The sequence below is a fragment of the Lepisma saccharinum genome, chromosome 8 (assembly GCF_977018435.1).
Source record: "Lepisma saccharinum chromosome 8, izLepSacc3.1, whole genome shotgun sequence".
NCBI classification, from domain to species: domain Eukaryota; kingdom Metazoa; phylum Arthropoda; class Insecta; order Zygentoma; family Lepismatidae; genus Lepisma; species Lepisma saccharinum.
The window spans coordinates 48,581,760-48,703,655 of record NC_139236.1 but is presented as its reverse complement, the minus strand read 5'-3'; the positions used below and the strand labels follow the sequence as shown (position 1 = coordinate 48,703,655).

The window sequence follows — 121,896 nt, the reverse complement described above, 5'->3', positions numbered from 1 at the left end:
GGTGGAAGGAGGGGCCAAAAGATCGTGGAATGTCTGCGTCCGAGGTTTATCTTGTAAAAATAGTCTCAGCTCTATAGGTTGGAAAGATAAACTGACCGACGGATATGGTTTATTTTTATTATTTAATTTTTACATCAAAGGGTGTACAGAAGTGATTGTTATTAGGAAGTAGGAAAAGCATTGTAGGAAACATGGCAGTACAAATTGGTAAGGAGTTGTTGGGAAAGTTATTAAGGAGTCCAAGTTATAAGCAAGACTAAGAGAAGGAGATAATTAGGGACAAATAATCTTGCATTATCCCACTCCGAACAGCTGAGAGCTAAAGAGGAGGAGAAAATACGGGAAATATTGAAAGAAGTAATTTGGTGATTTTAGTGTTTACAGGGAACCACGACAAGATTTTGCCACATGATTATTTGCATGGGTTGCGAAATTACTAGAATGTTATGGAAATTTCGGATATGTCTTTATTGAGAAAATTCTTGTTGTTTCCTTCAGGCATTCTGCAGGTGGTTGGATTCGATTTTTTTACGTCCGTTTGAAGATTATTTCCAATGTTTTTTTTTATTTCTTTATTTCTTATTTAAGGAGAATACCATTCCTTGGATTGTAATAACGAAATACTGAGACTGATATAGAATAGATTTCAAATGAAGGAAGTTCACTAAGTTCTGTATAATCGTCGTAGAAGGAAACTTTGTTCTATGAGGGGACTCCCGATGGTACAGTGGTAGCATCGTCGCCTTGTAATCAAGGGGTCCCGCGTTCGATACCCGGTGAAGGCACATTGTGATTTGAACCCCACTTTAAACTGTGGGTCCAGTCCCGATTAGCCTTTCTGTAAATCAGATGAAGGAATGTTATAGCTGTTCTTTTTATTCTGTAAATGTATCCTTCAAGTTTATGAGCAAAATACATGTAGTATCTACTGTCTACATTTTCACTCGTTATTAAACACATTTCACAAAGTAGTTTCATCGAACTTCAGAGGGAAGCTGACAGCAATGTCAGGGTGGCGGGAGCTTGTTTACGACCAGGGTGTATTCCGAGACTATTTTTCGCCGTTCCTCACTGACAAAGGTTTCGCTTTGAACAATGGACACCGTTGCTTCAGGAGGCAAACACCAAACATAGGGCGAGGTTGACCTGCAGTAGCGGGTACGTGCCATAAATCCAGGCCTAAAGTAGGAATGAAAGTTGATGCAAGGGAGGGGCAATAAAAATTCTGTAATTTGGTTTGCTTGCTGACAGGAAGTTTTGCAGGAAAAGCTGAAAAGGAAAACGGCAGACTTTGAATGAAAGAGGGACAGTGAACACAAGTTCTTTGTATTATTCGCCGACACACAAGCTTCCATTTCGAAGGTGAGGTTATCAGCAGCGAAGTTATTAGAGGGTTGGAAGCAGTGACGACGCCAGAGGGGGCAGGGGGACGCCCCATGTCAGACACTTCGCCCCCCCCCACGCGGGCCCCCCAACTGAAGTTAATTAAATATCGAATAATAAGAGAGTTCATTTATAAGAGTATGACGATTTTCACCTTCAAAGTGGTGTATTCTGCATGATATCACTTTCCTGCTTATGATACCAACTTGATTAACAAATATTAATTTGTTTCGTCCAAGATTCGAGCGCCGACCTGGGAATAGGCGATTTCTCATTCATTTATGTCCTGTAATACCCGAGATTAACCTAAGTTTTACCCAGTCTTAAGAACTGGGAAAAAGTGTTGAATGTGGATGATTTTAAAACATCACGAATATTTTCAGGACCACAAGACATCATCTGTAGTACGGGCAAATTATTCTAATCGTGGTCGTTAGTGGCAACGCTAATTATTAGAAGACATTCAAAGTTGATTCAAGATTTGGTTGGTTGGTTTATTTGGCGTTTGAAGTCCACTTTATGCACAGAAAGACCAATCGGAATTAGACTTATAGTTTATAGTACCTCCACTGGGTATCGAACCCGGGACCAAAGGTGATCAGAGAAAAACCAACACTACATGTCAGTTGTTGTGGATTCATCGCTGTTTCTTACTATTCAGGGACTTGAATTTCGAGATGATGAGTCTGTGGAAACCTTAACAAAGGGAATTTCTTCGATACTCTTGAAGCTAATGAGGGGATATTATTTGGAAATGTATTGAACGTGAACCTTAAAATGCAAATTACACTTAAAATTCGATTCAAAACATATCGCGGGCAGGTAAAAGAACGCTTATTAGGATTTGCCACTCTTCAATCATTAGATGCAAGTTCGCTCTTTCTCGTACATATCAAAATCGAAGAACTTCTTCCCACGAACTCCATAGGTGCCTATAATTGTGTAGCACAGACATACGTTGGAGTGGTAGAGTAAGAGTAAGTAATGCCAGGGTCAGAATATTTCTTGAATTATGAGATAACTGTAACCTTTGTCTGATTTTTTTATCCTGTGATAACGTTTCCCTGAAAGGTGAAACACAAATTTTGCCCAAAACTCTTCAGCGTTACGAAGATGGTTGTCCTTAAAATCTTTGAAAAGGCTTGCTCGAAACAGGATGCTGGATGCAAACTGCCTCATTTGGCTGTTCTTGCCATTGAGAAGAAATGTCAAGTCCTGGACGTACCAAAGGTGCGCAATGTGTTCTCCAAAGCACATAGAGCAGAATTCTCCTACAGGAGAATTGCACTTCACTAAGTGCCTCACATTGTTTCTAATACTTAAGAAGATTCATTTCTTCCAACGTCACGTTTATTTTGCAAGAAAATTAAACTCTTAGAACCATTATTTTCATCATTTATATTATTATCTTATAACTTAAATATTTATATCAGTAGTTTCATCTCAAGAAAGACGATGAATTATAAAATTATGAATGTCTTTCAATACTGAAATAGGCCACTAGAGACAACGCAAGTTACCAATAAAAAAGAATTAATGTCTTTATTAAAACGAATCATGTGGAGATAAACTCGTAATCAAGAAGTAAATTTAGGCAGTAAACGTCCACTCTAAATAAAAGACACACACAAAACACCATACATGAATATAATAATAATTATTATTATAATTATTATTATATAAGTATATATATGTGTGTAGTGTTTTCGGGCGTTTTAATGTGACTGCCCCCTTACAATATTTTGTTGCCAGCCTTCCCCCCCCCAGTCAAATTTCCCTGGCGCCGTCACTGGTTGGAAGTAAATTTATTAGGACGAGGAAAGTAACATTAGCTGTTGACAGTGTTGCACCAAAGGACGTGATATGCGCTACTGTTTGTATAAATGATAGGAAATTTAAGCAAAAATTTATAATTGTTGAGACTTGAGAGTTGTTTCCTTCATATGATCGTACGAAGAGGTTTTCTGAGACAGAGTGGGATTATTTTACACATACATGGGAAAGGGTGGTTGTTTAAAGATAGAGACGTATTCTGCACATTTTTTAAAAGTTCAGATAAAACGAGAATTTAGCCTTACTGTTATGAAAAGAAATAACGCAGTACGGGGAAATAATAACTTCACATTTTTCGCACCTGGTGGGATGCAACACAAGAATATTGCAGGAAGTCTATGAACGAGGATGAAGAAGGATATGTGAAATTTGACTTACCTGCGGGTGAATTAGTTTATTCTAATATTCTTAAGGTTGATATTGTGTTTTTTTTTAAGTCCACTTGATTCGCAAATAGGCTAAATTGCGAACCGACCTACAGTTTAAAGTGCGATCCGATCCACTTTGTGCCTCCATTGAGTATCGACGCGAGGACCCTTCATTACAAGACATCGACGTTATTACTACGCCATCGGGGAGGCACCCAATTTACACAAATACGTTGATTCCAATAACACGTTATATGCATAATCTGATAATGATGCACTTTGGGTGCATCTAAACATATTTTTTTCAACTATAGCATGTCTAAAAGAATCATTGAAGTTGGGATTTTTATAACTTCAGGAGGCACGGCTCTGTAAATGTGCGATATAAAATTAATGCAGGTTTGCCTTCCATACGTGGTGGTTTTGTCACGTTTCTTCGCTTCGTAAAACATACACTTTTGCAGGAAAGGCTTCTTGCATCCTCCTGGGGCCTTGCTCTAGCTAGACAAAAGATATATTTGTTTAGCATAATCGAGGGTTACATATTCCTTACTAGAAAACAAGGATTCTATTGGGATCATACTGCTTTGAATGACAGTATCAATGAGGTTTTATGTACGCTACTACTTATAATAATGAGCATAAAATATTAATCAGGAACTTTATTTTTCGTCAACTGGATGTAACATATTTTTTTGTTATTCAGCAAATATTCAATTCATCACCTTTTTTGACATTAATTTTCTTGCCAGGACAGCTGTTTTTATGCAGATTTTGACGATCTTAACTACACGTAAGCTAGATATTAGCTAATATTTGTCTGTTATATTACTATTCTTCTACCATCTTTGTAACATGTCATGCAATAACAATAATAGAATTGATTAATTTACATATTCAAGTGAATAGACCTATGAAGTACGTATATTAATGCATTAATTTAAACATTTGCTTAATTGTTGTCATTAATGTTATTATTATCATTTTTTCTGAAACACTTGGCTCAGACACCCTCCCCCGACATATATTTCTAGATGCGTGCTTGCCGAAGGATAAATTAGATCAAGCGGTGGTGGTACCGGACTTAGAGGCTAAAGGGAAAACAAAGAAGTATGTGCGTCATAAGCTGAGCATATGAAACAGCACAATATCACAAAGAAACACTTTTTGAAACTTATGTCATAGAAGATGTTTAACAATATTAAGAACAATAAATGCTTTCTATTTGTAATATACTAAATATTGAAATTTTAAATAGTCTTTGTGTTCGTACTGCACATTTAAAAACTTTTTTGTTGCTCCCCAGCGCCAAGCTTAGAATTTAAAGAAAAAAATGTACATTTTCATAGTGCACGGAAGTTCGACATTCAGAAAGAAAGAAGGTCTATTGGAAAACATTTCAAGACTTCCAAAAGGTATAGCAGTAATGAAAAATAGCACTCACTTATACCGTGTTTGTTACAACCTGTCCGGCTTCCCGCGGTAGCTGATCGCTGGCTTTTCTAGCATAAACCAAGCGGTGTTGCTGCTGAGGACCGCCTGAACTCCGTGCTGGGGAAAGCCAAAGCCAGGCAGCAAATTAAAATACGCAACGTGGCAACAACGTCTACGTAAGCTCCTCTCTTCTGGCTTCCATTCGCTCCTCGCTGCCAGGCAGACGACTTTTTTCTCGTTTCTCATTGGCACCAAAACTGTCGAGCGATCGCTAGCGCGGGAAACGGGACAGGTTCTAACAAACTTGGTATAAATGTACGATGGATAGACAGTTATATGAAGCGAGAAAAACCACAAGGTAGATTTCATAAGATACCTAGCAATCAGTAACCAACAAACTGCATTTTTAATATTAATGTCCTCATGATTAACGAACCTTATTTATTCTCACCACGCAATGGGTAAAATATTTGGAGCTTTATCCCACTTTCCGGAAAAATATTTCGTGTTTCTGCTACTTTTGACTTTTGTTGGCATGATATCCCGGATCACTTTTACGAGACGAGACGGGACAAAACGAGACGGGACGAGACGAGACAGAACCCTTCGAGACGGGACACGAGACGGGACAAAGGAATATTTTCGAGACGAGACAGCATTTTCACGAGACGGGACGGGACAGACCAAAGTCTCGTCTCGTCGGCAACACTAATTACAGACATTAATTTATTCTCAAACTATTTTCATCTTCGCACTTAATCGACTTGCACTTGTTCCAAATTACATACATAATACATTGTTTTCGAAAAAAAATGTTATATTCATAAAGAACAATTTAAAACTTACTTTCATGCTAATAATATCATCTTTCGGAAAATAAAGTGAACAGACTCGTGCATTCTTCATAATTTCCTTGCCGCATTTCAGTTATGCAAATCTTGTCAATCAGTTCTGTTTTCCCTGATTTATTTGCAAATTTCATTTTATTGATTCCATGGAAAACACATGTAAGCTTTTCACTTGTCCGGCCCACAAAACGATTTCGAGCAAAACACTGAATAGTAGACGTTACTTTTCCGCATTCTCCCCATGCTTTGAACGGCTTCAACAGAGCGAAGTGTCCTACATGGAGTGGTTCCTGAAAATCTCACCAGATGGCATATCGGATAATTTTAATCGCGCATATGCAGATGTTAAAAGCCTGAATACAAGAGAAACTGCTGGTTTCATTGAATCACATAGGAAGTGTGCCCAAAGAAAAAAAATGACTTAAGTGAGAATCTATATGTGTGTTCATTACCTTCAAAGTAAACTGAACTCAGTGCCGCACAGTGGCGCAACCACAGGGGAAAATTGCCCCCCCCCCCGCCAACCTTCGACGGAAGTCAAATCTAGGTGGGCAAACATTCACGGCTAACGGCACGGCACCTGCAGAGGGGGCACAGAGGAGAATTGCCCCCTTCTATATCAAATTTTATGCAAATAAAAGTACATTTCGTAAAATTTTCATCCTCGCTTCGCTCGCAAAGCCTCCTTTTTTCAGTTTCGTCAAGTTCAGAGCCATAGCTAGGTGGTGGCTCGAGTCAGCCATGGGCGCCGAATGATCTAAGCGAAAAAACGCTGTGAAAGAGGAAATGCCTTGGCAGCCCTTGATATTATTTGTGCCCTATTAGGGGCAAATAGGGGGGTGCAAACATTGACGGCCAAGGACACCTGCAAGGGGGGCGCAGAGGAGAAATTGCTCCCTTCGATTTCAAATTTTATGCAAATTAAAATACATTTCGTAAAATGTTCTTGCTCACTTCGTTCGCAAAGCGTACATTTCTCGGTTTCGTCAAGTTCAGAGCTAGGGGGCAGCGGGAGTCGGCCATGGATGCCAAGCGATCTAAATGAAAAAAGTTGTATACGAGAGAATGCCATGGCGCCCAGTGAAATTATTTGTGCCCTATTAAATCAATATTGTTTCAAATTGCAAAAATTGGATCTATTTTTTTTTTGCTCGCTTCGCCCGCAATGTCATTGTTTTCTAATGTGATGTATTTCAATAATATGTATTGTATATATGTATTGAATAAACTTTCAATACGTACACGGTTAATGTTAGCATGCTGCATATATATATTTTTATTTTATGTCGCTCCATGTCGCATATGTTATTGATTTGGTTGTTGTTATTGATTTGGTGTTCTAGGTCCACTTTTATGCACAGTAACGCTAATCGGGACTGGACCTACAGTTTAAAGTGGAATCCGAACCACTATGTGGGTCTACCGGGTATCGAACCCGAGACCCCTTGATTATAAGGCTACGACGCTACCACTGCACCATCGGAGAGGCGCATGTTGCATATGTGTAAGATATAAAAGTTATACATGTTATGTACAAAAATTATTATTTAGGGAATGCATTTATCATTCATTTTCTGCCATTCAGAGATACAGTTTGTGTGCTTGCTTATCATTATTAGCTAATGTGAGATTGACGGTGTTGAAAAAATATTTCAAATCGTTTGTTCCAAACAAATGCTTTAGCACCGACTTTGCGTAATTTATGATAATAATAACGTTTTTGATACTAATATTACTACTACTACCACTAGTAATATTAATACTGTCATTATTGATATTATTATTATTGTTGTTGGTACGTTTATCCTAGTACTTGCCCCCCGCCCGACAAAAATTCATGCATGCGCCTCTGGTGTCCCAACAGCCCTTTGGTGGTCGGTTGGGAGGTGGCAGGGCCTGTCGAAGCATTTTTTTTTAATCGAGTGGCGCGTGTCGAGCTTGAGTCCCATTAGTAGAGGAAATATATGGTTTCACCCGGAAATAATTGCAACACAAATGGTGTTTTGTGCCACATTGTGCGGAATGGTATAGTGAATAATATATTAAAAATCTGCCAACCAAATGTTTGGGGAAAATCCACCATCTTGGAAAATGGCGGCCAAAATTCAAGTTAAATATTAAAAAAATAATAATATCTCGAAAATAGTGCATTGTAGACAAAAAGTGAAGATAACCAAAATTAAAGAACAGAAAATTTTCTAAATTATGGTTTTTGTTTGATAGAGCTACCATAAATCTTAATTGAATTAGAAAGATTCAAATATTTTCTTTAATTTTTAGAATTAGCGTAAAAGTTGGTTTCTGACACAAAAAACAGCAAATATGTTAGAATCTATGTAATTTACGTCCTAAAGTCACTGAATCAAACTCATAGCTTATGATTTCCTCTAGAGTTGGTTTTTGTTTCATGCCTTTAGAGTCAGGGGTTGAGGAGATATGGAGTTTAATGCAGAGTCATGTGTTTCCCTAAATTTACGTGTTCCATTTCATATGATATTGATTGATTGATTTGATTTATTTGATTTATTTTACTTCGCTTTTTGTGCCACTTTTGGCTAATTTGCGAAGATGGGAATGAGTGATGATATGATTAAATTGATGAATGGACACTCATAAACATCCATGCCCAAGTCGGGATTCGAATCAGGGACACTTGGCGTTGTAGCGCGATTATGATATTGGTGAGAACGTAACACATTAGTTTCTGTAGTGTTTCGTTCACGTGACGTTTGTTACTTGCATGTTGTTTTTGTTGTTCAAAAATGTATGCACACAGTAGCGGCGATTATGTGTCTTAACTTAACAAGAGGGGAGGGGTGGGGGTGGAGGAGCAAGGATAGTTTACTTTCCACTGATTGCAATAAAAAGAATCGTATTGAAAATGCAATTCGGGCAGATGATTTTGGCTCAAATCTACTGGTAGACAAGGCTTAGAATTAAGAGACCATAGTGCGGGAACAAAAAGTGTGTATAGGGGGGAGGACTGCTTCCCTAATCGCCGCCACTGTCAATACATTGAACTAATATGACACGGTAAAATACGGTTCTTAAGCGGTCACTTTGCCTTAGAGTTCATTTCAGAATTTTTCGTAGATACCTAGTGCTAACATGTTAAATTTCATCATTTCCTCTACATACAGACTTGCAATTATAGTACAAGTGTTGCCCCTGATGCAGCAAAAGGAGAATATATGTGTAACTGATTGAAGATGTAAACCCCACTTCCAAATACGCTCGACTTAATGAAATTCCGACGAATATCGAGCATCCTAATGTATTACAGCCACAGAGCAGCAGTGTCCTGTTATCTTTCAGAGTTGAACCAAATTTACATAAAGATTTTTCAGCACCTCAGAGCTTGAACTTACGTTAGCGTCTACTTATGAATTGAGCAGGCGAACCATTTATTGAACGAATCTCAGAAATATGTTCATTTGCAATGCACTTTGCTTCTTCAAGTAGCGTGAAGAGAGCTGCATAAACTATAAAATGACCCCTTATGCCTCTGTCGATGGCTTTTTCGGATTGATTTGATTTGTTTTATTTTATATTACGTGGTTTTGCTGCCACTTTTGGCTAATCACGAAGATAATTGATTGATTGAGTTGTTGTTATAAGTCCACTTTATGCACAGTAAAACTAATCGGGACTGAACCTACAGTTTAAAGTGGGATACGAACCACTGTGCAATGTACCTTCCAGGTATAGAACCAGGGACCCCATGATTATAAGGCCACAGCACTACCAATGCGTCAATCACGAAGATAACTATGAATGAATGGACAATCACAAACATATATGGACGACACAACACGAGTCCTTCTGTGGCAGATCCTGCGGCAAATAAACGAGAAAGGCGGATTTTTAATATATTATTCACTATACTATTCCGCACAATCTGGCTCAAAAAATATTTGTGTTGCAATTATTTCCGGGTTAGGCCCTTTTTTCCCCGTTTGTTTCCTCTACTACATTGCCAAAGTTCTGCTTTCCAAACAAGTAGCTCTACAATTGCTCTTACGATGCTGTGGCGAGAAGGCTAACCATTCGGCTACGCAACAGCTCGAAACAAGCAATTACCATCAGTGTGGTATGCGATATTGTGTTCAGTTGTTACGTTTATGATATATGGATAGTGCATCATTATTGAACATATTTACTTATCTGCTTTGTTGGATATGTTCATCTTGCTTTTAGATTAATGAATGAAAACAAGGCAGTTAAACCGTTTCCCACCTCTCAAAAAACTTGAAGATAAAAAAAGTAATTTACTTGTCTTCTGACTTGGTGCTGTGTTGAACGCTTTGAAAGTACATTGTTTTCGATATGCTGCATGAGTAGGTCTACTCAACGACGTCATTAATCTATGAGTATCGATCGAATATTACTGTACTTATATTAGATACCAGTAAACAGATCATTAATCTTAATCTGTCAAGAAGGTGTCAACAACAGAGCAAAATGTCTTCCTTTCTACATTTCTACACTTTGTGATAAATGAAGACAATGAACGTTTTATATTCCAATCCTTGTGTAAAGAAAAATACTGAGATTTGGTTTGATGTTGTTTGTGATATTAATAAATTGACAAGCATGCTGCTTTAAGCTTGAAACTAATATAAATCTGTATTTCACTGAAATGTAACTTACTTTCGATACACATCGAAATATTGTTTCTTAATGCGTACAGCTAACAAATCAGCATAATTGGTACAACATTATGAGGTAACGTTTAATTTTTATCCATACCAATAATAATAATAATATCCACTCCCGTGTTCGAGTCCTGGCCTGTTCTTTGTGAGTGTCCCTTCATCAGTGACGGCGCCACTGAAATTAAAATTAGTGGGGGGCTACAGATTTCGGAGTCAAATTCTCGGGGGGCTAACAAATATCGGCTAAAAGGTAATTAAGTCATACTTTATTACGGTATAATTTTACCAGTGACATACAGTCAAATCCAAAGATAAATCACTGAGATGTTATGTTTGTTCCAAAGGCATGAATCTTTTATGTCAATTAAAATGCAATAATTGTATTGTTTTCTTTTCCTAAGCCATTATCGAGAGGAATGGTATCACATACTTACTATTCATATTAACAGTAAACAAAGTACACCATAAAAATAGACTCATTATCAACTCGCTGGATATGTATAAATTCTACACGTAACACTCTTTATAAGTAAAGAATGTGAGTACTTTTTTGTTCAAATAAGAAAATAATCACAGCAAGAAACTACCATAAGGTATGCCTGTTTGTATGAGCAGCTACAACCTTGTTTAAATCTAAAGATTTTGCAAGCTCTTTCTCAAAGAGCAGAATAGATATAGCATTCAACCTCTCATTACCATTCGATTACGAATGCAAAACTTGATTTGCAGTAAGCAGCCGTTGATGGGGGTGTGCACATTTCAATAACACAAACCTTATTAAGTTTGTAAAGGAAATTTTAAACATTTCAACCATTGCAAGGAGCTGCTGAAGGGTCTTTATTTTGAGTTCCTTTCTGACTCAGTGTGCCATAACTCTGAACTGTTCAAATTACAACATTAGGGAGCTTCGAAAGATTGTAGCTTCTCGTGCATCAGAGAAGCGACACTAACTTATTAAAGTAGGCATCAAATAAACAAACCACCCTTGAACAGAAAGTTTCTAAATGGTTAACCACTGAATTTTTCAATTACTCCTACCTTTCTGCCATCAATATTCAGACTAATTTAATAAAGTAGGCATCAAATAAACAAACCACCCTTGAACAGAAAGTTTGTTAATGATGCCATTTTCTCTGCCATGATGAAATACCTTACTTTTTCTTGTTCAACGACTGAAATTCAGAACTTGGGGCTAAAACTGGGGAGGATGCCGAAATGCCGTTCACTTAGGAGGTGCCACTCAACAACGAACAAGAATATGTTTACTACAAATTCACTTCCAGTAACAAATGTCTTTCTAATTAATAACTCAGCTAATCACTTAACGTGATTATTTGTACAACCAATCATGGAAGTACAGCGCCACATTTCAACCTGGTGGCGGAAAATTGAACAATTTTCTTTTTATCGCCATCCTCTTCCCCAAGTCTGCATAGTGGATTCACCAAATTTCAGAGTTCTACGATGCCTCAAACAGGCTACAGAGGGCTCTGAGTTGGGTAACTTTAATTCCGGCCAGGCGGTACTATGGCATAAAATGAGTTTATACTACACTTTGGAAACATTTTACTATTCCTATATATAGTTACTGGTTAAATCTAGTTTGAATTTCAGTTACGCACAGACGCTATTTTCAATCAGCAAACACAATTAAGGATATTTCAAATTCACGACTACTTTAACTACATTAATTAATTAATTGTTGAGTCTCCACGACTGGCGCTACGTTCGTGATGTATCTGACAACTTTAATTCTAAACTCTTTATCAATACACTTTACCAGTTCATTTGAAAAATATATAACCTGAATTAAGTATTCACGTCTTGCTAAATATTATGTTTTGTAACATTTCAGATCAATCTAAAAGAACAAGTGATGGTGCTTCAAGAAGAGGACTAACCATTTGAAATATGATGGCTTCTCTACGTTGGGCCTCAAAGGTGTGGATCATTCTTGTACTTCTGAATGCATACAAGTGTAATTTAAAGCTGCATTACATACATACCATTGATACAACTGAAGGATTGTCACGTTCCCTTGTGACACTATGCAGAAAATATTTCCATGGTAAATTTATTAGTATTTTCCTGACGGCTGAAGATGAAATTCAGCTTTTACTCTCATCTGAAGTTGTTAGGACAACGGATGCATCATTTTCTATTGCAAACCTTGAGTTTACGCCACTACTAATCCATAATGAGTATCAATTGAACAATGTTGTAATGATCATTCTTAACAGTGATAAAGACATTTATCAGCTTGTCAATAAAATGCAACAGTATCCGTATTTCAACAATAGGGGAATGTTTCTTGTATTCTTCGTGTCTTCTCGCAGTAACGTTGAAGAAAATGCAAGGTTTATATTCCAAACATTATGGAAAGAATTCATCCTGAGAGTTGCTTTGATATACATTCCATTTCCTCTGAATGTAGATAATAATGAAAACTCTGCTTTACTGCGTGTGTTATCATATAATCCGTATCTAAATATAACTTATGAGAAGACTGTAACCTGGGAAACATTGGACAAAGCTTCGGAGGTGTTCAAAACAGCATACTCTTCCTGTAAAACAAAGAACCTTCACAAGTACATACTAAAGACAACCAGTATGTACTCTGAAATTCCACCTCACCTTTCGCTTATCAAAACACCCCAAGGAGAGAAGTTTGTAGGTTACTATACAGAAATATTTGATGCTCTTAGCCACTACATGAACTATACACCTAAGAACAAGTTTGCTCACAGTTGGTGGAATGTAGGGCATAAACTTGACAATGGAACTTGGACATATGCAATGGGTGATCTTGTATACAAGAGAGCTGATATGGCCTATTTGTCCTTAGGGTTTCTTAAAGATAGGTATGAAGTAATAGAGTATGCAGAATATATTGAGTTAAATCCTGTTAAGATTTTAGTGCCAAAGGGTCAAGAACTTTCGCATCTCGTAGCTATGATTCGTATATATAGCAAAGGAGTGTACGTAGCTATTATCTCAATGCTTATTCTAAGCATTTTACTCACTAGGGTTTTCCAAATATTTGCGCTGGTGAAGGTGAAAAGTGTTGGCGAGGTGGTCCTGAAGCAGTATAGTGTATTTTTAAGCATGTCAGTTCCTCAACCAAGGGACAACCCAAATCGTTTGAACTTCTTCATATGGGTATACTTCAGCTTGCTCACAAACTCTATTTACGATGGGAGTATTGTGAGCGTGTTGACTGTTCCAAAATATTATCCAGATCTTGACACCGTCAGAGCAGTGGCGGAAACGGGTATACAGATCAAGGGGGTCATGTTGTTTCGTAGCTTCTTGAACATCATGTCAGATCCTAACTTCAGGACACTGTACGACAGGTATGAAACAGTGGATGGAAACTACCCAGCACACTTGAAGAGTATGATGACGTACAGAAACTTTGCTATTGTGAGTGTTACACCCACTCTGGAGTACCATGTGTTGAAACTCGCCGTGAGCAACAGCTGCACCAAACCGTTCCATATGGTGAAGGAAAACCTTGGAACCTTGTTGAGCGGCATTGGCGTTCCCAAGGGATCTCCTTTTGTATCTCGCTTCAATGTGCTCATAAGGAGAATACATGAGGCTGGCCTCTACCTGAAATGGTATCACAATTCTATCATGAATTTAAAGCCCAGTGGTAAGTCTTGCAATGCAAATACGGTAATGTCACTAAGGCACTTGGAGGCTGGTTTCTATGTTTTTGTGTTTGGAAATATCTTTGCGCTAATAGCGTTCATAATTGAACTTCTCTGGAAGATATATAAAATACATCATGTGAAAACAGAGACGTACACAGCAATGAACTGCTTTAATTAGAATATACCTACGATACTGATCAGACTTATTTCAAAATAAGATATTATAATCTTGGATAATGTGACATGGTCGCACTTATAGGCTTTTTACAAGGGTCGTTCAAGGTTGACCGGGACTTTTATTTCTACAGAGGAAATAGGTAGCAGAAGAAACACCAAACTATGTCAGTTTTTCAAAGTATTCTCCGTGCACGCCGAAGCACCATTGCCATCGTTCTGGCAGCTCCCGAATTCCTTTGGCATAGAAAGAACTTGGTTGTTGTCGTAGCCACTGGAGGACATCGATCCGCAGTGCTTCGTCTGTCGTGAATTTCTTCCCTCCCAGATGGTCTTTAAGGGGTGCAAACAAATGATAATCACTGGGGGCTAAATCCAGACTGTAGGGGGAATGGGGCAGAACTTCCCAGCGCATGTCGGCCAGAGTTGTTGTTGTCACATTGGTCGTGTGAGGGCAGGCATTGTCATGGAGAAGAATGACATTTCCAGACAACATCCCAGGTCTTTTCTTGCGAATGGACTTTCGTACAGCACCACTCAACAATGTGGAGTAATACTGGGCATTAATCGTGCTCCCTTTGTCCAGAAAATCCACATGGTTAACGCCCTTCATGTCCCAGAAGACACTTGCCATGATCTTTCCAGTGGACGGCTGCGTTTTGCTTTTCTTGGGGGGCGGGGAACCTTTATGCAGCCACTCCATGCTGCGTGTCCACTTCTGATCGAATGTCAGCTGGCGGGGAACCCACCTTGCACAGATTTTGCGGAAGCGTAAGTGGTCGTGAATGATTGTCTCAACACTCCCGACAGCAATACCCCGAACTGTTACTCGCCGGTTCTCAAGAATTATTTGCTCAACACGTGCGATATTCACTGGTGTGAATGCAGTCGGGCGAATGTGTCCATGCGCTTCATTTGTCACCAGCTCCCGTCCTTCGTGAAACTGCTCACACCATTCGTACACTCTTGTCCGCGACATAGTTTGTTCACCATACTGTGCTTGCAATCGTCTGAAAATCTCAGCTGGTTTCACTTTCTCCTTCATGAGAAATTTGATTACACACTGCTGCTCCACAGCCACAGACACCCTGCTTGCCGCCATGTTCGCTGCAACTGCTGCGCATGCGCGAAATACGTCATGCTGGGCGCTAGTTACTCGCGAAGGAATACATTACGTCACCCGCAAGTTTCATCATGATCCGGCTATTCATCAATTTTTTACGTACGAAAATCCCGGTCAACCTTGAACGACCCTTGTATATTTTAACAACTGTTCTTTAATTCTCAATTTAACGATTTATCAAATAGATAGAGTTATAGCAGACACACACTAATATGATGTCCTGGGAGATATGGAAAGTATTTTTTAAATAATAATAATAATAATAATAATAATTTTGAGCTTATGTATAACCTAATACAGTAAAATTGCTCCTAACAGACACAGCAGATATTTCTTACCTTCTCTGCTGAAAGTGGAAGAGTATATGGATTACTTCTTAATTATTGTTTCTCACATTGTCTGTTGTTCAGAAGTTTTAAATTGGTGCTGGGCAATATTTGTCAGTGTCTGCATCCGCTAATGAGAATGTTCATTATTGATTGATTAATTTGCTGCACAGCATATTCATTTGGTCAGATGATTGAACCAGGGTATCTGCTCAGTCTCCATGTTGGGTTCGAGCCCCTTGGACCATGTTAGGGATTCGGGATCTGGCTGTCGACCGAACTCTTACACTACATTAACTTGTGTGTGTTGTGTTCCACCTCCAAAAATGGAGGTTGACGGAAGGGCATTGTAGTCAATTTTGTTTGCGCAGCAATTTTGAAGTGGAAATACTCTGATTAATTGGAATTTTTCGGTGTCCGAAATGGGACATGGCAATGAAAATCAGCACTTACCAAATTAATTTAATGATACTGCCCAGAGGAAACTAAGATTCCATTAGATCCAGTACATGTTAACTAATTTAAATCAAATTTTATATTTATCAACAAGCCTACACATAATCGAACTAATTACTCTCTATGATTATGCAATAGCTTATTTATTAATATTACATTTCAAGGGTACATATTAATTAATGAATAAATTTTAAAAAAAGATGTGTACGAGTAATGTTGTTGGGATAAAGACATTGACTTTTAAAAACAAATTTATCACGCTGCAGGTTCACGAAGGTTGAAGCCCCCACAGTTGCCCCAGGTACCAATTGATTTGAGGCTGGATGAGCCCCTGAGCCACTTTATGCAGGGACAAGGCCAGAAAAAGATTTTGACCTTAGATCACCCACCCCTGGAATCGAACCCGGGTCTCCCACGTGGCAGACACCCTACTGACTAAATCCAGCGGCTTCACATAACACTACTGAAAATTAGTATGTTGCTGCACTATGGAAATTTGTAACTGTTACAAATGAATGAAGGAAGGAAGCACAACGCACAATATCAACATATTACTAAAAATGGAAACAAAATACTGAGTGAAGGATACTTCCTTCGAATTTGCTGTATTGTTAATTACCCATAAGTACATTTCACAACTTTTTTTTAGAAAAATCAATAAAAAAAAATCTTTGCTCTACTACGCAGCATTGCATTTACATACTTCGAAAGATTTCTTACATACATATGTATAATTGTGTAAATAAAAGATTAAATAATAGCAAATTTTAATTGTAAAGGTGAATTACTGTATTTGTACATTTGACAAAATAAACCTGTTATCTCATTAACTTTCCCTACATTTACAAAACTATATATACAAGCTAGCAATTATGTGATTTCTATTCTTCAATATCTGAACCACCACCTCCATCCGTAACAATTTGGCTGACAATCACTTTCTTCATCATCTGCGGGAAGAGAGATGTACAATCTTTCATAAGTACATACTACAAAGAAAAAAACATTTCTAAAAATCTAAAATGATTTTAATACACTAAAAGTACATCGCCAGTGTCATTTTATCTTTCTTTCTATTAATTTCAGTGGCCATTGCCACCATCCTCTAAGGATTCTATTGCTTGGCAAGTTTTTATTGTGGCATGCCACGAAGTACTCTGCATGTCTGCAGTGTTGTCTACTCTTTTTTGGCATCAGCTATTGCAGTAGGGGAATTAAATGTGGTGTTAGAACCTCTGCGATGGAATAGTGGTAACTTTGTTGCCTTGTAATTAAGGGGTCCTGGACTAGATACCTGGTGGAGGCATATAGTGGTTTGGATCCCACTGTAGGTCCAGTCCTGATTAGCTTTTCTGTACATAAAGTGGACTCAAAAACAAAACCCAAACAAACAAATGCAGTGAATCTGTGGACTGTCAATGTTCAATTCATGTGCGAAGTGCATAATGACATGCGTTTCTTTGATTCTTGTGTCTGTCAGTGTGAGCTGTGTGTCTGGTATATATTTTTTCTGAAGCATGGCTCAAATTCTGGCAGTCACAAAAATCAAACACATGCCTTTTTGCACTTATTATAGTTAGTGAACAGGCACAACATATATCTACGTTAGCAGACAAGCACAACACATCTACTGCAGCCAGGGGGGCACGAGGGGGCAACTCCTATTCAAAATTTATGTTGAAAACATTAATTCTTGCAGTGTCATATGTTGTAGTTACATTGAGTTCGTGAATGTTAGGTATTGTAGTGAGACCACTGCTGTTATTGCATACAACAGGCAAGAATTGAAAGAGAAGCAGCATATATTTTCCTGTACTGTCGGCAATCTATAAAGATCAGAGGCTGTTGTCTTTTCTTTTGTCAGTATTGTTGTGAAGAACTGTTTCTCCTTTTGTTTTAAGTGGACTTTGTGTTTTTGATATATGCACACAGCTCAGTGACTTCTCTTCTGGCATTGTTGTTAAACGGTTTTATTGTCCGCGTACTTGCTGTTCCTCTTTTCTCCAAGTCACACTGGAATAAAAATTTCAGATGCTTTCTAGATATCATCACTCATCAGGTCATGCTCGGGATACTATTTAACGCAAGTTGTATCGTGACGGTTAGTTTACCTGTTAATACGTTCTCTATGTTCCACGTAACATGTTTAGTAAAGTACCATTTCAGACTTTGCCGAGGAGCCCAAAGTTTGCAAAGAAATGTTACAGTTTATTGATGGGGATGGTGCGGCAGAAGGGGATTTTAACAAAGCTGAAGCTTTGTCCCAAACTTGGTCCGAAATCAATTCTATGGGGCACAAGGGGGCAAAAATTGAAGTAAAAAAAAAAAGCAAGGCTAGCAGAATTTAAGAGTAGCATGACAAAATGATGTTCAAAATGGAATGAGTGTTCAACTGTTCATATATTTATTTTTTCTTCCAGAGGGACAAGGACACCTCAAGGCAAGGTGGGGGAGTTCAGAGCCATAGCTAGGGGTGGCAAACAATCTAAATTAAAGTGTTATAAAAGAGAGAATGCGGCGCATATTAAATTAATATTGTTTTCAGTTTGCAATAATATGGATCTAGAAATTTTCTTGCGAGCGAAGCGGACAATATCATCATTCTATTCTGTAATGCATTGTAAATTACCAGAGAGAGAAGTGAGACTAACTATGTACTTCAGACTGTTACTGCTAAGCAGTTTGGTCTTAAATGCATGAACAATTGTTTGGACGAAAAGAAGCATGCACATTTGAGAGATTTACAATCATTTTTGCTGTTGGTTTGTTACGAGGCAGATAAATTGATTATGTAATGCATTTAAATATGTTATATATGTGTATTAAATAAACCTTGAATACAGTGGTAACATGTTGCATATGTGTAAAACATATGTTGTACATGAAAGTTATACATGTCTAATGTACAAAAAGAATTATATTTGTCATGTATTTTCTGTCTTTCACAAATACAGTTTGTGTGCTTGTTTTCAATTATTAGCTAATGTGAAATTGAACGTTTGAAAAAATATTTCAAATCGTTTGTCCAACACAAATGCTTTAGCACCAACTTCCCCCCTTTTTTGCGTGATTTACGAGGATAATAACGTCTTTCATACTACTACTACTACTAGTAATAAGAATAACAATGTCATCATCATTATTATTATTGGCACATTTATCTTGGTACTTGCACCCCACCACCCTCCAGACAAAAATTCATGCATACATCTTTTATGTTTTCTTTATTTTCAACATCGCACCCCCTAAATTCTATTCCGCACCCCCAGATGATTAATCCTGGCGCCGCCACTGACTGCAGCGGCTACTAACAAGGAGTACCAGACTATGCTGTGGATGCACAGGTAAAAAAGTACTTTCTTTCAGTGTATTAACTTGCTACCCTCTTTTTCATTCCTTGAAACATGAATAAAATAATTTTGATATCCTTATAGCAATCAGAGCACTCTTTCCATTATTCATTAGATGAGCGAAATAGCTACTGATGTTTCAGCTTTGACTTTATTCTAAATTCTGAAATCTAATTAGAATTCCAGTTAGACCTAAGGAATTAGTAAAAACCTTCATGCAGATTGTCTCATGTGTACTAGTACTATCATGGTGAAATAGTTACAAATATTTCAACAGTAGGAATGTAATGCAGGATCTGTCCAAGATACATCTTTTAGAATTAAGAATATGAGCAGAGTTCGAATGAAGCTCTACTTAAATTTGTCCAGTTGCTAGCATGTTCTAACCAGGGATAAGTGATATTAGGAACTTGATATACCCTATTTACACATGTATAATGCGCACCCTGGTTTTTGAAGTGGAAAAGCAGCAAACAATTATATCTCATACATAATGCGCAGTTCAATTCAGGTTCAAGAAATGGCTTTCTAAGTTGTAGGTTCTAAATCTGCTGCTATGCTGATCAAGAGCAAATTACATCATAGCTATTCAATGTGGACCAAGAGGAGAATATTGTATTGTGTATACAATGAGTCACCAACCCTCCCCCATTCTCCCTCCACTGTGTTTAGCATCCCAAAACTTTGACTTCTGTAACCACCTTGTTTATTCTGTAGTAGAAAAAAAGCAAGATCAAAATTATGTTATGGATTTGCAGCACTCGGCAAGTTATTTTATATTATTTCGTGCCCAACAAATACTGCTGATACACATCCCATGTGATGGGAGGTGCTTGCTCAAATTCTGCCAGAACGGTGCAGCACTGCTCTTCTCGGTGTCACAAAATGTTCCGCTACAAAATGAAAAATCATGAGAAATGACCATTTCATTTTTATAGTTACTTTTTTAAAAAATTGTTATTACTAAAGAAATCTAAACTAGTAATTTGTATTTGCGCCTGTTGATATATACAAATTATACACAGTGACATAGTGAAAACATGTGGCTTTAATGTTGGCCATCTGAATTTTTCCGTGCATAATCTGCACCACAGTTTTTTGGGGCAAAAATTTTGGAAAAAAGTGTGCATTATACATGAGTAAATACGGAATATCAGTCTAGTCAAGCAATTTTAGCAAACCTGAAAATTTTTGTATTGCGATAGTCAACCATATTTTGATACATAATCTTCAAGAATATCACACATGATGTAGCCAAAATTATTCATGCAATAGGTGTATACATCCACTTGTCAGTGCATTATTTTAGAATCTTTCTGAATATTCATCCATATTTTGGGGAAGGAAGAGGCTTGACTACTAACTGTGTAAAAATGTGCTATTATGGCTTTACCATCATGCAATCCCACTACTAGTAATTTTAGCTTGATGAAGGGATCATTGAGATTTCATTTTTTAAAAAAAAGCCTAATAAATATATGCACAATGGAAAGCACAATTAATTTTTTCCCACATAACACATTACCCTGCAGTCATAATAATACAATAAATTGCAATATTTTAAGTGCTTTAACGTGTTATGAACTTACAATTGATTGAAAGTAATATTAGTCTGACCACTCCAGAGGAAAGAAATGTGGTAGTCAATTACTCTCACAACTGTACATTTCAATTTGTCAACAAACACTCGCACAAGCTTTTTGTTTCCAGATATTGTCAGTTTGAATCTACTAATCTACATATTCTCTCTCTCTCTCTTTGTGGCATTCCTAAAGTGAAGATTTATTGCCATGGCAACATATCTTGCACCTGTCCCTATCCTGGGCAGTATTACACATACTAATAGGTACAGTCACGGACACTGCTGGGTTGTAACAATTCCATTGAAAGTCAATGTATTCATTACAACCCAGAAGTGTCCGTGACTGTACATACAAATTGTCTTTATTATAGACTTGAATAATAAAATAAAATAGCATCACTTCAATAAATGCCTCTACTCATGCATGATTTTTTATTTCTGACACGATGAAATGGCAATGTAAGAAAGTCATTAACAAGTTTCATAAGCTACAATTTTTTTAAAAAACTCTCAATAATTATTACTATGTATTATGACTGTCAACAGAAAACAACATGGGAAGACTTGATTATTATTTGCATGGTATAACTCACCAGATTTCCACTTCCTCACGGAGTTCATTAATAGGGTAGTAATGAGTACCTAAGACCACAGAAAGAAAGATTATTATTACTATCATTGTACAAAATGAAAAATAGCAGGGGTATGCGATTAAAATTTTTAAATTGATGTTGAGGTGCACTGATATGATATGAAATGACAACCATTTTTTGCAAACTCTCAATGACACATAGTGGAACCTCAATTTTACATTTTTCAGGGAACAAAGGTGAAAAAAAATTAAAATGTGGAAACTTTTATAACATTTTACGTTATTGGGACCATGAAGATTGAATGTAAAATGTGAAGAAATGAAAAATCTGGGAATGTAAAACTGAGATTCTACTTAGTCTGGCCATAAATACTGTTTCAAACTTTCGACTTGGACTATACATCCAGTAGTCAGGCTCATGAACCATGCTTGTGCTGAAGTTCACTCCTGACCATTGTGTCTTTAGCTGTGAAACAGCAAGCATGTATCTTCTTGTGCTTAGCATGGAGTGGGGAGAGTAGCCGTAATTGCTCTGCATATGGTTGGGAAGTCACTCACTGAGATTTTCCAGCCCCTAAAAATCTCGAAGATCAGCAAAAGGTTTGTGTATCGGACAATCCAGAGATTCACTGATATTGGTAGCATGAAAGATCGCCCAAGAGTTGGTCGACTTCACACCGTATGAACAGCTGCGGCTGTTAAAGCAGTGCTGGCTCGCATCTGCTGAAATCTCATCCGGAAGCAAGTGATTGATAAAGGCCTGTGCGAGGGCGAAACTGATTGGTGCTATTTGTGTGTAATATATGTAAGTGTAACATACTAAACGAACATTTAAAAATCTGAAACCATATTCAATTTATTCACAAAATAGTGTGCAACAGTATTTATGGCCAGACTAGGTACAGTAATTGTCTCCTAAATCAAATCATGCAATTACTCTGCTCAGTATTATTTCTGAAAATACAGTTGCATTAACTATATAAATTTGTTTTTATATTCTCACGAGCCACCTTTGGTGTGAGAAGTCTTCAGTTCAATCGCCAATATGAGCTTCAAATTTGGGGGTTGAGTAGTAAGGACTACTGCTGCAGGGAGAGGATCTCGCTCAAATGGCAAATAGTTTGCATGGATGATGCTAGATAGCTTACAGAATTGAGATCTTCTTGCTCGAGCGAATAACACTTGAACAGGCAAAAGGAGCAGTATACACTTGAAACCCAGTTGTACACGTTTAACCGTAATTCGTCTGTGGTAGTGGGCTCTCAAATATGAATCGTGAAGTGAAAGACAAAGTGAAATTGAAACTTTTAAGTGAACATAGCCATCATCTCCATATTTAAAATATAGTTTAGTCTATTTTACCAATACACAGCGATGTATGAAAATGAAATAGATGATTATGGGGTGAAACTAAAAAAAGGTAAAAAAAAAAAGGTAAAGTGTTCCCCTGTGCATAGCACCACGCCATGAAGGCGTATAGGGGGTGTGGGGGTAACGCCCCACACTTTCTTGATCCGGTCGTGAGTGGGGGTGATGTGATCAGCATCACGCCCCTGACCGCCTTTACCCCCCAGGGTTTCCCCCAGGTACCCATGTTTTTCGACGCTGGGTAGGCGCCGGGGCCGCTTCCATCGTTAGAAAAGTTCCCGGATTTGAACCGGCCGGGGATCGAACCCGGGACCTTTAGCATGGTAGTCAGACGCGTTACCGACTGAGCCACCGCGGCCAACCGGGGTGAAACTACCAGGGCAGATTTTTACATATATATTTCTACAATTATTGTCACATTGAAATGATATTCCATTGTATACGCCCAAGGGTGGGATACTCGAATGAGTACAAGCGAGCGAAAGTGGTCCCATGTCGTACTCTAGTGTGGACAATTGGGAAGCTACTTCAGAAGATTAGTTGTAGACTCTGGTGTAGAAAGCCAGAAGACAGCTGTAACAAAATAACTGCACCACTGCTAAAAATAAGGGAATATTGAAATATGATTAAATTGCCATTGTAATAATGTGCAAAACAATGGCAAATTGCACCTGGGATTGTTCCTTGGTGCATCTTGATTCTTTTTTGTTATTTTTGCACTGCTGTTTTTCATTCCACTCTCTGCCAACAGGTGTCTCTGCACCTGTGTGCAAATGGCTGCCGCCTGTTCCTGACGTGCAGCCATGTTTACTGGTGGAAATCGTGTGAATAGTGGGTGGAAAATCTGTGTAATGGATTTCACTCTATCGCTAGATTACTAAAGTGTGTTCCAGCTGTGTCTGAGAGGTAGCCTGGACAATTCTCAATTACTAATGTGCAGTAACTGTGACCAGTGTACAGGCAAGGGGGAAATCCTAAGCGATACTTCACCATGCACACAAGGCAAGATTATGGCCCTGAAATCAGCTGGTTTTTCACATCGGCAGGTTGCGGCAGAGGTGGGTGTACATCACAGCACTGTGGTGAGAGTTCTTAGGAAGCAAGCAATTCATGATACTTCGTCCATGAGGAGCCAGTGTGGGAGAAACCCCAAAACAAGTCCACGAGTTGTGCACATAATAACTTCATTAGCATTACGAAATCGATCCTCTACCACAAGAAAAATTGCAGCCACTGTCGCTGATGTTGGTAACACTGTGTCACATATGACCATAGCCAGAACACTTAAGAAAGCGGGAATTTCCAATAAAAGGCCAAGGTAAAAGCCCTGTCTCGCACAAAAGCATATCATTGATAGTAGGAAGTTTTGCGAATGGAAACATGTAATTTTTTCTGACGAGAAGAAATTTATGTTGACTATTAATGATAGTGGTGTTCGCCTCTGGATGAGAAATGGTGAAGAACTGAAGAGTGATTGCAGTTTAGAAACACACAAGTTCAGTGCAAGTGTAATGGTGTGGAGATGTTTCACATCGAGGTGTGTGGGCAGGCTGGAAATTTGTACTGAAACAGTTAATGCTGAAAAATACGTATCAATTTTATCAAAAAGGTTGTTACCAACTGCTAGAGATTACTTCTGAAATGAGAATTTAGATTATTTCATCTTCCAGGATGACAAATGCTCCCTGCCACAGAGCCCGTGCAGTGAATGAGTGGTGTTCTGACATGGGTATTAACCAATTATGGTGGCCACCCAACTTGCCAGATCTGAACCCGATTGAGAATTTGTGGCACCTCATGTCCCGTCGGCTGCAGGGAAAGCCCTTCAAGTCTAAGAGGGAGCTCATGTGGCCACATGGTACCATGGATTGGATGTGGACCTGTGTCAGCAACTTGTCTACAGTATGCCACACAAGTTTTCTGCACTGAACGCAGCTAAGGGGTGGCATACCAAGTTCTGAGTGTCATTTGTGTTGTAATAGTTTTCATGTTTCTCTTAATGTTCAATGGGTTTATTCCTGGTTCATAGTTTGAGCAGATACATTGAGTTTTGCTAGCAAAAATTGTGGTTGAAATACGATTTATTAATAATGTCACTTTATTCAAAATTAACATGTAATGATTATTTTATTGAAAAAAAATGACAAAAGGTCAATATCCAGGCTTTAATTATTAACAGACATATAAAACAAGGCCCAGGATAAATCTAAAGTATAATATGAGCGGTATAATTGTCTACATATCACCTAAAACACAGTTTGCGTTCCATTGTGTTAAGTGGTACAGTTATTTTGTTACAGACTGCTCGCTTCAGGTTTGGGAATAAGGCTATGTGGGCAATTCATTTTTTTTAAAATTTATTTCTTTGATACACAAAACACATCATTAAAAATGTCAATGATTCCTTTATGTGATTATTTAATATATGTTAATGGTTTGAGAAGTAGAAACTGCAGTTTTACATATCGAGAGCACATGAATTGGGCTCTCATGTAACCAAGTGGTTAACACTCTCGCATACTTATTGAATATACATGAAAGTATATTATTTGATTACTTTTCCCTGGTTTAATTAATGGATGATGCTTCAGCCTGATAGGTCCCATGGAATAAACATGTACTTTTTAAAATGATTTTTTTTCCCAATGGCATGTTGGCTGTAACTTAAATCAAGGCTGCAAAATACAAACCTATCCATCCCAAACATCGCCATACTTGTTCTTCTCAGCTCCTGTACTTCGTGCTGGTATGCTGCCACCGATTGCTGGTGGAGAGCCTCCTGTCCTCATTCTTATGGCCTCTTCTTGGCTCAAACTCCTTAAAACAAAAGTGGAATGTAAGTGCAAGTACTCTAAACTTGTGAAAACAAATAAACTTCTTAGCCTCTTCAGCTTCTAAGCCTCTCATGATGCGAGAAGTTTGTGCTTTTCAAATGAGCAGGGCTGCACAAAAAATTCATAGCAGGAAAACTATTTTCTATTACACTTGAGTGGGTGTTTCCCCTGAATGGATAGATCAAACTGTCCTCTGGTAGTGTGGTATCAACAACAGAGCCATATTGTCTAACCTCCGATATCCACACAAGAATATGTTGTGTTATGATGCATCATGTCGATTAAACTGACTACAAAACTCTCGCTGAGTAGCTATTACAGACCTCTATGAATATAAAGCTCCACATGCAGTCACCTACAGCGAAATGCTTTATGAGAAACTAAACTATCAGATGGCAGCTATCATATAGAACCATGTGAGGCAATGTTCCCAACCTTGTCATTTAAGGCTTGGCTGGACCTTTGGCCGACACGAGGGCAGCTATTTTTTAATTTTCCTCTTCTTTCGGAAAACTGCTATGATATTCCAAAATCTGAAAAACTACATCTGCTTAGAATTCATTTTAGAGTATTCACTTGGTTTGCTTTTGCTCTTGTCTAGATGTTATCAATAGTTTAATAGACTTGTGTAGTCAACTTGCTGTTGGCAACAGCAAAAAGCAAACCACACGAAGATTCATGTGAATGATGCAGAACGAATTCAAAGCTTTCCTCAATTATTGAATTTACATTGCATTTCATTGTTATATTAAATTTAATTTACAAACTTCAACATCAAAAGCAGATGGCTACTCTAGGACTATGATAAACTTCAAGTATTAATTCCTGGTTTTCAAGGGAAACGTCCCAAAAATTCAATTGCACAAGCAGTGTTTTCTCTATTTAAACCTTACCTGGACCTCCCTAATGGCGCAGTGGAAGCGTTGTCGCCTTGTAATGAAGGGGTCCCCGGTTCAATACCCAGTGGAGGCACAAAGTGGTTCAGATCCCACTTTAAACTGTAGGTCCAGTCCCGATTAGCTTTTGTGTGCATAAAGTGGACTTAAAACAACAATTCAATCAATCAACCTTACTTACCTATTACAGCCTCTCAACCCATGCCTCCCTAGACCCCCATACACACACCCACACCCAGCCACATCTGAAGAAGACTTTTGTGTACTGCTATCATTTTTACCCTTTTTTTATGTCTATGTTATTTTTAGTTATCCATTTTAGTCCAGTTTTGAAGAACAGTTCAAATGTTGGTAGAGGGTGGATATGTTGCATATAGAATGTCTATGAAGGTTGTTGACAACTTTAAAATTTAAGGGCATGACTGTTAATCTTTAGAGGAAAAGTGACCTAAATTTAGACCACCAAATGTGTTGCCCTACGGATGGGTGATCAACATGCTGACAACCACCATCACCACATGGCAGCAATTAACAAGTCATTTCTTCAAAACTACACACAATACTGTATTTCAGTTCAGTCTTTCTTGTTCATTTATACACATATGAAGGAATGACATATTTCAATCACAAAACAATGTATTTATTATTATGTAGTTTCTTTAAGAAATACGTTTTACTAAAAGAGTAATTTTTTGTCTCCAAAAATTGTTAGTAACTTAAGAATGAGTATTACTCTTCAATCATTGATTTATGCTGATATGTTTTACTTTTCCATGTAATAATAATAAAAAAAGAAACTTGTTTTACAAAGTGTGGTAATTATTGGTCCAGCAAGAGACCCCTAAATTCAAAATTGGGGGACGAGGATTACATGGCCTCAAAGAGTGGTTTTCTTGTGCTCCCTTGTAAATTTGGTCATCCAACGTCCATAGGGCCAATGCTATGAGCGATTTTTCCTGTAAGATGGCAACACTGCTTTCCATATCCATTGCTATTATTTTTTCTCCAAGATGAATCTGGCTATTTTCAACATGACTTTGCATGGTTGTGGGAACATAAAACTAATACAAAATACATTCTGCCTTTGTGACAATTAGTTCCCTTGGTTGGAAGGTTATTCTTATATTTATTTGCTTGCTGTTGTATATCAAAAGGCACAAGCGTTTCAATATGATAGAAATTATTGATATATTGGGAATATGTCATACTTTCTGCGCCGATGTTACTTGCACAGCTTTTTTTTTACATCATATCACATTTTCTTTTGATTAAAATATTAACAAAATGTTTGTAATTTGAAAATAAGGATATTTTTTACATTTTTTTTATCTATGCACACATATGTTGTGTTTATGCAAAGGTCATAAAAATCCGTTATAATCCTTACAAATCATTCACTTCTACCACAACTTAGCTCTATAGCCTGTCAAGTTAAGTCCCAATATGCACAGATCACTGTGGAGCAATTCCTATTACATCATCCTCCCCACAACTCTTCTACGTACTGGTCTGGCCTTGAGAGTACCAGTGGTGCCAACTCAGCAAAATTAAGCTAAAACAAATATGGCAAACGATTTTCACTGTGTAGCGTGACGGTGCCGGCTCATATTATATCAGTGGTTCATTTTATTTAATCCGGCCTTTGAAAATGCGTGCGGTGTGCAGATTGTAAACTGTAGTATGACGCATGCACGTTAAGGTTAATAACGAAGAGAAACTACAGGGCGAATGACTTCATTTTCTGAATGCGACATCGAGCAGCAGCCTGTCTTTTTTTTTTAAAGCTGAGTGGGGTGGGGGTTCTTTTGTTTATCATACAACAATCACTACGAGAAGGCAATCTGATAAGACGCTTGCCTGTGTTATTTTCTAAAGCATTGGAATGTTCTTGCTCTTTACTCTTGGCTGCATATTTTTGAAATGCAAGCTCCTCTTTTATATCTTATCAATATCAATCAGTATGCGAACAATATTTCACCGTTGTTTAACCCAATCTTTCTTTATCTGACGTCACAACTGCAGGCAATATTTTCACCCCCATCTGACCCCATCATTCATGTGGAAGAGGTTCTTGATTTCAGAGGCGTTTCTCTGATGTTGAAGTGGTGTGTGTTTGCGTGTGAGAACAATGGTTTTATTTCATACATTTCTTATGCTGGCAAGAAATATCCCTAATATAACTTAATTCATTTAATGTTTAAAGGGAAAAAAATATCAAAATGTATTTAGAATTTAGCGTAATCAATAGCTAGAGTAGGCGAGGGAATACTAATTTCATACCTTTCACATTCAAATTTTGTTGAAAATCCTCAAATGCTCCCTCCAGGTTGCAACACTGCGAACCAACGTCGCCGTGGAGAAGGGAGTGGGGAAATGTGGTGTGAGGTGGGCAATCAATGGATTGCAGGGCCTTGTTTTTAAACTTGTCAAGTTATAGCAGTACTCTTTAATAGTATCTTATGTGAGAAAGGGGACTATGTTGGGAAATTGACCATATTTGCATTTACAAACCTATACGGGTTCTTTCTTTTTTGATCATAATCCTCTCTATTCTTCCTTCTAAGTTCTTCGTAGCTTGTGTATGACTGTGCTGGTGGCAGAGGTTCCTCTTCTATGATGGGTGCTGGAAAGGAAATTATTCTTAATATGACTTATACAGTGTGTATAATATAACATTTGGAAAACAGACTCATATTTGAAAACAATAATGCAAAAATTTGATATCCTTGAACATCCAGGATAAATCATCTAAGGATGCTGAGGGGATGTGATGCTGAAAATAAGGAAAACATGAAACAGGCATGCAACCTTTCAAAACTGGGGGAGCAAGGTGCCAAAACTGGAGGGAAGAGGTCAGTTTACTTTCCCTTGGTAGATAAGGTTTAGCATAGTGTGGGGGCCAACTGCACCCCTAATAGCTGCCACTAATTAACATAAATTACTGACAAATGAAATTATGTGTGTGAAATATATAAATTTAGATTGACATTCATTTTCCAGGGAGGCTGTGCTCTCCTTGCCCTCCCCCTGGATGCCCATGATGATATGTATTAAGTCTTATACCCTAAGAAAGTGGTCATACACAAGACCACTACACTTCGCGTTGCAACTCGCATGAAATAATTTTCCGAGCACGACCTGGTGATACCTTGGAAGCAGCTGAAATTTTGCTCCAGTGTGAAGAAGAACCAGTAGGCAGAAAATAAAGTTTATCAACAATGCAAAAAAAGAAAAGAAAAACATAACACACATTAAGCTATCGGCAATTATCGAAAACCACAAACAGACCACTTGAAGAAAAAAAAAAATCATAACACTGCTGACGAAAGAAAAAAATGGCCTCTGATCTTTATAAAGGCTGCCACCACTACAGAAAAGTATACATGTTGTCATCTCTTTCAGTGCTTGCCTGTTGCATACAATAATAACGGTCTTACTTCAGTACCTTAACATTCGGCACTCAATATGACGACATGACATAATATGACACTCAAAGTGTGAGTGTTTTCACAGTTGTACATAGGGGGTGCTGAAGAAAATTAAGAGCTGTGCAAGCAGCCCCTGCCCTTGACCCTCTCTCATCGAGAAAGTGAAATCTTTTCCATGGTTTATGAAGATTATGATGTTTATGAATGTTTTCCATTGTCTTTAGCTTGGAGATGTGTGTTGTTGTGGAATTAAGTACGTCTGTTACCTTACCGTGAAGCAGAACAGACCGAAGGTTTCGTGCAAGTGAATATACCACCCAACATGACATTCAGGAAACAGCAGTTATAATTTTACGCCATTTGGTTAGGATTTGGTAGCAATTTCCGATGTGTTCTTTCGCTATTTTAATGAGTAGCGTAATCCAGTCATGGAAACATACAACAACGACTGGGGTTCATTGTGCATCACACGTCACCTTATATGGTTGGATGATCTCCCACCTAAGTGAATGAGTGAGTAGCATCAGGAGGCCAGCAATCGGTAGGTAGGCCCGGGCCTCAATTGGCTGTTGCACCACAGGTTAAATATGATAATGGAAAAACTAGGCATGCAACATAAATTAAGAAAGGGAATATTGTCAACAATATATGTTCAAAAAGGAAAAAAAAAGTAGTATTGTAGAGAAAAAAACAACTTTTCCTGTGAAATGCACTGTGCAATAAAGACATAAATGTGAAGGAAAGGAACCCTACACATTCTCGGTCAGAATGGGTGTGGTGTGATGAGCATCATACTCCAGTTGTCTTGTTGTCTTTTACCTCCTAGCTACCCACTGATTAGAGGCTAAGTGAGCCCCAGAGCCATTTACTGCAGGGACCTAGTCGCAAACACGTAAACCCATCATCACACTACATATTATTCCAGTTCTATGTCGATCTTCATAAATCAAAAATATTTGGATAGTCTTGAATATAAATTCTAAAAAAAGGACCTCTAAAGCTTACTGTCAACAGTTGGCCTAAAGGAATCATCTAGTCCCTCTGCTTGGTATGGCCTTTCGTCAATATCATGCTTGGGGCTGACATCACTGTAGGTCTCGTATGAGCTACCAAATGGAGGAAGAGCCGCTCCAAAAGATGGATCAAGAGATAACCTGAAAAAAAATCATATTAATTTAAATTTACATCTTGAAATATTATTATTATTTTAAAAAAGTGAATATCGCAGTGAGGGGGGACTCAACAGTGAAGAGAAGAAGGGATCACAAACCTGAGCATAGAATCATGTGACATAATTCAGTTTGGTATTTTATTAGTCTAATATTAGGCCACACGTCGGATGAAATATTTGACTCAAGTCACCTTGTGAAGGGTTGTGATAAAAAAAAATGAAAGTCTGTGGAATTTGGTCTCATGTGAAGCAGCTTGTGACAAAATGATCTGCATATGTGCGAAACCATTCCCTTCAGCCAGAGACTTCTAATTACAGACCGGAAAATGGGTTAAAAATTCTCCTTGAATAGCCCCTGTGGCCCTCACAATAAATATTGCTCCATGAAAGAGCAGTAGCAGTATATAATACACATATAGATTATATTCAAAACATGTAAATTGATACATCAATTCTTCATACACACTCATTCTGCTGTAAACTCTTATTATTTCTGTCAGTTGGTGTCCAAGTGACACATATACTGTAGCATGTTTCTTGTTGCTTAGGTCTGAAAGCTCCCTTACAGCAGCATTATTCAACGAACGATCACGGCCTAGTACTGGGCCCTGGCATAAACTATATCTGTTCTCTAGAAATTTATCATTTAGTTTGTGCGGCAATTTTCATTTGAAAAATATTTTGTAGTGGAAATATTCTGATTCAGCACTTACCAATCACCTTTTCAAAAAATAATTTACTGGTCTGTGGTCGCGCAAAGGTTGAGACCCACTGCCTTGGAGACAAGATCTGTCTCCATCTTCAGGGGTAGTAGGTTCAGGGCTCGAAAAATCCCGGTCAGCAGGTCGCCATGGCGACTAAAAATTTCAGCCTGGAGACTGTGATCTTATGCTGTAATATGTACAAAATTTTGATGACTCTAAGTTCAAATTGCAGTACAGCGTAAGTACAGCGCCTTGAATAACGTAGTGTGGAAAACGACCCAAGAAACTGGTTCCCCGAGACGATGACAAGTAGATGGCAGTGCGATCGACCCAGGTGCTAATTTTGTTATGACAGTAATGCGGCTTAGTTAGTTTTTGGAATATATTGTGTAGATTTGTTTCTCTAGAAAGGCGGTAAGTGAATTGATGGAAACAGTTATATTTGTGGAGTGATTTGCAGTCACGAAATGGCATTAATTTGGAAAGAAAAGTAAAATAAAATTAATAAATAAATAGCATGAGTAAGACAAGAAGAAACATCGCAATGTGATTCCGGACGTCAGGTCTTGGACTGGGTATTAGTGTTTGTTTTTCTATGTTATTAGAATATAAATAGTATCCTGAGAGATATTTCATACCGAGGCAACAAACCATAAATGTTGCTTGAAAGCGAGCAGTCTGAAATCAATGCAGCCTTTCGAACCGTAGGGACAAAAGCTCTGACTGCACCGTTCTTAGTTAGTTTTTGGAATATATTGTGTAGATTTGTTTCTCTAGAAAGGCGGTAAGTGAATTGATGGAAACAGTTATATTTGTGGAGTGATTTGCAGTCACGAAATGGCATTAATTTGGAAAGAAAAGTAAAATAAAATTAATAAATAAATAGCATGAGTAAGACAAGAAGAAACATCGCAATGTGATTCCGGACGTCAGGTCTTGGACTGGGTATTAGTGTTTGTTTTTCTATGTTATTAGAATATAAATAGTATCCTGAGAGATATTTCATACCGAGGCAACAAACCATAAATGTTGCTAGAAAGCGAGCAGTCTGAAATCAATGCAGCCTTTCGAACCGTAGGGACAAAAGCTCTGACTGCACCGTTTCCTCAAGGAGATTTTACACCAAAGCGACACGCGACAAACGATATGAGGATTTCACACCAAAGCTACCCGGGTCATTCGGTCCAAGGCAACTTTAATACCGAAGTGACACATGTTGCTTGGAAAGGAGCCAATCAAGAGCCAACATTTCACATCGTGCGGCATGACGGGAAGCACAGGCCAGCATTCGGTTGGTGAAATCCTCAAGCGATAAGTGTCGCTTGTCGCTTTGGTGCGCAATCTCACTAAAGCAAGACACTCATTGCATCGCATATGGGCGAACAACAAACCACGGCAACATGTTGCAAGCTATTGAGGGAATGGCCCAGTTTGAGCGACGCAGAAGCGACAAAGCGACACGTGTGGCTTATCGTGTCGCCTAGATCTGTTGTTGTAATGTGTGGTTTATCGTGTCGCCTATCTGTTGTTCGCAAGCAACGCTTGCTAATAAACTGAAGGCACCATGTCGCTTGTCACTTAGTTGGGAACTCCCCCTGTAGCACGTCGCTTCGGTCTGAGCACCCTTCCTTTAAGGCCGTACTAAAGGCAATTTTGTGGTAATTTTTCGATAACAGATGGCAGCACCGTTTGCCATGGCAACCGAGGGCCATGTTGTCAGATCTCCGCGTAATCAAGGTAGATACATACAGGTTGGTCGATTAGGGTACTCCTTGATGGGATATGACGTCACGTTGGTTAGCAGATTTTATTGAAAAATCTAAGTAGATGTGGAGCAACGTAATTGTTTATCATGAGATTTTAGTTGTATGTTCTTATTGAAAAAAATACAACAATTTATCAGCAATGCAAGATAGTAATAGTCGTAATAGTTATATAAAATCCCTTGTATTGTATTATGTATTTCTTTTAATATTTCGAAAGCAGAAGAGAACATACAAAGATAGCTGTAGTTAATTCAAACACGAAATGCATGAAGTAAGAAGAGTAATTGATATAATTGAAAACCTTTTGCAATTACGTTTGAAGCGAATGCTGTATTGACTGTAGAATTCACTTTATATGACAGTACATGAACATATTTATATCTTTTATCGGTAACGTTAGCAGATTTTCTTCATAAATTTGCAGAATTTCAGTGAACATCTTGTAAATATTTATAAATATTAGCGCTCTCTAACGATCTTTTATCATTCAAGTGAATAAACATGTAATTCTGCACCCTTATGTTTACTGAGTTTTAATATCGCGATTTTGAAAGAAAAATGTCAGAAGAATTCTGGATACACAACAGAAGACATATTTGTTATTTTTATAATAGTTCAATATTAAATACAGTTTTGTAGCGCATCTAATTTATTTGCATGTCATGTCACCACACAATGTCCTGTTTCATAGTTCTTTACGGATTTGGTCTATTCTGGTTTTCAGTTCTGCAGTTGATGTAGAATCTTTGGAAGTATCAGTAACATTTTCAAGTAACAGTAACTGTAAACTACTTACGTTATGAAATTAGTAATTGTAACTCAGTTATTTTTCCACCTAACTAGTAAGTTGTACAATTACTTTACTGCATGGAAAGAAATATTAACTTGAACCAAATGTTCTCCTCAAAGAATGGGTAAATTGACGATTATTAAAGCCGGCCCCCGTGGCGGAGTGGTTAGCACATCGCGCTACGACGCCAGGTGTCCCGGGTTCGAATCCTGGCCTGGGCATGGATGTTCGTGAGTGTCCATTCATCAATTTCATCATATCCACTCATCTCCATCATCGTAAACTAGCCAAAAGTGACACAAAAAACGAAGTAAAATAAAGCAAATCAATCAATTGATGATTATTAAAATCTCGAGATCATGAGGACAATTTTGTATTTTTTCGTCAAGAGCCAGGATGTATACCAAGTTTATTTGTATTAGAACACTTACCATATAAGACTACATACATAATCTTCAACAATCCTCATGGACAGTAATTTTATAGTTCAACATAAATTCTAAAAAATATTTGGTTTGCTCAACAAAATTAAATGAAATGTTAATCGTCATTGCTTTGTAACAGAAGTTTACTGTGAATTTTATTGCCTCAATGTTTGTACATGAAATGTAAGAAATAAGTTATAATTTCATGAAACTTAATGCTTAGCATTTAGTGGTCATCGGTGGTGAAAAGGACATCGCGCTTGCAACTCATGATCCGAACAACGTCTTACGAGATGAAACAAATCTAGAGTAAAGTAACTGTAATAATAACTATGTCAAGTACTTTCTAAAGAACAGTAATTATATGCGAATTACTTTCTCAAGTGATTAACTCGGAGTTACTTTTAAAGAGTAACTATTCAAACACTGCTGATATATCATCGAGTTCAGCAACATATTAGTATGAATTGCGAGGGAAGTTGAGCCTCCCCCTTGGCAAAGTGGTAACGTAATCGCCTTGTAATACAGGAGTCCCAGGTTCGATAGACGGTGAATGTACAGTGATCGTCAAATAAGAATGGGACAACTAGATCCTAAAGTCTCCCTTCTCTGCAATGCGTCTTGTGTGTTGTCTAAATCTACGGCGATGAGTGAATTGTAATAGCAAATTTTCAATGGCAAGTTCTGTCACTGACATTGAGTTAGGCAACACACAACGCATTGCAAAGATGCAGGTATTTCAGAATATAGATGTCCCATTTTTATTGCCGGTGACTGTATATAGTGGTTCGGATCCCACTTTAAACTGTAGGCCCAGTCCCAATTAGCCTTTCTGTGTATAAAGATTCGAGGGAAGATACAATACAGTAATAAATACCATTAGAATAGAAGTTCAATAGCTTACAAAATAATTGTTTACAGGGACTACTAAAACTAGATCATATTTACGTTGTTGTTTCAATGCATATTTATTATTTTTCTTTATCGTACCCTGCAAAACATTATTGTGTTCTCTGAGAGCAGTGTTGGCGATTGGGTTCCAAAACTGGGAGAGGGCAGGGACACTTTAATTTCCATTGGTAGATGAGGTTTTGTATAGTATTGTGGTAAAAGTGGGGGCCATCTGCCCCTCCCCCTAATTGCCGCCACTGTCTGAGAGATATGCTTTTTGCAAATCATCATCGTATTCAGGAAGAAATTTATTTCCTTAGGATTTTTGAAAATACCTCTAAAAATTTAAACTTGAAAGAATATCAATGAATGCGTACCAATGCTTGACAGACAAGACAAGTAAGTCACACCCCTGGCACTGTTTTTTTCTCCTGTTTCCACTAATATACAATTTACAATTGATGACCACTTGCTATCAGATATTATTAAGGCTTGAAACATAATTTCTTGAGCATATTTTGGACTCTTGATTTCTAGTAAATCATCACCATTCAATCAAGTGTCTACGCTAGCAAGCAAAAATGTATGTACTCTTCCATGTAAAGTTCAAACAGTCCACTTTGTTGATTTACAGTATATTCCGTAGAAGTTTATACACCAACTGCCATGGTATGCAACTGCCATTGTCGGTAAAACCTATTGTCCTTTTGTACAAATTTCAATAGTGCTCTTTACTATTGGTAGAAGACACTTCGATTAGTTTCTCAAATGCTCATCTGCAAAAGGAACAAATAAAAATAGTTTTTAACATCGTATATGAGACTATGAACTTACAAAACATGTTTAAAAAATATTGATATTACATTGTTACAACCTTAGACAAGTTGAGTTAATAATGGAACTTACAGATGTTGAGTAAATGGATTTGATAATAATGGATCCAATTGGCACTATAATGCTTAACGATATCGTTCTGTTATTAAAGGGAAGTTTGGTTCACGATATGAGCTCACTTCAATGATCTAACTTTATAATGAATGTTAAATATGATGAACCTAAAACAGAAATTGGCAAAATAATTGTTAGAAATATTTTCATAGTAGAGTGATGATTGCAACGCTATATGGAGTGAGGTTCCTCCAGGTTCGAATCCTGGTTTCATGTATGTATTTAATCATTATCTTTGTTCCAATCATCCATTTTATCAAATCATTATTCATCATCATTGTTCCAAGGAGCAGAAGTTGGAGGTAAAATAACAGAAATACATTATGAAATGGAAATTCAGTTCCTACTATATTTTTATTTGAATGATTATAGTAGACCAGCCAAGAAGCAAAAAAGCTTAAAAAAAACTTTTATCTGCATGGAATGTTAATAATAGGCATCCATGCAAAATCAATCAGTCATAGGTCTGAGAGAAAAACTAGTCAAGCTTCAAACTAACTGGTATTTGAAGTAAACTATTTAGTACAAACGGCTACTGAAATCCAATCTGATATTGAACCAAATATACGTAGAATAATCAGGACAAATTATGATTTCTATGAAGCTCTGTGTCATCCACAATTAAATTATTGCCCTTGTACTTGTAAGTATGGGAACATTTATCTATACCGGTACTCATTTTGAAATTCTCAGTAAACATACAGACTTGTGTTCAATAGACGGTAAGATTTTAGTCTGATAACTGTTAGGGTGTACTTTACATTTTAAATATATACAGCATCAAGTTATTGGACGAAATGCACTCTCATTATGAGCCGTCCTAAATTATAAAAGGACAAGAAAGCAGAAGAGCTTCATACAGTTTACAAAACCGGTTTTCTGACGTGTTTCTGTAAAGGAAGATAATACAGGGTGTCCCAAAAGTCCCTTAACAGCTACCCTAGAGACGTGTAGTGCAGAGATTGACATGATTTGAGTATATAGTAATACTGTAGGGGTAGGGGGAACATGATTGCTGTGGGTGACCATGGCGGCGGCCATTTTGGTATCCACCATTTTGGATGGAGGTCAAATTTTTTAAATGGGAAGGTATATGTGTGGCACATAATTTTAAGCTAGAATTGCACCAGAAACAAGAATATGAAGCCAGTTTTCAGATATCTTTAATCTGTGAAAAGTTATTGCGCTACAAAATGTGCTCAATGTGCTCGCCATGCTCCCGTAAACACATCCGTAAGCAAGTCTCCCATGCACGCGAACATTCAAAAGAGTATCGGGAGTGACAGCGGCACAGGCCTCAGTGATTCGTTGACGAAGGTGACGCATATCACGTATTGGAACTGCATAAACCATGGCCTTAAGATGGTCCCACAAGTAAAAATCAAGAGGAGTAAGATCTGGAGACCTGGCTGGCCACTCTCTTGGTCCTCGTCTGCCAATCCACCTACCAGGAAATTGGTTTGATTTGGTGTTTTAAGTCCACTTTATGCGCAGTAAGGCTAATCGGGACTGGACCTACAGTTTAAAGTGGAATCCGAACCACTTGTGCCTCCACCGGGTATCGAACCCGGGACCCCTTGATTACAAGGCAATGACGCTACCACTGCGCCATGGGGAAGGCCTCCAGCAAATTGGATATCAAGGTACGACCGAACAATGTTCCCATAATGAGGTGGTACACCATCATGTTGAAAAAAATTCTGGGAAAGACCCATCCGGCATACACACTGAAGGTAAGACAAGATCGCGTAGCAACTGCAGGTAGGTCTCTGCATTCAATGTCCCCTCAATGAAAAATGGACCTATGATTTTGGTATTCCAAATTCCATACCACACCATAACTTTTGCTGGCCCAACCACGTTCCCCGGGTTTACCCAGTGCGGGTTCTCAGAGGACCAACACCGCAAGTTTTGACGGTTGACCTCACCATTGGTATAAAAAAATGCCTCATCGCTATGCAGAATGTTTCGCCAGAAGTCAGGGTCACGTTCAAGTTGCACGACACACCACTCAGAAAATTCCACCCTCCTATGAAGATCATCTTCACTGAGATGATGTTGCGTTTGCATCTTGTAGGGATGCCACTTGTGTTCTGGCATAATCCTGCTAATCGAACACTTGTTAACACCACACTGGGCGGATAGTCGTCGAATACTTTTTTTGGGTGAATACTTTTTTCACGAATGATGCCAGAAATGCCGTTGTTGTTTCTTCATCCGTGGCTGTTTTTGGTCTTCCCGATCGACGTCTATCGTGCACTGCACCCGTTTCTTTAAACCGCTTCATCACATTGGCCACACTAACATGCGACACTGGCAGCCTAAGCGGATGTCTTTGATTGAAGTCATTGGCAATGTCCCGTGAACTCCTTCCGGCGGAAATGAGGATGATCTCAATTCGTTCCTCATTGGATAACATCATGTTCTTTGTCACTTACACTTGCAACAAAAGAGATATGATATCAGTTATCACAATTTCCATACTTTATCATACGTCATCATTTATTCAACATTGCATCAATAACTTTTCACAGATTAAAGATATCTGAAAACTGGCTTCATATTCTTGTTTCTGGTGCAATTCTAGCCTAAAAGTATGTGCCACACATATACCTTCCCTTTTAAAACAATTGACCTCCATCCAATATGGCGGATACCAAGATGGCCGCCGCCATGGTCACCCACAGCAATCATGTTCCCCCAACCCCTACAGTATTACTATATACTCAAATCATGTCAATCTCTGCACTACACGTCTCTAGGACGGCTGTTAAGGGACTTTTGGGACACACTGTAGAAATGTGTCCGAAACTTGCAACATTACATCTATTCGAATCAAACCTAACTTAGCCTGACCTACTTAATACATATGAATATTTGCGAGTTGCTTCAAAACTAAAAAGAGACAAACTCTTGTAGAAAATAGGTCAGCAAGTACTAGTTTCAACCACATACAAGAGCAAAGTAAAAAACATTTGAACAAACTACTGATTTGTAATAAACATTCCGATGTTGTACATGTGAATAGCACGAGTTTCGTAGGTTTGGAAATTAACTTACAGGAATGAAAATAGAGCATTTTATGCAATATTGATTTAATGATATCAATAATCTATATGAAGCTACGTATATTTTATGCTATAGTAATGATCTCAAAACGGTAGTTATTAGGATTATGCCTAACGTAAAATATAACATTCTATTCTGATTTTACATTTATAAAGAATTATCAACTTCGTTTGGAAGTTAAAAAAGTCATGCAGTGTCAAGCGATATTCTCCCGATATTACATCGGAAGATATTTCTTCAACACGTAAATAAATTATGCATTTTTCCTATATTTCAAACATTTTGCCTTTGATGGATAATATTAAGCAGCAAGCAATTAAATATTAAGACTTACCTTCGAGCTTGTTCAGCTTTTTAACATCCTCCGTGGAATATTTGTTCCCTTGTTCTCGTATCTGTACGGGATTCGATATCCTCTGGTAGCTTGGTTTGATTTTCACTCTTTCAAGAACTTGCATTGATCATATCGTTAGAAAGCACGGAGTGAAATCTCGGCAACAGTGTTGGCTAAAATCTGCACCACGGAGTATATTGCAACGAAACTCCACTTCAAAAGTTTTAATGATAGGCACTACTCTCTGAAGGTACGAAATGTTTTCATTTTTTCACATAGTATTTAAGATGCTTGCGGGAAGAACATGTGATCTTTGTTTCACCACGAAATCTTCCATACTGGTCATAAAAGAAAGAAAATGCACCGGTATTAACAAAACTACCACTTCAGCGCCATCTGTACGCAGCAATTTGAACATGACGGAGACCTTATATTTTCTGTTATTTACTTAAATCCCTTCAATCGTAACAAAATTATAAGGTTCACATGTTCTAGTGAATAAAACAATATTTTATATCGGAAAATTTCTTCCTTACCGAATCTATATTAGTTGTACGGTTACCCTTAGAAATTCGGGTCTATGCTTTAGCATGGCTTTAGAACCCCCTTAAGGAGCTTTCCGACCGAAGTAACAAGTAGCACGCGAATATGCCATATGAACGTGTCATTTGCTGTTTGGACCCTCATGTGAAATGAATGCTATTTTACAGTCTGGAAGTGTGTGTCACTAGTGTGACAGCGTGAACATCCCGTGTCGCTTGTCCCATTGGTTTGAAAGTTTCCTACACTCATGTCGATGGCACTAAGAAAGTTTTGTGGGGTTCCCCTTGTCGTTTCATGCAATCATCATCGACGCGATTAGTTTAAAGCGGAAGAAAAGAGACAGTAAATATCAAAAATACAAATGCTTCAGTGTGTATATCTTTAAAAGAAATGATGATGATGACCTAATTCATACACAAAAATTTAGTTCCCAAGAACATTCCACGCGTATTTTTTCTCCCGTATTATTAACGAAAGTATGACGATAACAGGATGTGGTCAACTGTCTAGAATGTTTGTTAATATCTTCGCGACCACTGTACCAAATATCATAGCAATTATAACATTCATAGAAATGCTTCATGTAAAAGAATCAGACATTGCAGCGAAAACTCCATTTACTTCCATTATAAGCAGTCGAACACCAAGCACCGGGGTCAACACCAGCACCTCTAGCGGATCATTTTCGAGTGGAACCAACCAGAGAGCGCAGAAGCATGCCGTTTTCCACACTACGTTATTCTAGGTGCTGTAGCGTAAGTTAGGAAATTATCATTTTTTAAAAAAAACAACATTGTGAACATTCCAGAGAATCAGTAATAATTTCTTACTCTTTGTCCCCCAACACCCAATTTCTTTTTTTCTCGAATGATTTAGCGATGTTTTAAATACCGTGATGCTCAGCTTCTTATACAGAGTGCTTTAAAAATTGCACAACCCAAACTTTGAAAATGTATATCATGAAAACCATAAGGGATATTTACACCGGTTTTTCTGCATTATAAAGTCTCATCCATTGAGATTTTTTTCAATGCTTAAATTATCAGTTTTCTCCATACAGAAAATTTAGATAAATTAATAACTGGCGGAAGACAGCGTTAAATTTTTTCCAGAAATGCACTTTTGAGTTATAAAAATACGTAAGAAATTATCGAAGGGTCATAATTAGATGTCTGATGACTGATGTCATGTCAATCCATCATTTGCGACCAACATTGTTCATGTGCAACATTTGATGAATTTTTTATTGGCAATTTTATGGGTTGAGTGAAAAAGTGCCATTTTTGGGACATATATGGGAATGCTAGCAGGTCGAAATATTGTCAACAGACGCACACACATGTGTCTAAGTATTAGCTATACATTTACGTGAAAAATCATAAACCAAGATTTTGTGCCGGAATTGGACTCTTGAGAGAATCCTAGTCTGCCTCTGGTTACACTGAATTCTCTAGGCTCACTTTCGACACTACTATGCCGGTTCTTTTAATTGATTCAGCGTGGTGTATTCTTTGGGGCAGGGTGTGTGCATTGCTGAAGAGTATTTTACTACTCATTCTTACACTCATGTGCAAGAGGTTTTCCAAGAAAAATCCCCCGGTTCTACTTTACCTCACAAAGCAACTGTTTTACGACTAGTCAAACACCAACAAATAATCCAACAAATTGTTAAGAGTTGGTATTATTATTGAAGATCAGGCACACATAGGAGATTTACTACGTAGAAATTTTCAGCGAAAAATGCAGGCTTGACCAGGACTCGAACCTGGGTGTCTGGCATACCGTATGATTTCTCTAACCAGTGACCTACTGAGCCAGCCTGGCCTCGTCTGATTTCTCTCTGTCGCTGTTTTACCTGCGTGGAATCGTCTCAGCCAGTGCTACCACAACGGGATCTGTTGCCTTTGAAACACAGTAGACTTCGACATTGCCTAGTTCCTCCCAGCATAGAGATGTTAATGCATTTTCCGCTGAAAATTTCTACCTAGTACATTTCCTGTGTGTGCCTGATCTTCAATAATTAACATCTCTACGCTGGGAGGAACCAGGCAATGTCGAAGTCTACTGTGTTTCAAAGGCAACAGATCCCGTTGTGGTAGCACTGGCTGAGACGATTCCACACAGGTACAACAGCAACCGCGAAAAATCGGGCGAGTGGTTAGAGCAATAGTACGGTATATCAAGAGACCTGTGTTCGAGTCCTGGTCGAAGCTGCATTTTTCGCTGAAAATTTCTACGTTGGTATATATTGTTGAAAATTAATTCTCAGATGTTTTCAGCAAATTAACAATATTTTTTAAAATAATGTAATTGCTTTTATGTGGATACATGCTAACATAAATTTATTAATCCAGTGATAGCGTACATGATTAGTTTAGTGCAGAAAACCTGGTGTAAATACCTCTTAACGGTTTTCATGATGTACATTTTCAAAGTTTGGGTTGTGCAACTTTTGAAACACCCTGTAGTATGCACAATTGCTAGTAGGTAGTTTCATGGCGCCTCATTTTCAAAGCTGGCGCCTAGCTTTGAAGAAAATTTTTCGAGCACTGGGTAGGTTATTACTAAGGGTATGCATATTTAGTTTTTGACGAAAAAACGAAATGACAAAAAACACACTGTAGTGTTTTTCATGTTTTGAAAGATGTGAGATGAATTTTGCTACCATGTTTTGTCATGAAATAATGTGAAATGAACTACAAAATGCGAAATTTAGGGTTTATTTGCCCATTAGACACCTTCAGGGGTCTGAATTATCCTGTGAGTTATGTAATTTATGGAAAATTTATTAATTCTGCTGTTAATATTGGAGTAGCAAAAATGGACTCCTTTACACAGAAATAAACTTAATACTCTGGTAGCTACATAAATATGCTATTAGAGGTGAAATGTTAATTTGTGTAATAAGTGAAATTTTTAAATCAAATTTAGGATTATATTCACAATTTTAAAACCAAAATGCCTTTTTATATGCCACTTCTCATCCGATTTTTCACCGCTATAAAATCAAAATTTTATTTTATTTACCGCTTTTGAACCCGAAATTGACTGTTTTCGGACCGAAATTTTGCTTTTTTATTTACCAAAATTATGTGCCTCTAGTTATTATATCAATGCAATTGTGTTTTAGTTGGGGTGTATAAAAATCCAAAACAAGTTAACCTGAATCACAAACAACTGAGCAGTTACAAAGAGGGAAAAAATACAGACAAACATGTCAGGCAAGAATGACATTGCAGCTCAGATCTCCATCAGCTCCAAACTGTTTCATATTCTCTGCAAATTTTTCTTCGATTTATACATGTTTTAAGTCTCCGGTTCTCATAATGATCCTAGCGTGCAAATGTCGACAACTTCTATTCCCCAGAAACTATCTTAAATTGAAATAACGCTGCATTTCATACAGATAAAATACTATCTATGAACTTCCTTCACCTAAGAATAAGGAAATTCTAAATAATTGGATGGTTTCAATGAAAAGCAATATCTCACAACAACATTTTCAAGTCGTATGCAAGATTTTGTGATGTGACCATCCATGGTCAGGTACATCAAGAACAACTGGAAACAAAGACGACATGCAAAAGTTGCCGAACTTCTCCGAACCATTCGCTGTCTCTGTCAGACTCACTGGCCTCCAAAAACCACTGCTTATCATATTTCAATGAACGATTTGTTGTCAGATGACCAAGAAGATGCCAGAGTGGAGCAAATTTTTGAACAAAAAAATGAGATGCTATAAGTGACCATCCACCTATTCTGCAGGCTTTATGTTGTTGACAAAATTGAAGCTGGCCATGAAAGGAGAACATCATGGTTCAACTAAGGACATCCAAAAAAGGATTCTTATTGCGGAGGACTTCCAGGACTGCCACCTTTTCACTGGAACACACTGTGTACGTCAAACCTGCAAAACAGCTATTGCATTCACAAATATGGAGAGTTCTATAATAATAAATAAAACTTACGATTCCTGAAACTTTCCCTGTTGTCGTCTCTTCCTTATAGCAGCTCCTAGTGGACTATTTGGCAGTTCCATAATTTTTTGGGCACATACACTCTGGTACGAAACCTTTCCTAGAAAGTAACCTATTGTCACAGCGAGCATAACCTTTGGTGTTGGACCCCACCGAGGATTTGGTTTCAGATATCCTGCAATTGCATACTTTACCTTTAATATTACATTAATTCACAACTAGCACGAGAAACAATATGCTTAATTTTATCATAGTTAAGTTACTAAATATACAAATTGAAAACACTTTATACACAATTGCAAAAAATTGACACTATTATATCACTAAATTTAATAAATCTGTTCATGCCCAAAAACCACACATTGCAAAAATAACGAAGCCACAGAACTACTTCCACATCTGAAAATGCATGGTGAGCTACCAAGTGAGGATTGATTTTTTTGTGATGATTTCTTCGTTCATAAAAACTTTAAGATGTAGCGAAATAATTCTTTTAATAGATAGACAGATGTGGCAGTAAATACATTATGTTGCATTAAACTTTTATTTGCAAGATCTTCAACTTTAGAAAATTAGATATCTGGCATTTACCAGTGGTGTATTCTCTCATGTTATCTGGTTTACCTTAACTTCTTTTTTATGTACATATACATAGAAATTGAAGGAAAATTTATCAGACTTCTGGTTTTGTTTTAACATATGCACTAATATTATATCTAATTAATATATAATAAATATATACAAGAAATAAGAATTGTTGTGGTAAACCAGATCAAATTTTATGAAAATGCCAATGGCTTTTAGTAGTTCTTGAGGTATCAAAAAATGAATTTAGATAAATTGTCTGTTAAGCAGATCATGAAGATGTTCAATAGGGTAAAACTTAAGTGTACAATATTCTACGTAAAGAAGAAAGCTGTGGAGAAACTTATTAAAAAAAAATAACAAGAAAACTTCAGAAAACTGCAAAAGAAAATATTAATAAAATAGCATGGCAGTGGTTTGTTTGTGCCAGTGTGAAAAACCCTCACTTATGGGGTTTTATGTTACAAGAATATTCTAAAAAAGTTTCTCAAAAACTGGGTTAGACTGAATAAAAAGCATTTACATTTTTAGACATTACATCTGCATTAAACGGAAACAAGACTTCAGTGGAAAAATATCCTGGTCCCTTACAATTCTGTTTGCGGCAGGTTTCAATGCATTAGTATTTCCCAAATGCATTATATTTTTCTTTTGTGTTGCTCCTACCCAATGATAAACATGTTCATTCAGGAAAGGGTGAAAGAGACCACTACTGGCATAAAAGATGAATCTCTTGTTCATAAAAAGCTATGAATATGTGATCAAATGTGCACGAGTATGAGCCTTGATGCATACAATTTGTGTAAAGGTTATGCATCCAGCACTATTACCATTCTTGGCAATATATCAATTTTATCATCACTTTTAAAAGCCGCGGTTGCTCAGTTGGTAACGCGTCTGACTACCAAGCTAAAGGTCGTGGGTTCGATCCCCAGCCGGTTCAAATCCGGGAACTTTTCTAACTTTGGAAGTGGCCCCGGCACCCACCCAGCATCGAATAACATGGGTACCTGGGGGAAACCCTGGGGGGTAAAGGTGGTCAGGGGCGTGATGCTGATCACATCACCCCCACTCTCGACCGGATCAAGAAAGTGTGGGGCGTTACCCCCACACCGCCTATACGCCTTCATGGCATGGTGCTATGCACAGGGGAACACTTTACCTTTTTAAAATATTGATATAAAATGGCAGCACGAGGATATACAAACCTGACTTAACCCCGTAATAGGTGCCTATTCCTAGAAAGGTCCCTATCGGAAGGGAGCGCTGGTAGAAGCTTTCTTTATTGCATTGTCTAAGAACTCTCATCTCTTCTGCAGTAAACCGATAAGGCTAGAAGGAAATAGTATCCATGTATTAGTACCAACATGTTTTGTGAGGCTATATAACTTAAGCAATTATGAGGTATTCTACCAATTTTATGTGGATTATCAGTTATGAGGTTCATAGTAATTTTTCAAGTTCACAACTTTTTATTCAAGAATATATCCACATGCCACAACTTGCGAAGTACACAATCATTCTTTATCGGTCAATGGGGTTTTAGTTTCTTTTGTCATGAAAGTATCAGGATTCACAAAATATGCATAAAATGTACATTTTTTTTTCATGCCTCATACTCAGTTTTATGGGACCGAAAGTAGAAAAAGTGGGGTATGTTTGAATATTCATCTACATTATACATAATCTGAATAACTAATATGTTATGAAAATTTTTCTTTTTTATAATACAAAATTTTCCTAGTCAAGATATGAAAAAATTTTATTTTTTCAAATTTGGATTATTTAATTTTATACTTTAGAATTAAATGCATTGTTATAGGTTTTGTCATAAGTTAACAATTTATATGTTCTGTTACTACCCCCCACTTCACCCCTATAGAACTATGGCTATCATTTTAATGTTTCAGTGTGCTTGTATTTAGTGCACAACAATTTAATCAAATGATTGTTGGAAATTTTGAACATTTCATGAGGTTAGAAAGCATACAAAAAAACAAGAAAAAAAAAACAACTGAAAACGTACACTGATTAAAGAACATTGGAATGTTAAGAACGTTGTGGAGAATATTTACAATTTGGATACTTAAAGTGAAAACAGTTAAATTATTTGTGTTTAGGTTTCAAACACTGAAATATGTTTTGCTCCACCTAGATGAAATTGCTTATTCATTTCAAGATACTTCTTCAGGTTAAAAATAAAAGGGGTAATAGTTCCAAATGTGTAATGATTTTTGCAAGTTTTATGGAAGTATTAGGAAGAGTTTTAGAATACAGGAAACGATTGTGGAAGTAAGTTTTAAGCTTGTAGAAACTAATTAGCACACTTAGAAATTCACTAGGCATTATTTACTGGAGAAATTATGATTTGAAAGTAGTTTACGGAGGCCAGTTGTTCTTGGTTTAAAGTTATCGCAGATACAGATTCCCGATGTACTTTCATGCGAGGCTCAAAGGAGGTTTCATGTTTTAGACCATACATCACATGATCAGGTGTTGGGAGCATTTAGGAATGTTATTTTAATACTAAGAGCCCTAAACCTGACCTGCCTCCCCCAACAATGAAAGAATTTAGGGACACAACACCCCTTTGCACCTTACATAAAAATACATATTAGCAGGAGCAGTCCCTATCTAAGACGACAGCAAATAAAACTGATACTGGGTAACAAATATGCACATAGGAGTATAGAGAGGGGGATTATACTATAACACACACACGGTAACTAATTACTAAGCCTATGAAGTATATGTTCACAGACATAAATAGAAATTGAACCATGTAAAAAATGCATGTGTACCATTATTAATTCAGAATTAAACACGTGGAACTTGGGCCACAACAAATATTAAATGCATAACCAGAAGAAATCAGTAAGGAAATACTGAAGCATTTCAACTGAACCTGCCTAACTTACTATGCAAGTATTTTTGTGAGGTAATAATATTACACAAGGGGGAAAAGTGGGCATACTTATCACAAATGTATATACTTGTAAATAAAGGAGTTTCTATTCATATAAAAATGTAGACCTGAGCATAATCAAAATGTTTTAAAAATGGCAACAAAAACCTTATGCAGCATTCATTTACTTCATAGCATGTCCATGTAATGAAGTCACAGGAGGTAGGACATAGATAATGCCAAGATACGCATCCAAGTATTGCAAGTTGGGCCCTCATTTAACACAACTATAGGCTAACTGAAAAAAAAGTTTTGGGATAAATGCCAAATGTTCATAGCCCTGTCAATAAAACATTTCAAATCTACAGGGCAGGAAGCATAACTCTGTTGCCTTCACACCATAGGTATAAATGACAGTATAGGGTGTGAACAAAAAAAACAGCTAGGTCAGCAAATTGGCCCCTACCGCTACCAAGGGTTACTATACCCTAGATGAAAGGTTATAGTATATGCATATATTATGACTTTTCACATGCTCTTTGGATTAAAATATGTGTGACATGGGAAGCTTGTTTCTAGTTGTGTTTGTAGTGGTTCAGCATGGAAGAATTATACATTAGGAAGAGAGGAGGAAATGGTGGTGAATGCATACAAGTTTCCCGAGTTTGAATTTGGAGCAATTACAGAATGCCGGAAGTATCTGCTTTCAAATTCGGCATCTCACTAATTTTGGCATCCTAATCACGAATCTGTATTCATGTTTATGAATACCCTGAATTTTAACTATGCTTGCCTAACCTAACATAACCTTACATGAATGTATCGTGGGGCAAGTATGTTTTCCACAATTATTGAAGATGCCATATTGTCACATGTAAAGCAACGTTCCATGAAAAGGATAGCGAACTTCACTTGTTCACATCACCAAACATGGCGACCATATTAGTGTATCGACAATCATAGTGGTCAAGGTCAAAATTAGTGAGTATACCAAATTTGAAAGCAATCGGAGACACTTCCGGTATTCTGTAATTATACCTTGAATTTAAAGTGAGTAGGTAACATGAAACATTTATTTCTGTAAGATTGGTTTCATTGACTTAATTTCCTTCCCCAAGAGATTTCTTAACTGTTTCTGATTATTATTTTTTTTAGCCCATGTCATACTATTTTTGTTCATTCCTTTAAAAACTGAAATGCACATTGCAAAAACATCATGTCCAAATCTAGAGCTTACTTCAATGAAAAGACAGAAAACCACCTAAGTGCAGTGGCAATGGTGTTCAAGTGAGTAGCATCTAGTTATGGTAAGAGCACAGGGTTATGTCTGTACTCACATTCTCTAAATAAAAATAAACTTCTGAAGGTGATATTTTAATGTACAAAACTTAGTAACTTAAATAAGCAACTGACAAGTGAGGCCTTTATCAAACATTGGGTTTTCTGCCTTAATTTTTACACGTGACACTTTCAAGGGGCTACAATACGTGGACGTAAATCGTTAGAAATGTTGTAACAGAAAGTTTTATTATTGACCACAGCTTTCATAAGTTTTGGTCTTTGGGTTTACTCTTTCATCCACTTCATAGCACTCACTGACAGACTACAGTATCAAATTAACCTTCAATTTCAATAATGGATACATTTAGTGAATTTTTAGGTAACAGTTTAGTATATCGGAAACACATTTCTTCAATTTTACAGAAGAAACTACTTACGGAAATGAGTTTCTCCAATGTTTACAACATTCATCGAGGAATTATCTTTCATCGTGGAATATATTTGATCGGGAAATCATGTATTTTTCAAGAGAAATATCTCGCAGATGCACAATTGCCATTGCTTTCATTTGCTTGCCCTACGAGAACCGGATGCTCGGTACGTTTCATAAGGTAAGCCCCTGTCAGTGTTTCCAACACCTTTTTTTTTTCACTATGCTTGCCTAATGTACAATTTGCACACGTGACGAACACGATAGTAGGTATTTTTCGGTGAAGAAGGTTGGAAACACTGCATACCCACAACATGAGTCAAGATGTGCCTGCCATATTGTGCGTTACGGAAGCGAATAAAGAAATAAAAAAATCACTATGTGAAAAATTGTGTTTGTTTTCGTGTAAAAAGCATAATGACACCTCGAACTATGTTCCGTAATACACAATTTGTAAGTACGAACCATTCAAAACACAAAATATTCGATTTTAATGTGTTTCCGATATACTAAACTCTTACAATTTTTTATGCAAGTTGTTTGACGACTGCTATTGTCCCTTGAACGTAACAATATCCACCAGAAAATGTAGGCAGTTAAGGAATTTAGATCCTCAAAACTCTACCTCTAACTTGAAATTGGATATGTAACCACTTTCGGTAATAGTTCATTATATCGGAGACACATTTAAATCGGATATTTTGTGTTTCGCATAGTTCGTACTTACCAATTGTGTATTGCGGAACATAGTTCAAAGTGCCATTATGCTTTTTACACTAAAACAAACAATTTTTCACATACAGAGTGATTTTTTTTATTCCTTTCTTTGCTTCCGGAATACAAAATATGGCGGGCACATCTTGACTCATGTTGTGGGTATGCAGTGTTTAAACCTTCTTCACCAAAAAATACCTAGCTTACTATCGTGTTTGTCACCAGTGGAAATTATACGGTAAGAGTCTAGTTTACATCCTTTTCCTAAGGAATACGTGTCATATATCGTTGGAAAGGTTATTTTATACGGAATTCAACAACAAGGCGAGGAAAAATTTCCTGGAGGAGAAAAATTGAGAAAAACCGATGTTGTCCGGATATGCGTGATTGAACGTACGGAGGACATTTTTCGATGATGAAGCACATATTTAGGGGTGAATTGAGTGCTAATGGAACCTAACCTAACCTCATAGGCACACCTTGTTCCCGTGAATGGTTAGTGACAGAAAGTGTAAAAAGAAAACTTACTTACCCTACGGATGTCCGAGCGCCGGCTGTCTGCTAGCACGGTTTTGTAAACGGGCAAGAAGGAGTGGGCAAGGACGTAAACTAGACTCTAGCCAATTATACATTATGCACGGGTAGTTGACGATAGCCTGGGTAGCTGACGGATAGCCCCACGAACCATCGACGGATAGCCCCACAAACTATTCACAGATAGCCCCATGAACCATTCACAGATAGCTCCACGAACCATTATGTACGGTAGCTAATGGATAGCCCCACAAACCATTTCCATATGGTTAGGTTAGGTTTGGTTGGGTTAGGCAAGCATAGTAAAAAAAAAAAGTAGTAGTTTGAAAAACTGACAGTGGGTTACATCATCGAACGTGCGGAGCATGCAGTTCACGTACGGGAAGCATGGCAATTGTGCGTCGGTGGGATATTTCTCTTGAAAAATATATGATTTGCCGGTCAAATAGATTCCACGATGAAGGAAAATACCTCCACGAACGTTGGAAAGCTTAGAGAAACTCATTTCCGTAAGTAGTTTCTTCTGTAAAAATGAAGAAATGTGTCTCCGATATAACGAACTGTTACCCCACTTTCTACCAACGTAATTTCATTCGCGAAACATTTCATGGAAATTGCATAACTATGTAGTCATCGATTTACAGACAGGCTTTATGGCAGAACAAACTTCATGTAGCTTCCTCACAAGTAAGCATCTTGCATGTATACACATTTTATCCTCCAGCTAACCGTTTGAGGAATTCTTCCATACTGATCTCCTGGTGCTTGTGTAGGTATTTGTCCTTGGCTGGAACCCGGTCCAGTTGATCCTGGAAATTCATTGCCACTCTGGTCAATCGTCGCCGCCATAACTGAATATCATGGTTGCCAGATTTTGTATATCAAACTTTTCCCCCCTCTCACCCTATGAACACTGAATTGCTCACGGACAGACTTTTCGGGTGGCTCCTTGCTCGTTTGTCATTTGGCTACCCTAAGCTTTACAACGGAGCGCAATGCAGTGCGATATTCAAATGAGGGAGAGGGGCTGGATTTTATATCGCCCAAAATTGCCTCAGTTTTCCCCAGAAAAGGATATCAGAAGACATAATATTAATTCTGCATAAATTAAAATCAACTCTCATAACACACGCAGGCTAGTCACCATCGTACGCAGGATGCTTTTCCGGCGGGAGGGGGGGGGGTAGAATTGTAAAAGTGGATAATACACTCTTGCTTGATGGAGTTGGCGTTTTAAGCCCACTTTATGCACGGGAAGGTGATTAGACATACAGTTTAAAGTGCGATCTGAACTACTGTGTGCCTCCGCTGGGATCCGAAACCGGGAACCCTTCATTACAAGCGGCGACGTTACCACTGCGCAATCGGTGAGGCCAGTAATGGGGATTTGCTTGCTTGATTGATTTTACTTCGCTTTTCTGTTACTTTTGGCTAATTGCGAAGATCAGCATGAGTGGTGATATGATGAAATTGATGAATGGACACTCAACAAACATCCATGCTCAGAACAGAATTCGAACTCGGGATCCCTGGCGTCGTAGCGCGATGTGCTAACCACTCCGTCACGGGGGCGGCTAATGGGGGTTTGCATTTGCCACTTCTTTTTTCTCTCTTAGGTTACCAGTTCAAATTCTCTGACAGACCGACACCGAACAACGGCATATTTATTTTATTTGTGAAACAAAGTTTCTACCGATTTCCCGTCATAAACTATTTCTGGAAAGAGTACATTCGTGATTCTATTTTATTCAAGCTGACAGAGACAAATTTGAGGGTGTACCACCCCGAACACTTGTATTTAGGGTGCGACCAAATTGAGGAAGGATGAAATGAAACGGACAGACCGTCGGCCAAACAGAATGATATACATCCCATTCTCTCTGCCGTCGGCATTCAGGGCCGGAAGCCAGACGGTCCACTGTGCTCTTTTCCGACATTTTGTGTTTACAACCGCGGGAGGGTTTCTCTGACATCAAGATAAAACTGCCTTCCGAGTATCTCATACTTTAGTACTACAAAGCACATAGTGCTGCTGTTTCTTAGAGTAATGAGCAGGGGTGTAGATTTATAGACGCTAAAAACTTTTAAAACGGCAGGCAAATAGGCACTCAACATGATGAAAATACATGTATGCACTTGATGGCAGAAGTGTTGACTTGATTGTTTTGGTATTTTATTGTATTTTTCTTATATTTGCGTCACTTTATTTACATTCGGTTAATCGCTACGAATATGATGAATAGTAGGTAGATGAAATTGCTGATATGGAAAATGCTTTATCCAAAGAAAATAATAATAATATTAAGAATATTATTTGAGCATATTGCAGGGAAGAACTTGGAAATTGTGGATACATTTTCTGCTTTTGCTTCATTGTTATCCTCCCCTTTTATTCCTACGATAATATCTAGTTCTCATAAACTGGCTTAAATCGCGGCGTTGAGGACGAATGATGATAAGATAAAAGGACAATCACGAAGGAACATTGACAAGACAAGACAGAACCCGTCGTAGGATTACACTGGCTGTGGGTCCACATGCTAGGGTTTCAAATGCGGTGATGGATCTGTAATATGGGAATTTAACTCCAATAAATCCTCTGCTGGGCATCTTATGTATATAGTTTAAACCGCAATCGAACTTGGCACCTTTTATTTCGAGGCGATCGTGTTACCCACTACCCTTCGAAGAGGTCCCTGTCTGGTTGTGAACTTCAAGAATGATGACGTTGGATAACAAATTGTAGAACTAAATACTCGTATTTGATGGCACTGGATATAACAGATGGCACAGTTATTGGCTAATTTTATTTTTATGCGTGAGTCGAACGTGGCTTTTTTATGCACCCGGCGATGCTACTTTCCTTCAGCCTACTTTTACAGTTTATTACAAAATTCCGTTTCCAACGTGCAAGCTTAATACGCTATGAGACCAGATGTCCCAAGCTCTAACTCTGGTCAGGAATACGTGTACCATATTTGTCCCATCACCAGGGACGTAGCTAGGTTGATCAGTTTGGGGGGGCCCAAACGTAAATTTTTTTCTATCAAACTATTATAAATTAACAAACTATTTGTACACCATATAGGCCTATACTGTATACATACATTATATATGAATGTGTGTATATATATATATATATATATGTATATATATATATTGGGTTGGTGCGAATGAAATGTCCGGCCCAGGTGCGTCATTGCCAAAGACCAAAAAAATCAAAACTACAATACCTGGTTAATTAAAATAGTCGCCGTCTGCAGCCACACACTTTTGTCATCGCTCAGCCAACAATTGGATTCCATGGCGAAAGAAGTCTGGAGTCTGCGACGCAAAGATCTCCTCAACGGCATGTTGCACCGCCCGATCATCAGCGAAGGTCTTCCCTGTTAGGAAGTGATCGAGATGCCGGAAGTGATGGTAGTCAATGGAAGAGAGGTCGGGAGAATATGCTGGATGAGGAAGGGTTTCATATTGCAACTCATGGAGAGCCTGCACCGTCCTTTGCGCGACATGTGGGCGAGCATTGTCGTGCAACACCAGGACACCATGTCTGTGGACCATTGCTGGATGCTTGTGGAGAAGTTTGTGGTGCATTTCATGGAGTTCAGCACTGTAACAATTTGCATTGATGGTTTCACCTCGCCTGAGAAAGACATGATGGATCACACCCACCATAGACCACCATACCAGCAACAACACCTTCCGTGGGTAGAGAGGTGGTTTCGGAAACCGCCCTGGACGTTGATCACGATTCAACCGTTGTCCTGATCGTTTATGATTGTCATAGCAGATCCATTCTTCATCTGAAGTGACAATCCGATGCAGGAAACCATCCAGGTTATTCCTTACACTCAGAATACTGCACACCTCCAGACGGCGAGTCTTGTTGACCGGTGTCAAATCATGTGGTACCCATGAGTCCAACTTTTTCACTTTACTGATCGCAGGGAGCCGCCAAACGACAGTGGTATGGTGTATGCCTAACTCGTCTGCAATGGCACGAACACTTTTCCTAGGATCCGCTTCCACGGGGTTCCTGAGGAGCTCATCCGAACATGATGTTCTTCGATGGCCACTGGGTTCATTTTGCAATGCTGTGTCACCGGAACGCAATTTGACAAACCGGCGGCGAATGGTGCGTTCATTTACCATTCCTAGCCCAAATGCACTGTTAGTGTCTTTGGCGGCTTGCTGAGCAAAATGTCCAAGTTTGAATTCGTAAAGACAAATCACTCGCAATTGTGTGTTCTGCATGGTGCACTTTCAGATGACCCTGTTCAGCAACACACCGCCTCCTGACAGTCTGGGTGCTCCAGCCTGTTTGCTGGACGTATACAGAGTTTATGACGTTAGACCTGTGACCTCAGTCAATCCCTGTGTTGTGTGTTTGAGCTGAGTTTCCGACCAGACGTCAAAGCGGACATTTCATTCGCACCAACCCAATATATATATATATATATATATATATATATTTATAGTCTTGGAAAGAAAAGGAACAAGGGCCTCTTCGGTGGCGCATGGTAGCATCGTCGCCTTGTAATCAACCGGTTCCAGGTTCGATACCCGGTGGATGCTCATAGTGGTTCGGATCCTACTTTACACTGTAGAACCAGTCCCGATTAACCTTACTGTGTATAAAGGGGACCTAAAACACCAACTCAATCAATCAATAAATTGGAAAGGAACATTATTTTCCTCTGTAGCCCCCAAACGTCGAAGGATATACTCTCGCGAAATCCACAGCCATTATTCGGGAAACTAAATGCAGAATGAACTCATTAGCTTAATGGCTGATACACCAAGAAAATTGAGAAGTAGATAAACCCCTTTTCTGTGGTTTTAGAAATAAAGTCCTGGAACCAGGTTTACAAGTATTGGCAACAGTGCAAATATGAAATGTGTGGGTAATGAGTTCAAGCTAGGCATCTCAAGTATACAGTTCATACCGGAATCGAATCCGGTATCTCTTAGTTCAAGGGCGGGCCCGAGTCTTCTATGCATCTGATTGTTCACTTCGGAAATGATGACGATAAGAAATTATATGCACACGTCTAATTTCTCAAAATGAATCTTATTTGTGTGTGGAAAACTGAATATATGATGGCACTGGATAAAACGAAGTTCTCACACGCTCAAATGATTACGCTCTCGTCTTTGGTTCGGCAGGTTCAACAACATGCCCGGGTTCGATTCCCAATGGAGACACATAGTTGTTCGGATCTCAGTTTAAACTGTAGGTCTAATCCCGATTAGCCTTACTGTGCATAAAGTGGACTTAAATCACCAGTTCAATTAATCAATCAATCGAAAGGTTCAAGGTTCGATCGCTGGTGGTCAGGCCGGTAGCCTGAATTTGATTTCGGAAGGGGCTTATACCTTATCGGGCGAAAGGCGAAAATGTGGGGGGATGGGTAAATGCGCTGAAGATGAATTTCTTGGTATATTGCAACTACTTGCAATATGTATATGCATAACATATACAAGATGTTTAATACTGTTAATGAAGTAAATTTAATTACTACTACACATTATTAAAATCAGATATTTGTAGGATTTCGGGAAAGGACTGCAGCCCCAGAGCCCCTTCCCTGGGTATGTGCCTGCTTGTATTAGTTCCAAAATTTCTGTGCTGTTCCAACATCGTGAGGACAATTTGTGAAGTACTTGAAACCGATATGGAACAAAATTCTGCTCTCGAAACTATGGGAGTGGATGTGATGACCACGCTCAACCGAATGAAAGAACTTTTCGCAGGCCTTGTCACTCAATATTAATTTTACTGACTAATTGTAAGTTTTTCTTGACCTCCTCGATGACGCAGTGGTACCGTCGCCGCCTTGTAATCAAGGGGTCCCGGGTTCGATGCCCGGTGGAGGCACATAGTGGTTCGGATCCCCGATTAGCCTTACTGTGCATAAAGTGGACTTAAAACACGAACTCGATAATTGGAAGGTTTTAGAAGAACTAAACATGTCTTTTTATGCATCGTACAACTTTGCTTCTTTTCACCCTATTTTTACAGTTTTTCTTCCTAAGAATTCCACTGAGTATAACACGCTACGAAGCCAGAGGTCCAAGGTTCGGGCATTGGATAGGTATGGTTGTATCATGTCTGTCCCATCGCCATTCCTTCGGCTCATCATTCATCTTCATCGTCTCATTTAACCCAAGAGGTAGAAAAGCGGCGAAATGTAGAAATATATAAATGATTGGTTTGGTTTATTTTACTACGCTCTTCTGACACTTTTTGGCTAATCGTGAAGATGAAAATGAGTGATGTGAAATTGTGGAGAAGACCATCATAAAGAACACACACGCTCAGTCCGGGATTTGAACCAAGGACCCCTGGCATCGTAATGCACCTTGTTAACCACTGCACAACAAATAGAAACAGAAAATGCTTGATAAGTTAGTTATTTGCTACTCCATAACTCATGATTGTATTATAAGTATTATTCGCTGTATGACTAGATATTAATTATATTTGTATGTCTAGCCAACCTAGCCACCTAAGCAGCAGCAGCTTCCGCATTTGCAGGTGGAGGCTAAATGAAGAAAAATGACAGAAAGTCAGAAAGATATACAAAGTTTTGTAACATAATACTTATAGGCTGTAAAAACAATTGCTACATACCTAGTTTCCTTCCTTAATTTAAACGTGGTTTATTCTTCATTATACATGAGATCAACCACCCTGGGAGTTGAACCCAGGATCTTGACTGGTATTCAGACTCTATTTTAGAATGCCAATATGTTGGATATTTGGTTGATCAGTCGATGCTGATCCATTGTTTCCAGAGAGAGACAATCTGGCAGCTTCTCATTCGACATTTCACTCGCGATGTAGGAAAACGAGATCACAAACACTTCGTGATTCTATCTTCTCGGTTTACAGAAGTTAACCACCGCTCGGACCACAAACCCTACTTCAAACTATCTGACAGACATCAAAAATTGTCCACCGGCCTCCCCGATGGCGCAGTGGTAGCATCGTCGCCTTGTAATCAAGGGATTCCGTGTTCGATACCCGGTGGAGGAACATAGTGGTTCGGATCCCACTTTAAACTGTAGGTCCAGTCCCGATTAGCCTTACTGTGCATAAAGTGGACTTAAAACATCAAATGAATCAATCAATCACTCAATTGTCCACCAAATCAACAGATGAACCGACCGCCTCGATGTTTCTCCGAATTTTCAAAAAGTGGCCTTTCCCTCCTTTGCAGGGCAGGTCATTAGCAAGAGGGTTGAGTGCATGTGAAAAGAACTGCTATGTCATTCATTCCCGCGACGAAAAAGGGACAAGCAATATAATTCTGTTCTTGGAATTTGAAACGCATGGGGATATCTTTTCTGAACCATAAAATAATTAACGCAGAAAGTTCTAGCCACCCACAGCTAAATCTTCCTGTTCGTGTCGTCCTTTCGACGCCCATGGTGCCTGTGCAAGGCCAGATGAAGAGAAAGTGCGGGTTTTGGGGGGATCCTGGATATGGTGTGCAGCGGGAGGAAAAGTGCATTTTCAATAGATGTCAGACTTCCCTGACCGAGGCGGATCACAAAACCATTAACTGCATCCCCTCCCAATACATCTGTTTGTGTTCAACAAGCAAGAAAAAGGGAAATAAGAAAAAAATGCCTTGCTTGGGTTCGTGCTACTGAAAATTGAAGAAGTGTTTCAAACTGCAAGCAAAGTTTACTGCAATATTTTTCATCAAAGTAAAATTTCTAGCAAATACAGAACAGTTTCCCGGGGCCACGTAGACATTTGCCGGGGCCAGTGCCCCCGCGTGCCCCCTCCTAACGACGTCCCAGCCCATCACCATTTCTTCAGTTCATCATTCATCCTCACCGCCGCGATTAACAAGAAGCAACGAAAAATAACCAACCTAGAAATGGAACTAGAAAACGTTCTCTCGAAATTGGACAAGTTGAGTACACTACCCAATGGGAAGAAGATTTCCGCTTCTATGAGTAATAATTGATTGACTTGCTTTATTTTACTTCGCTTTTTGTGCCACTTTTGGCTAATTTGCGAAGATGAGGATGAGTGATGATATGATGATATTGGTGAATGGACACTCACAAACATCCATGCTCAGGCCAGGATTCGAACGCAGCGTCGTAGCGCGATGTGTTAACCACTCCGCCATCTTCCTTGAGTAATTATACAAATGATAACAGAAAGCGCTTTAGAATTTGAAAAGCTAATGTATCTAAAGCGTGTAGATCATTGTTAATAATTTAGTACATACCTCGTTATCTTCCATAAAAGAGGGGTGGCTTATTCTTCATTATAGCCATGTATTAGCGGAAATCTCCCTCCCCTGAAGTTTTATCTTGCAACTTCTATCACACGCACCACACTATGACTGTCTCCGTAATCTGAGACAGGAATGAAAATTGTTTCCAAAGAGCTCAGGAAGGAGTAACGTCGATCCCGAGGGACATCTGCCACCGCTGTCAATCGGCCCGAATTTTGACCTGACAGGGAGAAAAAGTACATTTTCAAAAGACCTCCGAATTCCCTTAACGGGACGGGCTATAAAATCATTAGCGGCAGCTCCTGCGTTGCATCTGTTTTCGACAGGCAAGCAGTAGAAGAATGAGTACAAGTCTTCATGGCGCGGGAAATTTGGGAGCAGTGTTTCAAACTGTAAGCAAAATTTACTGAAGAACAATTTTGCAATATTTGCCATCAAATTAAAATTTCCAGTAAAATACAGAAACATTTGCCGGGGCCACGTGGACGTTTGCGGGGGCCACGTGGACGTTTGCGGGGGCCAGTGCCCCCGCGGGCCCCCCCTAACGACGTGTCTGAACAAGAGGTTGCAGGTTCGATACCCGGTGAAGGCACAAAGGGTTTCGGCAGATACCACTTTAAACTGTAGGCCCAGTTCTGATGAAATGATCCTGCAGGGCCGGACTGGGATTGCCAAAAGGGCGGTGGCACCGGCAATTTTCCTTAAGAGGGTGCCCCAAGAAATCGTTGATTGTAAATTGTAATGAATATGGCTCCGAAGTTGATGAAAAATCAATTTATTTCTAAGCCCTGAAAACAATGATAAATCTATATCAGTCCTTTTCCCATAAGTTAGAAACAGAAAACATTGTTCATATTTTGCATTTACCGGCCTTTTTGGGTTTTAGGTAATCTTTCAGTATTTTTTGCCGACTTTATTGCATTTACTTAATTTTTAAGGTTATTTTTCTTCTCCTCCGTTTCGTGAATATTAAATGCATTTACTGGCATAATTTAGGTATTAATTTTTCCTCCAGCACTTAAGTATTTTATTTGTGTGAAGCCTACTTTGAGGTTCCTCGCTGGCCACTATAATCGCTTTAATCTTGGGTTTTAGTCACTATATAAAAAAAAATATAATCTAATGTACACGAAATCGGAAATACAACTGTATTTTCAGACATTAACCGACTACTGTGTATCGTGTAAGACCCACTCTGAAAGGAGGTGAATGACTTGAAATAAAAGAAAAGAGAACTTCCTTAGCACGTAATTGCTTCAGATAGTTTAAAACACCAAACAATGGGTTTTGTCTAATTATTCAACTATCTGTTGTAATTTATGAAAAATCAAGCTTTCGTTTTACGTCATTTTTAAAAATAATTTTAAGGTCATCCTATGGCTATTTTAAAAGACATATGTTCTAATACCTTCATGATTTTCAGAATAGGGTGGGCCTAAACAATTATAATGAACAATTTTGTAAGTTTCATACTGTCTGCCTTTAGTTTCCTGTAAGCAAGGAATTATAGGATGGCATTCCGTTATTAATTTCAATAAGTCTCATTTTCTTGTAGAAAAGCTAATAATATTCCATTGAACTAGAAATTGCATCTACTATGTATATCCTACTTGTTCTGTTTGGAAGTAGGGTTTTGTAACATATTTAAAACATTTATGGATAGCTCATTGATATGTTGTAAAAGCTGATTTTGTTGTTGTAACTCTTTGAATTTAAATAGGGTTGACCATAGGAGTGGTATTGTTTCTAGAAGTGAGGTGTAGACGTTGTGAATATTATCGGTAGATGGGGGGGGGGGGGGTTGATCAATATTTTTTGTCGACCAGAAGTAGCAGAAGTTAAGACATTTTTCCCTATAGATAAGGAAGGAGTAATGTCCGACTCCGTTGAGGAGCTTTCTGCATTTGATGAGATGTGATCTGGATGATTGTGAACCATATTTCTTGCTTTGTTATGGTGTTTTCTTTTGTACTTTGTAGGTTAATTTTTATTTTTGTGTGCGATATTTGGTATCTCAAATATGTCTGGATGTAGATGTGATAGGTGGAGATGGGATGAAGACCATGTTTTAAAGACAGCTATTCGACTTGGAAGCGCGTTACGCTAACCAATTTGCCACAGGGTTGGTTTTCAGTTCATCAAATCACTCTATTCGTCATTCAAATTCCAGAGGTAGCAAAGCAACGTAAAATAACGAAAACAGAAAATAATAACATATACAATTATCATTATACCCAGCAAATCCGCACAAACCTCATCTGGCATTCGTTTTGCAGAATGGCCTTGAGGATTAAAGATCGCCCACTTTTTGGTTCAGCTCGAGACAATTCAGGTGCCTTATCAAAGCTGCCCTGAACCACACAGGGTTTCTAACCCACTTCGCCGTGAGTTCTACTATTACCTTTGTCGTTGTTTGTACGTCTAATGGTGAATGAACCCGGAATCCCTTGATTACAATGTCGGCGAAGTCCACAAACTATTGGGAAACTGATATAATTTATCAAGAAATGCCAAACATTTCGGCGTTTCTTATTTTTGCTAGAAAGAGAATGAGGAACATGCTAAGACGTTAGGCTAATAAATCCAATAGATAATTTCGCCTTTCACCATTATCAGTAGAAGTTTGCATTGTGAAGTTTTTGGAAGTGCATATATAAAGAGCAAGCATGAATTCAATAAATGTAAATATTTGTTCCAATGTTGTAGAATAAGACATCTAGAATAATAAGTTTATCAAAATGCAATAGCAATAAATAAAAATTCTCTACAGTCAAAAATTGAATGCTCAGGAGAGAGACTAATGTGAGAAAAGAAATTATTTGTAATGAAGTTATCTTAATGTTTAATTTTCATTCAAGTTATTTTTAACAATCAGTATAATGTGCCTTTTCTAACCCTTACCCTCCCCTCAAATTCTTTTCATCCCCTCAAAGTAAACAAGTTTAATTAGCACATTGTCTCAAACAGATATAGCTATTGGCAAAATACATCACAAAGTTTACCTTCTACACAAACAAGCATATTCATTCATTAATTCATATCATTAAAACATCTCAATTCCCTCTTCTAAGTGATAAGAAGTCATTGCTATGAAATAACCCTGAATGATAAACCCTGAATAAAAATTGTAGCCTTGGAACAAATTTATCGGTTTGTGTACATTATTACATTAGGTGAAAGTTGGGCAAGGTTGTGTCTTTACAGTTAAAAGCACTGAGGATGAGAACTGTGTCCATGCTTGAGTTTTATGTTAAAAGTAAATACGTATGGGCGATTTATCATTGTTTAATTCGTATTGAACATTTCATTTCTCTATTTTAACTTTTCAATGTTAAAATTTGAATTTTTATGGCGAGTAAATGTATTTCTCCGCCTATGGAGCAAGACGAATAAATATACATGTTTTTTTTAAATATTGGTTTCTAAAATAATTATTCTCACGTATTTGTTAGTTTCAATCAACTTTGTATCTAATAAAGGGTTGCATAAAAGGATTTATATTGAAATATGTGTTTGTTTTAATTTAGTATGCATTCCATTTGGTTAAACGTCAGTGTTTGGAAGTAACTACTTACTTCTAATGCACTTAGAAGTAGACCAATCATTTACTTTGTGACAATTTCTAACTCTAACTATCTACTTTTGAAAGTAAGTAGTTGTAACACAGTTATTTTTTTACAACAGAAGTAACATATCAATAGTTAATTTGACAGTTACTTTATAAGACAAAATTTGTAAAGGTGCCTTTACAATTTCATACATATCAATGTGTTCAGAAGCCTGCCACTGGTACCTATTACGAATTCGATGCTACGAATTCATTTTCTAGAATACAATATGACATGCCAGATTTTGTGGTGGTGCTGTCGAGACAACAACCAGCAACAAAATTCAAGTAAATTCGATAACTGCAATATCAAAAACATATATCTTAAAAACAGCAGAAACGAGGTGTTTTCTAGAGAAAATTATAATTTAGACATGTCCAAGGATGATTTTCTTAAATTATACGAGGCCTACACAGCATACAAAAGAGTCTCTACTGGCAATACAGACATGTATTACTCACCCGATGAATTCAAAGCACAGAGACCGATGTTTGTAATCAACACCTCAAAACGCAAGCAGGTTATAGTTAATGACAGGACAAACATTAAAATAATCTGTGAATTCCATGATACACCACCTGCAGACACCATGTGCAGTGTTATTCTTATAGGTCAGAAATCATATGTTTATGATATAAGAAACGAAAGAGTTACAGAGCAATTCTAGAAAGCCTATGCATAATGCATTGTCATAGTACTAGATATACAAGTTGAGCCTGGTGTCCAATTAAAATATTCGGGTTAACATATTCATACTCTGAACTGACTGTCAAGTATTTAAGCACACTTGACAGAGTATTACATTAAAGGCAATAAGCTCATATGAGCATCTTGGCCTTAAGTGTAGTCAAAACAATGTCAAGAGGGCATATTTTTTACGATCCTATAGACAACAATGTGACAGATGCAGCTTTTCTACGTGTAGCCAAATCAATCTGAGGGGGGTCATTCTTTTCACGGGAAATCCCCGAGGGCGTTTTTACTAAATTGTTGGATTAGACAGAGTAGCACACTGTATGCAATAAGCTTATATAAACATCTTGACATAGTTTTAAGTGTAGCCAAAACCAATCTGAGGGGGGTCATACTTTTGTGTTCCAGTAATATCGTATTTTATACTAGTAATGTGATTCCTGCTTTTGTGGTAGGGCGTTTACAGAAAACAATACATTCGTACGTGGATGTGAATCGACGGAAGAATACTCTACTAGACTCTGCTACATCGTCGGTTGGTCCATCTTTCCTAGGTACGGGAATTCACACCAGGTTCCATTGTGACGAAAAAATGTTCCATCGGATGTCAACCGCGACGAAGGACAGTGGTGATGATATTTGGCACTTTTATTTCCTCTCGACGTTGCGTATCTCTCCTTCTCTCAAACGTCGGCTGGGCATTTTCATCTCGAACGTCGGCTGGACATTCTCATCTCGGGCGTCGGCTGGGCGTTCTCATCTCGAACGTCGGTTGGGCGTTCTCATCTCAAACGCTGGCTGGGCATTCTCATCTCGGGCGTCTGCTGAACATTTGCTGCTGTTCCAGCGGGGTACATTAACCCTGGGTTTATTGTGTTTCAACGCGGTCAAGGTCGTGTCTTCAGGTAGGTGCAGCGGATTAAGTCCTCGCCTCTCTGGCGTCTATCTTGGGGATCCGTAGTTGGCCCGTGAATCGCCTATAAAAAAACAATTCGCCCTTACGTCGTGGATACTCAGTTGATCTCCTTGAAATAAAATCAAGATATAATTTATAACGTATCCCTTTGGTTGTCCAAATTTCATGCAGTTTCCCCGACAGTAAATGGAGATATTTCATAAGGTCGATTTTCGTACAGGCGCAACGTAAGGAATGAACCTTTTTGACAATCGTTGTCGTGACTCGGAGAACCTGTCCCCCAACACTCGTTGTCTTGCTCGAATTTCGTTTTCACAACAGATACTTATGAACTATTCGAATGACAAAACCAAATGTCACGCCTTACATAAGTCATATTATGGTTAATGATACATAATGAAAAATATTGAACTGTGATTTACATGTCTCTGAATACAGTGACAACTGTAACTTAGTTACTTTTCAAACTTTCATAACACTGTTAAACATTAGGTAATTATCCCGTTTTGCTCAGAGTTCCCATGCATACGCGTACTATACAGAGTGATTCAGAATTCCTATTACAAACTTCTAGGGGTTGTAGAGGGAACTTAGTAAATAAAGTTTTAATAAGGAACCTATGTCCGAAAACGTACAGTTTTTGTACTACACAGATGACAAGTTCACATAATTTCACAACTCCCGGTTTACGGTAGGCAACCCACATTGACGGAGGGCGACGTCTTCAGTCGCCTGATGCCATGTATGCTGCTTCCAACGTCCTCTGTTTACAATCTGTTTACACAGCACATGTGGTTCCAACATGATGGCGAACCAGCACACTTTTCTCATGACGTCCAAAAACATCTCATTCGAACATACGGGGACAGGTGGATAGTTCGCGGTGGACCAACTCCTTGGCCACCAGGATCGCCGGATCTAACTCCTCTTGATTTTTTCGTATGGGGCCACATGTTTATGAGACTCCTGTAGTGTCGGAGGAAGACCTGGTTGCACGATTTGATTTGATTGATTGATTGATTTAGTTTTGTGCCTCTTGGCTAATATGCAAAGATGGGGTTGAGTGATGAAATGATGAAATTGATGAATGGACATTCACAAACAACCAAGCTCGGGACCCTTTCTGGTTGCACGAGTTCTGGCTGCAGCAGACACGATTCAGCACACACCAGGTATTTTTGAGCGTGTGTATTGAAACATCCTTCGGAGGTACACTGTTTGCAACGAACTTCAGGGTCCCCACATCGAGCAGCTCTTGTAGTGACGCAGGTAAAGAGGGAGAAGTGAAATTATGTGATCTTGTCATCTGTGCAGTAACAAGACGGTACGTTTCCGGACATGGGTTCCTTATCAAAACTTGATATATTAACCCTCAACAACCCCTAGAAGTGTGTAACAGGAATTCTTTACCCTGTATATCTAAGAATAATGTTTTGTGTGGTTAATATTTTTATTAGTGTATAAAATTTCTAATAAGGATTTTATTATTAATTATTATTATTATTTTCTTCCAATTTCAGTGTCCCTCGGTGGTGTAGCTGGGTTCTTCGTCGGAGCTAGTTTGATGAGCATAGTGCAGATTTTTTACTTCTTGCTTCTCAGGCCTATTTTCTTATACTTAACATACAAATCAGGAGATTAAAATCATTATTAAAACAAGTCCTTCCGTAATTCTGTATTATACTCAGCTTTTATGGCAGTTATGACATCACCGAAGATTTTGCTAAGAGATGCGTAGCAAAGGTCTTGTAATATGAAGTATTCTTGAAACTTTCCTGGCGGCGAATGATGAAGAACTTCTCTCGGGATTAGTGTTGCCCACGAGACGAGACGAGACGAGACTTGGTCTGTCTCTTCCCGTCTCGTAAAAATGCCGTCTCGTCTCGTGCCTCGTCTCGAAAATATACGTTTGTCTCGTCCCGTGTCTCGTCTCGAAGGGTTCTGTCCCGTCTCGTCTCGTAAAAGTAATGCAGGATATTATGCCAACAAAAGTTAAAACTGGAAGACATCACAAAATATTATTCCCGAAAGTGGAATAAAACCTTAAAAGATTTTGTTCACTGTATAGTGAGAATAAATAAGGTTCGTTAACCGTAAGGAAATTAATTAATTAATCCAATATATATAAAGCCCCAATCCCACCACTCACTCACTGACTCACTGACATAAATGTTCTCCATGAAGGAAGCCCCGGAGGCGAAAAATGCCCGATTACAACCCCCCATGAAATCGTCCCGAAAGGCCGAGAAAATTAAGAAATCGCTCACTTTGCCCTTCCTTAAGGGTGAAAATGCCCTTTTTTCACGTCCTTAGCAACCGTTGCCACGGGCATTTCTTTTGCACACATTGTTTCCTTCAATTCTTTATTGTCGAGATACATTATATTTCTCACAGATAAACAAAAGATGAATCAACTTTTGGTTAGAAAAGGTGCTTCAAACAAGGGTGACATCTACTACATAAGCAGTTTCAGCCCAGGTACAATTACGTATAGGTACTTATATTAGTAAACTCAATGCGAATATATTTACATCGTGGTTGTTTTAATTAAATGTTTAGAGATATAATAACAAACAAATATTTAGAGAGTTTCCGGTACTTGTTGTTCACCATGGAAACGGACGTTGCTAAGGAACTTAAAGAAAGTTTATTATCACCCCGAAAACTACTGTAAGTGAAATATGCTAGACTTTTCGTATTTCAAAATTCAAGCGTCAGAATTTATTAGAGAGGCAAGGCAGGAATTTGAGGGAAATAAAGGAAGACAATAATTTTCCAATTACGTTTAAAAATGTGAAAATGACAAAAGACGTAAATATTGCATTTCCAATTTAGTGTCGCTATTGAATTCGTTTATGCAAGACATCCAGCTAATAATCTTGAAACGGTTATTACTTACTCAGTTTATTATTAAGAAAATAGACAATAATGCTTTGAATATTTGTGCCTTATTAGAGCCCATACACACACAAAGTTACTTTTTAAACTTTTAAAATTAGTGAACCCCTACATCCAATAAAACATGCAGACATTTTATCCCATCTATAATATGATTACGTCCACAAATTGGCCGAAGGTCACGCATGCGAGCGTACGCGAGTCCAATATACAGGGTGATTTCGAACTCCCATTACAAACTTAGGGGGGTGAATCTAGAAGGAAAAACAAGCCGAAAGTGCCATGTGGCAAAATTACGAAAACGGCACCGTGTGGCTGCCAGAGCCGTGAGAAAATCGGTTCACACCTCTTTCAAAGAGCAATAACGTCTGAACTACGAAAGATACGAAGATCGGCTCTGGCGGAAGTGGAGGAAGTCGTATCCAAACAATATCAGGGCGTTGAAATTGCGGCGCTTTTCGTAATGCGCAAGGGGAATCCCCAAAGGAAATGGGGAATCCCCACTGCATGTGAGCGGAAACTCGCGCAAAATGGAGAAAGACGACGAGGGAACATGCTGTCACAGGACGGTCGAAAAGTGACACATGGAGGGAGTCCCCAGAGGAGCGCATGAAGTGCGACAAATGGAACATGCTTGGACAGTGACTGTCGCGCATCCTAGATGGTACGCAAAACGGAGTGATGGATGTACACGTGCATGCTACGTGGAACGCAACGTGCAATTACTATTGCGATATGAATCACTACGTGCCCCCTCCCACCGGGAATTCGTTGAACCCGGGACCTCGGGAGTACAAGGTCAGCCGGAAGTCGGCTCTCTGAGGAGCAGCACCAAATATCCGTGCCCCACGAATGCAGGGACACCTCCCTAAAAAGCACAGCCACAAAAAAAAAAAAAAAAAAAAAAGGAAAGAAATTGGCACGTACGTATGAAGGGTTTCACATTGGAATGTACAGTATCACTTTGGCGGAAGGAAAACAGAGAGTAGCACAAACAGATAAAAATCAGTAACACAGATATTGACCCTTTGTCCTGAAAAATAGGTAACTTGTGCTAAATCTTGAATCATTGCTGCTTGATGTTTCTGTTCATTACCGATGGTATGAAGGAACGACAATGAACTCGGAATGCAGCACGTAAGCACTGCGAAGGACAGTATGAAAACATCCTTTGGCGTGTGCAGAACGGAAACTCACAACAGGGGCTCAATATGACGACCACCAACATCGATGCACACATTGTACCTTCGAAGAATGTTCTCATACAGACGATTGAAGACCAGTGGATTCTCTCGAATGAAGTCCGCTGCTGCCACAATCCTAGCAACCAGGTCATGCTCAGACTCGATGGGGGTTTCATAAATGAGACTCTTCATGCGCCCCCATAGAAAAAAGTCCAGGGGCCTTAAGGCGGGAGATCGTGGGGGCCACGGCACGGGCCCGGCACGCCCTATCCATTGCCTGTCATATCTGTGGGTCAGATGGTCCCGTACGTCCCGTACAAAGTGGGGTGGCGCCCCATCATGCTGGAACCACATGTTTTGCTTAATGGCCAATGGCACATTTTCCAACATCTCGGGCAATGTCTCTTGAAGAAAAATCAGGTAAGTACGACCTGTGAGATTGGTGGGAAGTACGTATGGGCCAAATAAACGACCGGCCAGTATTCCTGCCCAGACGTTGATGCCCATTCGCTGCTGGAACCCACGAGTTTCGTTGCGAATGGGTTCTCTTCATCCCACACATGGCTGTTGCGGGAATTAAAAACACTCTCTCTGGTGAATTTCGCCTCATCCGTGAAGAGCACCAACTGTGGAAACTGAGGCGTATTCACGCAACGACGCACAAACCATGTGCAGAAGCGAACACGTGGTTCAAAATCTGTGGGACCCATGGCGTGCACCTTCTGGGGGTGATATGGGTACAGTTGTTGATCATGAAGGACATTCCACACTACAGACTGAGATACACCAACATCCCGCGCTACGATTCGGGTTTTCGTACCAGGGTCTTCGTGCACAGCATGAAGAATTGCCTCCTCCACCGCAGGCGTGCGCCTCGTCCTTGGGGCACCTGTGTCCACTCTACTCACAACAAATGTTCCAGATTCACGAAGACGACGGTTCACTTTTTCGAATATGGTGTGTGATGGCGTCACACGTTCCGGGAAACGTTCCTGGTACATCGCACGAGCAGCCCTTCCATTGCATCTCGCTTCCCCGTAAATGAGCATCATGTCTGCATACTCCTCGAAACTGTATTGCACCATCGTGGGAGTTTTCACGTCCACACACACCCACAACGTCGTAATGTTCCCAGAAGATACGTCGTGTGTACGTACTCAACCAATGTGTCACGTCCAGCGCTCTCTCCATACAGTCTTGCAATACCCAGAGGGCGCAAGGGTCAACTTCGACCAGGGATAGCGAGTGACTCCTAGTATGACGTCAGCGCACAACATCATGCATCACAGAGGCTACGAACGGGAAGGAACGTCAGTAAGTACGGGTTGGTCGCTCCCGTTCCATGTCCTTCACGTGAGAACGTTAATGACTAACGTCGGACTCGCATGGGATACCTCTACACGCTCTGCAGTAATGTAGTACAGAACAATACGAACGTGTCCCAGCATTCGTGGGGCACGTGGATACGTATTTGGTGCTGCTCCTCAGAGAGCCGACTTCCGGCTGACATTGTACTCCCGAGGTCCCGGGTTCAACGAATTCCCGGTGGGAGGGGGCACGTAGTGGTTCATATCGCAATTGTAATTGCACGTTGCGTTCCACGTAGCATGCACGTGTACATCCATCACTCCGTTTTGCGTACCATCTAGGATGCGCGACAGTCACTGTCCAAGCATGTTCCATTTGTCGCACTTCATGCGCTCCTCTGGGGACTCCCTCCATGTGTCACTTTTCGACCGTCCTGTGACAGCATGTTCCCTCGTCGTCTTTCTCCATTTTGCGCGAGTTTCCGCTCACATGCAGTGGGGATTCCCCATTTCCTTTGGGGATTCCCCTTGCGCATTACGAAAAGCGCCGCAATTTCAACGCCCTGATATTGTTTGGATACGACTTCCTCCACTTCCGCCAGAGCCGATCTTCGTATCTTTCGTAGTTCAGACGTTATTGCTCTTTGAAAGAGGTGTGAACCGATTTTCTCACGGCTCTGGCAGCCACACGGTGCCGTTTTCGTAATTTTGCCACATGGCACTTTCGGCTTGTTTTTCCTTCTAGATTCACCCCCCTAAGTTTGTAATGGGAGTTCGAAATCACCCTGTATATATAGCCCCAATCCCACTGACTCACTGACATAAATGTTCTCCATGAAGGAAGCCCCGGAGGCGAAAAATGCCTGATTACGACCCCCCATGAAATCGTCCCAAAAAGCCGAGAAAATTAAAAAATCACTCAATCGGCCCTTCCTTAGGGGTGAAAATGCCCTTTCTTCACGTCCTTAGCAACCATTGCCAGGGGCATTTTTTGCAGCACACATTGTTTCCTTCAATTCTTAATTGTAGAGATACATTATATTTCTCACAGATCAATAGCACACAGATGAATGAACTCCTGGCTTTGAAAAGGTGGCTGAAGCAAGGGTGACATCTACATAATAAGGAGTTTCAGCCCAGATACAATTACGTTATACTCAATGCGTAAATATCTACATCGTGCTTGTTTTAACTAAATGTTTAGGGGGTATAATGACATGAAATTCCTTAGAGCTTGCCGTGCCTGTTGTTGTCCATGGAAACGGACGTTGCTAGGGAACTTAAAGAAAGTTTATTTTCACCCCGGAAGCTACTGTAAGGGAATTATGCTAGACGTTTCGAATTTCAAAATACGAGCATCAGCATTTATTACAGAGGCAAGGTAGGTATTTGAGGGGAATGACGGAAAACAGTTATTATCTAATTACGTTCAAAAATGTGAAAATAACAAAATATGTAAATATTGAATTTTCAATTTAGTCGCTATTCAATTCGTTTATGCAAAACATCCAACTACTTATCTTGAAACGGTTATTACTTACTCAGTTCATTATTAAGAAAATATACAATAATATTTTGAATATTTGTACCTTATTAGAGCCCATACACACATAAAGTTACTTTCTAAACTTTACAAATTAGTGAACTTGTACACATGTTCCCCATCATCCAATACAACATGCAGACATTTTCAATGTGATTAAGGTCATTGAGGAACCACATCTATAACGTGATTGCGCCCACAACGTGGCCGAAGGTCACGCATGGGAGCGTACAAGACGTGGCCAAAGGCCACGTCGAAAGTACGAGAGTCCAATATACAGGGTGTTTCAAAAAGAATCATCCGATTTAAAAAGGCTATATTTAGGAAACCAATAAACATAGAATCTTGCAGTAAATTGTAGAATACATGTTGGAACATCAAGTTTTACTTACAGTAGCTTTTGATTTGTTGCAGGTATGTGCTTTACTAGTGCAGCTCACTCTTTAGTCCGCATCAAGAAGGCAACCGAGCAACAGAAAGCTTTCTGCGTTCTCCACTTCAACAAATGTGAGTCCGTTACAGCCGTGCAGCGTGAGTTTCGTCGTAAATACGGTGCTACACCACCTACTGCTCACAGTATTCGACGTTGCACAGTTGTAACGAACTCACATTTCTTAAAGCAGAGCATGCAGAATGCTTCCTCTTGCTGGGCTGCCTTCTTGATGCGGACTAAAGAGTGAGCTGCACCAGTAAAGCACTTACCTGCAACAAATGAAAACCTACTGTAAGTAAAACTTGAAGTTCCAACATGTATTTTACAACTTACTGCAAGATTCTATGTTCATTGGTTTCCTAAATATAGCCTTTTTAAATCGGATGATTCTTTTTGATACACCCTGTATATATAGCCCCAATTCCACCACTCACTGACATAAATGTTCTCCATGAAGGAAGCCCCGGAGGCAAAAAATGCCCTATTACGACCCCCCATGAAATCGTCCCAAAAAAAATCGTTCAATCGGCCCTTTCTTAAGGGTGAAAATGCCCTTTTTTCACGTCCTTAGCAATCGTTCCCATGGCTTTTCTTTTTGCTCACATTGTTTCCTTCAATTCTTAATTGTCGAGATACATTATATTTCTCACAGATCTACAACACACAGATGAATCAACTCCTGGCTTTGAAAAGGTGGCTCAAACAAGGGTGACATCTACATAATAAGGAGTTTCAGCCCAGATACAATTACGTATATATTGGTAAAATAAATGCGAAATTATTCTCTACATCGTGGATGTTTTAACTAAATGTTTAGAGGTATAATAACAAACACTTATTTAGAGAGTTTGCCATGCTTGTTGTTCACCATGGAAACGGACGTTTCTAGGGAACTTGAAGAAAGTTTATTTCACCCAGAAAACTAGTGTAAGTGAATTATACTAAACATTTCGTATTTCAAAATACGAGCGTCAGAATTTATTACAGATGCAAGGTAGGAATTTGGGGGGAATGACGGAAAACAGTTATTATCCAATTACGTTAAAAAATGTGAAAATGAAAAAACAATATGTAAATATTGCATTTTCAATTTAGTGTCGTTATTGAATTCGTTTATTCAAAAATATCCAACTAATTATCTTGAAACGGTTATTACTTACTCAGTTTATTATTAAGAAATTAGGCAATACTCTTTTGAATATTTGTACCTTATTAGAACTCATACACACATAAAGTAACTTTCGAAACTTTTCAAATTAGCGAACTTATGCACTTGTTCCCCTTCATCCAATACAACATGCAGACATTTTACCCCATCTATAATATGATTACGCCCACAACGTGGCCGAAGGTCACGCATGCGAGCATACAAGACGTGGCCAAAGGCCACGTCGAAAGTACGCGAGTCTAATATATAAAAATGGATGTATATGTATGGTGTGTGCGTGTTTGTGTGTGTGTGTGCTTGTTCCGGCATAACTTTCGAACGCCTGGAGCGATTTCAACCAAACTTATTACGCGTATCACTAGAAATTTCGAAAGAAATACTGTGGGGTTAAGACAGCCCTGGGGGTGGTGGTTGGGAGGGGGTGACATGCAAAAATAATCGAAAACGACCAACATTAGTGTGGAATCTATAGTTTTCGGGGTCTCTAAAATGAATAGTGACACTCCTAATGCCGTTCAATCCCAGCTTCATCACCTATTGGGATGGGGGTTGAGAGGGGGTGAAAATTAAAATGTCAAAAATTACCAAGATTAGTGTCAAATCCATAGTTTTTGGAGTCGCTAAGCCAATTGATGACATTAACGACGACCAAACTTAGTACACATATGAACTACACTCTGGAAAGAAATACTGTGGGGGTTAGACACCCCTGGCACCCCTAGGGTCGGGGGGTGGGTGTGGGAAGGGCTGACATTAAAAAAAAACGACCGATATTAGTGTGGAATCAATAGTTTTCGGGGTCGCTAAGATGAATAGTGACATTCCAATGCCGTTCAACTCCAAGACACCTCTGGCAACCCTAGGGTAGGGGGTGGGAAGGGGATGAAATGTAAAACGACCGATATTAGTGTGGAATCCATAGTTTTCGGGGTCGCTAAAATGAATAGGGACACTCCCAATGCCATTCAACTCCTAGACACCCCTGGGGTGGGGGTGGGAAGGGGATGTAATGTAAAAATAATCTAAAACGACCGATATTAGTGTGGAATCCATAGTCTTCGGGGTCGCTAAGATGAATCGTGACACTCCCAATGTTGTTCAACTCCAAGACACCTCTGCACTCCTAGCGGTGGGTGTGTGAAGGATGTGACATGTAAAACAACCGATATTAGTGTGGAATTCATAGTTTTCGGGGTCGCTAAGATGAATAGTGACACTCCCAATGTCGTTAAACTCCAAGACACCCCTGGCACGTCTAGGGGTGGGGTATAAAGGGGGTGACATGTAAAAATAATATAAAAACAACCGATATTATTGTGGAATCAATAGTTTTCGGGATCGCTAAGATGAATAGTGACACTCTTAATGTCGTTAAACTCCAAGACACCGCTGACACGTCTAGGGGTGGAGTATAAAGGGGGTGACATGTAAAAATAATATAAAAACAACCGATATTAGTGTGGAATCAATAGTTTTCGGGGTCGCTAAGATGAATAGTGACACTCTCAATGTCGTTAAACTCCAAGACACCCCTGGCACGTCTAGGGGTGGGGTATAAAGGGGGTGACATGTACAAATAATATAAAAACAACCGATATTAGTGTGGAATCAATAGTTTTCGGGGTCGCTAAGATGAATAGTGACACTCCCAATGCCGTTCAACTCCAAGACACTTCTGGCAGCCCTAGGGGTGGGGATGGGAAGGGGGTGACATGTAAAACGACCGATATTAGTGTGGAATCCATAGTTTTCGGGGTCGCTAAGATGAATAGTGACACTCCCAATGCCGTTCAACTCCAAGTTAATTCAATGGTTTCCTGTTTAATAGAAGATTGGGATAAATAAATACCCGAGCAACGACTGGAAATCAGCTAGTATTCAATATAATGTTTGATAATTACCAATAGGTAGAGAATGAAATCTACTTTGTTGTTTTTCTGCCTTCAATCAACTCTTTTATTCATTGTACACTAAGAGAGCTTTCAGACCAAAGCAACGAGCGACAGGCAACAAGCCGCATGGGGAGTTTGCACCGAAGTTACCATCAACACGAGCCTATTCCGTATATAGGCAAATATTCCCACCATATGCACTACAATCTAACAGACCGAGGCTACACTATTCACGATATTAGGTTTCAGCGATAAAGAACACGAACACCTTGTCGTGTTACTTCGGTTCGAGAGGTCACATTTAGTGAAGGTTCGTTTCCAAGCGGTTGCTTGTCTCTTCTCGCCTGTCGAGTGTCGCTCGTTGCTTTGGTCTGCAAGCTCCCTTGAGGGAGCGTTGAGAACGAAGTGACAATCTAAATGTTAGTTCACACGTAGCACAGGCAACTTCAGTTTATTAGCAAGCATTCACAGTCAGAGGCAACATGACGCACGGTATTCAGAAAACGGTCTAATCCGTTCAACACGCAAGCGACAATCGACCCCGAACAGTTTGTTACGTCGCTTCGGTTTCATGTAAGGGAGAGTTCAAACCGAAGCGACACGCGACACATGCTGCTTGGGAACTAACCCATCAACAGCAGTATTGCACACCGTGGCGGCATGAGACGCCGTGCAAGCCTGCGTTAGATCGGTGGAATCCCCAAGCGACACAAGGGTTTCGCACCGAAGTGACAAGCGACAAGCGACACAAGCTCCTTTAGTCTCTAAGCAGGCTTTCCCCACGCATGCGCTACCAACGGACAGAGGCGACACGATGCACTACATTAGAAAACGGTCAAGTCCGAGCGACACGAAAGCGACAAGTCCCGCTCGTCATTTCGCTTCAGTTCTGAAGGTTTGAGGGTTCATTTCCAAGTGGTAGGCTTTGCTTCTTGCCTCTTGCATGTCGCTTTTTACTCCTTTGACTTCAGGCAATATAAATTCTTTACGTCAACGCAGAGTATCTAACTAAATTGGCCTATTACCAGTTTTTTTGGTGTGAAATCTTTAGAGTTTACAACCAGTACTGAGGATGGAGCTGTTGATTTTGAGAAGAGGGGTCGCAATGAATGAACTGTTTGTGCTGGAGAGAATTTTATGACGATTGTCCCCAATAAGGCTGGAAGAGGATCTACACTAAACAATGGCAGTGGCTTCCTCCACATCGTTTGGCGCAAGTATGAATGGAAGGAAGCCCTTGGGGTAGCAGCTGTTGAGGAAATTTCAGGATTTTTCAAGTAAAGATATCTGCAACACGAGGGTATAGTCTAGGCAAATTCGTTACTGGCATCGTGTGGCAAATTACGTTTGGCGAGGGGAGAATCTTACAGAAATAACTCGAAACAGCTTGCTAAAGAATCGAAGAAATGTTGGAACATCCAGAAATATGGAGAAATAAGAGAATGCTTAACATTAATGACGCATGAAATTAATTAGAAATGAGATGTTGATATGGGCAGTGATAAAAAATACCTTTTCCCAGCGACACGTGCAGCTGGTCGTGCTACTTAGGTTCGGAAATTGACATAGGTTCTGACTTCGGTCTGACCTATGCGACAAACAACACAGGACAGGCGAAAAGCGAGAAGTGTCGCTTGCGAACGAACCAACAGTAATAAATGCAATCTTTGGTGCCGAAGCGCCGCGACAAGAAGATCACCCAGGGAAGTTATGCCACAAAATTGATTACATTTCCTCACAGAATTCAGGTGTCTTCTTGCTCCAGTTTTAGTGTCCATGTCTTCCCCTTTTGCCGAATCCCGTTTCGCCCAATTACCCAGAGGCGCATTATATCTATCATATTTCCCATCCAAGTAAATATTTCGGTGAAAGGGGAATTCCCGTTTCGCCGATTATTTTGAAGGGAGGGAATTCTCCCTCCGCTGGGAAATTTCATGTTTAAACAGACAGAAAGCTTAATAAAAAGTTAAAAGGTGAGAGATACCTAGAGAAAATAATTTCTGACCGCGAGGGGGTTTAGATGGGGAAATATTACAATTAGCAAGGAAGCAATTGTCAAAAATCAATCACATCACTTCTTTCCATGAGAAGACTACAAAAATTGGTCCGTTCCTTAGATGGCACGATTTTATGAGGAATATTCCTTATTCCTTGTGCGGGAATAATCGTGTTGTGAAGATAACAACTATTGTATGTCTCACTTAGCTGTTCAGTGTGGTATTTACGAAATTTCCAGGGGGGATTCTACTGACTGTCTAGGGAGAGCATGAGATAATGACTTTATGCCATATATAATATTTCCCCTCCATGGATAAAATTTATCAAGCAGAGGAGGATCCATGTACCCAGAATGGGGGGAAATCCCCCATCCCCCCTACAAATACCACCCTGCTCGTTATAACAGTAGTTTTTACTTTAAAGGCGTTAAATATATTTAAGATGTTTTAAGGATAAACAAATAATAAATTTCCTTACTATGGAAAAGCAAACAAAGCCCGCAATTTTTGTAATTTTCGTAAGGTTTACAATATTTTTCATAAATTTTCCATTCAAAGAAATTATCGAGAATACTCTCTCACAATATTTTTATACGAATATATATCTGAATTGGTATTTTAGAAAAGTACTTCTATCTGGAGTACTATTACAGCTTACAATTACTAAGCTTGAATACATTGAAAAATGGAAGTAATACTGGATTTCGAAAGAGTATAAAAACTAAATAAGAGCCTTTTTTTATGTAATAGACGCTGATCTGGGTTTCCAAAGAAAATCCTTTACTCCGAGTAAATAAATATTCGCAACTGATTAATTATTTTGTTTGTATTTTTTTCGAGACTTTCGAGACGAGACGAGACTTTTCACGAGCCGTCTCGTCCCGTTCCGTGTCTCGTCTCGAAAACGAGACGAGACAGGTGGTCAGTCTCGTCTCATCTAGAATTTTGAAACGCTTGTCCCGTCTCGTGGACAACACTACTCAGGATGTCAGCTAGGAAGCCTATCCGGACATCACCTGGCTCATATCCCGAGAGAACTTCTTCGTCTTGTAATATGTTTGCATAAAGTAAATGTTCTCAACAGTAGAGAAGGAAACCTATGAATACGATCTCCTTATTGAAACTATTGATGTCCAAAACTTTTGATATTACTAAATGCCATATGTCAAATAGAATATAATATGGACGAGATTTCTTGCGTTGAAGGGACGTAAGTTATATTTCCTCTGTAGTGTGCTGATCGCAAAAAAAAAAGAAAAAAAATACGTCAATGGGTTATCTTTATGTAAAGAAGATCGTTTTGTACTTTATTTTTTATATTAGTTTGCAGTAGAGTAAGTAGTGCATGTTTTCCTGTTATTTGGTGTGCTAAACAAAACAAAATCAATATGTAATCGCTTTTCATTTTCAAAATAATCCCATTTACTCAGAGACATTATGACAGTAGTAAAATTTCACCTTCTCGTTTCGATGAATTTCAACAACGCACGGGACTACTGGCGTGACAATATTCCACGCGACAACTGGAGGGTTAATATATTGTTATTGTTACGTTCATGTGTGTCGCTCACTTGGTGTTTTACTTGTATTTACTTGATTCTTATCCCCTTCTATCATATCAATTGACAGAAAGCCACTATATCCTGTCCCAACTATTTCTGGAGCAAGGGTGCGCATAGCGTCAGACAAGGGGAGGAAATCGAGTGGGCAGAGCGAAGCAGTACACGCCGCTGCGAAGGCTGGTAGCTGCAGTCGCTTTCCCTTCCCTTCACACCACAGCGTTCCCTCTGACGTGTTCATTGGTTGAGCCGTCTTGCGTCACTACTTGCGAAGAGACTTTGTTTTCATTCTCCTGCTCCAAAGATAACCGAGACAGAGTATAGCCTCAGCATTGTGTCCAATGTGCCCCTATTACTGTTAATGCGAATTCAAAAAAAGAATTGGTTGACAGTTTTATTGACAACATCTTCAGAAAATTTATCAGTGTATCAAGCTTTAACACATATTACATTTTTATAACACGTAAAACATGAATTTAATTATAGAATTCATACCTGGCAACGTCTTGTACTTTGTAAACAAAACTAATTCTAAACTGTCGACTCCACGCTACTGAGTGTGGCGCCGTACCTGCTTGCGTTTCTGCAGTATTTGCTGATATTTCTTCACTTGCTTCGGCTCAACTTGTTCTGTCACATCTTCCATCACACCAGCTTCCAACATTTCTTCAGTCATGTTCAAGTCCTGCAGAAACTGTTGTGTCAGTTGAGGGAATTGTTCTCGGAAACACTTACTTCTCAGATTGTGCAATTTACTATTATCAGCCAAGTTTCTTTTCGTATCTTCCGAAGAAATTATCGCTCCGGCTGTAGGTTCTTCAGAGAACATAAAGGCAAGCAAGGACATTAGGAAACTCCTCAAGGTAGGGTGGTCTCCAGTAGTTTTTGATTCCATTTTTATGCAAATGCTGTGTCTGACGAGGAAACGTCCGCTAGGGGTAAACATGATGATGTTTGGCGCCTTGTTCAATGATTTTGCATTCAGTTTGATCGAACCAAAATACCAGCCATTTCTATAAGGGGTGTCTACAGGACCTCTAGCTGCAAAATGGCAGGAATATGCAAGTAAAAAAGTAAAGTAAAGTGTTCCCCTGTGCATAGCACCACGCCATGAAGGCGTATAGGGGGTGCGGGGGTAACGCCCCACACTTTCTTGATCCGGTCGTGAGTGGGGGTGATGTGATCAGCATCACGCCCCTGACCGCCTTTACCCCCCCAGGGTTTCCCCCAGGTACCCATGTTATTCGACGCTGGGTGGGCGCCGGGGCCGCTTCCACCGTTAGAATATGCATCTTTTTCATCTGGGTGTATGTGAAAATCCTCAATAGGGTTTGCATCTATGTCATTATATTCCTTCCATAGCTTTATTGGTGTTAAATCCATACTTACTGAGCCTGAAAGCAAGAGAACAATGTCTACACCAAAGATTGCAAACTTGTGGAACATTGTGCCTTTACTATTTCGCTCCGTATAACTTTATGTAACATTTTGTGTTTTGTAAATCGTTTATACAAATAAGGAATTAACCTTTTCACAAATAACAATCTAAAAATGTAAACAAGTAAAATCGACACGAAAATAAATCTATTCCAAGTTGCCTTGTTGTGTAATCGCTTTAATTGCAGCATCTAGTAGTGCCCACTAATTCATCAAGCATTTCATGGTGGTGTAAACGCCAATGATGTCATACATTGCGTACAGGTAGGTATTCTTGCAGGATTTTACGGAGGTGTTGAGGAAATTTAGGAGACAATATGTGTTGACAATAAATGATAACGTGTGCTGTTATTCAAATAAATGAAAAACATTCTACAGGGTGAGGCAAACGTTCGTCACCACCCTTTAAATTTGAAAATGACTTGACGGAAGGCGATGAAATTTCGGATATGGGTAATTAGGGTGGGGGCACACCAGATGGGGCTAGTGTGTATCATGGCGGCCATCTTGAAAGCTCCCATCTTGGAATTACATCCAGAGTTTCAAATGGAAGGGGGTCATGTAGCATATCATTTTACATGTGCGTGTTCTCAGAAATAAGAATATGCAGATATTTTCCCCTTTAATTGGTGAGTATATTTTCAGAGTTGAAGTTCACATTTGGCATCCTACAAGATGCTCTATGTGTTGCCCGTTCTGTGCTACACACAACGTAAGACGTTTCAGCCAATCCTAATGGACACGGAATAACACTGCAGGGTCGACAGAATCACATGCTTGTTGGATCCAGTGCTGAAGATGTCGAAGATCAGTGATTTTATCTTGATAAACTATGGCTTTAAGATGACCCCAAAGGTAAAAGTCAAGGGGCGTAAGGTCCGGAGAACGGGGTGGCCACTCAGTGGGCCCTCTTCGACCAATCCAGTGACCCGAGAGCTGCTCATCCAACCACTGTCTGACACATAACGCGTAGTGCGGAAATAAGCAGACTGAGTTCATCAGTGAGGGGAACACATCTTCCTGGAGAATATTCAAACATTTCTCCCAATTCAGGTTGCCATGAATGAAGACAGGTCCCACAATTTTGGTGTTGCATATCCCACTCCACACCATTACCTTTGCTGCACCGACTTCCTAACGAAGATCTGTACATGATGGGTTCGTATCTGACCAATAACGATGATTCTGCTAATTTACCTCACCGTTCACGAAGAATATGGCCTTATCGCTAAACAGAACACTTTTCGGGAACTGGGGATCCTCGTTGCAACGAGCCAAAGCCCAGCCTGCAAAATGTAACCGCCTGCCTGGGTCACCCTCAGTAAACAACTGCTGCATTTGAATTTTGTAGGGATACCACTTGTTAGTATGCAACACACGGAGTATGGATCTCTGACTTACACCTGACACTGAAGCCAATCGCCGGGTACTGCGTTTCAGGCTCTTGACCAAGGATGCCACGATTGCCGTTGCTGTTTCTTTGTCGGTAGCTGTTCTCCGACGTCCACTACGTTCTCTGTCGCACACGGATCCCGTCTCCTTAAACTTCTGCATTACACGCAACGCTGTGGTATGTGAGATGTCGTCTCTTACTGGATTCCGGGCATTGAAATCTTCTGCAATGTCGCTGGCACTGCGCTCCTCACCTATAACAACAATTTCGATCCGTTCTTGGAGGGTTAGAGCCATGTTATATCACCTGAAACAAATAGCTAAATACCAACCATTACATTACCAAAAAGGTGAACTTCAACTGTGAACATATCCGCATCAAATAAAGTTAAGAGAAAAATAACTGCCTATTCTTATTTCTGAGAAGACGCACGTATAAAATGATATGCTACATGACCCCCCCTTCCATTTGATTGATTGATTGATTTGGTGTTTTAAGTTCACTTTATGCACAGTAAGGCTAATTGGGACTGGACCTTATAACCCTCTGCCCACAAAGTGAGTTGGTATCATTGTATGACGTCTTGCCTCATTTTGATTGGCTAGCATGCTCAGAACCATGAGGAAGAATCAAGCCTGCTCAGTCGGGAAGCATCCGTTAAGGGGGAAAGAGTGGAGTAACTCTTACTGTACACGTGAATGGTGAGTGTGGCTATCCGATGGGGGATGTAAGTAGATTGGGGTTCCTTTTAATTCTTTAGTTAGATATTTATTTATTTGTTCAATATTAGGTTTGTTATTTTCAACTGATAATTAGATTATTAGTTTCAGTATCCAGGAACCTAATCTATAATTCTCGGTCGTATAACCGCGGGCACTACTCACGTATTATCCCCCAATTTTAAATCAATTAAGTTGTAGGATATAAATTTATTTGAATTTGATATAAAAGGAAAGGGAAATATTTACTAGGCGTCTATTAGAATTCTATATTCTGGCATTGTTAAAAATAAAATTGAAAAGATCTAAGTTCTGGTTTGAATTCGTAAAAATAATTTCCTAGAAGAATGGACTGGGACAACAGCTTACTTTTACTGGCACTCTGTATACGGTAGATCCTGCTTTAAGCAGTTGAGATTGAGCGTGACTACAATGAGATAGGCCCTTTTTTCAGCTTAGTTGCAACCTACAGTTTAAAGTGAGTCCGAACCACGGTGTGCCTCCACCGGGTATCGAACCCGGGACCCTTTCATTACAAGGCGACAACGCTACCATCGTGGAGGCCTCCCTTCCATTTGAAAATCTGGATGTAATTCCAAGATGGCGGCTTTCAAGATGGCCGCCATGATACACACTAGCCTCATCTGGTGTGCCCCAACCCCAATTACCCATATCAGAAATTTCATCGCCTTCCGTCAAGTCGTTTTCAAATTAAAAGGGTGGTGCCGGACTTTTGCCTCACCCTGTATAACAAGTGTAGAAATTCCATTCATTACCATCCTGGCTATTTTTTATTTTTTGAGTTTATGATATAAGTCCACTTGATGCACAGTAAGGCTAATCGGGACTGGACCTACAGTTTAAAGTGGGATCCGAACCACTATGTGCCTCCACCGGGTATCGAACCCGGGATCCCTTGATTACAAGGCGGCGACGATACCATTGAGTCATCGGGGAGATCCTAAACAGTGTAGAATATGCATACACTTTTGAAAGATAAGTAAACGTGGCTTCTATTTTCGCATCAAAAGTATGACATATGTACATAATTAACCTAAAATTACACTAAGTGTACACAGAAATGGGATTATCGGGGATCCGGAGACACCCTAGATAAGCCCCTGTTTTGTTCGCATCAAAATGAGTTGATGAAACTGTGAAATGGAATGAAGTTTATCTTTCCCCTCTGCACTTTTTTATCAAGGCTTTTGGCACACACGCCCATTATCAGAGGGTGTTCACACGGCCAGGAGTAAAATATATGAAGCACTGAAACACACGGCTAGCCTTGCAACAGTCCGAACACTGTACGGAGACTGCCATCTGCAGAATTGTCAGAAAGACACTCATTTTTAGTGTAGACATAGTAAAGATAACATTATTAAAATAATGATAAAATTTGTTTTAAGTCCACTTTATGCTCACATGGGCTAGTTCAAACTGGATCTACACTTTAAAGTGGAATCAGACCTACTGTGTAATGTTCCTTCTCAGTGGAAAAAACCAGGGACACTTTGCAAGTTGACATAATGAAAAAAATAGACTCACTTTCAGTTGCTAACAGTGTTAGTGGCACTAGTTTTACCCACTCAATAGTAATTTCAAAATTTCAGATTTCAAATTACAATTTTTTAAGAACATCTATTTTTGTAATTTGAATTTGTGTGAAAATTAAGATGCTTTTTTTTTTTTAAAAAAATAATACTTTTTCTATGTTGAATCATGTGGAAACTGAGGAAAATGCACCGTTACGGAAAGCTTTGATTTTACCTAAAAGTTAAGTGTAGATTTAGGCTGTAATTATTCTTTCTATATTCATTGATTACGGGCTTATCTGAAAAAAAAGAACATTAAGAAAACACATATCTTCACTGCAAACAGGAAAACTTCTGATTTATCAACAATGATATCAAGATTTTATAAATTAGACAGTAAAAATAATACATATCGGATAGTGACATATCTCCCAATTACGTGGCCATGGATCTTTATGAAGTTACATATACATTACCTTTCATTGCCCACCTAACAAATTTTCAGAAATAACCAGCTTTATGAGATTTCGATCATTTTTAAGGCAGATTCCTGATATACCAGGGTCTGAAACTCGTAATGCTCACTTTTTCCACCAACATTCTAGCTTCACAGAGAAATCTAGCTCATTAATAAAAAACACTGTTTTTAAAAAAATTACTTCGTAAAGGGCTATCGCGCTTGCGTCAAAAATTCCATGTAGGCTATCTTTGTGTACTATTGTTCCACTCATACAAATTGAGACGTTCTGAAGTGACAAGTTCGAGTCACGTGACAACCAAATTGTAACTTACACATACATTTTCCTGCCAAATTCCGTGGACAAAGAAAAGGAAAGAGGGGAGGTGATCTTCAACCCTGGCCACTTGTTTGACAGTTCCAGGAATAGAGCAGCGCTTGAGGCCTCGTCTGTGTTCGCCAAATGGAGCTTCCAGTTGTCTGACAGAAAATGTTGCAATTGAATGGCGAAGTAGGAAAATGTAACTAAATTGCCAATAATTTCTTGTTTCCCCAAAACACCATTCCCCCCCAGGGATAAAATTTATCATGCAGAGAGGGGGACACAAGTATCCACAGGGGGGAATTCCCCCATCCCCCCTAAAAATACCAAACTGAATATAAGTATAACTGATTTATTACTACATTAATATTTTATATTGAAGTTTGTAATATTGAATCTGCTCATGTAAATTATATCAAAATTCAAATGTTTTAAGAATGTTTCAACTAAATACTTTCTTAAAACTGGTCTGTTCACACTAATACTAATAACTAGGGACGTGAAGTTTTCGTTTTAGTTTTCCTTAAATGTCGATGTTATTTTCTACTGCAATTCGGTGTTATTTTTCGTGGTTTAAGGCAAAATTTGGTGTTATTAATTTTAAATCGGTGTCATATTTACATGCATCTTTACTGTTCCTTCTATGCTTAAAATTTTCTAGTTCTGAAAAATTCAGACAAATTTTAGTTCTAATGACAAAAAGAATAAATGCATGGCTTATTTTTGAGCGAAATGACCATTTTTTCCTATTTGGAAAACAATTTCAACTCATCAGCCACTAAATATGAAATGTTTATTGAATTATATCACCCAAATATTTGAACACAGTCATACACATCACATTTCCATAACAATGCCAAAGAATCCCTCTGCGACCTCAAAATACCGTTTTGTGTACACACACATACAGGCTCCCTAACCCCCTCACCTGCAACACAACAGATGCTTCTCCCTGAAAACTTCCCCTCTGGGAAGATCCCTCAGCGAATTCCTTTTCAGGACGAGGTTAAATATTGTCAGTCATGTCTGCGCCAAACTGCAATAAGTGAAGCTTGACAATGTCTTTTGAATCGAACTATCACCAGCTAGACTAGAAATATTTAGGTACTTCCTTTTGACCAGAAGAAATGTTATTATCAGTTTGCATTGCATATTTCGCGGCGTTTTTCGCGTTAAAGTTGAAAATTCGGTGTTATTCTGAAAAATGGCGTAATTCGCTTTTCCAAAACACCGTAAACTTGCTTCCTTAACCAATCCAAATACATTTTAAACATTTTATTTTGCTTTCCTCAACTTTTCGGTGTTATCGTTAAATCGAAAACTTCACGTTCATACTAATAACATATAATTAACTACATGTACGAATATCTGAAAGTCTGTCAAGCCTAATACACTGATCGACAAATTTGGACTACTCATTTGAGACTGTCACTTTTTTCAATAGTGTGTTGTCATCAAGAGAAAGCAAGCAATTACAATTAGTAAAGGGATGGTTGATAGTTCGGACACAACGTAATATATAAAACGATGACAGAATACAGACGAAGAGAAAATGGTGCATGAAAATATAAAATATTAACGACTGCTAATACATCATCAAATCCGCCAGTGTTCAGAAGTTCATAGCATTAAAAATCCTTCTATTCACCGACACAAGTACATATATTTTCACATTTTTTTCTATAGAAAAATACACTATTCAAAATTATAACATTATTATCTAAAATTTGCAAGCTATGAACATTTACTAACCTGAAAGTGATATCAACTTTTTTTATTTTTTTATATATAAATGTATATTTGGTTGTAGCTTTGCTGCTATGCACCAGTTACATTTGTTTTACATTTTATAATTTTACAATTTCATAATTTTACCATTTCATAATTTTATAATATAATATTTTCTCTCACAATATAGTTTTTAAGTACATATATTATTTTCTTCGTTGGGTTCCTCAAAAGTACTGACAAGGCGTATGCGCCATTATATCCTGCTTCTTTTAGATCTCTTAAGAAATAATCACGCGTAGTTACATTAAGGCGACATTCAAATATAATGTGATCAGGTGTTCCTTCAGTTGCACCACACTGACAGATTGGGGATTGAACAATGTTCCTAGTATACAGGTCTTTAGGTGCTAGGGTTGTAACGGTATATTTTGTGCTTTTAAGCTGATTCTCAGCAACATACACAATATACACTACCATACATTTTTGAATCCTTGTCCCGAGGTTCAAAACTTGCAGTACCTGAAGTTCTGTGGATGCTAGTTTAGGCAATAGACACGTACCTCTTCAAATTACAACTTAACGCCCATTTCCTTTTAGATATATATAGGTTTATTCATATTATATTTACAGAAGTTAATTCTTGGCCGTTATTCACAAAATTACATTCCGGTGTACCCTGTACCCCCTTCCCGAAGATAGTGTGTAGACTCGCGTAGTCACTGGCTCCACGAGTAAAAAAAAATATAACCCTCAGTACCAAAAAAGGTGGCTGAAGGTATGTGTGTTGTGTACCCGGTTTCCCACATGAAATAAACTATTGGAATAGTGTGAAAAGAGCAAGTGTGTGTATTAAAAGAAAGAAAGAAAGTTAAAGTATCCGCCTATTCATATTATCAAGAAAGATTCTTCGTTTCGCCCCATAGAGAAACGACACCTCTTTACCTCGCCGAATTGCACTGAAACATCTGAGGCCGACTGCCCCCTTCCCTTCCTTTTATAGGCCCCGCTAATCACCTAAACCGTTACTGGAAACTTACCGCTCCCCAACGGCCAAGAACTCAAACGTACAGGACATAGACATAGACATACACAATTTATAACATAAAAAATGATCCAGTAATGATCGCATCATTACATAGTCCCCCCTTCCTGAAGAGAGGAAAATCAAAGTTCTGTAACCTAGAAAAATAATAATAATATACACAAAACACTTGTCCGCAGTTTCTGTTCACTACAAACACACTTTCATTAGATCACACGACACTGACAGTCAATGTTCACTCTAATTTTGTCCACAAGTGTACTTCGAGATCCGCGATCTTCCCTCAGCACTGGAGCTGGTTAACCCACGTCGATTCTTACCCACTCAGCATCTCTTCCATCCTTCCTCCTGGACCAACGAGAGACAGTCTCCTGGAAATCCATCCAAGTCACCAAGGCTGCTGGTTCGACTCCCGGCAACGCCACTGCTCTGCGCTCCTGCCGAGATCGGAAGTCACCGCTTCGACCGGTTTCCACATGAATGGATCGAACTGGCTCTACATCCGAAGATGTCACTGCTATGCCCGGCGCTAGAACTGCGTTCTCTCGCCACCGAACTTCGACTTCTCGACGAAATTACGCGGTAAAAAGATACGCACTAACTTTGCGTTACTTTTGTTGACTGCGGAACGAAACGTTTGCACGAGTAGTGTGTGAGGTATCAGAGAGAGAAAATAAATGAAAGATAAAAAATAAAGAAAAGATAGATAAATCCCTATGTACAATATTTACAAAAAAATCTCCCTTTGAAATTAGACTAGAATCTGTTTCTCAGCTTGTAACGCATCTGGGATATATCTTCGTGTTGCTCCTCCTGCCGAAGTTACGTGCGCTCTCTTTGCTGAATTGGGTTCGGCTACTTTCCTTGCAAAGTCAGGTGGCGAAGAATAAGGCTTTAACTGGTCACTGTTCGCTCTCAATATTCTTCCGTCCCCGCTGTGTTTCATTTTGAAAGTATTTGACGAAGTTTGCTCCACAATTGCGTGTGATCCAGAGGACTTCCCCGAGAATTTACTGGTTACTCTGCGGGCCTTACCAGAGATAGGATGTTCCTTAAGCCAAGCTTTATCCCCCACCTGAAACGTGCATTTGCGGCGTTTCCTATTACAAGCTTTCTTCTTGGCGTCTTCCATCCTGAATTTCGTTTCCTCCTTACTTGACATGAAATCTTGCTTATTCCTGTCATCTTTTAATTCGTAGCATGGCTGGCACGACTTACAATACTGGATAACGTCTTTAGTTAGGCCCATCCAAGTGTATTGTTGCCTAACCTTCGCTAACGTTTACAATCTCCCAGGATGACAAGCGAATGCATTATCATGCAACGACACGAGAATTTGCGAACGTAGAGAAGCAGGTGCCCATATTTTCCCTTTACCCTTATCTTTGTACTTTTCCGTAGGCAAATTTCTCCTAAGAATTCCCTCGTTGTCGAAGTACGAAGATTTGGCCTGGGTGTTCACCTTTTCCTTGAACTTCTTCGTTCCTTCCACTTCCTCATTACTTGTAGCCCTCGCTACGTCAGCAAGAAACTTGTCTTTCATTTGCTCTGAAATGAGGGAGGCTGTGTCCAGAAGCCTACGTGGATCCTCAGAATTGTATTCTTCATTTCCCTCAGTGGCAGAAAATGGGAACAATGAAGAATCTTCTATATCTTTTCTTTCAGAGAGACGAACCATGGGCAGTTTTGTGCTCCGAAGCAAATTTTCCCTCTGTTTCTTCCTCATTTGCTTCGCACTTTCTGCAGTACACAAACCGCTGAAATCTGCAACTGATTTCTGCACAGTGTCAGTCGAACATTCAACACGGTCAATCATGTCCTCAGTTTCGGGGTGTGGTTTGCAATTTCCCATCGTCGCGGTTGGTTCCGTAACAGTTTCATTTCTTTCCATCGTCGCAGTCATCGTCGCGGTTAGCCCAGCTCCAGCTTCCACAGTCGACGTTCTTCCCTGCTGGGAGAACGGAAGCCTCTTTCCCAATTCCCTCTTCTCCGCAGAAAATAAATGAATGACGTTACTGTCCACCAAACTGTAGCCTCCCTGCTTCAAATGTAGCGATATGCCGGCCTTCCTTATGAACCCACGACCTGCGATAAATCCCGTGAAACAATTGCGCAGAACGACGAATTTATGCTTAAATTTCATCCCATTCAAATGTACAGTAAGATACATTTCCCCACATGATTGTACAGAGCCTACTGCCAAAGAAATATTAATACGTTTATTGTTAATCTTATTTCCTTGTTTTTCCAGTTCTCTTGCGATCTCAACAGACACGGTGCTCACAGACGCACCAGAATCCAAATATAGCAAGAAGTCCTTTCCCTGAACCTTACAGGTGACTAACGGTTTTTTGTCGCCAGAAGTGAAATTTCTGCAGTTGCGTATTTCCCGATTCCTCCCCCTGTTTTGGTTTCCTTCTACGTGTGCAAGAACCGCAGTTATCTGTTCTGGTCTAACGGTATCTTTAGAAATGACACAGGTGGCGCCTTTCTGCGGACCATCATACCCCCTTCTCCTCGTCGGTTCTTCTGCTCTCGACGGGGTTCCAATATTCCCGGAAAGGCTCAAGCGGTTGGAAAGACCCGGATTTATGGCACTCATTGATACTTCTGTTCTCACGCGACCGAAAGGGTTTGTTGCCCCCGCAGCTACTAATTGCCTTGCGACACTCCCTGAAGTTGACGCTAGTGGTAAACTGCTATCTCTTATCTCTGGACAATAGTACAGAGCTTCTGAATACAATCTCTTCTGAATGCCCATAGCGCGGATCTCTAGATCTTTCAAGGTTGCAAAGGTTCTATCGTACAGGTGCGTTCTGAATTTAGGATGGGAAAATTTCAAAACATGCTGGATGACCTCGTCTTCTGTCCCCCGTTTCTCCCTCATTGCGAAAAGCTTCCTCGTGTGTCGAATAAATGCAAGAAGAGACTGGTCTGGTGACTGGTAATTGTTCTGAATGATCCTTACTATTTCCGAATCATAATCGACACTAAAGTATTCTTCAAGAAAAGCCTTCTCGAATTCCCTAAAAGTGCCGAAAGGTCTCGAAAATCTGAACCAATCTGCGGCGATTTCCTTCAACGAAAGCGGCAAGATTCTATCTAAGAGAAAAGTATCCCCAATTTCCATGATTTCCTGATAATTGCGTAATTCATACAAATAATCGTGTGGACTTACATCGTCGACGTTTCCCTTAAAGATCGGAATGTTAATGTTGCTTTTTTCCAATATTTTGCTAATTTTCTCCTCGCCCGTCCTTGCCGAAGTTCCTTGCGTACGGTTTAGAGAAAGTCTCTCAAGTTCCCCAACAATATCTTCCTCAGGCCTTCCCTCCAAGTTCGCATTGCCTAGCAACTTGCCAATGAGCTCCCTGTCTATTTGAATTGCCATTTTGTCTTCTGTTACTTTCTTTCCACTTCTCAATAACATATGCCTTCAGTACTTCCCACAAAAAAATATCCCGGACGAGCCCCCAGTATGTAACGGTATATTTTGTGCTTTTAAGCTGATTCTCAGCAACATACACAATATACACTACCATACATTTTTGAATCCTTGTCCCGAGGTTCAAAACTTGCAGTACCTGAAGTTCTGTGGATGCTAGTTTAGGCAATAGACACGTACCTCTTCAAATTACAACTTAACGCCCATTTCCTTTTAGATATATATAGGTTTATTCATATTATATTTACAGAAGTTAATTCTTGGCCGTTATTCACAAAATTACATTCCGGTGTACCCTGTACCCCCTTCCCGAAGATAGTGTGTAGACTCGCGTAGTCACTGGCTCCACGAGTAAAAAAAAATATAACCCTCAGTACCAAAAAAGGTGGCTGAAGGTATGTGTGTTGTGTACCCGGTTTCCCACATGAAATAAACTATTGGAATAGTGTGAAAAGAGCAAGTGTGTGTATTAAAAGAAAGAAAGAAAGTTAAAGTATCCGCCTATTCATATTATCAAGAAAGATTCTTCGTTTCGCCCCATAGAGAAACGACACCTCTTTACCTCGCCGAATTGCACTGAAACATCTGAGGCCGACTGCCCCCTTCCCTTCCTTTTATAGGCCCCGCTAATCACCTAAACCGTTACTGGAAACTTACCGCTCCCCAACGGCCAAGAACTCAAACGTACAGGACATAGACATAGACATACACAATTTATAACATAAAAAATGATCCAGTAATGATCGCATCATTACAGGGTGTAATTTAGCCGACATCTAAGAAGACTTGTTAAAGAGTTTCTTGAGAGGTTAATGTCTTGATACCAAGGTTCTTTAGGTATAAGTGGTTGAATTGAATAATATTTTTTCCCATTAGTCTTCCCTGTAATTGTCCATTGTTTCTGCCAACTTTTCAACAATTCTGTTTTAGCATGCGACTCGAGCGCTTTTGCAGAAAATTTGATCCGAAGGGATCGGTGACTTGATTCTTCAGCTGCGTACTTGGCTAATGTGTCTGCTATGTGGTTCCCTTCTATGGATGTATGCCCAGGAGTCCAGACAAAATAAATACTGTATCCTGAGTTGTTTAGTTTGTGATACAAAATTTTTATGTTAACAATGTACCATTCTACATAGTAATCAGCTGTTATCGATCCCAGGGAGTGTAAGACTGACGCTGAATCAGTGGCTATCACTACCCTCTTGAGGTTTTTCTCCTGTATATACAACAATGCTTGACGAATAGCAAACGCTTCCGCCGTGAATATTGAAAATTCCGCTGGTAATGGGTAGATTTTGTATTCCATTAGATTATTGCAATATATTGCAGCTCCAGTGTTACCAGTTGCGAACTTTGATGAGTCTGTATATACTATGTAAAAGTCTTCATGCACTACAGAGTGTACATATTCCATGAATATGTTATTCACCATACTTGGCATTGACGTTCGTGTATCTTTATCTGGATATGGAGGAGAGTGAACGGGAAGTATTGTTGCTAATTTAAAATAGTCTGTCGTAAAGCACGGAGACGTTGAAAATCTAATAACTTTCGGTATGAAATCCTTAATCGACTTGTATGCTGTGAATAAGATTGGAAGATTTAATTTATATTTAGCTGTACGGTTTGATGACATTAAGGATTGTAAAAGTGATAATTTTGGTATTATCGGACTGGATATGGAAGACATCTTTTTCATTAAGAATTTTCTCGCAAGATATCAACTTATATAAAAAAAAGCTAGCTTATTGAGCCAAGTTTGTTTCTGTTGACTTTGTTCTGTGCTTGATAAAACGTAAAGTACGACTAGTTTGATCAATAGACTGTAAAAGAACGTTCATTGGCTACGAGGAAAACGTCGACTCGGAATCACATATGTCGAAAGAACAGAAAGGTATAACGGACATTAAGAATAATGAACCTATTGAATTCCTATACACTACAAGATAAGGAGAACATAGTTTTGCCTTCTACGAAATTGAACGAAGAGATAAAACTTCGTCTCTTTACATTAAATCACAATTTCTTCACAAAGATTCATAATTTCTATTTCTCTACAGCTATATTTGACTTGTATTAATACTATTCCTGCAGCGTCTGGCCCTTTCTAGGTTGCTTTATAGTAGAATATTTATAACTTCCTTCCCTTACTCCATTGCTAAAAAAATTCAAGAACCTAAATTAAGTCACTCCTTTCGTTGTGTACAGTTTTTATCCTTCGTGGGCAGCAAACACTTGGCAGAATGAACAACGATCTTTTGACAGGACAGCACAATTCGGCAACGAAGAAACTGGGGAGCAATTCAAGCAGATAATTGAATAAGGTACGTTCCCTCCTCTGGTTTACGCTTGAAAATTCGATGACCTCACCATGGGACATTCTCATCTTGGTCAAGCTATACAACGCCGATTGCGCGGTCAGCTGTAAAGCGCCTTGTACACGATCAAATGCATCACGAACAAGTCGTTGAAACGAACGCTTAAAAAGAAATGATGCGCGACACAACGTCATTTTTCGCATTGGATCCAAGATTAGGTTCAAGCATTTCTAATTAGGAACGGTTCTAAATAACGCCATCCAAGCCTGCCTGTCGACCAATCTGATCATATGCTATTGAAATCGAATCGATTATCGGAAAGAAGTATTGAGGTGCAGAATGATTGATTGATTTGCTTTATTTTACTTTGCCTTTTGTGCCACTTTTGGCTAATTTGCGAAGATGGGGATGAGTGAGGTGCAGAATGATATATTTTTCTATTCTGTGGTGAAGAGAAAGCATTAAAGCAATGTGTAAAGTGGAAACACGTGTTCGTGACTTGCGAGAAAGGAAAGGAGGAGCGGTGGAACATTCCGTGTTTATTTAATCACAATTATACAAAATGGAATGATGAATATTTCTACAGCAGTGAGAAATGTGATAGTAAAATATATTCAACAACCAACCGTAAAACATAATATTTTGTGTTGATCTTAAATTGAAGTTTCGATAAACATAATGAAAAACAACTACGTATCTGTAAAGCGATTGGTCCGTCACGGCCTATCCATCTCCGACGCAAATGTCTATCCAGAATATACCGAATATCATGAGACCAATGTGGGGGTTGGAAAATCATGGAGGGCTGCAACTCCTCCACCTGAGAGAACAGCGGCGACTCGTGGTTTTTCCTTGGTGTAGGAAGTACTGAACATATATGCAATATGCTATTTAACAACCATTGGGTGAATGTCCGGCACTAAAAGGGATCTTACTAATTTTGTGACGACTACAGGGGTAACTAGTCTCCCCCCCAACAAAAAAATCATCATTATTAAAATTTACAAGTTAGGGGGCAAGTTACAAGAGCAAAATAATAAAGAGTAATATATGCGATTAAAAAAAATACAGTTAAATCCAAGTAATGATGAAAAATAATAAATATTAATTAATGACAACTCACCTCACTCATGGCTATACTTTGGTTAAGCAAATTTGGGAGGGCGGGAGTTGGGACGCCCACATGTTACAATGTTCTTTTTTTCACTGAAACAGAAGCTCCCCAAAGGTTTTTGAAAAATACGTTCAATTACACAATCACACATATCACTTGTACTAGCCATTGAACTTCTCAAGTAAAAAAACTGGACACACTACACAAACTTACACAAAAATGAGATTGACATCTCAGTAACAGAAATCACACGCTGCTCTACCAGAAGGCCGTCATGACACGATTTTTCGTCTCCAGATCAGTGATGTTCCTGGACCAGAAGTAAATTTCCTTGTCGTATTCCAGAAATTTACCTTTTCGATCTTAAAATTTCCTCTATCGCAAACAATAATTACAAAAAAACCTATTATCCATCGACTTCATCTAGGAAGGTGTACGAACTTTTTTAATGGGTGTGGGAGCGAATTTAGCTTCAAGTTAGGCCTCTGTGGATACTTTTATGGGCGCGTGTCACAATAAAATGATTAGGATGATAATTGGGGTAGATAAATCTTGTACTATGTATTTAATTTTTTCTATTTTATTAGACATTAAATTTCCAAAATTTACTATATCTTGAGATTTCAATATTAATTAAACTTACAACTTGTAAGTTCTTACACTTCTTATCACAATTAATCAGCTGAGCTCAGATTGATTAATATTCAACAGGCGTTTTACTCCACTAGAAGAGAAAAAAGCGAGTCTGAAACAAGCAATTGCTAAGTGCATTAATGCATGATGCCTGATTAAATTCCGAAAAAGTACATAACTCAAAACAAGTATAAATGAACTGTAGGAAGTTCCTCACTTCCTACATGGATGAATCGCCCCTGCGAGGGAATATGTACTGTTCATCATGAAACCAACGTGACAATGAAGGCCTAATGTTTTGCAGTTGGATATACTACCCCCAATAATCCTTATTAGCCTACCCGTTATAATCACCTTAGCAGTCTACTAGTAATTACTATTTAAATAGCAGAGATGCTTAAATTATAAGGCTAGTTTAATTTACGTCAAATGCAGTATTGTTCACAAATCAAATTTCCATCACAAAAAAAGTCCACCTAAAAAGCTGAGTGGACGCAAACTGCGTCCACAAACCCGTATGTGGGCATTCCTTGGGCTTAGTACATCCTGAACTGCATTTTTCAGAATAACGAGGCTGTGGCGTCTGGAGCATGGCCAGTATAATCCACTATAGGACATGTGTGATGTCCCTCTATGTTTGTCCCTTCATCTATTTCATCTTATCTCCATTCATCCTCATCTTCGCAATTAGCCAGAAATGGAAGAAACCCGAAGTAAAATAAATAAAATCATACATTCATTCATTATCCATGTGCCTCAAAAAATAAGAAAGAACTGCACTTCAGACTTCTCTTTCAGAAATTGCATTAGCTCCAGTTTCCAAACCTGTGACTCGAAATAATTTTCTATGAAGTACCTACTGCATATATTTTTTTTAAAAAAAAACTTAGTAAAGTGCACAAATTATGTGTGTGTGTGTGTATTTATATCATAATTAATATTAATATATTGAAAACAGTATATAAAATGTAAACCATATTTTAAGTTACACACTCGCACATAACAAGGGAACAAGGGGAGCAGCTACAGACCACCTTAGCTACAGCGCTTTTCTGTTTTTTTCTGTTCTTGCTGTGGACCACTAGCTCTCGCTTGCTCTCGCTCTCTCTCTCTCTCTCTCTCTCTCTCCCTCTGAACTGAGCTTAGTAAGTTACTTGGAAGCATACAGCTTCTCAAGTCTGGCATTAGCTAGGTCTACAGCGACAGACAATTTGATACATCACCATTTGTTCGTTTTCGAGATATCGACAGGTGTTTTAATCAAGGAATCCACGATTCGATCCCGCTGGAGATGAGTAGTGATTCGGATCCATCTTTGAACTGCAGATTCAATCCCTAGCTGAGCATAAAATGAACTTGACAAACATTTTTACCGACAGGTCATTTTAAAACGATAGTTGCCCATAGCCAAAGAGATAGGACAATTTATATAACTTGTGTTACATTGAATTAGTCCAGCAAATTTCATCTTAACTTCCATTGTCTCCAAATACATGATAATTCACACGGATGGACAGATAAAGAGACAGACGGACATGGTCGTCGCATAATATTCTTATTTCTTTCTTTGCATCAGTACGATAGTGCTTTACAGGCAGAAAATTATATCACATACAAGTCATTTGACACATGCAAGTTACATAAATTTGCATTGTTACCTGTGTTGTGGTATGTTGCCTAGGAATCAATTATTTGTTTACAAAGGTTATTTGTTTAAAAATAGTTTAATAAATGTAATGTTCTACGATATGCTAATATGATTTTTTAAGTAATATTGCTAAAGTGTCGCATTGTAGTAGTGAAGTGGTGTGATTGTGCCTGTGTATTAAACATTTAGGCGTTACAGATCAAGTGTACGAGTATTCAAATATCATTTCTAAGTGATACAGGTGACTTTTAATATATACAAGTGTTAATTGTATACATAACAGGCCGTAAAGGTCACATCGATAATCAGAATGGTAGACTCAAACGATCTCCATGCAGCTTCGTCTTTTCATTCTGAAAACACTGGTGTTAGTTACATGAATCCTATTATTTCACTCGCATTCTACATTGAAGTAGATAATTCTCAGATAATAACCCATCAAGAAGGTCAAGGTCAAGACGTTATTTCAGCCCAACGCACGGATAATTCTTTTAAGTCTTCGGAAGTAAGAATCTCTGCTCCCATTCAGAACTTCTACGATCATAACAGTAATGGCCCTTTCATAGTTCTGATAGAGGGTACAGGAAGAAACGTCGGTAAACTTGCGGGCGGGAGCCTAGGTAACAAATTTAGAAAAGCAGAAATTCCAGTTAAATATATAGACCAAGGTGGACGTAACAGGGTAAGAGTATATTTCAACTCTGCTCTGGAGGTGAATAAGTTTGTTAAAAATGAAGAATTTCAATCTCATCTTTCCGTTAAGGCTCGCATATCACAATCCTTAGTTCAACGAGAAGGACTAATATATGGTATTGAATTCGATGTCAGTGAGGAAGATGTAGTGGATGGCAGTCAATCATATATTCCAATCAATAGTGCTAAACAAATGAAGAGAAATGTATGGAAAAGTGATGGTTCGTTTCAACTAGTGTGTTTGAGATTCCAAGGTAGACATCTCCCGGAAAAAGTAGCCATAAATAGCAGCATATATGAAGTAACACCCCGACAGAAAGCAGTTATCCAATGTAGAAACTGTTTCAGATTCGCTCACACGGCCAATCAATGTCGTTCACAGTCTAAATGCGCTACCTTTGGACCAATTAAACACGGAGATACGTGTAATCTCCCTACCAAGTGCTCGAATTGCCAGGGGTCTCATTCATCTCTTGATAAAAATTGCCCAATGTGCACAAAGAGCGTCTGATTCAAGAACGTATGGCTCTAAATAATTTATCATACCGTGAAGCTAAAGAAATAATAGAAAATACTTACATTACGCAACCTAGCATAGAGGAAATTATGAAGCCCCCAATAAATCTAAAAGAGTTTCCACCTATTCAACAATGTTCCAGCTCATCACCCACTGGCTTAAAACATAAAAACTCACAAGAACAATAATCTACTAACACAAAACACAACTCAACCTTGGAGCCCATTTTCAATAATACAAGAAGGCAACAATATACTTTGGGACACGACACAGTGGACCCAAAAGCATTTCCACATCCAGAAATATAATATAATAATAAAAATGAACCTACAAACTACAAAAGAAAGCACCATAAGAAAGCAAAGAAAGCAAGAAATATGGTTCACAATAATCCAGATCACATCTCATCAAATGCAGAAAGCTTCTCAACGGAGTCGGACATTACTCCTTCCTCATCTATAGGGAAAAATGTCTTAACTTCTGCTAATTCTGGTCGACAAAAAATATTGATCAACCTCCCCCATCTACCGATAATATTCACAACGTATACACCTCACTTCTAGAAACAATATCACTCCTATGGTCAACCCTATTTAAACTCAAAGAGTTACAACAACAAAAACAGCTTCTACAACATATGAATAAGCCATCCATAAATCTTTTAAATATGTTACAAAACCTTAGTTCCAAACATAACAAGTAGGATATACATAGTAGATGATATTTCTAGTTCAATGGAATATTATTAGCTTTTCTACAAGAAAATGAGACTTATTGAAATTAATAACGGAATGCCATCCTATAATTCCTTGCTTACAGAAAACTAAAGGCAGACAGTATGAAACATACAAAATTGTTCATTATAATTGTTTAGGCCCACCCTATTCTGAAAATGAACAAGGTATTAGAACATATGTCCACGAATCAATATCATATCAGCAAATTCAGACATCCCTTACATCATAAACTCTTCCGCGATTATGAAGTAGAAGCACGTGCTATCCAAATCTTCATAGAGGGAAAAAAATAACAATAATCAATATTTATATTCCATCAAATTACAATTCTCAGAATATAAAACCTTCAGACTTAGAAGCATTGATAAATAATACCCCTGGCCCATATATCATGGTTGGAGATTTTAATGGTCATCATATCATTTGGGGCTCACAATAATCGGACAGTCTTGGGTCCAGCATCGCCGACTGGATAGAAAATAACTCATTTATTGTCCTAAATGATGGATCGCCCACTCATATCCCACGCAACGGAAATAATCCCACATCAATAGACCTCACTATAATATCAGAATCATTATTCTCAAAATTTCAGTAGACCACAGCGGAAGAACTGTATGGTAGTGATCATTATCTCATTTATATTCATTCTCATTTTATATCATCACAACCAATCCCACATATCATATTTCCCATAAATCGCTGGAAAATTAATAATCTATCATGGGAAGCATTTACAATTCTAATAGATTCTTATATACTTAAAGAATAAATAAATTCCTCTCAATCGGTTACATACTATACACTACTCCAAATTATCACAGAAGTTTTAGACATTCTTCGTTCACGGAAAAGAGTCAATTTTTCACGAGTAATTTTTCCAAAAATTCATTGGTGGACCTCCTTCATACCCCACCCTTGAAAATCGAATATTATGGAAAAAGTCAATAGCAAGGGGAAAAATATTTCTGCAAGCCAAACGTCAAGCGTGGATTAAATATTGCAATTCAATAGACATGCAGGAATCATCCAGAAATGTGTGGCATAAATTTAATTCCTTGCGTAAACCACGTCCACCTCGTAAAAAACCAATAGATAACACTGGGGAACAAAAAAAGATTTTATTTTGTGGCATAAAGTTTAATAACAGTTTCAGCACACAAAACAGCTGTGATTGCCAATTGTATGATTGGTTCAGTTGAATTGACTCCAGTTATAAAATAAACACACCATGGAAAATGTAGGAGGTAAAATTACTCCACGCTTTTCTCGGTAATATCAAAATTTGATAATGGGCTGAAATTCCCATTAAGAAACTTGTTTATTTATTTGTAAATTGTTGCTAGGCAACTTATAAAGCATTGCTAGGCAATATATCTCTAAATGTTGAATTTTGTATTATAACTAAGCGAAATGCGTTTAATGTAAATACATTGGAAATATGAGTTCCTCACCTAGTAAGTGTTTCAATAACCGAAATGTTTTTTGCTATATATGTGGAACATATTGTCTACCATCACAGAGAAGAAAAATCACGGATGTAGTGGGAGATTTGTATCAGGCTTATTTTGCCAAAAATCTGGGACAACAGAATAAAAAATGGGTCCCACATATAGTTTGCAAAACTTGTTTGGAATCACTTCGTTATTGGGGCCAAGGCGGACGAAAGGGACTCAAATTTGGAGTGCCCATGACATGGAGTGAACCAGAAAATCATGTTAATGATTGCTATTTTTGTGCTGTGAATGTTAAGGGCATGAATAGATTCAGAAAGCGTAATTGGGTGTACCCTAATGTAGAGTCAGCAAAGCCGCCAATACTGCACAGTGAAAATTTGCCTTTACCAGTATGTACATTTTCGCAAAATATCGACGATGACTTTGAGATATCAGATGACAGTGCTAGTGACAATAAAAGTGCTTTTGAAGGATGTAGTTCTACACCGCAAGCATTCTCCCAAAGCGAACTGAATGATTTCGTGACCTAAATTTGTCAATAAATCATCTGAGATTCTAGCATCGCGACTAAGAGAAAAACATTGTCTTCAGCCTGGTGTTACTGTAACATCATATAGAACAAGAGAACACAATATTCTTCCTTACTTTAGCGAAGACAATGATCTTGTGTATTGTAACAATATTCCTGAGCTTTTTCTGCTGTTAGGTCTATCAACATATGGCCCAGAGGATTGGCGTTTATATGTGGACAGTTCTAAAAGAAGTTTGAAATGTGTTTTACTACACAATGGTAATAAACATCCTTCAGTTCCTATCGGACACTTAACAAAGCTTAAGGAAGAATACCAAAACATAAAAATGGTTTTATAAAAAATGAATATGCTGAACATAAGCGGTTCGTGTGTGTGGATTTGAAAATGGTGAATTTTTTTTACTAGGACAGCAGTAAACAGTGTGTGGGATAGTCGTGCTAGAGAAAAGCATTGGACGATAAAAGTTTGGCCCTCAAGGGAAAATATTACAGTGGGAAAAGCTAATATCATTCATGAATCGCTGATAGATAGGGACAAAATAATGTTTCCGCCACTGCATATTAAACTTGGGTTGGTAAAACAGTTTGTCAAGGCCTTAGATACAAATGGTGATTGTTTCAAATATATATGCCACACTTTTCCAGGGCTAAGTATTGAAAAATTGAAGGCAGGAATCTTTGACGGACCACAAATTCGTACACTTATAAATGATGCCAATTTTACAACTTACATGTCTTACATCGAATCTGAGGCCTGGCTGAGCTTTGTGTCCATCGTCAAAAACTTTTTAGAGAATCACAGAGCAGAAAACTACCGCGATATAGTTGGAAATATGTTGAAAAAGTTTGAGAAATTGGGAGCTAATATGAGTGTGAAGATAGATTTTCTACATAGCCACATTGACAGATTTCCTGAGAACCTTTGTGATTTTAGTGAAGAACAGGGAGAAAGGTTCCATCAGGATATAAGGATAATGGAAGAAAGGTGCCAGGGACGGTGGGATCGCCACATGATGGCCGACCACTGTTGGAGCTTACAGAGGAATTTTCCTAAAAAGCAATACAGCAGGAAATCGTATAGAAAACGTTTCACATAGTTTGTTACTTCATTGTGTACATATTAATTATTATGATCATAGGCCTATATATTTTTTTTATAATTATGATTGTAGTCACAAAAATAAATATTTAAATTGTTGTTGGAAGTTCATTTACATGTATATCTTATGTTTCCGCTATTTTGGTTTAGTTGCATTTATTTCATAAATTAGAGCCAATTCAGGAAATATATTATTATATCATTATTCAGCAGCATGAAATCACCCTAAATTAGCACTCAAACACTGTGCCGCAATTTCACTGTTCCCCAGTGTAATAGTTGGCAATACCAATTTTTAATGCTTTTGGCTCCACTATCCTTCCATATGAAAAATGGAGGAAAATATTTCAAACTTTTCCCTTGAATTCCCTCCCATTACTACAGAGGAATTTAAAAACATAATTAATAACGTTCAACCCACAGCACTAGGTATAGATGGAATTCCTTATCAAGCCATAAAATATCTACCGAACGCAGGTTTAGATATACTTGTATTTTTTTACAACAACATATTCCGTACCGGTATAGTACCGAGGGAGTGGAAATATTATATAGTTCTCCCAGTTCTAAAAGCAAATGAACCACCACATTATGCTACATCATACAGACCCATAGTGTCAATTTCAGTCTTGGGAAAAATATTCGAACGAACGATATACCTCAGAATTACCTGGACACTAGAACGTCAATGTTTCTTTTATCCTACTCAACTTGGCTTTAGAATCAATTATGGCAGTCAAGATGCAATAGCTATCCTAAGCACTGCAATTCAAAATAGCAAAATTAGTCGATCATACTGTTTTAGTATTTTTATAGATGTAGAAAAAGCATATGATTCAATTAATTTACACATGCTCTGTAACAAATTAGAAAATCATTTCATTCATCCTCAATTATCGTTAATCATATGGAACCTATATTCCAACAGAAAGATATATGGATGGTTCTCAGAAAAAAAAAATTGTGACCCCTCGTTTCACTACCATGGGAATTCCTCAGGGTGCACCATTGAGTCCTTTATTATTTAATATTTACACAAATGAAATTCACTCCTTACCTCTTTATCCATTCGAGATAGTACAATACGCAGATGATTTCTGTTTTTACTGTACTATAGATGATGCGACCCAAGGCGTAATTAAAACACAGAGATTAATCAGCACCATACGAGAATGGTTTTATAATTCAGGATTAACCCTTAGTGAAAACAAATCGAAAATTATTTGTTTTAATAACAAACGTACAGGCAGTTATCCCAATAATATTTTACAAATTTCTGACATCCCAGTGACAGATTCTCACAAATATTTTGGTGTGCATTTTGATAGACGTTTCACATGGAATACACACATTTTATATTCATTAAACAAAGGACAAAATTTTTTAAACATAATTCGTAGCATGCCAACAACTAAATGGGGTGGTCACCCAAAAAAAATACTTCTTTTTTATAAAAATTGCTTTCGTTCATTTTTTGACTATGCAGCTTTCAGCTACGGGGGTATCCAGTCTACTCGACAAAATAGATATATTACATAAAACAGCATTGAGAATTTGTCTAGGTCTTATGCAATCTAGTCCCAATGTAAGTGTTTATATGGAGAGTAAAGAGACATCTTTGAGTCACAGGCGGATTCAATTAACAATAAAATTCCTCCTTAAATCATGGAAAATCATCCTCATCCTTTTAATAAATTGTTTGAAATACAAAAACAATGGGCTGAATCCGATGCAATAAATCCTCATACCACCTCATATTTCTTTGTGTACTGTCATTACTTATTTCCAGAACTTCGATCCAAGACTTTCACTTTCTTACATCCTTTGATTTATCAACTGGATATTCCATTATATACTCAATGTTCAATTCACTTCAGAGATCTAGGGCTATATGCATTGTACAGAGAAAAATGGCCAATGCATGTAATGATTTACATCGATGGTTCAAAGAAGAACAAAGGGGTAGGATGTGCCTATTACATCCAGAGGAAAGAAATTATCAACAATTTAGATTACCTATAGATTCATCTATTTTTACTGCGGAAAGTTACGCTCTATACTGAGCCTTACAATGTGGAATAGCCGAAGATTTCAAAAAAATTCTTCTCCTTACAGATTCTCTTAGTGTACTTCAAGCATTATCTACATCTTATCCAAAATTATGTCATCAATCATATCTTAATATTTTAATTATTCAACAAGTTCAATTTGCTTGCAAAAGGAACATTGACATACAATTCAGTTACGTTAAAGCACATAATATTAACGTAGGAAATGATCGAGTGGACTTACATGCTAAACGGGCCAGAGATTTACAACTCATAAGTTTCAATAGATTAATGTATACAGATTTATTACCACAAGTGAAAATCAAATTGATGGAACAATGGAACGAATGGTGCAAGGATCAATTTAAGTTTGTGGGCAATACATGTAGATGGATTGCAGAATTTAAATCCAAGGAACCTTGGATCAATTCTTACACACACTCCCACGGCAAGTCATAGTGTTTATTATTAGATTAAGAACAGGATATGTGCGTACACCAGCACATGGCATCAGGTGACTGAAGACGTCGCCCTCCGTCAATGTGGGTTGCCTACCGTGAAGCGGGAGCTGTGAAATTGTGTAAACTTGTCATCTGTGTAGTACAAAAACTGTACGTTTTCGGACATGGCTTCCTTATCAAAACTTTATTTACAAAGTCCCCTCTACAACCCCTCGAAGTGTGTAATAGGAATTCTGAATCAGCCTGTATAGTACGCGTATGCATGGGTACTCTGAGCAAAACAGGATAATTCCCTAATGTTTAACAGTGTTGTGAAAGTTTTAAAAGTAACTAAGTTACAGTTGTCACGGTATTCAGTGACATGTAAATCACAGTTCAATTTCTTTCATTATACAGGGTGTCATTTTAATGGCGCCCACGGACCACAGATTCGTATAGAGGACATCAAAACAAACAACATTTCCCAGTAACATTTTTCTCGTTGGTGCGTCGATTCGACGCTACAGCCGTTCAAAAAAGACCGCTTTGCCGCCTGGATGCTGGCAACCCAACACAACATTTGATCGTACCTGAGACCTCATATCCTGCGGCGAAACAGCGCACGGCAGAGTTGCAAGGAACACACAAATTTTGTGAAAAATGACAAACTACCAACCACATTATTAGCTGTAAAACGAAGCGAGAAACGCGTCCAGCAGACCGAACATCATAGCCTATCAGCCAAAAGATCAGCAGTCATCTCAGGGGAAGGGGGAAGTGAACCAACGATATGAGAAATGGTAAAAAACGTATTCAAAATGAAATGTCAATTTCGGATTTTGTCTCAGTCTACATCTAAAATATCAACAACAATACATTTTATTGGACTTCCAGCTTACACGTGGCTGTTTACGCCCAACTACATGTCAAATATTTGAAAATCTCGTTGCAAGGTTGATATCTACGGGTTTAAGTCCAGATGCCATGCGGTACTTTTGTGCTGATAACGGAAGTATCAGAGGTTCACTTTGTTACATTACGGCTAAAACAAGTACAACCACAGTAACAATCTAATGATGAATCAGTACCGAATATACTGCCCTGTTCACATTTGCAAACTATTACATGTGTATCCGGTGCATAGATAAACACATAGTCGTCTTAGAGCTTGTATTACTACTACTTATATCCCTGTATTTTCAATCATTTTTGCCACTCGCCTCATAATGCTCTGAATATACATTATATTATCTGTTGCTTACCTTTGGAATTTTGAGTTCTTTCATTTCTATTTTGTCATCTGTTCAGTGTGTCACAGACAACTAGTATCAGAAGGACGAAGTGGATAGACTAAATTGTAGATGCCAACTTGGTAACTAGATTTGCAAATATTTGACATGTAAGTTGAGACAAAATTCGATATGACCACTTCCACTTGAATTCTATTTCCTTTCTACTATTTTTCGTATCGTTTGTTTACTTCCTGTTAGGTTAAAGAACGTGTTTTCTCGTTTTGTGTTACGGTACATAATGTGGCTGATTGTAGCTATGCCATTTTTCACAGATTATGTGTGTTCCTGGCAACCCTGGAACGCATCGCTTCACGACGGGATATGACGTCACAAATGCAATCAAATGTTGTGTGTGGTTGCCAGCATTCAGGCGGCAAAACGGGCTTTTTTGAACGACTGTAGCGCCGCAACGACGCACCAACGAGGAAAATGTTACTGGGAAATGTTGTTTGTTTTGATGTCCTCTTAACGTTTCCGTGGTCCGTGGGCGCCATTAAAATGACACCCTGTATATTATTGAACATAATATGACTTATGTAAAGCGTGAGATTTGGTTTTGTCATTCGAATAGTTCATAAGTATCTGTTGTGAAAATGAGATTCGAGCAAGACAACGATAGTTGGGGGACAGTTTCTCTGAGTCACGACAACGATCGTCAACAAGGTTCATTCCTTACGTTCCACCTGTACGAAAATCGACTTTATGAAATATCTCCGTTTACCGTCGGCGGATCTACATGAAATTTGGACAACCGAAGCGGCACTTTATAAACGATATCTAGATAAAATTTCAAGGAGATCAACTGAGTATCCACGACGTAAGTGAGAATTGTTGTTTATAGGCGATTCACGGGACAACTACGGATCCCCAAGATAGGCGCCAGAGAGGCGATGACTTAATACGCTGCACCTACCTGAAGACACGCCCTTGACCAGGGGGTGCTCGTTGCTATGTGAAGTACGTATGCATTACGTCATCTGGGAAGATCGGGTTTGACGGTGCTCGTTGCTATGTGCAGTAAGTTTGGTGCGGGGTACATTTAGCTACTAACACGTCGCAAAATTCGGAACAAGCAGGTTGTTGATTTTGTAGCGTTCGATTTATTTTTGTTGTATTTTTGTACTTGTAGACTGCAATCATGTCTAATTGTGCTGTAGCAAGCTATGAAAACTATAACTAGAAAACTAAAGGAACTGACGTAAGATATCATAGATTTCCAGTCGATAATTGCGTAAGTAAACAGTGGATTCATGCTTGTAGACGAAATGTAAAAAACGCAAGTGTGCAGTGCCAATTATTGTGAAGAAGACTATCTGCGAGATCTAAAAGCAGAATTTCTGTATTTTCCAGCAAAGAACGTGCTGAAGCCAACTGCAGTGCCATCGCTAAAATTACTCCCAATTACTTTAGTACCAAATAATCGAGGAAATGGTGTAGTTCTCCTAAACACTTATCTTCACAATATGATTCGCTTGTAGGACGTGTTGATAAGGTTTGCAGAGATGTACGCTACAAAAGATATGCAATAAGGAGACGTGCCCTAAACAAGCTTAAGACTATGCTGCCAGAAAAGAGAAAAATATATAGACGAAGGTATATGCACAAACTGCAAGCAATGGTTTGTTGTTGGAAAACATATTCAATCGTTTACAAAGGAGAAACACACGTCTGCATAATGAAGCAAATAAATTAAAGATTACAAACAACCTCTATCAACCTGATATAACTGAATAAAGAAGTTCAAAATCTACAACGTAACCTAACCGACAGTACCACAAGAAAAGTCATCAATATCTTGAAAATGTGTTCAACTAGTGCGAAGTACGTAGTGAGCCTAACTGATTTGTTATGTACATTTTATGTAAGTCGGATTTATAATTATTAACAATTTCATTTAACACAGACCGATGTTGATTGTGATTTGTATGTTCACATTATTGTGAACAACGTTGTCGGAAATGGGCATTTCGAAGATCGCGTACTAACTTCCACGCTATTGGAAATTAAATTCACTTAGTACATTTTCAATTCGAGTTACATAGCGTTGTATGCACGATGGTAAATATTGCATGAGTGAATATTACACCCATCATTGAAATTTTTGCAACTTCGTTCAATTTTGGTATTTCACAAATATATTGTGAATAATTTTGTACCCTTGTACTCAATATAAACCAATGGATGTTACATTATTTCTTTGTAGTACATTTCTGTCAAAAAGAGCAAGATCTAAGATTAGTGTAATGCAAGTTACTTCGTCAATGTACAAATGTGTGTCGCATATCTGCCTTGGAGTATATTTTCCGGTTATACAACTCAGACACACATGGAAATGAAAATGGAAAATCTGCGGACAAAGTCCTTTAACGAATAATGATTCGTACAGTTGCACGGTCAATCATTGTGAGTTCATGTAACTTTCTCCTTTATTGTTTAATTAAACTAAGATATTTTCATCGATATTCTCAAAGCGTTTCATTTACCGTGTGATCAAAGATCTATTTCTATAGGCTTGAATTAGTAGGTTAAGACATTTAAGTTTGATGCTCCTAGTACTCATCAAGTATTTCGAGTAGGTTAACTTAGTTAAATTAGTACTTGTACACTTTGTCTCGTCTTCTGCATGCGTTTATATGTAAAGTTCTTAATACGAAAAAATACTTTTTAGAACTATGGCAACGATAACTTGCAGCCAAATTTGAACTAGAGAAATTTAAAATATCTGCAAATTACAAACTAGAATTGCGTTTTCAAAGTCTGAAACTGCTATCTTACAAACTATTTCATCATTCTTCCTCCACATAAAACTTTCCAAAAAATTTTTGTATGTGGAACTTTGATCCGTACGTAAATTATTGTACAGTAAATAAATATATGAAGAAGGTTGGGAATTCTTTCGAATTTAGAGTAAGTTTCAAATGCAGAGTAAAATTTTATCTAGATTGTATATTGCCTCTTTCACTTGATAATTTCAAGAATAAAGTTACATTATGGAGAATGGTAAAGATTGGATTTTAAGTATATCAGTATAATTTTAATACTTTCTGATGTTATGTAAAATTTGAAATGTTCCTGGAAATGATTGCAACGTTCTGAATGAATAAGAAGGAACTATTCAGTCAGAAAACTAAATATTAGGCTTTTGTACTGCGTTGTGTTAAATGTTGTAAATAGATTATACCGGACTACTATCGGATTAAAAATTACGGATATTCAAGTTTGGACTCCAATTAAAAGTTAAGCAGTAGAACCACATAAAAGCAAGTTACATCAAAATTCAGCTTATTCAATTCTGTGTCAATCTATAGTTATCAATTTATTTTTGATTATGCCTTCTATTTTTACCATCGTGAGAACAAAATAGGATTATTTTTTAGTTTGGCAAACTATAGCTCTCTTTGAGATTCTATAAATAAAGAACGGGTGTTTTTTTTATATATAGATTATATATTATATAATTTATTTATTTATTATCCAAACTCTAATATCCATAATTTATAATCCGATAGTACTCCTGTGACGTTCTGTGAGGCCCGTAGTACCTCGGAGGCCTCTGTCGATCTCCTTGGCGTAGTGGTTAGCACATCGCGCTTCGACGCCAGGGGTCCCGGATTCGAATCCAATCGGGTAAGACATTGATTTGTGCTTAATGAGAAAATTGAGAATTTAGTAAATGTGATAGTATATGTGAAAACAAATATTGATTGATTGATTTGCTTAATTTACTTTGCATCTTGTGTCACTTTTGGCTAATTTGCGAAGATAGGGATGAGTGATGAAATGATGAATGAACACTCACAAACATTCATGCCCAAGCCAGGATTCGAACCCAAACCTCTGGCGTTGAAGTTCGATGCTAACCACTATGCCAAGGAGGCCGGCTTGTGGAAACAAAGAAAGAGATCCTCTTATGGGTTTTACTTTCATATTTAAAAAAAGACAGAAAAGCAAAAATAAACCAAATATGTCAATCAATTCTTTCTTTGTAACTCTTTCACTATGCAATTCTTCTTTAGCATGCAACGTTTCTTATTAAAATAATAATGCGATTTACGAAATGATGAAATCTGAAATTCTAATGAGAACACGGACAACCTTCTTTGTAATATATCGATCAGGTTTCAGAAACATGAATTTTTACAATACGTTTGCATGTGCAATTTTCCCTCTTTTAAAAGTAGCATGTTTTAATTATGTTACTAATCATTAAAGGAATACCTCAATACCAGCCCGAAGTATGATAATTAATATTTACCCCTCAAAGTAATGAAACATTTTCCCTCTCTGAAACTTTCATAGAAATTATAGCGGCCGTTTGCTTCGGCCTAGCCCCGAACGAACATAACCGAAGGGGCACCGAGCATAACCGATCCTCCCACATGACGTCATGCGCTCGTGCATGATCGGCAATTTTCGGACGGCGCTACCTTATAGTATATTAAGTTACCTTGGCCCTTGACCGCGTTGAAACACAATAGACCCAGGGTTAATGTACCCCGCTGGAACAGAAGCAACGCTCGTTTTAACGATTCTCCAACTGACATTTTCATATCTGGTATAAAACTGCGGGATTCCGAGTTTTCAACACAGTTTGTCAGGATTTTTGTAGCGTGAGCACCTCAGCGTTAGACCCACGTATACGTATTGTTTTCGTGGACTTAGCTTTTTGCGAACCGTCAGTGAGTAACTGAGTAACTGCCAGTGAGTTGAATCGCGTGTGCTTGATTCTGTGAGAGCATACGCGGTGAATTGTTTTGCGAAACATGGACAATCAAGAACTATGGCAGGCTAAGAGGATAGAGAGGAGAGAGGACGTTGGGTTCCCGAGTCCCGAAACGATGCTACCACTACCATCTGGCGCGAAGCTACAGCAGATATAGCCAACACCAACATAATTGACCATGGAAACCGGCCAACGACCCCGCCAACACCATCCGTTGCGATCGCGCAACCAGCGAATGTCCAGTCGACGCCCGAGATGAGAATGTCCAGCTGACGTCCGAGATGAGAATGTCCAGCCGACGCCCGAGATGAGAATGTCCAGCCGACGTCCTATGACGGTACCATAATGAGTACCATCATAACGTGAAAAATAAAATAATTCCTTTAGTAGAAATCTATGACTTAAGTTCGTATTTGGTGGTTCATATTTGCCCAATATTAAATTTGCATCACTTTGGCTTTGTTCTAGTTGAAGTACGTATGTAAACTTCAAGCATTTAAAATATTTTTATTTCTCAGCGATGTAATTTGATTTGTGATGTATCAAGAATGTGCTTACCGTAAATTGCCAATTTATGCAAATTCACACATAGGTTTGGTTTCAACCGGTTTTACTTGCTCATTCATAAGTATACGGGTACGAACATGTATTTAATATGTACTACTAACATGTACAAACCATTTGAAATACGTTTTGGTAGAATTTGGACGATAAAATTACGATTTGTTACAAGGAGCGCCTTGAAGAGTAATCCTAAATTTGTAAAATTGTGAAACATAGCCAACTCACATAAAGGAAAAATCTAAGTTGTACGTAAATAACCTTTTTCCCACCAAAATCGTAAAACTTGAAATAACTGTAAATGGTAAAAAGAAAATACGTAAACAAGTAATAGAATATTGTAATATCTGTTTTATTGTATCTAATTTATTTTACAAGCATTTTCATGTATTATATCTGCACAATTCTATAATTGTCATTTGAAAAATAATAACAAGTTTGTATTCTGTGCGTAAAGGCCCGACCCTGTGGCCGAGTGGTTAGCACATCGCGCTGCGACGCCAAGGGTCCCGGGTTCGAATCCCGGTCGGGCTTGGTTGTTTGTGAATATCCATTCATCAATTTCATCATTTCATCACTCATCCCCATCTTCGCAAATTAGCCAAGAGGCACAAAACGCGAAGTAAAATAAACTAAATCAATCAATCAATCAATTCTGTGCGTAAAGTTGTAACAGTGCGAGTTTGGATACACTGCTTCATCTAAAAGATCACCGACGAGTAGTAAGGAGTCGCTAAATTTTTCGGAGACCTAAATTGGAAATATTTTTTATATAACAACAAGATTTGTCCGTGAAATGTGACAATATTGTTACAAAAAGAATAGTAACGGTTTTTCGATCTTCAGAGAGGCCGTGAAGAACCTTAAAAGTGAAATGGACATTAAAAAGTGACCTGTCGAAACGACGAAAAAAGGGCAGCCATCTTGTGTTCATGATGAACTGACAGATAAGTATTTGTCGACATGCATGTAGCTACAAAAATGCAAGGCCTAGTTTGTTAATATGAAAGAATTGTCTATTCTGAATTTGAAGAATCTATAGAACTTATAAATATACATAATTATCTTTGTTTCTACTTCGTGATAATAGAGCGTTTCGTGCAAATTGTCTCGTAAAAATCTTCGCAAGTTTGGAAGTATTATTACGTGGTAATAAATTGACTTGATATTGTGCTTAATGTGAAGAAAAACCTGAAATATGTGAAAATGATATCGTAATGCAAAATCTTGCTTCATTAAATATGTAAGGATGTACTAAATTTATGTAAGAACAATTTTTACGCACTTGTTAATTTTGTTTAAATACACTGTTCGTTAATATTTCAATTTTTGGTAATTTTCCTTTATTATTTCAAAAGTTAATACATAGAAATTTTGAATTGAACTTTGGTAAAATATGATTTGAAATATAATACAATTTTCTTTAATTCCTTTTTGAAAAATGACCACGACCGTGTTATTCAGTTTGCCGAGGAAAGAGTGTCGTTCAAAATAAGGGTCTTACTAGATTATGGAGACTCATTTATTGGTTCTTATGTCTCCTAAATAGTTTAGTTTGAACGTCTCATATTAGTAGATTTATGAGACTCATGTTGTCTCTTGTTGTTTAATGTATTCATCGTCTCACTTGGCATTATACATAGTAGATTATGGAGACTCATTTTGTGGATTCTTATGTCTCCTACATAGTTTAATTTGAACGTCTCACAGTAGATATATGAGACTCATTTAGTCTCAGTCATTATTAAAATTACTGAAACTCATATTACTGCTTTTTATAGTCTCATGAAAATCGATCATATCAAGATTAATGGAACATTAAGACCTTTGAAGGCAGTGTTGCCAAATTTATTTATGTTGTAGTTTGCATTACATAGGGTGTTAGAAATTCGATTTGTGTATCTACGTAAATAATTACCAAGTCTGTTTTAATATATCAACAATGACCGAAGCTGTTGAAGGGAATTTCACGCTGGCGGACGTTGTGGCGTTGCTAAATTCACATAATACCAAAATTGACACAGCTTTGCATGCACTAACTGAAGCAAGCAAGGCACATACTAAGGAGCTTAAAGATCTCAAAATTGAAATGGGTCAATATAGGAATGAATGTATAGTTAGAAATGACAAGGTAGTTAAAGATTTACATACGCTTGACAATAAGGTCAATGGGGGATTGGTTTCATTAGCTGACGACTTTGATAACAAAATCGAAAGAGCCATCGAGGATCTGTCAAGGCAATTTGATTTGAAATTTGAGAAATGTTTTAAGTCTTGTGAGGAAAATGATCTGACATTGTGTACTGTTAGGAAGGACTTAGGACAAGTACATACTACATTAGATCAATTAAAGTTGAATAGACCATTTGTGAATATGATAAATAGAGGTGATCAGCTTAATATGAGTGATGTTGATTACGAATCAGATGACGTAAGTCACATCATTCAGTCATCCAAACCTTCACCTAATGTTAATAACACTGATTAACAAAAAAATAATTTCGGCGGATATCTTGGTATCCAACACGCGTTCTAAGACAATTGAAACATGCTGATTCAAAATATGCAAACCATTTGTCTGTAACACCCACCAATCTTGAGATATACGACATCAACCATTTATATATGTTTAACATTATATCAAGGCAAACAACCACTTTTCTTACAATATTTGTAGTCAATAAGTGATCCACACTCTGAATTCTATTTTCTGATGTTCTGATTGTGCTACATGGTGGCTCTGGACCCACATGATGATAAGAGATGCATTTTATCATGTGGCATACATACTTTACCTTGGGGGCATTGTGATTTGAAAAATGGAAATCAATGCCCAATTACAGAGCATGATTTGAAATAAATAAACATGCCTATGAACTTATTTGGGTTCAAAAAACAGGCTATTATGGAGCTGCCAACACCACAACCCTCTTCTGATATAATATCTAAACTGAGTGGTTTCTTAATTATTCATCTGAACAGCATACTTACAGATGTTGATGATGAAACAGGCAAAACATTGTACATATTTAACAATAATTTAAATCATTACCAATTACCTGTAGGTGGGCAATTGCAATTTATTACAACCCCTGAGGGTGATGCCAAAATTTCAGTAGGGACAAATATTTATAGAATTAAGCACTCAAACATGGTTTCTGGCACTGTACATACTGTATCTGCTGGTGACTGCTTATATATTGAGGTCCCTGGATCATATGACAAGCTTATACCCTTTTTTATAGAATTAAGAATGAGATACTCTATAATAAATAACCACTAAAACAAAAATGCCTAATGATATATTTGGCCATACAAGACATGAAGATCACAGTGATGAGATTCTGATGCTTGATGTCAGAGTCAAGAAATTAAGAAGTGATTTACAAGCTTTACAAACTACACTCAATGCCAGTCTTCAATTAGAAATTACAAATTTACAATCACAATGCATGGACCCTCTTCTTAAAATTGATTCTGAACTCAAATTGCTGCTTCAAAAATATACTGATCTGGCAACATTAGATAATTTTCAAAGTTTAGAAGAAGCTGTAGCAGCTCTTCAAACCAAATTTAAGACTCAGGCCACCAATTCTGAGCAATTGAAACAACAATTGGAAGAACAAATAAATAATGTCCAGGCACAGTTCCAAACAATTGTCAAAAGCATAAAATCACAAGAAGATTTTGATCTAGTGATTTCCACTCTAAAAGAACAGATTCAATCACTCCAAATACCTAATCTGGATCCTCTGCACAATGCCATAGCCGAGGTTAAAGAAAAAATTGAGACACTTGAAAATTTTATGAACAATTTGCCATCTTCTGATGCTTTGAGTGCAATAACTCGGAGTGTAGCAAATATTAAGCTGCAACTTGAAACATATGAAGATTTTGGAAAAATTCAAAGTACCATAACCCATCTTGAAGGTACAATAGCAGCAGTGCAAAGTGATTTGGCAAATGTACAAGAAACTCTAGAATCTCGCCTGCCCGGTATTGTAGATACTCTTGTTAGTGTCCAGCACCAAATCACAAAGCTTGAAAACCTCAACACTGAATCTGAACTATCTCATTTTCATCATTTGATTGATGATATTCAAACAAAACTTGAAATTTTACAACAATCCACACCCACTCAGGCAGATATAGCCCTGCTCCAAAATGCTATGCAAAATGTGGCTGATGCTTCTGAATTAAACAATGTAAAATTGGCACTTGAATCTTTGCAAAATACAGTATCAAATCTTCCTACATCACAGGAACTTAAAAATATTAAGAGGGCAGTGAATAGGATATTGAAATCAGAAGATATCAAGAATATCCAAGCAGAGATCAAACATCTCACTCAGACAGTGGCCACTCTACCAACCAATCAACATATTAATGAACTGCATGCCCTGTTTGAGGATATCAGAAGACAGGTCCATGATCTTTCTGCTCAAAATTCAAAATTGGCAGTTGTTGAAAATTTGCAACAAATTGTAGCTAATATCAAGCAACAGCTAGGAACCATGGAATCCAATCAAGCAAATGCTCTGTCTGTTTTTGCCACCCAGCTTCAAGAGATTTTGCAACAATACAAGAAACTTATTGTGGACATAAAAATTAAGCCAGGCCATGATGATGTTGTTAGGACCATCAATGAGCACCTTGAATCTGTAACAAGCAGATTGCTCACAGCAGAAAAGGAAATAACAGGCATAATCGAGAATCCAAAACATACAGTAATTCTTGAATTGTACAGCATCCCCAACAAAGAATATGATTCTCCATTTACACCAGGTGGCAAAATATATATGCTATCCCCTGCACAATTTTATTATCAATTTTTTGTTGGGGGCACATTGAGACCAATCAAGATCAAATATTGGCTTCAACCACAGGCACACCACTACCCCACCTTATCAATAACAAATGCTGACAACAAAGTAAAAATCACCAGTGTAGAATTGGAGGATTTTACAGATCCCAATACATTAGAAACAGCATATGTTGAAGATGATGGCTCTCTGGAATTTAAAATACAAATAGGGGACAAATTATATTTAGAAAATCCTGCAGTATCAGCTGCTGAACACCCCATAGTTGCAATATTCTTGTTTACATATTATGTCTAGAAAAATTATTGTTGATGAATTACACAGACAGGCCAGACATAATTTTAAGAGACTCCCAGTAGTCACAAAGGGCATAGATGATTTATGGCAGAGCGACTTGATTGAAATGGCAAGTGGACAGTTGAAAAACTTAGACAAAATCAACAAGGGCTACAAGTATCTACTCACTGTAATAGATACATTTTCAAAATTTGCCTGGGCTCTGCCACTCAAATCCAAGACTGGAAAATGTGTTACAGAAGCCATCAGGACAATCATCAATCAGAGTGGAAGATCACCGCGCTATTTGCAAACAGATAATGGCAAAGAATTTTATAATTCAGTGTTTCAACAATTTATTAAAAGCCAGGCAATACAACATTATTCGAGTTACAGTGATCTCAAAGCCTCAATTGTAGAGAGATTCAACAAAACCCTAAAAAATCTTATGTATAAACAATTTACACTTCAAGGTAATTCTAAATGGATTAATATTCTTCCAGAACTTCTACATAAATATAACAACTCGGTCCATTCCACAATCAACATGAAACCCTCTGAAGTAACTTCATCTGATGAGCAAAAATTGATCAGCACTGTTTATTATCCTAAATACCAGCCAACAACAAGAAAGGCCAAATACAGGGTGGGTGATCAAGTAAGAATCAGCAAATATAAGCACTTATTCAAAAGAGGCTTTACAAGAAACTGGAGCACTGAATTATTTACAGTGGTTCAAGTTAAACCCGGGACCCTTAACACATATATAATAAAGGATCATCGAGGAGAAATTGTCAAAGGCAGGTTTTATGAAGAAGAGCTCAGCAAAACTAAACAGCCTGACACATATCTCATAGAAAAAATCATCCGCAGAAAAAGCAACAAGTTATTTGTCAAATGGCTAGGACTTCCAGAACACAGCTGGATCGATGCAAACAAAATATTAATATGAGCACCTGGGATGTTATAAAAAGGCTGCCAGAACCTGAACAACAGAATAAGAGAAATGGCAACTTGCTGCCTGATAATATTAGGTGTCTTATTGTTGGGCCATCTGCTTGTGGTAAAACTACACTAAAGGTTGATATTTTTTTATTGGCACCCAACTGGTTAGACTGGAAAAACAGGCACTTGTATGTTTTCTCTAAGAGCTTGGAACAATTAAAATATCAGCAGCTGATGAAGCTATATGATGGATTGGATATTGCAACTTTTGAATCAGATGTTAAGCCACTTCATGAATGTCTCGATAATTCTGTTGTTGTGTTTGATGACATTATACTGGATAATGAAAACAAGGTTAGAAATTTTTTTACACAGGGCCGACACAAAAACATTGATTGCTTCTACCTGGCACAGACTTTTTCAAAAATTCCGAAGCAGCTGATCCGAGACAACAGCAATTTTATATGTGTGTTTCATCAAGATCATACCAACCTCAAACACATACATGATGAATATGTAGGTGGGGACTTGAGCTACGATGATTTTTCCAAGTTTTGCAGTAGGTGCTGGAACCAGGACAGTTATGGGTTTGTCACAATTGATATGACAAGAAAACCCAATAGTGGCAAATACAGAAATAAAATCAACAATTTTCTAGACATTGAAACATATATAAATAACCATGAAAAGGCCAATCATTGATGATCTTAAATTAAGAGATTATCTTGTAAAAAGATTTAAGGGATGGAAATCACAGAACCGAGGAATTTATGAACAACACAAACAAACAGAACAGCCTATCATTGATGCTATTAGTGAATTAGGTAAAAATATCAAAACTGTTACAGAGCAAAATCAAAATTTGATCACAGAGCTTGTACCTGTAGCTGCAAGGAACATACTAGATTATGCAATCACCCCACTTTCCAGTATTCATACACCTAGTCCTATTGCTCCTCGAAGAATTGAAGCTACTCAGGATCCTATTGAATTGGGTCTTCTTGCTCAAAAATATTTAAGCACACCTAAAGACAACAAAGATGAGGTCTTTGGCTTATATGCTGACACAGAGCGTGATGGTAGCATCATACATAGAATTGGCAATTTCAGAGTAACATTTATGGGAGATGATCTGATTGTATATTCAGAATGTCATCTTGGAGAAAAACTTGGTTTTGTTAAATATCCCGGCACACCTGGGTTGTGGGAACTGATGACTAGGAAAAGGCCTGGCAGCTATACAGATCAAGATTATGAATATTACAAAGAAATATTAATAAAATGAGATGCTCTATACCAGAACAATGATCCCACACAAAAAAGAGTCAAGTCTAGCAGTGGGGCAAAATACAATAATTTAATCATGCCCATATGGTCACAGATCAAGACTGGCAGTGGAATCAAACAATACAACACCCTGCCTAAAGAATTTGTGTGGTTTGATGATGTCAGGAAACTTGTAGATAGGTTATTGGTGATAGCTGGGGAGGAAAATGCTGGCAACAACAATTTTTACAATGAAAAGGTTGGAATTATGGACATGATAAGCACAAAATTGTCTAATTTTATAGTGAATGACACTAAGGGGATTGGATATCTCATAAAAAATTATTAATACTCTACCACCTAAATTTTGGAATATTTCTGATGGTCGGGGCCTGGTTAATGACATTATAAACAAGCTGCCATTTGAACTACACATTCCAGGCTATCAGTATTGTTGTCCAGGCACAAAATTGGATTATAGATTAAACAGAGGGGATCCTGGTGTAAATCCCCTAGATGCTGCTTGTAGAGACCATGACATAGCATACAACACACATTCTGATCTTGACAAGAGACATGTTGCAGACAAAAAATTAGAAGAGGCTGCATTTGGTAGATTTGTAAGCAAAGATGCTTCTTTGAGTGAAAAAATAGCAGCATTGGGGACCACCATAACTATGAACACCAAACAAAAACTGGGGTGGGGGTTGTGAATATGTATATAATAAACCTACAATGAAGGCCAAGGGTGTTATGTATCAAATACCTTATGCAGGTCTTAAATCTCTTAAAACTATTGATAGCCTTTTGACCAAAAAGCAGCGCAAGAAAAAAAATTCTTGTATTGCAAAGGGACATGGTATGAAATTGTTGCTTAGTACCCCCCAATTAAAAAAATTACAGCAATCAAGAAAAAAATCACATGTGGGGGGATTCATATTTACTATCTCACCATCTTAGCAGCACTTGGGGCTGTTGGGAGCTTGGCTGGGGGATCAGCTGCCATAGCAAAAACAGTAATAGATGCCAAGAAAAATAGGGCAGAATTAGATGAATTGAAGCGCCATAACCTGGCCATGGAGGAAAAAGGCAAAGGTGTTAAGAGAGCCATGAATAAGTTTTAAAAAAACAAGAGCCGCTTACAAACCAAGATATTGAAGCTTTAATGAAGCCACTGGGCATCGAAAATTTTAGAGGTGTGTACATGTCTGATTCTTTGCCAGAACAACCACTCAACAAAGAGTGTGGCATTGTTAATTTGGATAAGTACAAAAATCAGGGCACTCACTGGATTTGCTATCTTAAATATTTAAACAATGAGGCATTTGTGTTTGATTCATTTGGAGGTGTTCCACCTGAAAATTTAATAAAATATCTAAATTCAGCTAATCTTTATTACAATAATGCCCGTGTTCAAAACTTCAAAGATGTTAATTGTGGACATTTGTGTTTATCTGTTCTTAGATATATGTCTCAAATAAATAAACCATCAATTGAAAATTTTCAAAAAGCCCTGTTGTATCTGAAACATCATGGGGGTATTCCATCTCACCAGCCAAAATTCAATATTGAAACTCAAATTGCATGATGATATAGTGTATCCCAAAACAATAGCTCTCAGAGCATTTTATGGCATGTACTTGATCCCTAATATTACACACCACAACAACAAAATTGCAGTAGGGGATCAAAAAATTGTCATCACTCCAGGGCAATATAATCTATCCACTCTAAATGCTCAATTACCCAGAGGTGTAGTGTTAAGTCAAAATTCTGTCACTCACAGAGTAGAGATTGTATCTGCTACAGAAACAGTGGATCTGGGTACTATAGGAGAGCTGTTAGGCTTTGAGAACAACACAAAACTTGAAGCGGCCATCAAACACACTGCTATTAATATACCTAAATTCTTAGCGATAGAGACTCTGAATATTCACTGTAATGTGGGCGAGGGTATGATCACCAAATCAAATGGCATAGGCACTCACAAACAAACTGGCATCATTGCAACATTCAAACCTAATTCTGAATTTATGGAGCCAATCATCTACACTCCATCCCCAACATTATATTTTCCTGTGTGCCATAATAGAATAGATAATATTGAATTGATGGTCACTAATGAAAAAGAAGAATTAGTTGATTTTGCTGGAGCCACAACAACTGCAATCATAGAGATTAATATTTAAATAAAAATACATACAAGAAGAAAATGGAAAATATTGAGAGTTATGAGCTACAATCATTCCCTCCAAACAGGAGGACATTTGCAAATTTAAATCAACCCAACACAGAAATGGAGGTTGATCTTGATGTAGGGGATGGATTTATACACCTCCACAGAGCAGATCTATACATCAAATTTGATGTTGTAAAGCTCGATGGAACAGATTATCCGGCAAATTCAAATATAAGATTGGTGGACAATTTTGTGCCCCATCTGTTCTCTGAAATTGAGATCAGAAAGCATGGTGTTGTTATAAACAGAGTGGATTATCCCGGCATTACCTCCACAGCTTTGGACACACTAAAATTATCCAAAACCGAGGCTTCTTACTACAAAATAGGTGGATTTGAGGCTGGTGATAAAATTATATCTAAGAGCCACACAGTGCTGTTTCCCATGCGTCTGTTGCCAGGATTCTTCTCAGATTACAAAGATATTATGTGGAAGGGTGGTTTAAGAATCACATTTAGAAGAGCTGCAAATGATAACAATGCTTTGATGAGGTACAGCACATTAAACTCTACAGGGGAAGCTCTGCCTAATACCCTACCAGATGCAGGCAAATGCATTATTCAGACTATGGAGTTAAGAATCCCGGTTGTTGAATATGAGGCCAGTTATGCTCTTAAATACAAAGCAGATATAATAAAAAATCCACAGGTTCTTTTACAATTTTATACATATCAATGTGTACAGAAGCCCGCATCTGGTACCTATTATGAGTTTGATGCTACAAATTCATTCTCCAGTATACAATATGACATGCCGGATTTTGTGGTGGTTCTGTTTCAGACTGGAAGACACAATAATCAGGAAAAAAATTCAAGTAGATTTGATAACTGCAACATCAAGAACATATATCTTAAAAATGGCAGAAATGAGGTATTTTCTAGAGAAAATTATAATTTAGACATGTCCATGGATGATTTCCTTAAATTATATGAAGCATTTACAGCATTCAAAAGGGTCACTACTGGCAATACTGACATGTATTACACACCAGATGAATTCAAAGCACAGAGGCCCATGTTTGTCATCAACACTTCAAAAAGGAAACAAGTTGTGGTGAATGACAGGACAAACATTAAAATTATCTGTGAATTCCATGAGGCATTACCTGATGACATCATATGTAGTGTTATTCTCATAGGTGAAAAATCATATGTTTATGATGTAAGAAATGAGAGAGTCACAGAACAATTCTAGAGGGCCGATTCAAACACAGAGGCCCTTTGATTATAAAACAATAATACCAACACTTTGCCGTCAGAAAATATATTACTTACCCAAATTTTATAGCACCTCTGCTCGTGGCAGAAAAGCTTTTATATATATTACCTACCCAAATAACACAGCACATCTGCCAAAAGCTTAAATACAGAAATATTGCAATAATTATTCTGTAAGTTACAGACTTGGGCTTATATTATTGCGACAAGACCAAACCTAAATGCAATTCAGTTTGCATGACAATATCCAAGAAGCCAATACTAGAAATTTCCTCAATATGATGGATGGTCCCTGAAAAGAGGGCACAGTGTAGATAAGAATTTCTCTTTGAGTCCCATGACAAATGACATGTAATTTCCTTCGGAAAAGGCACAGTGCAGGTTATGCCAACAGATATAATC

At 38.3% G+C, this 121,896-nt stretch overlaps 2 protein-coding genes across 3 annotated transcripts; one reads left to right on the top strand and one right to left on the bottom strand.

Moving 5' to 3' along the window:
* The first annotated feature begins 13,131 nt into the window (after positions 1 to 13,131).
* On the top strand, positions 13,132 to 23,976 carry LOC145991775 (glutamate receptor-like). Its single transcript, XM_083127825.1, has 2 exons — positions 13,132 to 14,176; positions 23,900 to 23,976. Exons 1-2 carry the CDS (start codon positions 13,132 to 13,134, stop codon positions 23,974 to 23,976), a joined length of 1,122 nt encoding a protein of 373 aa, XP_082983951.1.
* On the bottom strand, positions 16,459 to 52,263 carry LOC145991457 (OCIA domain-containing protein 1-like). 2 transcript variants are annotated; one of them, XM_083127462.1, is made up of 8 exons: positions 52,103 to 52,263; positions 46,718 to 46,841; positions 44,916 to 45,099; positions 31,312 to 31,460; positions 29,390 to 29,501; positions 25,839 to 25,965; positions 21,782 to 21,830; positions 16,459 to 17,206 (listed from the first exon to the last, which is right to left on the bottom strand). In XM_083127462.1, the coding sequence occupies exons 1-6, from the start codon at positions 52,220 to 52,222 to the stop codon at positions 25,839 to 25,841; spliced, it is 816 nt and encodes a 271-aa protein (XP_082983588.1). In that variant the 5' UTR covers positions 52,223 to 52,263; the 3' UTR covers positions 16,459 to 17,206; positions 21,782 to 21,830. The 2 variants fall into 2 exon arrangements, 1 of the variants encoding a protein (XP_082983588.1); XR_014442062.1 differs by having other exon boundaries at positions 16,460 to 17,206; positions 21,782 to 21,833; positions 25,834 to 25,965.
* Positions 52,264 to 121,896: the final 69,633 nt, after the last annotated feature.

Coding starts and splice junctions, on each gene's coding strand:
- LOC145991775 (XM_083127825.1), top strand. CDS start 13,132: ATGTACTCTGAAATTCCACCTCACCTTTCGCTTATCAAAACACCCCAA. Junction 14,177..23,899: donor CATGAATTTAAAGCCCAGTG/GTAAGTCTTGCA, acceptor CTCTGCCAACAG/GTGTCTCTGCACCTGTGTGC.
- LOC145991457 (XM_083127462.1), bottom strand. CDS start 52,222: ATGGCGGCGACGATTGACCAGAGTGGCAATGAATTTCCAGGATCAACT. Junction 45,100..46,717: donor CTATTACGGGGTTAAGTCAG/GTTTGTATATCC, acceptor ATGCAATTGCAG/GATATCTGAAACCAAATCCT. Junction 31,461..44,915: donor CAGGGAAAGTTTCAGGAATC/GTAAGTTTTATT, acceptor ATTTTTTTTCAG/GTTATCTCTTGATCCATCTT.